The 144,179-nt window shown below is 40.9% G+C and overlaps 1 protein-coding gene and 1 long non-coding RNA gene across 2 annotated transcripts; both read right to left on the bottom strand.

Moving 5' to 3' along the window:
• Positions 1–24,220: 24,220 nt before the first annotated feature.
• LOC131413520 (uncharacterized) lies at positions 24,221–28,544 on the bottom strand. The gene is made up of 4 exons (XR_009221959.1): positions 28,434–28,544; positions 25,472–25,633; positions 24,662–24,771; positions 24,221–24,509 (listed from the first exon to the last, which is right to left on the bottom strand). It is a non-coding gene; the product is annotated as an uncharacterized LOC131413520 (long non-coding RNA).
• A 36,990-nt stretch (positions 28,545–65,534) lies between these two features.
• Positions 65,535–137,751, bottom strand: MYLK4 (myosin light chain kinase family member 4). The gene is made up of 12 exons (XM_058554044.1): positions 137,735–137,751; positions 136,126–136,390; positions 84,369–84,447; positions 80,705–80,810; positions 77,962–78,055; positions 77,780–77,889; positions 76,757–76,898; positions 73,906–73,976; positions 72,990–73,118; positions 72,190–72,342; positions 69,348–69,426; positions 65,535–65,582 (listed from the first exon to the last, which is right to left on the bottom strand). The coding sequence occupies exons 1-12, from the start codon at positions 137,749–137,751 to the stop codon at positions 65,535–65,537; spliced, it is 1,293 nt and encodes a 430-aa protein (XP_058410027.1).
• Positions 137,752–144,179: the final 6,428 nt, after the last annotated feature.

Here is a 144,179-nt window from a genome sequence, read left to right as displayed (position 1 = left end):
TTTGTAGGTTAAAAATATGCAATATATGAAAGAGGGAATCATTTATTTCCTGACTGACCTCGGGCCTTGATTTATCTCAAAACCAAGAGAATTTTCCTCTTGGTAAAGGAGGACTAATTCTTTCAGTAAGTGCTTGAAAATTCCTGCCATCAAAAACAATTCATATGCTGAATGCACAGAAATACTCTGCATTTAAGAAAGTTGACATGGGGAGTACTAAGGTGGGGAGGAGGTGTGAGAAGAAAAAGAAGCCTGGAAAATCTGGGGAAAAAATGATGTTTAGCTAATCACGCACGTTTCAAGATGGAAAAGATAGCAAAGCGTTGAGGACAGATCGGTGTCGTCCTTGCCACCGACACTGTCAGGCAGGCGCGGTGCGTGGGGGCCTCAGCTCCCTGGCTGACCTTACCCTGACTCTAGGAGGGAAGAAGCAGTGGGGCTCTGTGTCCGCGAGGGCCTGCCTGCCTGCCTGTGACCTTCCTGAGACCTCTCAGCCCTTTCCCACAGCCCCCCTCAAAGCCTCGCTGCAGCTCTCGGTTTATTTTTTCAGGTGAGTAAACTCTGTATCAAATATTGGTTTCTCAGTTGCTTTTAATTAGGCTTCTGAGTTCCACTCTTTCATCTCGGTGAAATCTGCGTCACTTTTCTCCAGCTATTTTTGGTTCTAAAGCCATGGGTTTGCTTTCATTCAGCTAATTGAAGGCACACAGGAGAGGAGAAAGGGGATAATCCCAATCCTTTGACATTTCTTAGGGTTGGGATAAACCACACATTTTTTAGCAGAAATCGCTTTCAAAATGTTAACTCTGGAACCTCTTCCGTGAGGGGATGGAGCGCCTACCCACCGAGGCTCCAAGGCCAAGGTCGATAGGCACTAAGGTCATTCCAGGTGGAGTGTGGAAGGCAGGTGAGATATCCTGATGTGACCAAACAGCTTCTCCGTCATGTTCCCTTTCTGGTGCTCAGCTCCATCCCTCCAGCTCTGGCTGAGACACCACTGGGAACATGGCTATCCAGTGATATGTTTGCAAAGCTCTGGATGAGGGCTCAGCCAAACACCTGCTATACCATCAACAACAGAGCCAGAGCGATGGTGATGTCCGTGAAATGAAGAGCCAGCAGCCAGGTGCAGGTTTAATCCCAGAAAGGGCAATATATATTTTTTAGTAAAATTTTATTAAATCCTAGTACAAGATCATTTTTTTGCCCCTTGGACCAAAAGATTCTGTGAAAACTATGTTCATGAGGTATCTATAACTTCTTCTTTTTGCCAAGGCTATTTAGTTAACAAATTTTAGATCTTTTTAGAGTAATAAAAAAAGGTTTATGTAGGGCAGATATTTAAATGTATCACTGTTATTCTATTTTTATAGTTGATGATAGGATTACAGGTGTTCCATAAAGCTTCCACAAAATGGGGGGAAAAAACTGAGAAGAATCAAAATCATATTTACATTTATATCTCAATATACTGTTGTCCTCCAAGTCCATTCCAGGAGACACAACAGTATAAATTACCAACTACTTCTAATTTAAGTAAAATACTTAAATGGATCCAAGATAGAGTCAATTGACAATAAGTCCAAATTCCATGTTAAAGTAGCCTTTGTAAGACAACAAATGGGAAAAATATTTGTAATTCATAGACAGTCAAAGAGATGATATACTTAATACCCAAATAGCTCCCACAGGTCCATAAGAAAAAGACCAACTACTCGGGGAAAATAGGGAAAAGGACACTTTACAGACATTTAAATATATGAGAAGATGCTCAACTTCACTCATAAGAAGTAAAGTGCAAATTAAACTACACTGAGATTCCATTTTCCAGCTCCTAGGTTGTTTTAAAAAAAAGGATAACATGCTGTGTTGCCAGGGAATCAAGAAAAAGCTGTTAGGAATATATATTGTTTTCAGCTTCTATGGGGAATTTGGCAATATCTGTTAAAATTATAAATGCCTATGCTCTGTGACCCTAGTTATTTTTCTGAGAATTTATTCTATAAATACATTCACCTAGTGGAGAAATAAAATATGCGTGGGGTTATTCATTGTGGCATTGGCTGCAATAGCAAAAGATTAGAAACAACCCAAATTCCATCAACAGAGGACTGGTTAAATAATTTACCTTATAACCCTGCAATGGAATATCACACAGCTATAAAAAATGAGGACTCTATATATTAATATTAAACAATCTCCACTACATATTATTAAGTGGAAAAAATCTCATGTCTGTAATACATTATCACTTGTTAATAATAGGAGATAGGTATAGATAGTGAGAGCGACAAGGAATAAAGGCAGAGATAACCAGTGTCTGCACCCACTGGGTTTTGTTTTGTTTTGTTCTGTTTTTGCTGAGGAAGATTCAGCGTGAGCTTATATCTGTTGCCGATCTTCCTCTATTTTGTATGTGAGCCGCTGTCATAGCATGGCCACTGATAGACAAGTGGTGTAGGTTTGCACCTGGGAACCAAACCCGGGCTGCTGAAGTGGAGCATGCTAAACTTAACCATTAGTACCAGGGCTGGCGTGCACCCACCAGGTTTTTGTAATGATATGAAATATCTCTGGAAGTATATATAAGAAATTTAGGTGCCTGTCCAAGGATTAAGTGTGCTGGAGAACTAAGTTGGACGGAGAATTTTCACCATACACTCTATTATAGGTCGAATTGTGTCCCCCAAAGAGATGTTGAAGTCCTAACCTCTGGTACCTGTAACCGTGACCAATTATTTGGAAATAGGGTCTTTGCAGATGTAATCAAGTTAAGTTGAAGTTGTACTGGATTAGGGTGGCCCTAATCGTGGCTGTTGTCCTTATTAGAAGAGAAAAAGAGACACAGGCACACATGTGCAGGGGAGACAGCCATGTGAAGAGGCAGAGATTGGAGTGTAGGAGGCAGGGATTGAGGTGACACTTATACAAGCCAAGGAACACCCAAGATTGCCAGCAAACCACCAGAAGCTAGGAGGGAGGCCTGGAACAGATTCTCCCTCACAGCCTCAGAAAGAACCAACCCAGCCATCACCTTGATTTTGACTTCCAGCCTCCAGAACTGTGAGAAAATAAATTTCTGTTGTTTGAAGCCACTAGTTTGAGGTACTGTGTTATGGCAGCCCTAGGAAACTAATGTACACCCTTTTGTAATTTTTGAATTTTCAACTATGTGAATGTAATATCTATACAAAAGAATAAATAAGTAGATTGAAATTTTTTTGGCCAAAAGTAAGAAGAAATAAATAGATCTTGTTGTAACCATGGCTTTGAAAAACTTTCTAAAACCGTGCAGAATTTCATGAGGTATATGGGGAATTCATTTCAATACAGTCAACCATACTTAGGCTAATACTTTGAAAATGAAAAAAATAAACAAACAAAAATCCAGAGGATCCTGGACCCAAGATCTCTCTCTGCCTCTGTTCCTGAAAACCCACCCTGGCGGCCTGAGGCCGAGTCAGCTGTGGGTGGAGTTGCTCTTTTCCCATCTTGCCTTCTTACCACGCATTTTTTTTAAGAAGAGAAAAGGTGAGCTCATTTGATAAGCATGAAAAGCTGCTTGAGCCCATTGAAACGATCAGGGCTATTGGAAGACTCAGGTCTTGAGGGCTCTTGGCCACCGTCTGTCTGTATCCACAATCAAGAGTGAAGAGCACGTTCCCAGGAGAGCAGCGCAGCAAACGCTGCCTCAGTGTTGACTTCATTGACCCCCGGGGCTCCTTCTCTGCTCTCGGAGTGAGACTGTGACTCCCTGCACATGGATAGGTTATATTTATATGTGATATTAGCTCTGATGTTGAAAAAGTTTTTGTGATCACAATCAACCAAGACACCAAATGTCTGATCAACTCAATCAACTCAAACAAACCAGATTCTGACATTAAATGCTCAGCTGAATTTTTTTCTTTAAAAGAAACCACTTTTTAATAGGACAGTTTTAGATTTAGAGAAAAATTACGAAGATAGTACAGAGTGTTCCTATATACCTCAATCTGTTTCCCCTATTATTAACTTTACATTAGTCTGGTACGTTTGTTACAATTACTGAACCAATATTGACACATCATTGTTACCTAAACTCCACACTTTATTCGGATTTTCTCAGTTTTTGCCTTGTGTCCTTTTTCTGTCGCAGGATCCTATCTAGGACACCACATTACATTTTGTCCTCAGCTCTCCTTAGGCTCCTCTTGGCTGTGACAGTTTCTCAGACATTCCTGGGTTTTTTTTGATGACCTGGAGAGTTTTGGGGAGTTGTGGTCAGCTACTGGAGTCAAATGTAGATTTTTCTAGTCTAGTATTTTTAAAGATAAAATAGATAGACCATCCATAAAACTGAGGAGGAGAATGTGGAGAAACTCGAGACTGTAGATGAGAGGTCACCTGCCAGAACAAACTCTTCGAGCACAGAAGGGGTGGAGGGATTAGTTTTGAAGAGATGATGAAGATGGGGGAGACATTACATCCACGGAGAATGTGGTGTGGGGAAGAATAAAACACTCACATTCGATCTAAAAGGGAACGTGTATCATCAGGATCCAAGAACGACTGATGTGAAGGTAAGAATGTGTGCCTATCTGGGAGGCAAAGTAGTCCATGGATTCTTTTTGTTCCGGCTTTATTAAAGTATCATTGACAAATAAAATTGTAAGGTATTTAAAGTGTACAATATGAAGATTTGACATATGTATGCATTGTGAAAGGATTTCCCCCATCAAGTTAATTAACACATCCATCACTTCACATATTTCCTTTTTTTTTTTTTTTGGTGATAATGTTTACATTCTACTCTCAGCAAATTTCAATTACACGATACAGTGTTACCAACTATAGTCACCGTATTACACATAACATCCTCAAACCTCATTCGTCTTATAACTCTGTGTGTTGGAAATATCTATGAAAACTTTCACTATATTTTTGGGAAGAGCAGGTAGGATGATTCCATAAATCCAAGCTTGAGCTGTGGTAGTGGTTCTTGAATTGTGAAAGATGCTTTTCATCCCTTTAGTTTGCCACATTTTACTACCCACCCTGCTGTCATGGCCCGCAAGAGATCTGATATGTTTAACTCTTAATACGATTAAAACACATCTGAGGATTGAATGAAAAAACTGACGTTAAAAATATCAAAATAATGGTACTGTGATTTAAATGTTCTCCACACACCATAGCACCTAATGATGGTTTCTTGCTTGCCGAACCTTATACAACGCAGAAAGCAAATACATTTACTAAGATATGTTAAAAAAAAAAAAAAGGCTCGAAGAGATGGATGTTTTAGTTTTAAGTCTGAGACTTAAGAATAAATTTAGTACTTGACTGTTTTATTATTATTATTATTATTATTATTATTTTTGCGGAAGATTGGCAACAGATGTTAGCTCAGGGCCAATCCTCTTTTTTTTTTTCTCTTTTCTCCCCAAAGCCCCAACATATAGTTGTATATCCTAGTTGTAGGTCCTTCTAGTTCTTCTATGTGGAATGCCGCCTCAGCACGGCTTAATGAGTGGTGAGGGGGCCGCACCCAGGATCTGAACCAGTGAACCCCAGGCCGCCAAAGCAGAAAGTGAGATTTTAACCGCTACGCCACCAGGCCTGCCCTTGTTTTATTATTTTTTGAAGTATGGCATCCACCTTTCTTCACCCAAGTCAAAGTTCCTTGGGTTCTTTCCGTTTTCTCCAAGACTGTCCTCCCTCATGCTTCCCTTCTCACAGATCCCACCAAACAGATGCTGGATATAAGGTTACAAATGTATAGTCTTCTCACTTAGAGTTTTGCAAATGTTTGTGAATTACCATAACCGGGCTTCTGAATGGGTGACGCCACCAATTCTCTCCCAGGAAGCTTTATGTGGCAATGTGTCCGGTAGCAACAAATCCCAGCGTCCTTGCTGCAGCCTCTGGCCACTGAATGAATGATCCCTGTCAAGGGTTTTTGTATCTTAACTTCCTCCTGGAGAGAGTCTCGGATCTGCTGATAGTCTGTAAACGGTCCCATGCTACCCCTGTTCTCAGTTCAGCTGACCTTACCGGGACTGTGGGGAACAGGGGATGTCAGGCTCCAGCCCTGCTGTCCCTTTGTTTCTGAGGTGCTAGTAGTAAATAGGAGTCTATTCAAAGAACCAAACCCTTCAAACAAAGCTTATCCATTAGCTTGAGATCTGCTGTCTCCCTTTTGCTAAGTAGCATAAGTACATTTTCAGTTTTCATACTGAATTTTGTAAATTCAGTAAATATAATATAAATTTGCATTTTCCTGATCACTGAGGACAAGTTCCTATGCCACTTCCTAATGTGCGATGTCAATAATGATTGACCAAGAAGAATAGTGACGATTTCCTTTTCTTTGGCATTTTAGAACATACAGCTGGCTTCACATGTCCTCTCGTGTTGTGTTTGTAACCCTTTATTTACAGACTCCGTCTTTGGTGCTGACTGGCTATAATGATCATAGCTAACATTTACAGAGCCTTCATTGTGTTCCCATTTCTGTTCTACGACTTTTGTTTGTAGTAATTCATTTAACCCTTACAATAACCTCTGGCAGTTACTGTTATTGTCACCACTTTACAGAAGAGAAGACCAAAGCACAATGCCTTGCCTAGTTGAAAGGACCTAGGCTGGTTCCAGAGCCTGCACTCATACCTGCTCTGCTCTCCTGCCTGGGTTCACAGCCCAACTCAGTCACCTACTTGCTGTGTGAACATGGGCTGGTTGTCTAACTTCTTTGATCTTAGTCCCCTCATCTTTAAATGAGGATGATATCACCTATCACATGGGATTTGTCAAGATTGAATGACATAATTTATGTAAAGTTCCTGCTGTGTGCTAAACAGATGTGAGATACCACTTTTATTTTGGATCACATATTCTTTTGATAAACACCAAGCATATGTCACATGCCAGGCACCAGGCTTATGCTGAGGTACAATGCTGTATTAGTTTCCTATTGCTGCTATAACAAAAACCACAAGTTTGGTGGCTTAAAACAACACAAATTTGTTATGGTACAGCTATGTAGGTCTGAAGTCCAAAATGGGTTTCACTGGGCTAAAATCAGGACAGCAGGAAGACAGCGCTCCTTCTGGAGGCTCTGGGGAGAAACTGTCTCATTGTCTCTTCCAGCATCTAAAGGCCACCTGAATAATTTGGCTTGTGGTTTTCCTTCTTCGCCTTCAGTGCCAACAGAGATGGTTGAGTCCTTCTCACATCCATTATTCCAACCTCTGCTTCTGTCATCACATGTCCTCTCTGACTCTACTGCCTACCTTTACCCTTATAAGGGCCCTGTGATTACACTGGGCTCACACAGATAATCCAAGATAATCTCCCCATCTCAAGAACCTTAATTAAAGCACACCTGTAAAGACTCTTTTGATGTGTAGGGTAAAATCTTTACAGGTTTCAGGAATTTGGAGAAGGACATCTTTGAGGGCCATTCTTCTGCCTACAGCAAATGGTAAACCAGTCCCAGACCCTGACTTAATGAGGTTTACATGCCGAAAAAGGTTAGAAATAAGAGATGAAATGGTTTACAGAGGCCACTGGAAAAGTTAGTGGTGCTGAGCCTTGTCAGACTATCTTCAGATTTTGGGAAACTGAGCTTTTTACAAAACACGTAAGATTCCTCTCTAAAAATACAATAATACATCAGATGAAAAAGAAAGAATGAAATAACTATTGCCAAAGATATCTATTGTGATATTCTAGTTACTCATCTTTTTTTTTTTTTTGTCTACCTGATACTTAAGGTGTAGGAATATGTTGTTGATACATTAATGCTGGAGATGTTATTTCAGGAATATTTTGAAAATATAACTAAAATTCTTAACCTGAAGAGAGATTTTTGTAGCTACTTTACTTTGTTCTTGTGATTAATCAAATTCACTTTCATAATACAAATATTCTACTTGGGACTAGTCAAAGCCATCTCCAAATCCTTGGTTCTAGCATTGTTAAAGACTCTCTCCAATTAAATGCAGATCCCACCCCCCAGCCCCACAATAAACCGGGTTTTGTTTTTTTTTTTTTGGTGAGGAGGAGTGGCCCTGAGCTAACATTTGTGCCCATCTTCCTCTACTTTATATGGGATGCTCCACAGCATGGCTTGATTAGCCGTGTGTATGTCCACGCCCAGGATCCGAACCTGCGAACCCCGGGCTGCCCAAAGTGGAGCGCACAAAAGACGACTATGCCACTGGGCCAGCCCCAATGAACTGGTGTTTTTGTATCACATAGCCCGTGTAGAGAGCTCTTCGTTGTAAGAGAAGTTCTTATCCTTTGGTTTGTGGTGTGACTGAGCTTGGGCATCAGAACTTCGAAGTTTCAGAGCATCTACAAGAAATAATATTTCATAAGCTGATGTTTAGCGATGCCTAGAACCTAATGGGACTTAAAAAAAGAAATAAATTTTAAAAAGTGAGTCCATCAACCTTGTTGTACTTTATAATTACTATTACAGCCCTCTGCTATTGTTTAAAATCTTCCCTGAAAAGTCAGAATCATTCAGTGCTGCTTGCATACACTTCATACAAATCCCTGTTTGTCAATTAAAAGAGCATTCTTGCTAAAGAAAAACTGGAAGCACACAATCTACTGCTCTCCATGCACTAAATGACAGTGGAGAGTCAGGCCTGCCGTGGAGCGCTTTGGAGGTTTAAGCATACCAATGTGCCCCACTTGGTAGCTGGAACGCCCGGGACCTGGGAGTTGGCTTTGTTCTGATAGACCCCAGCTGAGTTAGGTCAAAGGCTGTAACACATAGAAAGTCCTCTCCACAGGTCAAGAAAGCAACTGATTCTCAAGGGTATTTAATATGTAGGTCAGTAAATGTGGTGAAATTGCCTCTCAGTTCAAGAACTGAATCATTAAGATCAGTAAGAGATCTTAATGATCATCTGCCCGAAACGGATCATTTTCTGAATGGAGTAAGTGGCACCTACGGAGATCAGGTGACTGGCCAGGACCACCCTCAAGTTGGGGCGTGCCTGGGGCCAGTGACGGCATCAAACCTTCCTGGGTTCTGAACTCAATGGAGGAAACTCTTTGTTCCAAAAGTTAAATTTTTCTGTTTCAAAACTACTGAGCTTCCTGCATCTGTAGGGAAAATAACACTTTGTGAGTGTGTGTGTGTGTGTGTGTGTGTGGCCAAGAAAAAGTGGCAGTATAAACAACACGTCATTTAAGAGTTTAAGGACGGGGCTGGCTCTGTGGCTTAGCGGTTAAGTGCGCGAGCTCCGCTACTGGCAGCCCGGGTTCAGATCCTGGGCGCGCACCGGCGCACCGCTTCTCCGGCCATGCTGAGGCCACGTCCCACATGCAGCAACTAGAAGGATGTGCAACTATGACATACAACTATCTACTGGGGCTTTGGGGGAAAAAAGGAGGAGGATTGGCAATAGATGTTAGCTCAGAGCTGGTCTTCCTCAGCAAAAAGAGGAGCATTAGCATGGATGTTAGCTCAGGGCTGATCTTCCTCACAAAAAAAAAAAAAGAGAGAGAGAGAGTTTAAGGACGATGTCAAGGACAAGAATAGTAGTCAAGAAAAAGATATTTTTTATTAAATCTGAAAAAATTCTGGATGTAAGTGAAGGTTTGAGTATGCAAATACTGTGTTTCCTCAATATAAAAATATATTCCTAAATATATATAAACTCTATCCCCTCCTTTCCATCTCACTGGCACCACCTGGACCCAGGTCCTAATCATCGCCCCCAATCACCTAATTGCTTACTCAATCTCTAGTCTGGTCCCTCCTCTAGCTTTCCTCCACAAAACAATCTTTCTAAAAATGCAATTGTGTCACTCCTTCCCTCCTTAAAAGTCTCCACGTCTCTGCAGTGCAGTAAGATAGTCTTCAACACATGGGCCATCGTACCTAAGACCCTGCTCCCTACTCACTTTCTCTCCATTCCCATCCCTTACTTGTCCCCTCAGACCATAGGCTCCAGACATAACTGACCGTGTATGCCTGACAGATGTGCCAAATGGGCCACTTAGCTCAGTCCCCGTGCCCTGGAAGGAGGAAAAGGATTTTGGTAAAACACTTTTTAGTCAGATTGAATCTAATAATAATGATGCTGATTTTTGACTTGTTGATAAGTTTGTGAATGGTGAAAGACAGAGTACAATAGTTGGAAAAGCATATTTTTTGTCCCTCTGCATTAAGGCATCCCCTACCGCACTTGCTGAATTTCAGCTCAAGCATCCTGTTCTGGGCGCTGCCTTCCCTGACTCGCAGACAGAATTAATTAGCCTCCGTTGTGCCACCACTGGACCTGCGTTGACCTCTGCTACGGCCCTCATACCCCTCCATGATGGTTGTCTGTTCACTTGTGCACCCCTCGGGATCTGACACGTAGAGGGGCTCAGGCATGTTTGAGGGGTAAATGAAGACGTAGAGGTCTCTGACTTTAGCTTGAGGCAGGAAGTGGTGAAAAAAATCGTTTCAGTTGAAGTAGTGCTTCACAGGATACGGCTAATTCTCAGGGCCGTGCGACTTTTGAGAGCATCGTGCTGTGCTTAACTCCGCGGTGTGTCAGCATTTAAGGAGCCTGAATTCAGGCCCCTGGCATTTCTAAATGGAAATAACATCCTGAGGAAGCGGGTCTGTTTGGGGATTTTCTCATGCTTTGTTCTTTCCAGCTCTTACACATCATTGTACATTCATGCAGCAGAAATGCACCAGATAGGGAAAGCTGAGAGCAAGCTGACCTATCGAGGGGCGGAAACATGTTAGAGCTCCACGACAAGACATAAGATAGAATTTCCAGAGTAACTTTACGTACTGAAGATCTTCCCTGAGGCTCAGGGAATTCCTCAGCTCTACTCGAGAGTATGCAAAGTAATATCTTCTATACATATTCGATAAGAGGCTCAGTGGTTAAGCTCATAGCTCTGGACCTAGACCCATCTGGGTTCAAATCCCACCTTTGCCACATACTGAATATGTGATCTTTGATATGCAAGTTATATAAGCCTTCATTTTTTTTCCTCTTTGAAACAGGCGGTTGTTGCGAGTATTGAGAAAATTCAGGTAAGACACGAAGCACAGTGCTGGGGATATAGGAAGTGATGAAAATGTTAAAACTGGTGATAGGCATTAACTAAAATTTTCTACTTCTGAACAAGCTGCTGGCTTAAAACATGAATTGAGATAAATGCATCGTGGCTCATGTGTCACATGTATAACCAATACTACTGAGTGTCAAGAAAATAATCCTCTTCTTTCAGGTGGTAGTTTGCGTCAGTTAATGAAACTGTGCGTAGAATCCATTTGGTCACCTAAGTCACTGACATGCTTATTTTCCTGATATGTCAAGTGCTTTGGTGATCTGTTGCTGCATAAAAATACTGCCCCCAAAACTTAAATGCATATTGCTAAGTGAAAGAAGCCAATCTGAAAAAGCTACGTACTGTATGATCCCACCATACGACATTTTGGAAAAGGCAAAACCGTGGAGATAGTAAAAAGTTCAGTGGTTGCCAGGGCTAGGAGGGTGAGGATGGGAGGGATGAACAGGAGGAACACAGGATTTTTAGGGCAGTGAAACTATTCTGTATGATACCGTAATGGTGGACACATGACATTATGCATTTGTCAAAACCCGTAGAATATACAGCACCAAGAGTGAACTCTCATGTAAACTATGGACCTTAGTTAATACTAATGTACCAATATTGATCCATCAATTGTAATAAATGTAGTGCACTAATACAAGATGTAAATAGTAGAGGAAACTGTGAGCAGGGGGTAGGAGGTATGTGAGAACTCTCTTCTGATCAATTTTTCTGTAAAGCAAAAACTAAAAAAAAATAAAGTCTATTAATTAAAAAAAAAAAAAAAACTGCCCCAAACTTAGTGGGAACCCATATTCTAAAAGAGAGCAAATAGTTTCCCCTCGTCAACACAAAGGCTGGCAAAGAGTTTGTGTCCATCTTTAATTGACTATGGCAAGTTGCTTCAGGTCTTCAGCAAGTAAGATGACTCTACTTGAGAAGAAGGTGAAAAGATACGGTTGCTATCTATTCTCAAGTCTGAACAGGCCAGATTTCCCAGGATGCTCTGTAAAAAGCCTGAAGTAACTTTTAAGGTCCCCTGCCATAACCCACACATGCAATGTACAAAAAGAAGGTTGATCAATGTGTTCAGAAAATTCCGTTGCTAGAAAACTAGAGGAAAATTGCATTGTCTCCAAATAATTAACAGGAAGCGTGGTTTAAATTAATGAAAATTCTGAATTGTAGTCTTATAAAAATGCAATATTATTACTTTCACGCAAAAGCAGTCATTAGACATAGGCTAACGGTATTTCTTCCTAGGTCCTTAAATACTGCAGGAAACATCCGTCTTATAAAAACCACTGGGAAGGGAGGATGGGTCTCTCCCGTGGCCCTCAGGATTAGTGAGTAGTTCCAGTTCTTCCAGCCACAGCAGGGGCCAGGAGTCTTGGTGAGGCACCAATGGCTCAGAGGCCCACAAGCATCGTTCCTCTCTGGGACCCCGCTTCTCTGGGGGCTCCTCTGGGAAGCCTGTCCATTGCCCTCCATACTGTGCCTCCCGCCTCAAGGAGTGTCTCTTCTAGTCTTACCCTCCTGCTCTTGGCCAGCACATTTGCTTGTATCCTAAATCCTTTCTTCTCTCATGACTTACATTTTTGGCACACAAAAGCCAGAGGTGTTCCTATACTATTTTTCTTTCTGGCCTGGCATTGCCTCCTCCAAGGCAGTGAAGATACCCAGGTAGATATGTGCCTGAGTTGAGGGCAAGAGGAAAACACAAATGCCAGAGGGGAGAAACCTGTGGAAATTAATAGGTCAAGAATGTTACACCTCCACGCACAACTCTGTAGGGAGGAAGCCACAGTGAGCCAGGACTCTATCATAGCCATACCAGAAGCCCCTACTTCCAAACTCTGTGAATGTTCTACTAGGAAGACTTGATTGAGTGAACAGACCACAGGGATGGATACATGACTACTCCTTTCCTAAACCATATACCAACCCAGCAGAATAATGAAGACTTGGAGTTGAGGTTTAGAGGAACTTGGAACACCTAGTAAAATTCAACATCATGAAGGAGACAAGCCAGGATGAACTGGGGCTGAGAAAATCCACTGACTAAAGAAATAATGAAATCACAGGGTTTAGGGAGAACCAGACATGCTAATTAAAATGGAACTCATTTCAGAATTGACAAATGTGCTGAGGGACTCTCAAGAGAAAGATGGGGGGAAGGAGAGAGAGGAGAAGGAGGAAGAAGAAGAGGGCAGCAAGATAGCCAAATTCCATGCGTAGCAGTTGGAGGAATTCTGGCAAATATTTTGGCACAAGATAGACAGTTTGATGTAACGCCAAGTCCAAAAAAAAAAGCCCCTTTTCCCAGGGTTATAGGGACCAGGAGTGCACAGGGAGCCATGATGAAAGGGCTGGGGCTACAGGAAAAGTTAACTGGGAGGAGAGTGACAGGAGTGAGCTCAGCTGTACTAACTGAATGACATGAGACCAAGTGCAACTCAGCAAAGCTAAAGTCATTCACGTCAATAGTGAGATGTGCATCTAAAGTGGCTCCCTGCCTTTGTGACGATAGACTCCATATAGCGAGTCACTGGTAGTGAAGAGAGGAGAGGAAGGACCACAGATCTCACCCTAGCCCCTGTTTTTGGAAAGGAAACATTTCCTTACGCCTTTTCTGGATGGTAGCAGCCAATTTTATCCAAAACAAACTTAGATCCAAAACTGGATCCAAAACATCCGAGATGGATGACCCCCTTTCTTAGTACTGAGCAGTCATGGAGCTACAAGAACTTTATTTAATAAGTAAAGGGTTTGTATTTAGCACGTGAACTACCTACAAATGGTTTTCAACTGTTTAGAGTATTTTATTGCTGTAAGTGGACAGAATATTCTGCTGTAGTTGTACTATTAACATAGCCTTTTTCCTTGGAGAGAACAAAAATAAACTTTAGTTAATGCTCCCAACTCAAATTGCAAATTTGGTAATCTACATGCTTGTCTTTCTCTTCGTAGTATTTCTGTTAGAAAGATATGCACCCATAACCTGCATCACAGAGCAATAATCACAAGTGTCACTTAGATATACTATATGTTTTGAGAATATGAGGGAATTGATGCCAAATGGTATGTGTAACTAGTTAATAAGAGTTTTGCCTCTACAGCACAGTTACTCCAGTTCAGAAAATCATTTCCATCTGAGGAAGGTTTGGGGGCCTAGGATGACAGGAGGGGATATTGTCAGCCAGTAATCTGATCTCCAAAAAATTGTCACAATTATCACCTATGCTGGTGGTTTCGGCCCAAGTTCAAACTGACCAAGAACAGAGAAAGAACCCACTTTTCTCATTCTTGTTCTTGGAGGCATGGCTATTGCAGCTCCAGGGCTCTCTGTGGTTAGCGAAGTATGAAAGGTATCTGTGTGTGTGGAGGGAGCACAGGACGTGAAGACCAAAAAGCCATTCACCTAACAGCCCCGTATATTTAAAAGGCCACTGTAGCAGGCAGAATTCTAAGACGGCCTCAAGGTTTCCATCCCCTGGTGTGCAGACACCTTCTCCACTCATTCAGTTACAGGCTACTCTAAGTACGGCTGTGAAGGGCTTTTCCAGATGTAATTAAGTTTCCAAATCAGTTGACCTTAAGATAGGGAGACTCTCCAGTGGGCCTGAGCTAATCACATGAGCTCTTTAACTTTGGGTGTAGGGGTCAGAGATTTGAAGCATGAGAAGGATGTGATGCACTGTTGCTGACTTGGATGAAGGCGTCACGTGGTGGAATACAGGTGACCTCTATTTTCCGAGAGCAGTACCCAGCTGACAAGCAGCAGGGAAACAGGGACCTCAGCCCTACAACCGCAAGGAGCTGAATTCTGCCAATAGTAGGAATAAGCTTGGAAACAGATTTTTTCCGACAGAACCTCCAGATGAGAACTCGGATGGGCCAACACCTTGAGTTAAGTCTTTACCTGAGCAGAGAACCCAGCCAGCCCATGCTAGACTTCCAATCTACAGAAACTGGCAGACGATAAGTGTGTGTGCTTCACACCGCTCAGCTTGTGTTGATCTGCTCTTCCACAACAGAACACGCGTACCTTCATAACTTTCTGTATTTGTTTTTCTCCTTCTACTTTACTTGCTCTCATTCTCTGTCTCGATGCACATAAAATAAAAGGTAGGCCAGACAAATGAGGATAATTTTATCTGTCTAGGTCTAAAAGAGGAGGTTCCTTTATATGTTTAAAGGGAAAGTAATATTTCTATAACAAGATTTTGGCATTTAAGTTTTTGTGTCTTAAGAAAAACAAAACAAAACAGCTTGGCAACTGCATAAAATGTAGATAGGCCATTCCCGGTGATGTGATGGCTCTCCACCATGACACCCAGAGGCCCTCAGATTCTCAGAGTCAGGAAAGCAAGGCCAGGACTAGGGCAAGATGAGCGAGGTACTCATCTCAGCTGCAAAATTTAAGGGGGAGCCAAAAATTCAGTCATTAAGATAAATAATGTTTTTAATTATTTGGTGAAACACACATAACATAAAATTTACCTTTTGTTCAGCGGCATTAAGTATACTCACAGTGTTGGGCCACCATCACCACCATCCATCTCCAGAACTCTTGTCATCTTGCAAAACTGTAACTCTGTACCCATTATAAAATAACTTCCCAGATAAATAACAATTTAATGCAATATTTATTAGACTTCATTTTTCAGAGCAGTTTTAAGTTCACAGCAAAATTGAGAGGGAGGTACAGAGATTTCCCATATGCCCCTTGCCCCAACACATGCACAGCCTCCCCCATTATCAACACCCCCACCAGTGGTACAGTTGTTATAATCAATGAACCTACGTTGATGCATCATCATCACCCAAAATTCATAGTTTACATTAAGGTTCGCTGTTGGTGTTGTACATTCTATGGTTTTGGACAAATGTATAATGACATGTATCCATCATTATACTATCATACAGAATAGTTTCACTGTCCTCAAAATCCTCTGTGCTCCACCTATTCATCCCTCCCTCTCCTCTAACTCCTGGCAACCACTCGTCTTTTTACTGTCTCCATGGTTTTGCCTTTTCCAGAGTGTCATATAGCTGAAATCACATGGTATGTAGATATTTCAGACTGGCTTCTTTCACTTAGTAATATGCATTTAAGTTTCCTAATGCAATATTTTTTAAATATCAAAATTAATGCAAAAAACTCCAGGATGAACAAAATACCAAAATTTAAAGATGAACAGAACATCAAAATTTAAAGACCAGATTAGTATTAGTGGCCACCCCACCCATCTTCACACTTCAACTCACTCTGCAATCTGATTGTGTAACAGATTTTGTCCTCTAAGAAAATTGGGACATTTTCCTTTGACCATTTGCTGCCAATATTTTTGCTTATTTCGAGGAGATCATCTAAGCGAATTAGTAAATCAGCCATGACAGACTGGAAATAGAGTCTGGCGGCTGTGCAGGCCCTGCAGAGAGTCGGGCATTCCTGCTCGTCCCGCCCCCTCCTCTGCCGGACATTTCTGGGAAGCTCATAGGTGGTGGGTGGTGTAGATTACAGTTGAGAAATTAGTTCAGATCATGCAAATAAATAAGAGGAATGGGGGATCAGCATGGAGCATGTGTCGTCAGCTTCCAGCACAAGCTCCCATCACTGTTTCCAGAGCTTTTACTGGCGTGACTTCAAAACAACTTCTTTCTGAATTTCAACAGAAAAGTGCTTTCAGGGATGAGAGAATTACTTTGTGATTGGGGAAAGGCGAAGTCGTGTCCCTTCACAAGCTCGTTCCTCTTTCCAGCCCTCTCCCTACCCAAGGGAGTGGTGAGGTTGACATGGAGCTGCTGCAGGGTCTGGCAGATGCCCATACCCTCCTTTAATAAGGGGCTCTGGGGTGGGGACCCCCTAGGGAGGCAGCCATGGAGCCTGGCACTGCTGAGTGGTGTGTGATTCACTGGGGCCATGCATCTCAAAGGAGTCCAAGAGCTCGTTGCAGTGGATGAATAGTCGAGCCTGGTCCAGGCAAGACGTCAGAATGTGCCATTTGACATCCCTCTGACGGAAGATGGCCTCCAGGCTTCTCAGATGATGGGGAGTCACTTGGCTACTGTTGACTATTAAGGGTGTGGGATCCGTGAGTGAAGGAGGAAATGCTCCAGGCCTGACAGCATTGTTGTGGGGAGATGGTGGAGAAACTTAGGGGCTGCGGAAAGGTGGGACCAGGGAAAGGAGACCAGGCTGAAACTCCCTGAAGGCTCTTCTGCTCACAGTCCCCTTCCGAGGGCTGCCTGGCTCCTGGCAAAGTAGTTAGATGCCATCAAATGCTCTTTCTTCCTCAAGAGAAAAAAAGGCACCCCATCCTCCTCCCAGGAGAGAAGGGAATGTTCCTGAGTAGATCAAGGAAAATCTCTGGGCTCACAGGACAGAAGCACTTGCTACTTTCTTATGTTTATTCTCCTCTGTCTGTTGTGAATATACCAGTTTAAAAAGGAATATAGAGAATTTTCATTGTTAATCTCCTGGAAATAGCTCTTAGCTTCTGGAGCAGAGCCTACTTTAATTTTTAAGGATCTATAAAAGTGATGGCTGAAAACCTTGCATGTCTTCACCACTTTATGAATCTTGACACTGGGAGGACAAAATCCCCATCCTTCACTAGCACTGGAAGCTGCTTCAAGCCGTTCCTCAGAGGCAACTTCTTTGTGGAAAAGAGAGAGACAGATCTGAGTGTCTGTGAGGGCCAAAACCCTGAGCTGGGCATTTACACACGGGTTCTTCACATTGACCTTCAACTTGCTGCGGAGAGAGGATTCATCTTGAGATGTCAATGATGAGGAAACAAGCTCTCAGAGGATGTCAGGTACTTTCAAGGTCAGATGGCCGCTGCCCTTCTCACTGTGCCTGGCTGCCCGAGAGCTGGATTCTGCAGAACTGAGGGTGGTGTGTGCGGTGGGGAGCTCAAGGGACATGAGTGTTTTGTGAGTGAAGTCAGGTCAGACTGGGCATTCGTCCCCACTAGTCTAAGACTTCCCTTTGAGAAATGGAATATTTTGTGTCATGCATTTTGCTGGACTGTGTGGGATAAAGTTAAAAGTGAAAGCTTGAGCTTCATTGTTATTTTCCACAAATGGTCATTCTGGGATTCTCAGGATCCAAATTCGATTGGCCCTTCCTTGGAAGACAGTGAAGTCCCCAGGGACCCTTGGCAGCTTATGCAGCCCCTCCCCTCCACCTTGTAAAGCACCAGGTGGCTTCATGTAACCCAATCCTGCAGGTGGAGGCCCCCCTTCCCGCTCACCAAGCTCCGTGTTCTCAGCCACGGGTGGCCAGAAAGGGGGTCCTGTGTCCCCTTTGATGCACCTGTGACATGAGATTCAGGGAGGTTAGGAGATTCCCCCAGGAGTGGGACTTCGGCCAAGTGTCCTGAGGACAGTTTCTATGGCAGTGAAGGGCAGTGAGAACTGGTGGGGGCTGTGAGGGGCTTGTCGAGTGAGGGAGCTGGGATCCCTGGGTCTCTGTCCAAGGTCTGGCAGATGCAAACTCTTCTTTCCTGCTCCTGAAAGGCTGAGTGCTGCTCCTCTGATCTTGCTGAATGACTTAGGGCTGGGGTGGGGATCAGAAGGGGGCTGCAAAATGAGACCACTCTGAAAAGGTGACCATGACATAGTCATGTTTTCTTAGGGTGGAAATCATGCCTGGAGCCCCGCACGAGGCAGCCGTGGTGGTCTTTCCCTCTGGACATTCTCTGCATGTTGAAGTGTGTATTGCAATGAATCTGGAACCAAGCTACCTTTCTGTTTATTAAAAAAATAGCAAAGATGAATTTCAGCTCTGAACCATCTATTTCCTCAACTTAGAACTTCTCTGAGAGAATCTCCAAAGAAGCACACCGTGCACCAAGATTATTTCTGTTTCTGATTGTGAATTGCAAAGAAAAGAAGTAAATAGGAGAAGGAAAAGGGAAACATTCCAGACTGTACGGGTGTATTTCTATTTCATCCTTTTTAACAAGGAAGTTCATACAAAAACAAAACAAAATGCCGCCTCAAGAGTTGTGTGTTTATCCTACGTGTGTCGCAACTTGCATTACCGTTTGATATGTCTTTGCTGTATCCTGAGCTTCTAATTGTGATTTTCTTTTCTCCCCGTTAGATTTTTTGTTCTTTTGAAGTTTTGGAAATATCAGTGGTTTCTTTCAAGCATCTTTGGGCGAGTCTTTTCTTTTAAGGGTTAGAGCAGGAAGATGCCGTTCAGCTTATCTCGTTCACTTCCTGAAACCCAAACAAGTTCTCAGAACCCAAGTCGCACCCAGTCCATTCAGCGAGTGTCTCTGCTCTCGGACAGGAGATTTCAGAGCCATTTTGACTTTATAAATACATTGAAACTGGTTTGAAAAGTCTCCAAAGATTTTGAGAAATAACTTACAAAGCTTGAGACTAAAATTGGTGTGGTTATTTCCCTCCTAAGAAAATGATTCAACAAAATCCTTTCTTTCCTCAGAGAATTCCAACCCAGTTGGGCACCCAGAGCTCCCAAGTGGACCGATGGCTGATATTTTCAAACTCACGTCCTAGTTCTGTTTATCCATCGAGTCGAGGATGCCTGCCTAGTCTTGTCACTCCCCTGGTCCTAACTGAGAAACGGGCTTTGAGATTTGCATGTGATGGAAATGAAGAGTTTTGAGTAAATCTACCTGCCCTCATCAAATAATATCTACTCAAGACTCATTTACAGAACATTAGGGTTCTCACTATGCAAAATAAACAAACAAACAAAAAACCCCAAAAACCCCCAAACAATAATTTCAATGTAAACTCCCCAACTCATTTTCTCAAAAAAGGTTTGAGGCTCCCTGCTTTAAAAAACACTTCCCAGGAGGGCCCGTAGTCAGTACAGATCGACTAAGTTTCCAAACACAGTGTCACCTCTTGGTCAATAATCTATGTTCTTCCTTTCAGGATTCCTCCCATTTTAATATGAAAAAACAGAAATGTCAAGTAAAATATATTGCTAAGAACCAGGCAGCAGGAAACAGGCAATGTCCAGCCTTCTCATTTGACGTGACAAAGCTCCTTAGAAAGTACCTGGCATGGTCTTGGGAACATGACACACAGTGTGGGTTTGTGTGAGTGAGCTCTTAATGTCACTGCCATTATGGCTACAATTAGCTCTAAATAGTTGTGTCTGAATAAAAGCAGTTACTCCCAGAGGCCCCAGAGGGTTGCATGTGTTCAGTGCTTGCCACCAGGAATCTGTTCGTTGTTATCAATGCAGACAGTAAATGTATTCATCCGTCAACTCTGGCTGTTCACGTGGAAGCCCTAAGCCAACACTCATCAGAGGAGCCAGGCTGGGCTCCGGCCATCAAATCAGCCCAGCCTTAGAATGCAGGCTTTTTTTTTTTTTTTTTAAGTTCCATTATCAAACCACGAGATTTGTAGTCATATTTCATTGTCAGAGTTAAAAATAAAAACCAGTCCCCCGAACATCACGACATCCAATTCTTTCTATTACAACATGATTGCTTACTGTTTTTGAACTAATTCCAGTGACATCATATACATCAAGCTTCTTTGATAAATGAGAGACTATTCATGAGTGAATCATCAAGATAGCTTTTGCTTATCCTTTTAAGCAGCACATTTGTATTTTTAATCTTAACAATTTTGGTCACATTTTTTTCCCAAAATATATTACCAACTTTCCAGTCCTCTTAATAACTGATTTTTTTATTGTGATAAAAATCTATATAACATAAAATTTACCATTCTAATCATTTTTAAGTGTACAGTTCAGTGGCGTTAAAGACATTCATATTGCTGTACAACCATCATCACCACCCATGAGAATTGATTATTTTTAACATAAGTGAACCTTGTTTTGACCACTCGGTGTCATCATTATCAACGTCCAGCATTATGTTGTGTTATAATATTACTCACAGGGACAAATGAAGTGTTTATGGCTGTTTGTCCCGTATAATAGATAACCTGAGTCTGCTAAGATTTTTGAGGTCTTAAGATAGCATTTTTTATTGCTCTTGTTTTGGTTGTTCTTTTCTTCTCCCATCATGGCGTAAGCAATCATTTTTCTCTGCTTTCAGTATACTTGCTTGTGACATCCACTCTTTCCTACTCCTGCAGGAAAAGCCAATAATTAAACTTGTTACAATGTGCTAACCTACAAGTCCAGGCGCTGGGAAAGATTTCCCATGAGTGAGGGTAAAAAATATCCTGTGAATGGACCTCACGATGCGCATTTTCGGGTTTTGGAAAACATTTTTGCTTCTTTCAGGCTCTTGACTTTGAATTGGATTGTAGTGACTGACACACAGCTGACCTGTAAAGAAGGGAAGACTCTTATTCTTGGGAATCTCAGCTGCCTGAAGCTCCCTTCAACATCAAAAGGCAGAACGCAATAATAACATCTGGAAGCCTGGTCCCCACTGTGAAAGCAAAAGAGAAAATTCAATTAAGGAGACAGAAAATTTAAGCAAACCTCTCTTTTAGGTTACTATCATTTCCTGCCATAGAAATAAAACACAGATTCTTTCTATATTTGCTCTCAATTTGTCTTGACCATAACATTTTTACTCATGAAATTATTCCCCCTAAATATAGCAGGCAGAAAAATAAACCCTGGCCCAAACCTAAAAATTCAGAGCAGCTAGAGAGCAGGCAATGCCGGAAAGGATAAATCAGGTGGGGAGGGGTGTTTTCAAATTCCTGTCTCCTTTCTGCTTCAGTATTTGCTGAGTGGATGAGTAAGTATTTTCTTTGAAAGTGTCTGCTACTAGTACTTTATTTTGGTGTTTTAATTAAGTCAGTGGTTCTCAACTTGGGCAATTTTGCCCCTAGGGGATATTTGTCAAGGTCTGGAGACGTTTTTGATTGTCACAACTGGGGAGGGGGTGCCAGTGGCATCTAGTGGGTAGAGGCCAGGGAGGTGGCTAACCACCCTACAACGCACAGGACACCCCACAGCATAGAATTATTCAGCCCCAATGTCAATAGTGCTGAGGTTGAGAAACCCTGAATTAAGTGGTCCCAGGGATAAGAGAAGGAAGAGATGGATGCCGTAGAGAGGGGACAGAAAGGAAAGCAGTAACTATAAGTAGCTCACATAAATGCTGCATGTTTTATGAAATGTTTGTGGGTGGAAAGAATTCCAAAATGGATTTCTGAAGCTAAAGGCCTATTGCTTATTTGAGTTTAATTCTACAAGATGTGAACGATCCTGTTAAGAAGTTGAGGCTGCAAGGATGAGCTGAGTTGAGCACTCAGAACTGTGGTAATTGTACCTGCTCCTAAGGGGAGAGGATGAAAGTTGCCTCAGGTGTAGAAAAAAGACCTGACTCTAGCTTAATCTACGTGATTGTCAGAAGAAACCCCATCAGTCACTAGCAATTGACGAAATGCTGAAGCTCCTCATAACTGGGGAAATGCAAGTTAGGAAAACGGAGCGCCGCTTTTCACCCTTCAAATAGCCACATTTTAAAAGTATGGCAATATCGACTTTTGCTCTTTGTACCTCTACATTGTTTTGAATATCTCACAAAGAGTGTGTACTCATATATTATTTGTGTACCAAAACAATCATAATTTTATTTAAAGAATCAAATCCATTTCACAAATATAAAATGCTGGTCAGGACCCTCTACATTTCTTTCGTGATCCATTAATGTTCATGACCCTCCGTCTGAAAAACACTCCCCTAGAGGAAGTTACACAAGGAAACGTGTGAGGATGTGACTTAAAGGGTGGTTTGTGTGCTGGTTTATATTATGTGTCAACTTGGCTAGGCCACGGTACCCAGATATTTGGTCAAATGGTCACACACTACATAAAGACACTTCAGTCAACAACAGACTGCATGTACGACAGTGGTCTCATAAGATTGGTACCATAGAGCCTAGGTGTGCAGTGGGCTGTACCATCTAGGTTTGCATAAGTACACTCTATGATGTTTGCGAAACGATGAAATCACCTAGTGACACATTTGTCAGAACGTGTTCCTGTTTATTAAGCAATGCATGACTGTACTAGATGTTTCTGTGAAGGTATTTTTTGGATGGGACTAGCATTTAAATCAGTAAACATTGAGAAAAGCAGATTGTCCTCCATAATGTGAGTGGGCCTTATCTGATCAGTTGAAGGACTTAAGAAAAAGACGGATCTCCCACAAGGAAGAGGGAATCCTGCCAGCCTTTGGACTTGAACTGTAACTCTTCCCTGGGTCTCCTGCCTACTGGTCTACCCTGCAGATTTTGAACTTGCTAGCCTCCATAATCATGTGAGTCAATTAAAAAAATTCTCTTTCTCTCTCTCTCAATATATATTTATATATATATTTAATGTAGATTATATATATTTAGAGATATCTATATCTAGATAGATAGATAAATATAGAGAGAATTACTTTACGCATACACACACACACACACACACACACACACACATCCTATTGGTTCTGTTTCTCTGAAGAACTCTGACAAAAACTAACTAGTTTGTAAGAAAAAAATTTGAGGGCAATTTAAATTCCCAACATTACTGGAACCAATAAATATAAAGCACCATATTCATATAATGGAATACAAAATATTTGTTAAAATGAATAATTAAATTTATATCTTTCCACTTGAATAGCTCTTGAAAACAAAATGTTAACTATAAAAAATAGTCCTAAATGATGTATACAAGATGCCACTTATGTAAATTTTAAAAATATAAAACAATACTATGTTTTTATTATGGAAAATATAAGTGCAACGAAAATATAAAAACACAGACTGGAAGCATACACATCAAATTAATCAGAGTTGTGGTCTCTGAGGAGGGAGAGGATGAGGGAAGGCTGGGAGTGTGGAGATGAAATGGGACCAAGAAGGAGCACAAAGACTTCAATTTTATTAGTAATGTTTAGTTTTTTTTTTGTTTTTTTTTTTTTTTTTTTTTGTGAGGAGATCAGCCCTGTGCTAACATCCGCCAATCCTCCTCTTTTTTGCTGAGGAAGACGGCCCTGGGCTAACATCTGTGCCCATCTTCCTCCACTTTATATGGGACGCCGCCACAGCATGGCTTGCCAAGCAGTGCGTCGGTGCGCGCCCGGGATCCGAACCAGCGAACCCCGGGCCGCCGCAGCGGAGCGCGCGCACTTAACCGCTTGCGCCACCGGGCCGGCCCTAATGTTTAGTTTTTTAATTAAAAAATATCTGAGGTATATATGACAAGACGTAACCATTTGTTCTTTCTAGATGGTGGCTGTAGGAAGTTGAATTGCGGCCCCCCAAATACATCCACTCGGAACCTGTAAGTGTGAAATTATTTGGCAAGACAGTCTTTGCAGATGGAATTGAGTTAAGGATCTTGAGATCATCCTGGGTTAGGGTGGGCCCTAAATCCAATGACAAGTCCTCACCCTCATAGACTTCAATTCTGCTTCCAAAATTCTGAAACTGCTATCCAAAAATATGTTGATATACCTGAGAAAATGAAGACATCATGTAAAAGTGTGAAGGTTAGATCTGATTTGCACAGTAGCACCTAACTAGTTCTTGTCCTCCTAGGGGTGGTACAAGACCTTTAGTTTTCACAATAGAATATGGAACCTGCCCTCTGGCCCTCAGTTCCTCACCTTGGCAATCTTGGAAGCCACGTGCTCCAGATGGCATGGCTACACCATGGAAGCCTGGATCCCTGCACATCTTTGAGAAGAGAGCTGCCCTGATGGCTGCTGGACCTGGACTTGGATAAGCAAAAGGTAAACTTTTATTGAGTTACTGAGACCTTGGGGTTTGTTTCTGCAGCATGATCTGTTTTCCTGACTAATACAAGCCCCAGAAGCATCTGTCTCATTATTTAATCTTTTGACCTCCTTAACATCAGCATTTAGAGGTCTCGCCATCAAAATTCTCCATTAATTATTACGGTTCAGTCTGTTCTCCTTAGGATTATTAAACCATTAGTAAACATGCATTACAATCAATTTATAGTCTCTTCCACTGGGATTTCACAACTACAACTTCATAGCCAGATGGTTTACCCCTCTCATCTGACTCAGAAAAGCGTATTGTAATTAGAACACTTTTGGCACAATAATAAAAACACAGCAGCTGTCACAGATTGTGTCGGACCCCAAATGTGGGTAAGCCTTTCAACTTTGAGCTCTGACCAGCACAGGTTTGTTTATTTACACATATTTCAGAAAGAAGGGGCCAGGGCGTGTGCGGGCATCAGGTGTGTATGAGTGCCTGTGTTTGTTACCAATTAAGCCTTGCTCAGTCTTAATTCTTCCTGGCCCCAAAATGGCATTTTTCTATAGATTTCTCTCACACAAAACATCTCACGTGTGATGGAGATGTGACTCAAGAAAGCAGTGAAGTGTAGTGATGCAGAACACAGACTGTGAAGCCCGAGAGCTCTGGGTTCAAAGCCTGGCACTCACCAGCTGTGGGAGCTTGAGCAGCTCACTGAACTTCTGGATTTCCTCACGTAGAAAATGGGCTAGCAGCATCACCTTGTGGCATCTGTCATGAGTATTAAAATCCTTAACAGAGAGCTGGCCGGTTCCCAGCTAGGTTGAGTGGTACTTCTGACTGTAGTCCTGCTGACAAGAAGGAAATTCCCAAAGGTCTCTTGCCCCACATATCAAGGAAGAATGAAGATGAATGTGGTTGGGATCTCATGACCACGCCCATGGAATCCTGCCCCCTAGAGGCAGAGAGTGTAATAACCCCCGTCTCGGACGCAGATCAAGTTGACATCCAGGGACTTCAGAGACCCTGTTAGGAAGAGCTAATGAGACCCTTCCCGGAGGCAAAGAAATGAGAACCAAGCCTTAACAGAAGCGGAGGGGCAGACACCAGGGGGTGGGGGTGAGGAAACCTCGCAGCCAGGAAGGCACTCCCCCCACAGCAACCCAAGGTGCCTCCAGTTAGGCAAATCTGAAGACCAGAAAGTCACCTGCTTCCGCTCAATTAAATGTGTTATGACCAATTTTCAAGTAAGAATAACTTGGGTATTGACGAGCTTGTCGTAAAATTAATGCAGAAGAGAGATGTCTTGAAGCGTATTCATTAAAATGTTTCTGGTTATCCCTGGATGATGGTATTTGAGGTGATTTTTCACACTTTATTTTACAAAAGCAATAAAGCCATTTTCAACACGAACAACAAGAAAAAACAGTGGAAATAAGGAGGAAGTACCCAGGGTTCTAAATCAGAAATCTGACTTCAGACGCCGACTCTACCACCACCCGCTGTGACCTTGAGTGAGTCACATCACTACTGCCGGCCTCACTTTCCACATCCGCAGAATGGGGTAATAGTATCTACCTCCCAGCATCATTTGAAGCTTAAAGCGACAACTCATGATATGCAAAACATCTAGAATATGGCTCAGAAAGTGGTAAAGATTTTTTTAAAAAATTTTAACACTCTAAAACAACTTGTCAGGGAGACAACTTGTCAGGGAGAGTCATTTTTCACGGAAGTGTTGACTTTATTGGAGACTGATCATCGCCCCATCACAGTCTACCCCAGGACAATTGGAGGTGGGGGAATGTTCTTTCTCACCCCAGGGCCTCCAAGACACTGGCAGTGGAGAGGGACAGGGTGGGGACGACGACGGTGAAAGACAGCTGCTGAGACCGGAGGGCTGTGTGGGTATCTGCCCACTCGGATCTGAGCTCTCACGGCTGAACTGGGATTCAGCCCCCAGAGAAGGTATCTGAAGCCACAGCAACTGCTCAGACCCCCACCCATGGGACCGCACCCCAGCCCTGGCCGTCCCACCCACAGAGGCCCCAAGCTAGAGGCGGCAGTGACTCAAATCCATCTCCATTTTAACTTGGCATCCGGGGCTTTTGAATGGATCTCACACACACACGCGTGAGATGAAAATCGGCCGGCGTGCCCTTCTCTGCAGGGCTCGCTGTTGAGGGATGCGGGTCGGGAGAGCCGAGGCCAGAACTCGGGCTCAGCGGACGGACTGGGACCCTCTCTCCCTCTACAATGGGTGTCAGCTCATTGTGCTTTATTTCCTTCTCCCCTTCTCCCCCTACTTTCCATTCGTTGCGATTCATCTTTTTCCAAAAGTTGGCGGGTTAGCTGGAGACAAATCCCCCCGGCCAGCTTTTCTGTCTTTTCCATTTTCAGTTTCGATTTCTCCTGAGGGCTGGTAATCCACTCTCGGCTCATCAATAACTTCATCAGCAAATCCTTCCAGATCCTCCTGCCTCCTTCCTCTACTCGGCTAGTCAAGAATAGGACCTGGCTGCCCTGGGGGGTTCCAGCCTCTCCGTCTTCCCATTTCCCTCCTCCCAGGGCCTCAATCTTTCTCTCCTTGCTTTATTCCTTTGCTCACCATTTCACCACTGCAGTGAACACATGGTTGTTTTATTGTGACATCAGCCATTCTCAGGGACTTTTCCCAGGGCTTGCAATTTTGTAGCAGAGAGAGATTTTCTATCTAAAGCAGAATGATAGTCTGTTTTTAAAAATAACAATAAACTAAAAGAATAAGGTACTCTAAGGGTGTTTGGCCCATGGCAGTTGTGTGGAGAGAAGCATATTTCCTATCCATAATTTGTCACCTTTCCTTAATCAAATGTGCACACTGCCGTGGTCTCGGTGACAATGGCTCGTGGCCTTTCTCCAAGACTTGTCCCAACAGGTTCCTGAATGTACGCTCCATCAAGGTCTCCTCCCTGCCCTTAGGCTGTGGCTTCTCAACCCTCCCTCCTCTCCTGCAGGCTTGGAGCAATCACGAGACCGAGGATAAGCCAAGGAGAGCCTCTGGGCCCAGTTTCTTTGCAGCAGCCCAAGGCCACTCCTCGCTTCACTCTGGAACAGCCAGGAGAAGTGCAGACAGGCCACCAAGCTCTGGATGCCTCCCCTCCTCTCAGCTGGCAAGAACACTTGTGGGATAAAGGGGAACATCCTTTCGAGGCTCTGTGTGGACAGGCATGCTCACATCTCTGGGTGCGTACTCATCCCGCTTCTCTTAGGAATCCAGCAAAGGCACTTGCTGTTTGAGAGCTGTGGGAGTCCGTTCCAGCTCTTGTATTTATTTCTTTTGACATGTAACCTCGAACATTTGCTCTTCAGTTTCCTCATCTGTAAAATGGTGAAGACGATGCCTACTTTGTTAGATTGTTGGGAGAACTCCTTAAAATAAAATAGTACTATGGCAGCATGTCTGATGAACCAGGAGACTTGGAACACAGCATCCGCAGGGCGGTGCTGGAGAGGGGCCTACGCTCCAGTTTGTGCCCTAGGAACCTGCCAGCTCTCACTGTCTCAGATCGTCCCTTAGACTCCAGAAGCTGTGTCATTTTTATCAAGCCTCTTTATTTTTATTATCCCATCAACACACTCCCCTCTGATTTGCCGCCATTAGAGACTTACCCCCTTTCCAATGTCTCAGTGCACTGTACTTATAATTTCATTCAGCTGTCCTTACAAAGGCTCCATCTGTAACCTCGGCCCTGCTCAGAGCGCTGTCTCAGGACTCAGCAGTTCCCAGCGCCCCCAGGCCCAGCTCAGGGGGTTCATTTGCATTAGTTCCCCAAACAATGAGGAGCACGTTCTGCTCCCCGCAGCCTGAGCCTGGCCCTTCCGGAGCCAGTCCCGGTGCTGGACTGAGAACAAGGACTGATTCGGGCGCAGCAGGTCGTAGCTGGGAATGTTTTGATTGCTAACGTCCAAAGTTAGTCTTCCCTGTCTTTTATGGGAACAAATTCATGCATGCGCCCCACCGGACAGAGCTGTTTTCTCTGTTTGCTGCGGACACGTGTCGCCCTGCTGCTGACCCCTCCCACCCTGGCCGGTGCCTTGGCCGCCAGGGCCCTTCTGTCAGCAGATTTCTTTCCAGATGTCCACCTGAGCGCTTCCATCAGACCACCTTATGCTTTGCAGGGCTGCTCTCCTTGCTTGTTAATGCCTCTGAGAGCTTTCTCTGAAGCAGCTGGGGGTGGGGAACCTACGGAGGAATGGCGCTTTATAAATCAAAAAACAATAATGGCGTGTTCTCTAAGCACTGGAGGCTGGGAACGGTTTGGCATCCCGACAGGACGCGGGCCGGCAGGGCGCGGCTACTGAATGACAACGCTGCCCTCTGGTGGCCGACTGCAGCTAGAACCCAGATAGCGCTGGCACTCCCCGGAGCAAGCCACCTTGGGTGTCTACACAATGCAGAGGAGTTTTCCCGCTAATCTCATAGAAACCACAATCGAGCCATGAAAAGAATTCCCCAGGAAGCATTAGGGCCAGGAAGAAGCATGGTAGAAAAATTCCGTATTTTTAGAGTTTTTGGTTTTTTTTTTTTTGTTCCCAGACAGTGAGCTGAATTCTGAATCACTAAAGCCCAGACTTTTTAGGGCATTTTACAATGTTGCTTTTAATAAACGAAATAGTTAAACCGTTGCTATCTTTGTTACTGAGGGTTACTGTTGACCAAAAATACGTGTGAAACTCCCTAAAAGGAATGAAAGTTTGTGCTTCTTTTGCATGAGGTAAAAATGCCAGATTTTATGTTTAATTATTCAGACTGTGAACTTTATACATAAACACAGAATTTAGATTCTCTGTGAGCCAGAAACCTGGTTTCTGCACTCATCCTTATACCCCATGGGAACAGCATGCTTGAAGTTGAATTTATAATCTGAGCTTGATGAAGTCTGTCCGTAACAGGGCAATTTCATTACAGTTTCAGCCACTCGCTGTAAATATCTCCAGTCTAGACTGAGGAAAAAGTTGTAACATACTTGGAAACTGGGGTAGAGTATTGTAGTCCAAGAAGGCATATTCCTTTTGGTATTTTCCACTCCCTGGCTGTGCAATCTTGAAGCCTCGACTCTCTCTATTTCTTCATAACTGGCGGAATCCTAGTGTTTCCCACGCTACCTCATTATTTTGTGAGGAAGATTAAGATGGGTTTTTATAAAGCACTTTGAGCTTCTTTCAAGGGAACAGGTTTATGAAAGTTACCTTCAGTAAAGTGGGAAAAAAAACAGACATATTTAGATGTTGTGCTCCAAAGTAGGAAGTGCTCTGAACATCATAGATAAAACCCACCTAAAAATAAATTGATATAAACTTCAGGGAAACATGAAAGTGGCCTTGTGTATTTATTTTATGGTGGTGAAGTGCCTGATGAATGGACAGATTGGTCTGAAGAAAGTGATGTTTTCTAATGGAGTAATAAGTACTGCAATTAGAAAAAGTAAAACCCAAACAAACTCAAAAAGAAACATGCAGAGGCCCAAACTGTGCTGGGTGCACTGGGTGCCACCTCCACCTTAGGTCCTGGAGAAGGCTACCAAGAGGACCCACCCACATGGGGAGAAAGACCAGTCATCGTGATTGGAGACTGGAGTGCCTCTGGGAAGTGTATGCACTCGAGAGCAGGAGCCCCTAAGTGAAGTGGGAAATGAGCTCCTCCACATTGAGACTCATCTTTCACTGGTTTTAGGGCTGCTTTCCTGATTCTTAAAATTGTGGTAAATTACACCAACATAAAATTTACCATCTTAACCATTTTTAAGAGTACAATTCAATGGCATTAAGTATATTCACATTGTTGTGCAACCATCACCACTATCCATCCACAGAACTCTTTTCTTGCAACACCAAAACTCTGTCCCTATTAAACACTAATTCCCCTTTCCCCTCCCCCAGCCCCTAGTGACCACCATTCTACTTTCCCTCTCTATGAATCTGACTACTCTATGGACCTCATATAAGGTGAATCACACAGTATTTGTCCTTGTGTGACTGGCTTACTTCACTTAACATAATGTCCTCATGGTTCATCCCTATCATAGCACATCTCAGAATAGTATTCCATTGTATGCCTAGACCACATTTTGTTTATCCAAAGTGAGTCTGCTCCTTGGCGAGTTAGTCAAACTACACCAGAAGCAGTTGTCACACAAAGCAGAAATTTATTTGCAGCATGCAACAAACAAAATGGAGACCAAGGGAAATAATTTCACAAAGCTATGCCTCCCTGAGCACGGGAAGTGGGTGCCTTTTATTTGGGGTAGAGAATGAATATGCAAGAAGGAAGTTTTGTCATTCCATGTAGAGGTGGGCACCGCTGTCGCATGCACAGTTCAGATACACACCTCTACATACATCACATGTGATGTTAATAGGACTTTAGCTCCTCCTGGGGCAGAGATCTTGGCATTATAATGAGGCATCTTTTCATTCTTCTGCACAGGCATCATTCCTGCAGGGTGGTTTGGACCGATCTGAGCCAATTTTAGCTGTTGGGTAGCTGTTCATCCTTCTGAAAAACGACTTTGAGGAATTATTAACTGTGATGGAACTTCCTTTAAACAACTCTTTAAGCAACTTGGGGCAGTTAGCTGGTGACACATTCATCAGTCAATGGACACTTGGGTTGCTTCCACCTTCTGGCTATTGTGAATAATGCTGCTATGAACAGGGGTGTACGAATATCTCTTCAAGTCCTTGCTTTCAGTTCTTTTGGGTATATACCCAGAAATGGAATTGCTGGATCATATAGTAATTCCATGTTTAATTTTTTGAGGAACCACCATACTATTTTCCATAACAGCTGCACCATCTTACATTCCTACCAACAATGCACAAGGTTTCCAATTACTCTACATCCTTGCCAATGCCTGTTTTCTGTTTCTTGATAGGAGCCATCCTGATGGGTGTGAGGTGATGGAGCTGCCTCCTTTTGATTGATGTAATGATCAAACCGTCTGCCTGGGAGTTTGACAGAAAGGTGACTTCTTTTCATGGTATTTCAGAAAAGAAAGTGATTTAGTTGATGCAGTTAGTCAAGATCTACTCAACACAGACTTATCATCGGGCCCAGCCTCCCAGGGATTCTCCATTTCTTCTGCCCTAGCCTTCCCCCCACCACCTCAGCCCTCCCCTCTAAAAGTACATTGGGAGTTGGTGGAGGGGGAATACCCAAGACCTGGGGAACCTTGGAGCCCATGTAACCCACTGCCTGGGTGGTATCTGGAGGGCGGCAGCAGCCAGACTGGACCTCACAGCCACCTCACACAGCCCCAGCACCTTAAACTCATCAGCCTTGAGGTCCAGGGTCCAGTGGCTGCCCGGTTGGGTGGGGCTGTGTGCTGATGTGCAACCACACAGTGGTTTCCAAGGGAGCCTGGGAAAGGGGAGGGACCCTAGATTATAAGGGAACAAGAACCCGATAGACAAAAATGAGCAAGTGGGAAGCCACTGTGGCCCTGACCAGGTCTGGGAATGAGTTGGGATGGGGAGTTACCTAAATATAGCCTGTATATAGCCAATGATTTGACTTTCTCAGGCAATGTTTGTATGAGATTTGGTGACCATGGCACAATTGTTCAAACTGGTCGTTTTTATCACTGGCTTTTTATTTGCATTTGAAATGATTTTATTGTAGGTAGCACAGAATTACAACCCCAGAGAATTGCTGTGGTTGGAAGATATGCACAGCTTCCCATAAAAGCTTAATTTGGTGTTAAGCTTGTTTTGGTGTTTGAATCTTTAAAACAAGAAAAAAAATAATCTGAAGGGATCACCTCTTTTTTCACATCTCAACACTCATCTTACTTACTCAGTTTCCTACTAAAAAAGCTGTATTAACTCTTCACTTATACAGAGTTGCAAATATAAACCTCAGTTATGGGTCCATTTTAAAGGGCTGTAAATGGGAGTGCGGGGAGACTGAGGATCCCGTAGACATGAGAACTGTCTTCTTAGGGACAGTGTGGGACTCCAAATGTGGTTAGATCTTCCCAATCTGAAACCCAGAAGAATGGGCTCAGGAGAAAACGCCTGAGTAATAAACAGTGATGTGACCCAGTAAAAAACCCAAATTGCCATCTTTCCTCATTCCTTCTCGCAGTGAGTGGTCCCCAACCTTGCTACATATGAGAGTCCCCTGGAGAGATTTTGAAGAGGCCAGTGCCCAGGCTGGACCCAGATGGATGGGATGGGATAGCTAGGTATGGGGCCCCGGGCAGTGATTGTGGAACCTTCCTAGCGGCTCTAAGCGCACACGGAGTGGGAGACTATGCCTGGCAGATGGATGGCAGGCGGCACTCCAGGGCTAATCTGATCCTGCAGGTGGGGACCTACAAGAAGAAGACATTTCAAAAGAAAATAATGGACCAAAGACTCTTTGATTTGGAGCAGTGAGCAGTTGACCTCTAAGAGCGTCCTGACTTTTTAGACAGTTTGAAAGTAAAGCAAAGCACAAAACACGTCAACAAAGATGCAAAACCAAAACTGCGAGTAGAGCCTTGTGAACCCCATTTTCAGCCAAGAGCTTTGCTCCCTGTTTTCGTTAAAATGCTCTAAATGTACGAATTTAATTAGTTTGCTACAAAGGGTAAATGACCATGGAGAACCAAAATGATGCCCTTCCCTAGAGCACTAGAACCTGATCCCTCCTCCCCACAATCCCCACATGCATGCACGCACACCCGTGCACGCACACCCGTGCACGCACACGCACTAATCACTATTCTATGAGTCTCCATATTCTTTCAAGTCTTAGAAGATTAGTTTTCTTTTGCCTTTTAAAAATCTCCTCCTCTTTCTCTAAGATTAGCTATTTCCCAAGGCCCTTCTACACCTTTCCTAAAAATAAACCTACAAGTCCTTTTGATTTTAGAGAATTTTATTTTTTATTTTTATTTATTTATTTATTTGTGGTGAGGAAGATTCCCCCTGAGCTAACATCCACTGTCAATCTTCCTCGTTTTTTTTTTTGCTTGAGGAAGATTGGCCCTGAGCTAACATCTGTGTCAGTCTTCCTCTATTTTTTATGTGGGTTGCTGCCTCAGCATGACCTGATGAGTGGTGTAGGTCCACGCCCGAGATCTGAACCCATGAACCCCAGTCCACTGAAGCAGAGTGTGCCAAACTCAACCACTACACCATGGAGTGGCTCCAAGAGTTTTATTTTTTAAAAATACAGAGAAATGGATGAGGTCATAGACATAATAAGCACAGGAGATAACAGAGAATCAAAAAAATATAGACATTTCTTTTCACTGTGGTTCCAACACTGCTAGTTGCCTTTTCTAGAAGATTTCGAACATTCTCCAACCTCTAGCTTCTATCTGCATTTCCCAGTGGCTGGCCTAGGAAGCCTGAGAGCTTCAGGTCTTTGCTTTTATTCCTGCGGTTACCCACACATCATCCCCCCATCCCTCCCTAATACTCATTCCTTTGGAGGACTCCTGTGTCACCAGGCCCCCTTTTAGCCTCTCTACTGGCAGGCATACACTGTGCATTTACTCCCACAGGGCTCTAAGCTTTCAGTTCAAAGACTGACCCTACCAGGGAAGAAGGCATCAACAGAGGAGGGAGAATTGAGTGACATGAGTGTTTTCCACCTGCTCCCCAGGACGTGGGCGGATATATGGGAGGCTTCCTTCCTGCAAACCCCAAATGGACCAAGTTGGTGGAGGGGAGTACAAAATAACTTTCAGCACCTGCTAATTAAGCATGTGACAATGCCATTTATTAAATCCAGTGAAGGTGGTTAGAGGCTCAACAGCTTAAAACAACAAAATACTTGGTGATGTTGAATAGCTGACTACTAATGTCAAAATATGACAAAATATTGTTCAAATGTGCCACCAGTCTGTCAAAATTTCTAGTTACTAATATATCTGCAAGGCCCTTTAAGAACAGTTGTTCCAAGCACTTGAGAGCATGTGGCCTAGCAGAGGATACATTGTTCTAGGAAGCCTTGCCCCTAATTCTGCCAGAAGTAACTTAGGTCAGCCATTTAGCCACTATAGGCCTCAGATCTTCATCTATAAATGAGCTGTAATAATATCTACCTTCAAGTTGGTACATCCCCTATGAATATTTTAGCATGTTACTTAGCAGCAATAGTATCTGGACAATGAACACATGAAATGGTGCTCAACATTACTATTCATCAGAGAAATGCAAATGTAAACCACACTGAGACAGCACTACATTCCCTCTAGAATGGTGAAAGTAAACAAGTTTGACTATATCATGTGTTAGTGAGGAGGGGGGCAGTTGGAACTCTTACATACTACGTGTGGGAATACAAAATGGTACAACCACTTTGGACAACCATGTGGCAGTATGGTGAACATCTACTTACATATGACCCAGCAATCCCACACCCAGGTATTCACCCAAGGGAAATGAATCATATGTCCATACAAAGACTCAAATGCCAACATTCATGGCAGCATTTTTTCAGATAATCAAGAATAGGAAAAAACTCAAACACCCTTCAGCTGCTAAATGAATAAACCAAGTTTGGAATATCCATAGGATGAAAACTACTGAGCAACAGAAAGGAACAAAATATTAGCGCAAGTAGCAACATGGATGGAGCTCAAAACATTCCATTAAGTGAAGGAAGTTGACTTCCTTCACAAAAATTACATGTTGCTTGATGCCATTTATAGGAAAGTCCAGAAAAGGCAAAAGTATAGTGACATAAGGGTAATCCATAGTTGCCAGAGGTTGGGGATCAGGAGAGGAGACCAACTGCAAAGGGACACAAGGACATTGTTAGGATGATGGAAGTGTTCCACATCTTGATTGTGGTGATGGCTGCTGTATAAAATTACCAAAATTCATCACATCATACTCTACAGTGTATATATGAAGTGTACAATGTGTACACTTAAAATGCCTAAATTTTATTATATGTAAATAATACCTCAATAAGTCTAGATAAAATGTAAAGCCCCCATGCAACATCCATTTTAATACTATCACTATGGCATTATCCTTGGGGCAGGCAGTATTTGCTGATCCTCACTCACGGCCAGCATCACCCATTTACAGGGCACTTGGCTGAGTTTAGAGATCAGCCTCAGATGGGCTCCTGTACCTCCGTGCTTTCTAAGGGGATGGCTGTTTCTTTCGCTGGCCAGAGGAGCAGCAGCAATGTGAGAACCTTCTGTCTCCAGCAAGAGAACCACATAGCCGCAGGAGTGAAGCCGCCCACCCTTTGGTCAGAGCTCGGGGAATGGAGGCTGGTGGCAGGCAGGCTTTCAGACGCCCCTCGCTCTTCTCAGGGAGCCCTGACCACTGCGTGGGGTGGTGGAGCCTTGCAACAAGAGATGGTGCAGGCCAAACAAAAGGTGCAGGTCCTACGTGAGAAAGAGTCCTGGACGAGGTCTCAAATCCAGTGAGGGAACATGCAGTGGGGAAAACCATTCGTAGGAAACAGCATTCATGCTCCCATTGTGTTAAAAATAAATACAAAGCCATCAATTCATTCAAATACCCAAGTGGGTTGTTTAATCAAATAAATCGATCTTCTCTTCTACTTTGTCAAGTGGTAGAGAGATAGCTGAAATGTCCTAGCCAGTTGGTGATTTTGTTTGCGTGTAAACTCAACCTCAAGGAGATTGGGTTGGTGTCTGTTTTAGTTTGAGTTGTTTTGAAAGCAGAAACTGAGACCCGAGTTTGGATGCAGGTAGTTTATGGGGAAAGTACCCAGGAAGGAGTGAGGGATGGAGAGAGGAAGACCAAACAGAAGAAAAGTCCATCGAGTCTGTGTTATGGGGCTGGCTACTGCAGTGGGCACCAGGGCCCAGCTCCGCTGGGGGTCTCCTGAGGAACTGTGAAGAATGAGCCTCAGCATCCTTAATCCAGAGGGCAGGGAGCTGGGCATTTCTCACTGACCCCCAGCTTTCCAAGAGGGTTTCGCTCCAGAGCTGCACGTACCTGGACAAAGCTGCTTTCTGTGGCTTAGGAAGAAGTCCTGTGGCTGCAAAGCAGTGAGCCAGCTGGGGCACACATTTGCACAGGCTTGGAACTGCGCACTGCAGCTGCACTGAACTCAGGTGAGTTAGGGGCGTGGCACTGGCTGCAGGTCAGGGGCCAAAGGAGGGCAGCCGGCAGTGACAATCTTTCTGCCAAAAGAGAATACAAACGTATCATCCCTTGAGACACTAAAGAGTTGGGACAGAGTGTACTCTGTGAGATGCTTTGGGTGCCCCCTCAGTGCTGGTCAGAGGCAAGAAGGTGAACTTGGGGAGCTTCCCGAGTTGCCACTGGCCCTCTGATTCTGTGGCTCTGTAATGATGTGGATCTTCCCAACGCTGGAAGAACTGGACGTGCGAGGTTATTACCACGTGCTGCTCATCCTAAGAATGAGACTAAGCCATCACACAAACAAGCGTGCAGAAGGTTTAATGGTTTCACTTTAATGGTATCCAGTTCCTCCAAGGCAGACCGGGGGCACACTTCCTGCCCTGTGCCTTGCACCTGCAATGAAGGCCCCAGATCTAAATGGAAGGCAAGGTGCAGTGGGGATAATCTGATACCCCAGCCTTATTCCTGGAGTAGGTGGACAGAATATGCACATGTGTAATAAGAGTTCTGAGGGCGACCAGACACTTGCCAAATGGCCTGGGGGATTATCTGTGCTTTTTGAAGTTTTCTTTGGAAACGGGGAATGATCAGCAGATTTCTACCATGTTTGAAATATCAGCTGAGTGTGCCTGGCCTGTTCTATGGAGGTCACTCACCCTGGAGCTTTGAGTAAATGTCTCTAATTCTTCGAGAAGCACACATCTTGGAACAAAATTTGTGTCTTCCCAAAGGAGGTGAGGCAAACCCTCAAGCAGCCCCCAGAGGGCAAGAGTAGGAATTTCAGATAAGCTCTTAATGACGAAAACCTTTTATTAACAATGGTATTTGCTTGTATCGCAAATTTCCAGGACCTGGCTGAACGCTTTGGGTAACTGCAAGGCCAGCCTGTCCCCAGAGTGTATTTGACACTCAATAAAAAAGAACCTGCGCTAATTTAAGCAGTTCCAGAATGGCTGACAAATATGAACAAAACTTTAGGCTAGAAGTGAAAGTTACAAAGTAATGGATCACTTTCATTTTGAGTGAACAGATAGATTTAAAAACAGAGATGACAGAGAAGAGCGTCTGATAAGTCCAGCTCACAGACGTGTTTACAATGAATAATTATCTGGTAGACACTGACCTGGCCTAGGAAAAAGGCTGGGATATTGGATTATTCCAAACGTGCTTCCTTGTCCTCCACGTAGATTTGTGGCCTTTCATGGCAGGCGCTGCAAGGCACCATTGCAGGTAAGCCTACTTGTGAGTGTGAGTGTATGAATTCATCGAGAATAGAAAATAATACCAGTGAACATAGGCTTAAGGAGAGTTTCTTTATGATGCCATAAGTGCCACACATGTGCTGGCTACCTTTATGACCACAGCTACTCTTGCTGCAATCATGTGTCAGAGGAATGTCTCCTCAGTAACCCCTGAGGAGAAGATGCATTTTTCACAGTGGAGAGAATTTTGAAGTTTCTCAAATGGGCTCCTTTACATATTCCCTCTCCTCCCCCAATGATCTGGTGCCATCCTCACCACATCAGCACCCACACAGTCAAGGTATGCCTGTGAACAGGCATTGGAGGTGGTGTGGTAGAGAGTTTCATTGTGACTTTGGGGTTAGAAAGACCTCAAGCTAAACCCTAGCTTGGCCACGTTCTAACTGAGTGACCTTCAACGAGTTACCTAGCCATAGAAGACTTGTTTCCTCATGTGGAAAATTCGTATTATAGCAGGACACATCACTTCACACAGATTACTGTGGAGATTAAATTAGATAATGAGGGGAAATCTTTTAGTACAGTGCCAGGCACAAAGAATCTGCTCAAGTAATGATGATGTCTGAACATGGTATGCCAGATGGCTGTTCATGCACATAATCACCAATGCTTGAATACCTCCTTAATTTGTGTCTGTCTTGGAACCAGTCTGCTTCTCTGGACAGCCCACTGGAACCTCGTTTTAATATGGTACATGAGAGCATAAAACTCAGTAACACTAGCTTCCATGGGTTGTATCCAAGGCAGTATAGCCATGAAGGAGTTAATGTAGCTTTGCCTGCAAGGATATCCAAAGGAGTGGATCCCATATGCAGTGCTGTTGGAGACTGCTGGATATTTTATTTTATGAGGCAAGCTGGGTAGCTTGCCACTCATATCACAGACTTCCTTGGGTTAACAGCTAAAGCAGTACTTAGGGAAATTCTTAGCGCTAAATGCCTGTATTAGAAAAGAAGATATATTTCAACCAATGGCCTAAGCTTCCTCCTTAAGAAATTAGGAGAAAAAAGAGCAAATAAACCCAAAGTAAAGAAAAGAAAGGAAATAATAAAGATAAAAACAGAAATCAGTGAAATAGAAAATTAATAGAGTAAAACAATGAAACAAAAGCTAGTTCTTTGAGATCAATAAAATTGATAAACACCAGGTCAGATTGATCAGGAGAAAAGAGACAAGACACAAATCAGAAATGAGAGAGGTAGCATCATTATAGATTCTAAAGATAGTAAAAGGATCACAAGGAATATTATGAACAACTTTATGCCAATAAACTTAGATGAAATAAGCAAATTCTTTGAAAGACACTAACCACCAATATTAACTCAAGAAGAAATAGATACTCTAAATAGTCCTACATCTATTACAGAAATTGAATTGAGTTTGTAGTTAAAAACCTTATCACAAAGAAAACTCCAGGCAAGATGTCTTCACTGGCGAATTCTACCAAACATTTAAGGAAGAAATGACATCAATTCTACACAGAATTTCAATTTTCAGAAAATTCAAAGGAGGAAATACTACCCAGTTCATTCTATGAGGCCAACATTTCCCTGAAGCCAAAAGATGTTACAACAAAACTACAGAAAAATATTTGTCACAAACATAGATGCAAAAATTCTAAATAAAATTTTACCAAACTGATTCCACAAATATATAAAAAGATAATAAATAATGACCAAGTAGGTTTATTTCAGGAATGCATGGTTGGTTTAATATTTGAAAATCAATCAATGTAGTTAACATATTAATAATCTAAAAAAGAAAAGCCATAAGATCATATAAATATATGAAAAAAAGTATTTGACAAAATCCAATATCCATTCTTGATGAAAACTCTCAGAAAACTAGTAATAGAAGGAAACTTCCTTAACTTGATAAAGAGCATCTTTGAAGAACCTACAGCTAACATTATACTTAATGTTGAAAGGTTGAATGCTTTTTCCCTACTGAATATTGTACTAGAGGTTCTGGCCAGTGCAATGAGACTTAACTTAAGAAAATTTTAAAAAGTTAAGAAAGTCTTAACTTAAAGAAATAAACATCATCCAGATTTGAAAGGAAGGAAGAAGTAAAATTGTCTTTATTTGCAGACACTATGATCATCTATGCAGAAAATTCAATGGAATACACAAAAAATCTATGAGAATTATTGAGTTCAGGAGGGTTGCAAGATATAAGATCAATATGTAAAATCAATTTTATTTTGATAATAGCAACAATCAGAAGTTAAAACTTAAAAAATACATTTACAACAGCATCAAGAAACATGAAATACTTAGTTATAAAATCTGACAGAAAGAGTGACAGACCCAAACACTGAAAACTACAAAACACTGATGAGAGAAATTAAAGAAGATCTAATTAAGTGTATAAATATATTGTGTTCATGTGTCAGAAGACTCAGTGTTTTTAAGATGTCAGTTCTTCCCAAATTAATTTATAAGTTCAGTGCAATCGCAATTAAACTCCAAGCAATCTTTCTTGGTGGAAATTAACAAACTCATTTAAAAATTTATATGGAAATGTAAGGAATGTAGAATAGCCAAAACAATTTGAAAAAGAAAAAAGATAGAGGACAAGTAATACCTAATTTTCTATACTTATTATAAAACCCCAATAATTAAGACAGTGTGGTCTTAGCATCAAGATAGACAAATACATCAATGAAACAGAATAGAGAGTCCAGACTACACATATATATTCAACTGATTTTAGACAAAGGCATAAAGTCAGTGCAATGTAGCAAAGGTGTTTTTTCAGCAAATAGTACTGGAACAATTGGATATCCACAGGCAAATAACGAAATAAATAGACAAACTTCCATCTATACCTTGCACCATATGCAAAAATTAACCCAATTGGCCTGATAAACCTAAATGAAAAGTTTAAAATAATAAAACTTTTAGAAGAAAACATAAGAGAAAATCTTTGTGACTTTGGCTTAGACTGAGATATCTTAGATATGACATCAAAAGCATGATCTATTAAAGAACAAGTTGATGAATTGAACTTCAAAATTAAAAACTCTGATGTTTGGAAGACACTGTCAAGAGAATGAAAATAAAAGCCATAGACTGGGATAAAATATTTGCAAATTGTATATCTGATAAAGGACTTGCATCCAAAACATATCAAGAACTCTTAACAATAATAAGAAAACAATAAAAAGGGACAAAAAAATCTGATCAGATACTTCACCAAAAAAAGTATACAGATGGAACTTAAAACACACAAAAAGATACTCAAATTAAATAGCCATTGGTAAATTTAAATTAAAACCACAAGGATATACCACTACACATCTATTAGAATGGTTAAAAGCGCTGACCATGCCAAGTATTGGGAAAGACGTGAAGGAACCAGTAAGAGTATCAAATGGCACAACTAATGTGAAAAACAGTTTGGCAATTTCTTAAGAAGTTAAATATTTATCTCCCATGTGATTCAGCTATTCCACTCCCAGGTATGTACCAAAAACAGAAAAAGAAACATATGTCCATACAAAGACTTGTACATGACTGTCATAGCAGCTTTATTTGTAATAGCCCAAATTTGGACACAACCTAAATGACCGTCAATAGGTGAATGCATAAAAAAGGTGGCATCTCCATAAAATGGATTATTATTCAGCAATACAAATACATGAACTATTGATACTATGTGGATGACTCTCAAAATAATTGTGTTGCATGAAAAGAGCCAGACAAAAAATGAGTACATGCTATCTGACTCCATTTATATGAAATTCTAGAAAATGCAAAGTAATTAGTGTTAGATCCGTTAGAAAACAGATCAGTATTTATACTGGAATGTAGGAGTCAGCTAGAAGGAGCAGGAGAGAAGGCTTACAAAGAGGCATGAGGAAATTTGGAAAGGTGATGACTATGTTTATCATCTTGATTGTGGTAATAGTTTCACAAATATATACGTATAACAAAACTTATCAAATTGTACACTTTAAGTTTGTGCAGTTCATTGTGTGTCAATTATATCTCAATAAAGCTATTAAAATTATTAGTGTATTAGCTGTTTTTTATACGAATTGCCTATATGAACATTTTCAATGAAGAGTGTGTATAGATTTTTGTAACTCTTCCTTTTTCTATTTTATTTTTATTCTATTTATAGTTATTAAAGTGCAATTTTATGTCTACTGAGTCTAATAATGAAAAATTCGTGGTTGTATTTTGAATGTCTTGTTTTTCTATTTTATTGTTAGTAATTAATTTTTCATTATACTTCACAAAAGTTATCAGTTTGAAATGGATTGAAAATTAAAACAAACCACCAAAATATTCTGGCATTTCTTGACCTATAGATTGAGGAATACTGCTCTAGCATAATTCCTCTCTATTAATTGGATTGGGTCACATGGTTGTGCCTTAGCTGCAGGAGAGTCTGGGACAGAAAGAGAAGCAACCAATTCCCATCACATCTGAGGTAACAACATGAAAAAGGGTGTGACCCAGAATGGTGGAGTAAGGACCTCTGAATATCTACTGCTCCATTAAAAAAAAAAAAACCTGGCAAAAACTGTCAAAATCAACCTTTTCAGAATTCTGGAAATTAATCAAAAGCTTGCAATAATCCAAGGATTGTTTGTTAAAGAATGGCTGAATATCGTTAAGCACAGTCAGCTTTGCAGCATATTAACTTGCCTCATTCCCATTTCTCTCCTCAGCTCTGTAGTAGTCTTGAAAACCAGTAGCTTAGCAATCATCAGACGAGGCATGCTGGGTTTGAAGTCCCTCAAAAAGTTTCATCCTGAGAGCATTGTCACTCTTCGACTTGTCTGGCAGCTTCCTGGGAAATCCTCATTTTCAGGGCTTGACCTGGCTCAGAACTCATTCAGTGGGAAAAGCCCTTTCCCCAGGGCATTGGTCAAAAACAACCAATGGCAATTGTTTCACATCCCAGCTGCCTGAGGTAGCATTGGGGCAAAGAGGATACTGGCCAAAAACTTAAAGGAAAGATCTGGAGAATGAGATGTTTGTAGTGGGTTTTGAAAAACTCTGACATATTTCAGGGAATCTAGAAAGCCACGCATATGTGCAGGGCTATGTACATGCCTAGGAAAGAACTGAGAAGATTCTAATTTCTTACCTCTGGCTGACCTTGAGGGCTTGGGTGAGCAGGAAGTGAAGGCTAAGGCAGAATTCTAAACTGCCATTGCATTGAAGATGTGCCCTAACACACAGAGAGAGCCCCTCAGCAAAGGGTAGAATGCTTATTGTTTAAGGCATTTACAAAAATCATTGACTTATTATTAATTGACCACTAAGCTGAGCAGAGACTTCAGTGTCCACATGTGACAGAAAATACAGACTTTACAAAATTAGTCCAAGAAAGTCATTAAACAGACATTATCATCATCATCAACAACAAAAACAAACCTTAGGGAGGGAGGAATCTGACTTGCAGAATAATTACATTATATTATTTAAAAAGTCCAATTTTCAACAAAAAATTATGAGACACTGAAATAAAAAGGAAAGTATGGCTCATACTAGGAACAAAAGTAATCAATAGAAATTGTCCGTGAGGAAGCCAGATTTGAGGACTTATTGCAAAGACTTTTAAATAGCTGCTACAAATTCATCCAAAGAACTAAAGAAAATCATGTCTAAGTAATTAAAGGAACATTTGAGAATAATGTCTTACCAAGTAGAGAATATCAATAAAGAGATAGAAATTATTTTTAAAAATTGGTAATTCTGGAACTGTTATAACAACAAATATTAGTAATTCTGGAGGTATTATAACAACTGAAGTGAAAATTTCACTAATAAGGACTCAAAAGCAGATTTTAATTTGTAGATTAAAGAATCAACAAACTTGAAAATAAGTTAATTGGGATTATCCAGTGTGAGGAACAGAAAGGAAAAAGAATGAAGAAAAATGAACAGAACCTCGGATACCTGTGGGACACCATCAAGCATGCCATCATATGCTCAGTGTGAGACCCAGAGGGAGAGGAAAGAGACAGAGAAAGAGAGAGAGAGAGAGAGAAATATTAGAAGAAATAATGACCAAAAACTTTGCAAATTTGATGAAAACATCAAATGCTCAATAGACTCCAAGTAGAATAAACTAAAAGAGGTCAGCACTCAGAAACTTCATAGTCAAACTGCCAAAAGACACAGAATCTTGACAGCAGCAAAAGAAAATGAGCCATCACGTACAAGTGATCTTCAATAAGGTTAACAGTGGACTTTTGTCAGAAACCATAGAGGCCAAGAAGCAGTGGAATGGCATACTCAAAGTGCTGAAGGAAAAAGACTGTTGGCCAGGAATTCTATATCTGGTAAACTATACTTCAAAAATAAAAAAAATAAGACATTCCAAGATAAAACAAAAATTGAGAGAATGTTTTGATAGCCAACCTTTCCTACAAGAAATAGTAAAGGAAATCCATTTTTATGTCAACCATACCTCAATAAAGTGGTTTTAATACTAATAATAGTAATAATCGAAATCCTTCAGGCTGAAATGAAAGGACACCAGACAGTAACTCAACTTCATATGAAGAAGTAAAAAGCACCAGTAGAGGTACGTAGGTACATATAATATCTCCTATCTGATTTAAAAGACAACTGCATAAAGCGATAATTACAAAACTATGTTGATGGGCTGATAATATATAGAGATAAAATTTATATGATAATAAGAACACAAAGGAGGGGGTAGGAATAGAGCTATTTTGTACCAAAGCTTTATATACTATCAAAATTAAATTGGTGTTAATACAAAGTAGATTGTTCTAAACTTAAGATGTTAATGGTAATCTCCAGGAAAACCTCTGAGAAAATAACTAAAAAAAAAAAAAAAAAAACTAAAAGAAACAAGAGAATTAAAATGGTACATTGGAAAATATTGTTTAATGCAAAATGAAACATTAATAGTGAAATAGAGGGGGAAAAGGATATGACATATGGAAAACAAATAGTCAAATGACAGATATAAATCCTACTTTACCAATAATTATATTAAATAAAACTAGATTAAATACTCCAGTTAAAAGGCAGCTATTGGCAGAATCAATTTTTTTAAGAAAACATCATCTAACTCTATGCTGTATATAAGTGATGAACTTTGAATTCAAAGTTAGTTTGCATGGAAAAGGATATCTCATGCAAACAGTAACCAAAAGAGAGCTGAAGTGACTGTACTAATATTAGATAATATAGATAAAAATTGTTACTAGCAACAAAGAACGACATTTTCTAGATTATAAAAGAGTCAATCCATCAGGAAGACAAAAATTATAAACATATATGTGCCTAACAACAAAGCCCCAAAATACATGAAACAAAAACTTACAGAATTGAAGGAAGAAATAGACAATTCACAATAATAGTTGGAGAGTTCAATATCCCTCTTTCAATAATGAATAGAACAACTAGGCAGAAGATCAACATGGAAATAGAAGACTTAAGGAACACTATGAACCAACTACACCTAAAAAACATCTATAGAACACTCCACCCAACCACAGCAGAATATACATTCTTCTCAAGTACACATAGAACATTCTCCGGGATAAACCATGTATTAAGTCATAAAATAAGCCTAAATAAATTTATAAGGAATGAAATCATACAAACTATGTTCTCTGATCACAATAATATTAAATTAAAAATCAGTAACAGAAGGAAATTTGGGAAACTCACAAATATGTAGAAATTAAGCAACAAACTCCTAAATAACCAATGAGTCAAAGAAGAAATCACAAAGGAAATTAGAAAATACTTTGAAATGAAGGAAAACGAAAACAAAACAAACTTATGTGATGCAGCTAAAACAGTGCTTGTAGCCAAATTTATATCTGTTAACACCTATATTAGAAATGGGTGTGTTCACCATCATGGAAGCAATTTGAGAGTTACATCTATTCAATTGTACTTGCATATCTCAAAACCATTTTAGAACTTTTCTGCAATAATTTCTAGGGTATCCATTATTGTTTTTTAAAACATCTTCAATGACAATAGTTCTTTATATTTAGAGTTTTTAGGTAATTTTTGAAAGCAGAAGTCATTTGGGGTTACATTAGTGAATAAGGTGAATGATGAGGCTAAATGATCCCATTGTTGGCCTAAAAACTAGGTAGTAGTTAAAAAAGTGAACTGATTTCCATGGAGGCATTTGCAAAACAGGACAGTGGGAAGTTCCTGAAGAACTCCAAACATGCTTGAAGCAAAGAACACATGATTGGAATAATGCACAGCTATAGAGGGTAACTACTTTAAGTACAACAGTCATTCAAATGTGTACGTTTTAGGCATATTTCTAAAGTAAATTAATACTTCATTAATTACCTTAGATGTCCCATTGTTTCCAGGTGGTTATCATTATATCTGTCTCTATTGCAATGAAGGGACATTGGAAATGGTAGTAGGCAAGAATTGGCCTAGGAGTTTGGTCCTTTAGATCAAGTTTATATTGATTAACTGAGTTTCTATTTGATCTTAATTTGATTTTTCCATTGTTTTGACAATAGACCGTCTGTTCATAAGTCTAGGGATGTGTGTATTTATGCATACGTGTGCATACAAAACATGATAGACTGTGTTTAAAGACAGAAAGTATGTGTGTCATGTATACCCATCTAAGCCTAATTTTTTTGTTCCCCTACCTGCTTCGGTAGTGTTACCACATGATAACTACCAATAACTCATAAAAATGGTGATTGAGCTACTATGCAATATAAACTACTATATAAAGGCTAAACACTAAACACTGTTTACTGCTTACTGTGAGAAAATGGAAACCTCATTTTGCCAATATAAACAAGAGCTCCTCATATTGTATACTTTAAAGAGTATTATTTTGAAAATTAGAAGCCCCACTAGATTGAACTACAGGAACAATCATTATCTGATTTGTTCCTCTTTACCTTATTAGTAAAGTCCTAACATTGTGAAGTACTTTAACCAAACATTGGATGTTTTAAGAAACATCTGGATGTTAATCAAATTTGGAAGATAGTGAAATCTAGAGCAAAAGGACTGCTGAGTGATACAGAGGGAAAGTGAGAACTATGGCAGGAAAACAGTGACCAAACTATGGAATCTGTTGTAATCTGGGAAGTTCACAGAGATAGGCTTGGCAGAGTAGCAAAACCATGCTTCACCTTGGAAACCTGTAAGTTGCTGCACATGAGAAAAGCTATCATTCAATTATGGAATGATAAGATTTGGGACAAACAGGAAGATTTTCAGGGAAATAATTTTTTAAAAAGTATTTTAAAAGCATTTATAAAAGCAGACCATACATTGCCTTTTGAAACCTTAGAAAAACTTCATAATGTTTTGAAATATAAAGTTCAATTTTATTAAACATATGGGTAAGTTTGAAATTATTCAGAATATTAATTTTAAAATAATTAAAATTCAGAAAAATCTCAGATGTGCATCCAAGTTCTGGGCAATGTTAATATGGTGTAAAAATTGCTAAAGAAATTTACAGTGAACAGGTGTGTGAAGTAATTGAGGGGAAAAAAGTTCAGACATTAATTAACAAGAATTATGAATATCCTTGTTGATTGTTTTCTCTCAAGTTGACATTTTTAAGCATATGTATAGGGGAAATATTTTTTAAATTATGAATACACATGGAAAATAAAGTTTTACTTATTCATAACATCCTGTACTTTTGCCATTAATCACTTGATAAGATACGAAAGGAAAACAAAATGGTCTAAACCAAAAGAAAAATATGAGTCTAAATAATTTTGGAAGTTTATTCAATAAGTCTTACTAACAGTGTTGAAATGTTCTCATTCCAAATCCAGCAAAATAAGAATTCACGCACTCAAAGAATTTTTGTTGTTAGTGTCATCAATTAGATTCTGACTCCTAGTGACCCTGTGTGCAGCAGAGTAGAACACTGCCCAGTCTCCTCCCACCTTCCAGTGCTATATCAGACAATGCTCCACTGCTATTCATGGGATTTTCGTGGCCAACTTGTTTGGAAGTGGTGGCCAGATGCTTCTTCCTAGTCTGTCTCAGTCTGGAAGCTCCACTGAAACCTGTCCACCATCGGGGACCCTACTGGTATTTGAAACACTGGTGGCATAGCTTTCAGCATCACAGCAACATGCAGCAACTACAGTATGAGAACTGACATGGTAGTGTGGTTCCCTGACTGGGAAATTAATCCAGGCCATGGTGGTGGGAGCACCGAATCTTAACCATAGAACACCAGGGCTGGCTACTCGAGGAGTACCTCTGTTGAAAGTTGGGGGGAAAAGAATAATTATGCCAAAAATAAGACCTCAAGTCCTGTATTAAAGGAACATTCAATATGAAGGTAAGCCAAATCAAAAAGCAAAAGGTTAGAAAATAATGAGGCAACTGCTATAAGAGAAAGAGAGAGAGAGGATGTGATAGAGGTATAAGGACTTTGTCCTGGATTGGAAAGAATGGTGGAATTTGGGTGTTTATGAGGCAGTCAAGATTATCAAAAAACATTTCAGACAGAGAGAAGAGGATGTATAAATCTTCAGAATTATAAACAAGCCTATTGTACAGGTGCTGTCAGGAGTTGTACAGCACTACCACAACAAAAACCTCAAAGGTGGGATAGACTTTGAAGAGAAGCTAGAAAGACTTTGGAGAGAGTGTTAATGAAAGCTTGAAGAGCCTTGAAGAGTGTTTCATGAAGTCCTAACGACCTTTGAGGAGGTTGTGAGTGAGGGCTTGAAAGAAGGTGAAAAAAATGTTATTTGAAACTGGAGGAAAGTGATCTTTGTTATAAAGTGGTGGAAAGTTTAGCAACAATGTCACCTGCAATAATGGGGAAAGTAGAAAACTTACCTGATGAACTTTATGATCTAGCGAATGATATTTCCAGAGACTGTTGAAAGTACTTCTTGGTTTCTTCTTGCTGCTTTTAATAAAATGTAAGAAGAGAGAAATAAACTAAAGGAAGGACTTTATTTTATTTTATTTTATTTTTTTAAAGGAAGGACTTTTAAACAAACAGGAATTTAAAAATTCCAGCCTCCAATCCAAGAGCATGGAATATCTTTCCATTTCTTTTTGTTGTCTTCAATTTCTTTCAGCGGTGATTTATAGTTTTCAGTGTACAGATCTTTCACCTCTTTGGTAAGTTTATTCCTAGGTATTTTATTCTTTTTGTCACAATCGTAAATGGGATTGTATTCTTAGTTTCTCTTTTTGCTGCATCATTGTTAGTGTATAGAAATGCAACTGATTTTTGTATGTTGATTTTGTATCTTGCAACTTTACCATATTCATTCATTATTTCTAAAAGTTTTTTGGTAGATTCTTTAGAGTTTTCTATATATGAAATCATGTCATCTGCAAATAGTGACAGTTTCACTTCTTCCTTTCCAATTTGGATCCCTTTTACTTCTTTTTCGTGCCTGATTGCTCTGGCTAGGACTTCCAATACTATGTTAATAGGAGTGGTGAAAGTGGGCATCTTTGTCTGGTTCCTGTTCTTAGAGGGATAGCTTTCAGTTTTTCACCATTGAGGATGATATTATCTGTGGGTTTGTCATATATGGTGATTATTATGTTGAGGTGCTTTTCTTCTATACCCATTTTATTCAGAGTTTTTATCACAAATGGATGCTGTATCTTGTGAAATGCTTTCTCTGCATCTATTGAGATGATCATGTGATTTTTATTCTTCATTTTGTTAATGTGGTGTATCATGTTGATAGATTTGCAGATTTTAAACCATCCCTGCATCCCTGGAGTAAATCCCACCTGATCATGGTGTATGATCTTTTTGATGTATTGTTGTATGCAATTTGCTAGTATTTTTTTGAGGATTTTTGCATTGATGTTCATCAGTGATATTGGCCTGTAATTTTCCTTTTTTGTGTTGTCCTTGTCTGGTTTTGGTATCAGGGTAATGTGGGCTATGTAGAATGAGTTAGGAAGCTTCCCTTTCTCTTCAATTTTTGGAAAAGTTTGAGAAGGGTAGATATTAAGTCTTCTTTGAATGTTTGATAGAATTCACCAGGGAAGCCATCTGGTCTTGGAGTTTTATTTTTGGTGAGGTTTTTGATTACTGTTTCAATTTCCTTACTAGTGATTGTTCTATTCAAATTCTCTATTTCTTCTTGATTCAGTTTTGGAAGGTTGTATGATTCTAAGAATTTATCCATTTCTTCCAGATTATCCAATTTGTTGGCGTATCTTTTCATAGTATTCTCTCATAATCTTTTGTATTTCTGAGGTGTCTGTGGTAATTTTTCCTCTTTCATTTCTGATTTTACTTATTTGAGCCTTCTCTCTTTTTTTGTTGGTGAGTCTAGCTAAAAGTTTGTCAATCTTGTTTATCATTTCAAAGAACCAGGTCTTGGTTTCATTAATTCTTTCTATTGTTCTTTTAGTCTCTATTTCATTTATTTCTGCTCTGGTTTTTATTATTTCCCACCTTCTACTGATTTCAAAATATACTGCAAAGGTATAGTAACCAAAACAGCATGGTACTCGCACAAAAACAGACACACAGATCAATGGAATATAATCGAGAGCCCAGAAATAAACCCACACATCTATGGACAGCTAATCTTCGACAAAGGAGGCAAGAAATGGAGAAAGGAAAGTCTCTTCAACAAATGCTGTTGGGAGAACTGGACAGCCACATGCAAAAAAATAAAAGTAGACCATTATCTTACACCATAGGCAAAAATTAACTCAAAATGGATTAAAGACTTGAATGTAAGACCTGAAACCATGAAACTTCTAAAAGAAAACATAGGAAGTATGCCCTTTGACATCGATCTTAGCAACATATTTTCAAGCACCATGTCTGACCGGGCAACAGAAGCAATAGAAAAAATAAACAAATGGGACTACATCAAACTAAAAAGCTTCTGCACAGCAAAGGAAACTATCAACAAAACGAAATGACAGCCTAACAATTGGGAGAACATATTTGCAAACCATATATCTGATAACGGGTTAATCTCCAAAATATATAAAGAACTCATATATCTCAACAATAAAAAAACTAACAACCCAATTAAAAAACAGGCAAAAGACCTGAATAGACATTTCTCCAAAGAAGGTATATGGGTGGCCAATAGGCACATGAAAATATGTTCAACATCATTAACTATCAGGGAAATACCAATCAAAACTACAATGAGATATCACTTCACACCTGTCAGAATGGCTACAATTGACAACACAGGAAACAAGTGTTGGAGAGGATGTGGAGAGAAGGGAACTCTCATACACTGCTGGTGGGAGTGTAAACTGGTGCAGCCACTATGGAAAACAGTATGGAGATTCCTTAAAAAATTAAGGGTAGAACTACCGTATGATACAGCTGTTCCACTGCTGGGTATTTATCCAAAGAACATGAAAACACCAATGCGTAAATATACATGCACCCCTGTGTTCATTGCAGCATTATCCACAATAGCCAAGACTTGGAAGCAACCTAAGTGCCCATCAAGGGACAAATGGATAAAGAAGATGTGGTATACATACACAGTGGAATACTACTCAGCCATAAGAAATGATGAAATCCAGCCATTTGTGGCAACATGGATGGACATTGAGGTTATTATGCTAAGCGAAATAAGTCAGAGGGAGAAGGTCTCACTCATAAGTAGAAGATAAAAAAAACAACAAACACATAGAGATAGAGATTGGATTGGTGGTTACCAGAGGGGAAGGGGGGAGGGAGGAGGGCAAAAAGGGTGATTAGGCACATGTGTGTGGTGATGGATTGTAATTAGTCTTTGGGTGATGAACATGATGTAGTCTACATAGAAATTAAAATATAATGATGTACACCTGAAATTTATACAATATTATAAACCAATGTTACTGCAATAAAATAAACAAACAAATAAATAAATAAAAATAAACTACCTTTAGATTAAAAAATAAATAAATAAACAAATAAATAAATAAAAATAAAAATTCCAGCCTCTGGGGACAACTGATACTACAGTTAAGAAACGGCTTCCAGGTAAAGATCAAATCCAGGGAACTCTGAAGGAAACATGATCTAATCATGAAGCCAAGAATTTAAAATTCTTTATTAAGACCTCACAAATATCCAAGAGAGACAGTACATCAGAGAATAATTCAGTCAAGCAATAGGGCTTCTAAATGTTTCAGGGTGTTGTCCCTCAACACGCTCAGCAGAAGTTCAAGGTAGGGAAGAGTCTATCTCAAAGAGATTTGTGAGTGTGGTCTTTTTCTAATGGAGTCAACCTCAATAAAATTCACAGGTGACCTATTAAGTTTTTAAAAGATTCATACTGCCAGGTGTACCACAAGCTTGGACTGAAATGGAGCAGAGAGAACACAAAGAGCAAAGAGGGCTTCGTATTCTCAATCTTCTACTGGAAGGAAATAGGCTGAGAAACCTACACAGCTGTACAAACAGACTAGCTTTCATGGGCAAGGAAGAATGACTCAGAGGGTAAAACCAAGAACACAGAGGGTGGAGCCAAGAGTCAGGGTGAATCATTCCTGGGAAGATGTAAGTTACTGCTGTGGAGTCAATTCCGACTCCTAGCAACCCTGTGTACAGCAGAGCAGAACCCTGCCCAGTCTTTCTGCACCATCCTCTCACTTTCCAATGCTGTATCAGACAATGCTCCACCGCTATTTGTAGGGTTTTTATGGGCAAGTTTTTCGGAAATGGGTGGCTAGGTCCTTCTTCCTAGCCTGTCTTAGTCTGGAAGCCCCACTGAAACTTGTCCACCATGGGTGACCCTGCTGGTGTTCAAAATACTGGTGGCATAGCTTTCAGCATCACAACAAGCCCCACAGTATGACAACCGATCGGTATAACAGGTGGTGTGGTTCCCTGACCAGGAAGTGAACCTGGACCGTAGTGGTGAGAGCACTGAATCTTAACCACTAGAACACTGGAAGGAGTAAGACTGAGTCCTGAATAAGGAACTCCCAACATTTGCCTTGCTGAATTTTATTATTGCTATGGACCAGTGATTCTTGTATATTGTCCCTTTTCCTTCATTTTGAATAGGAACATTTTTAGTGGCTGTCCTGTGCCTGTCCACCATTGTGTATTAGGTGTGCAGTGGTGGGAGAGAGATAACTTTTCTTTTAGTTTACATGTCTTTGAACCAAGAGGAAGCATACTCAAGGAATTATACTCAAGGAACCTCACTAAAGAAGACTCATCCACAACCATACTTGATTTAGAAAATGAGATTCTTGACTTTGAGCTGATATTGTAATAGGATGAGACTTTGAGGGGCATTTGGAATGGGTGAGTGTGTTTTGCATGTTGGAGGGACGTGTGTGTTTGGGGAGCCATAGGATGGACAATAGTCGTTAGCCTCCCAAATAGTCCCCAGTGATTCTCACCTCTTGTTGTTCTTGCCTTATGTAGTTCCATCTCACGTTGAATAGGGCATTGTGGAAATTAGGGAGGGAGACTGCTGCTGAGAGTAGGGCATAAAAGATAGATTGAGATTTCTATCTTACTCTGTCTTTGATTACTCACTCTGAGAAGCCAGCTGTCACATGAGCAGCCCTATGGAGAGGTTCACATGGCAAGGAACTGAAGTCTCCTGTCAAAAGTCAGCGTCAGTTTGCTAGCTAAGCAAGTTAGCCATCTGGGAAATGGATCCTCCAGCCCCTGTCAGGGTCTTTTCTAGTACTAGTTATCTGGGATAAAGAGAAATAACACCACAAATGGTGTTTATTAGTGACTAATAAATTATTTTATTAGTTTATTAGTGTTTATTAGAACTCTTTATTAGTGCCTGAATGGTCAAAAGGCATTCAAATTCAAAATTTTAGCAACTGTGGTGTCCCACAAGATCCACAACCATAGGCCTAATTTGGTTAGAGATGTCATATTATGAACCTAGGAAATAATTCCTGTATCTTTAGAGTAGAGGGGGTGGGGAGAATATGGCAAATGAGATTGAAAAGTGAGGTCAACCACACTAATACATGAGGATCTTAAATGTGACACTAAGGAGTTTAATCTTTTTTTTTTTGACGCTAAAGCTTCTAAACTTTAAAGTGATATGATTTATATTTTGAAAATAAAATTATCCTCAATATGGAGGATTAGAGGAGAAAGAGACTGGAGTCCAGGAGACCCAATCATGAAACTGGGGAGATGAGTGAACTATGAAGTGTGTAACAGCCAGTGCTCCACAACACAAAGCCGGGGTGAGGAGTGGAGAGGTAGGAAGCAGACGGTGATGTAAGAAGGTTACTAGTTAAAATGGTCACTAGTTGAACTCTCCACAGAAAATTTCATGATCTTACTTTCAAAAGGAATGTGAACTCAGAAGGGCCATCTTTCTGGAGGGGATGAGCGTGGCCCTAGAGTCCCTAGAGCGTCAAGATTCTCCTTTCCTGCTTTACATCTGCTTCAGGGGCATGCTTCACTAGACTGTTGAAAGGGACAGAAAGCACTCATATTTGATAGTCGTGTGATGATCCGCAAGCATTGGCTGACCTCGAAAGGCAGATATGTCACTGAAGATCACAGGAGGGGATTCAGGGATTCAGACAGGACTGACGGGCTCTATGAGATGCATGTTTTGGAGCAGAACAAGTCTCCATGGGGGAGAAGGGAAAGGAGGAGGACCTGCGGCCCATTCTTGTATGTTCCTCGACCAGCTAAATGAGACGTCAGAGACAGAAGCTGGAAGAGCCTTTTTCAGGAAGAATTGTGTGAGATGTTGTGGTCAATTTGTATGATTTAGTCTGCGATTTACTATAAAATACTTGGGAATAGAAGTCGGTTAACATTTGAAGGATGTTAATCTAATCCAGACTGTACACTCCAAGGCTTGGCAGGTAGCATTTTAAATTAGCATTAAAAAGCTGGTTTTTACAAACTCTTCTTCTATCCTTATATCTATCCAACACCAGAAAACTTTTAAATTAGCATAATGGATACTAGAAAATGATTTTTTTAAATGAATAAAATATGTAGTGTTTAAAGAATGAATTGGCTAGAAATGTACAGATTTTTCTACACTTGAAGAATATGAATATAATATTAGAATAATAATAATAATGTAATAATTCTTATATAGTAACATAAGAATCTGGCAAGCTCAGGAGCCTAGCCTCTTGAGAGCTGCCCCTATTGAGTCCATGTTCAGCCATTTAGAGAGGATGCTGTCATCTGATCCAACTAAACAGTCGCCTGGATCTTTTGATCACAATATTGTCACATCTGCCTTGAATGAACCTTTCATGCAAAGCACTGTTTGGATGGCCTAAAAGGCCAGACAGCTGGGGCTTCAGTGGCCTCCCACAACAGTTTGTATAACTGACTGAACCTGCTACTCATCATTTGTAGGTATGGCAGAATTCAGCCTGAACCTTGCTTTCATTGTACCAAATACCACCTAGTAGTCAGATTATAGGGAGGAGATTATTGCCTTCACTTATCTCTACCTATTGGAAGCTTATAATACCTCCCTAGAAGATTCTAGTAGTTGTGAGGACCCAGTTTGCTTAGGTCTGTCCGAGTACGAAGCATGAGGCTGCCAGGGCAGTAAGCATTCTCTGCACTTCTGCATGACTGTGCACATAGCATTAGTGTGATGGGGACTTCAGGAAATACCACATCACTGGTACCTGGATGGCTGGCCTCTTGAGGGAGGCCAGGAGGCAGTGCCTGTGGCAGGGGCAGCTGTTGGAGGGGAGGACTAGGCAGTGGCAGGGAGATGCCCTCGGGTGGTGTCCTGCTAGAAGAGGCCACTCTTCCTGACACACTGGTTCCTAAACTTGTGTAAGAATACTTTGGAAGTCTCTGGAAATAATTGGGTAAGCTTTGAGGGGGCTCAGAGGCCCTGAGCTCTGCAGTTGAGGCCATGAGCCAGCTAAGTACAGATTAATATCTTTCATGAGACCCTATTTGTACCACAGCGATGTCTGGGGAACAGAGGTTACAAGCTCTTGGGGACACTCTATGTTAGGAGCGATAGAAATAAGTTACTGAAGGAGGAGCATCGGGAACCACTTGTCTTCCAAATGGATCCACTTCTGAGATGAGCTGGTGTCCCCTTTCGGTGCAGGCAGTGGTCAGGGGAAGTGGGTTTTGGCACCCTCCCTCTGTAGGGACGGTGAGGGAGAATGCCCCCACTCCACTTTACCCCAGGCGAGCAGGAGGAGGGCTAGGAGGGAGATGACTGATTCTTGTCTGAGTCCCAGGCCCTGAAGCTCTAGCACTGGGAATCTACTCCTGGGAGAGGGTGGATCTGTGCAGTGGGACCTATCTTGTGCCGATATCAGAGGGTAAAGGAAAACTGTTTCTCTACTCATAACATTTCTGACACCAAACATGTGGGTTCTCTTCCTCCAATTCAACAATTCTCACCCTAACTACTCGGAGTTAGCACAGACCCCACAGGTTAAGGGCTCAATCCCACAAGACAGCCCCCACTTCAGACACCAATCACAAGTGGTGGGTCCCCAGGTTACTCACCCTTCTGTCTGACTTGACTACAAATTGGGGCTTGCCACGACCCCTCCTAATTTGCTATAATGGCTCACAAAACCCAGGGAAAAACTTTACTTGCTATTACGAGTTTATTATAAAGGATATAATAAAGGATACAAATGAACAGCCAGATGCAGAGGTACATAAGGCGAGGTCGGGAAGGGTCCTGAGCAGAGGTGCTTCTGTCTCTGTGGAGCTTAGAGTGAGCCACCCTCCCAGCACATGAGTGAATTCTTGTTCACCAACCCAAAAACTCTCCAAACACCTTCATTTAAGGTTTTTATAGAGGTTCTATTACATAGGCGTGACTGATAAAATCATTGGCCATTGGTGATTAACTCAACCCCCAGGTCCTTTCCCCTCCCCAGAGGTAGAGGGGTGGGGCTGAGGGTTCCAATCTGCTAATCATGGGGTTGGTTCCTCTGGCAACCAGCCCCCATCCTCCCAGAGCAGCCTCAGTGGCATAAACTCAGGTATGGTTGAAAGGGATGATTATCAATAACAACGGATGCTCCTCTCACCTCTATCACTCAGGAAATTCTAAGGGTTTTTGTGCCAGAAACCGAAGACAAAGACCAAATATGTAGTTCTTACTGTATCACAGAGGCTCAATAACGTTTTCTCACTTTGGGGAAGAAGTCTGAATGCCTCACCTGGAGGTTCAAGTGGGAAAAGACTGAGAGTTGAAAGAGAGCGACAGGATTTCTTTGTGTGAGAACACTAAGGCTCCACTTTTGCTTGCAACTGAGACAATAGAAAATTCAGTGGGACAGTCTCAAGCCAGGCTGGAGTGAGGGATTTCGTTGCCGCTGGGAGAGCTGATCACTGCTGGACTGAAATGGGAGTGTTGGCTTGGACCTGGCTGTCATCCTCAGACACACACAGGCCTCGAGGCTGAGCAGTCACAGCAGCATTTCGAGCCAGGACACTGACCCCAGAGAGAAACGTGGCAGCCGACGACTGGGTGGCCAGCATAGACTGAAATTCTTCAGTGGTAGATTTTCTGAAGCAGACACTTTTCAGGTTTGAAAGGACAAAAATAATACAATTTAGTGACAAATTTGATGTCCTTTACTCAACGGAAAACAATCCATGGGTTGGAGGAGTTCAGTGTTGGAGGAGCACTGTTCCCAAGGGATTTGGAGCAAGAGGAGGTTCTATAGGGCTTAGAAGAGGCAATGTGGAAACAGGGCACAAGTGGCCAAGAGCTCGGAGATTTCCTTATAAGTCCAGCAGATCCTATCTTCTAGGGTAAGGTGACCTTGATAAAGCTGAATTGGAGGATTATGATTGTTGTGTGTGTTAGGATTTCTTGACAGGTGTTTCCCATAAGTGCAGGCTGACTTAGGTTTAGATTTGTGACAAAGGCTGGGCCACTGGGGCGGCCTTCATTTTGTGGGTCCCAATATACAAATTAACTTTATCATAGGGTCTGAGGAATATTCACTAAGGTACATTAAAGGGGTTGGATTGCTGTGAATTGCCTTAATAATTTATTATACACTGTTCTGGAACTAGGCACTCTACATATATCTCAGTCAATATTTTTGTATTTATATGGCAAAAACATCTAAACCTTGTGTTGGTACATTGTAACTACCATGTTTTCAAATGGGGGAGCTGTTTTTCCCCCATGGGGCTGACCAGTATTCCTATGGATGGTTCTGGAGCACCTATAAGTGTGACATCACTCTTTTAAGGTATCTTGGTTTCTTAATATCACAGGATTTAACATGTCAGACCTTGTCATAAAGGAGAGAGTTTGTATTGCATTTGCCAAGTCCATTTATTGAGTAATTTAACTCATTAGCCAAAGGATAAGTAAGGTCCATGTTTATTCTTCAATATAATACACATATGACTGTTATGCATCTTTATAAGGCAAAGAAATACAGCTGAATAAAACTATGTTCAGAAATAAAAAAATACATGATATATGCAATCAGCACATTATGAATATATTTTTATTTCTTATCTACACTGATAAACCTCATCCAAAGGACTCAGTGACATCTACCAGCTGGGACAACTACAAAATACATCTAAGTCAGACTATGCACACTCAGGTCTCAGCTGTTTTCTGCTCTTTTGAATAAGGAGTAGTTGAGCTATAAGCCTTCATGGAAGGTGAAACTGCCCATATAAAGACCCCTTGTGGAAAACACACCTAACTAAAGTGGAGCTAGGAGAAATACATAGAACTCTAACATGAGAAACTCTAGTAGACTTCACGCTATGCAAGGAAGTCATCCTAATCCAGGAATTCAACCCAATAAGTCCAGCATCGAGTTTCCTTTAGGAGAGAAAGCGATTTGCCTCTTGGAAATATAATTTTCATCTCCAAAAGGTTTTAGGGGAGCATCATGATGGATAAAAAGATGGACTTTGATTCTAACTTAAGAAAAACGGAAAGAAGCGAAAAATAAAAAGATAGGGCAAAAGCAAGGTAGGGAGCACCGTGGCTGTTGAGAAGCAAACTTCAGCGGCGGCGTGCCTGTACCCATGACAGAATTGCCAGGGACGGAGAGCGGAACCGAGTCCACTGACCGCACTGCTGAGGGGCCCTCCTTGCCCTCTTGTTACACTTTCACAAGTAAATTTTCCAAATGAGCTTCCCTCAACTGGCCTGTAGTCCAAACTGAACAAGCACATGTATGAGACAGGCACCCCTGCATAATGGCTGGGGCAGGGGTGGTGGAAGCAGAAAGGACAAAAAGGAATGAAATAAAGAGCAAGACTCTCGTTTCCCTAATACAAAATCCACATTTTGATTCTAAAACAAGAAAAAATTTTGCTATACTAATAGCCATAAAAATGGTGAAAATGGGCCGGCCCCGTGGCTTAGCGGTTAAGTACACGCGCTCCGCTACTGGCGGCCCAGGGTTCAGATCCCGGCATGCACCGACACACTGCTTCTCTGGCCATGCTGAGGTCGCGTCCCACATACAGCAACTAGAAGGATGTGCAACTATGACATACAACTATCTACTGGGGCTTTGGGGAAAAAAAAAAGGAGGAGGATTGGCAATAGATGTTAGCTCAGAGCTGGTCTTCCTCAGCAAAAAGAGGAAGATTAGCATGGATGTTAGCTCAGGGCTGATCTTCCCCACAAAAAAATAAATAAATAAATAAAAAATAAAAAATGGTGAAAATGTAAGTATTCTCACACTTTCAAGACATATTCACATCAAAGTATGCCATGGCAATGGCGGCATGCCTATTTACACTTTTGAGGAAAGAAAGCAAAATAATATCAAGTCAGAAAAAAAACAACTAAAAACAAAACCTATGGTACTCAACAGACATGAGAGTTACTCGATTTCAATCCGGAAATCTTTTCCCCAAGTTACGCAGGTGAGAATCCATTCCAGAGGGTTTCATGCCACAAACTGGGGCACGAGCCCTTTTCTTCCTGATTTTTAAATAGCAACAAATTCTGGATAAGTGTTGATATCTTATAAATTACAAATGTGGGCATGCTTTCCCCTTAATAGTTCGTGAGGTTTATTTCTCTCCAGGAGGTTGATAGTGCCACATTGGTGCTTAATTTCCTCCACTTAACTAAAAAACTGGCAACTGCCTAATGTGAGTGAGCAAAGCCATAATGTCCATTAAGAGGGTGGAGGAGAAATACAGGCTCTCAAATCCTAATGACTTCTTGGAAAAATTGATCACAATAGCCCTAGTCTAGCCAGACTTGGCTTCTCTGGATCCATGCTCGCATCTGGTTTGATTCCTCCACTTTGCAAAGCCCCCTTTTCCCATCAGAGCAGCAAGCTACCAAGTTATGGGCTGCTGCTGGAGCAGCCACACATTGGTGTGGAGGGAGGAGACAGAATGAGTGAGAGACTGAAATTCTCCCATTTCACCATAACTCTAGACTGTAATAATCAACTCTGCAATGCAAACTATCCTCAGTTCTCATACAAAAGGCCCCCCACTGGCATGGGGATGCCTCCCCATCCAAATGTGGAAATTTAACTACAAATTCAAAGGGATCCATTTTCAAAGTAGAGTCTGCTTTCTAAACCTCTAAAAAACACACCTACTAACTGCCGGGTCATCAGTGGATTAATTTGGCAAAGAAATCACTCCTTCATTCGGCCAGAGCTATCTCTTCTATGTGTGTTGAGGCCTGGGGAAAGTTTATCTGCCAACATGAGTCAGAGCTGGATGCAAAGTGCACATGCAAAAGACCTCCTGCTCAATCTGATAGAGAATCTACACCACAGGACAGAAAACGCCCTTCCACAAGGGGTTTCAAATCAGACCCTTGTGTCCTATTTAGCATTTGAGTGAATGCCAGCTCTCTGTGGTCTGAGTAGTATTAATGCACGCACTGGCTTGTGTTTTTCTAGACTGGATGAATACCATCAGCTAAAGATAGCACAGTAATATAACACTTCAGTCGCAGCGCTTTGTTTTTTTATTTTAAGGAAACTAAATTAAACATTTTAAGCATAGTTACATAACAAGAACAGGAGAAACCAACCTTGGATAAATGCATAGGCCAAAGGAAAAAAGAAATGCATCATAGTGTAAGAGCAAAGGCTAGAAAGGAGTCAGTTTTATAGCTGGGATGACCGCTAAATCGGCATGTGGCCTTCACTAAATTACACATTTTCTTCTGTCTCTACTCCTTTACCTTACACATGAGAATAAGGACGGTGCACGTATAGTTATTCGTGGTCATGCTTTAAGGATTCACTAGGTGGATATGAGAAACAATAGAGAAAAGCCAATACAAATTAAATCTGCCCTCACTCATACAGCCGCCATGTTATTCTTATTGCATTTCATTGCTATGATGACAACCGGAGCTGAGGATGATTCACAGCTATAGAATAAAGACTTATCAGAGCTGATCTCAACACAATAGTTATTTGGAAATGGAAAGTGTGAGGAAAGCTTGGAAGCTGAATGGAGGGCTTGGTGCCGGATGTGTAATAGGAGTTAAGCGTGGCTTTGCCTTTTCTCTTCTTAAAGAAATGATGCCCATGTTTCACTCTTTGGAGGCCCTGTGCCCTTCTGTGCCATATACAGTAAGGCTCATTTCCCTTATTAAATATCTGTAACGAGATGGCACACGACCTCAGGAACAAGAAGGAACTTCCAACTGGAAATCATTCTCGTGTCCAAAAAGTGAGCAGAGGTGCTCCCCTCACCTTTGGCCTCTGAATGCTCTTTCTTCACAACCATGAGCCAGCCACACGAGACTCGAGTAGGTGAGACCACTGGTCTTCATAAAATTTTGAGTTTACTCAGAAACTTGAGTGCTATTTCCCAAGTCACTTCAACACTGGAAACAAAGCGCTGTCCTTCCCCAGGATGCACAAGACCCATCTCTTCTCGACAGCTGCAGCATGAAGAAAGCTCTCATGACGGCTAACATTATTCCAAAGGTTGTAATTTTAAAGACTCACTATAAACAGATACCTCTTGCATCGCCTCTCAAAACCAATGTGTTTCATGCAGATGAATGTTCAGTCAGAAGAGAGGAGGGACTGCATTGTGAAAATGCATGTCACTCATTCGAAAGTAGAATCAGCTCCTTGGAAGAAACTGATGTGCTTGGAGGAAAGTTCAGAATAAATGGAAGATATAATGGCTGACGCCTCTTGCCTCAGAATTCAAAGAAAGCTTATGTTCCAGAAAGCAAATTGTTTATCAATTGGATTCACCTGATTTAACACCAAATCAAAATAATAAAGTCTGAGAAATAAAGTGTTCAAGGGTGCACCAGACTTAGAATATTTTCTGGTGATATACTCACTCTGAAAGGCACAGTTTAATGACTGAAAGCAGTTTTCTTCATCTAAATGCATCCTCCAGGTTTTAAAATCTCAAATAAATCTCCAGTATGATTGCTCTAGTAATATGAGAAATAGCAGAGATGATGTGCCCCTTGCCCCAGTGACTAAAATCAAAAAGTAAAAATATAAAATGAAAACTCAAGACGGCAAGAAACGTCTTCCCAAGTGCAATACCACGGGAGTGGGGTGTGAGGGGAGGGGTGCAGGACTGCAGAACTGGGTGTCTCCGAATGTGGCAGAGGTGCTCAGAGTTCAAGTGTGGCAGCTCCCCCGCTATGGCCACCAGTCATCACAGGGGTCAAGGCATCAGAACTGCTGATTTTTCCAAAAATCTTCTCAAAGCAGCAGCAACCACAGCAGTTTTCCTGCAAAGCAAACAAAATATGACTCTTGTTAATTCAGCAGGGCTTTTAAAATTGTAATTAGTTGGTTGTGCCCCTTGGGAAAACCACACATGATTTTTTTGTAATGTATGTGTGTATGTGAGAGAAAAAAAAGAAACCTCTTGAAGGATTCCACTGCTTACCAGAATTGGGTTTTTTTTTCCAGTTTATGCAAGATATTTTGGTACTATTTGCAGTATCGAAAGACAAGGCCTCTTTGTTTCTTCTGAAGCACAGCCAGCTCCCCAAGCTGCTGCCACCCTGTCCACTCTGTCAGCTTGATCCCAGCATCAAAGCGAAACCAAGAACCGTGTGTGGGAATATTTCCATTGGCTTTACGACCACATCTGACCCTAGGCCCGCACACCATTTGCTGCCCTACATCATTCCTATGGCTCTGAGGAGGTGTCCTCGATTTGTGTCTCACAGGTTGGCAAAAGATGCATTGGAAACAAGAAACGAAATGCCATCAGGTTGACTTTGAGTGTTTCCTCAGCCCATCAAAAAACCTCTAACAAATTGCAGGAGATTTATATGCCTCAATTTACATTGTGGATTATGCCTCATTCATAGGGCCTGGAAGTCGCTCTTTTTCCACAGGAATAATCTTCAACCACCAGATTTTAAAAATCAATATTATCTCAAAGTTGGTTTTACTCATTATATGTCTTGCCAAAAACCCCATCTTATCCTGGCAGGAAATATTGTGAAGAATGATCTTTTAAAAAAAAAAAAAAAAACATTCTTCTCAAATAAGGCTGCTCTCAGAGTTAATATCTTAAGCTTACATTTTAATTCGGAAAAAAAAAGTAAGAAGGTAAACTAGGAAGCCTCCACCTTGCGTGGACCGGAAACAACTCTTCCCGCCTGTAGGGGGACCGCAGTGAATGTTTATGGGCAAACGCGGCTGGAGGGGCCCAGGAAAGGAAGGCGCCAGGCCAGGAGACCATCGGGGGGCCGACGTGCCCCGGTCCAGAGAGAGGGCTCGCAAGCGATCCTAACAAGACAGTGCCCAACTGGGCCACTCTGACCAGCTCGGATGCTGTCATCTTTGTCCTCTGCGTAACTGCCAATGCCTGGGCTGCCACTCTCTTCCATCGTGTTGGGTTCAAAGCGCCGACTTGGCGCGGAAGGCCTCGTCCACCGCCCACCACCGTTTCCTCCTCATACTTCCCGCCCGCCAGACCCTGGCGACAGGCCTGCCTTGCAGTGCAACCTCCTGTTACCCAATGAATTCATTCTCACCAGGCCTCAAAAGTGACTGCAGTGCTTATGGTGGGAAGGTGGTTTGTGGCAAACCCTCAGGGTTTGTGGTAGCCTGGGACCAAACTGCTGCTGGGGGAAGGATGGGGGCAGAGGAGGGAGAGAAGGAACAGCAAGCCGGCTGCCTGTGGACTCTGTGCTCCCAGCTCACTGCGGAGGCCGCGCTGCACCTCAGTGAGCCCGCAACCCAGGCCCGGGAGCACGGAGAGGCCCTTCTTTCTCCACATTGTCGCACGACACAAAACTACCTTCTACTCTTCCCGAAACTTTAATGTCCTCGCTATTTTTGACAAATGGGAATGGTTTTTGTAAGTAGAAAGCATAAGCCTTCCTGTTGACTTTTCATAGATTTCTAGATAAGTGATAGACTCTTAAGTAAGTGACCCTTACACCAAAGGCCAGTGCTTTCCTAACACTGGTTTGTGACTTTTGTTAAGATTTACTGATTTATTTCTACCCGATCTCATTCCACAAAAGATTCAAGGCAGCTTACGAGAATATAAAGTCAAATAGACAAAGACCTCAGGACCAGAATAAACACAAATCAGAATAAAAGGTTAAGACCAGTGGGCAGCAAGAATGCAGACTCAGGAGTCACGAGTCCTATACAGCTGTTAAAACTGAGCTGCGAAAATGACCATGGACTTACTGCCCCAAATTAGGGAGCTGACTTGCTGGAGGGTGAATGGCCCCCCATCAAGGACGTAAATGCTGGGATTTCTAAAAGTTCTCTGTAATAAGTGCACTTTCTTAGGCTTCTCCTTTAGAGCATAAATTGGGCTAGCCCATCAATATAATAGAATAGATTCATGTGTAAAACTCTCTTATAAGAATTCTGACAAAATTCTAAGCAGAGTAGAGACTTTGTATGAAGTGGTGGTTTCTTGGGATCCAAGAGTGAACCAAGACCAGGAGGCAGCTCAGGGCAGAAAAACAACGTGGGCTGTAGATTCAGAGACCCCTGAGAGGATGACGCTCTACCATTTACTAGCAGTATGGCTTTGGGCAGGTTATTTCGCCTCTGAGTCTCTAAGACTCAGCTTTCCCATCTATACACAAAAGCTATTACTTCCTCTGATCTCACATCACTGTTGTAGGGACTACAAGAGACAGTTTCTGTTCAGGTACTAGCACCTACTGAGAGAATTATTGAGTACCTAGTGTGTGTCAGGTCCTGCTCTCAGGGCTTTGCTTGGATTATCTCATTGCAGCCACTCAAAAGCTTAGGAAGTAAGACTAGCCCCAACCCATAAATCAGGAAACTGAGGTTTCTTCGCTAGAAAATGGCAGAGCCAGAGTACAAGCACAGCAGTCTGCTTTTGGGGCCCTTCTCTCAACCAAAACACTGCCCTGCATTCCTCAGGCAACAAACATCCCATTTCTTTCTTGCTCCTCTCTCTTAGGGCTTGCACAAACACCTCTTCAGGAAAAGACTTGAGACCAACCTTTCAAATGGGTGCCTTCCATAGACTATTTGGCCACAAGGTCCTGGGTGTCAGAGCAGCAATTCTTCTTCTTCTAGGAAAACCAGAAGACATTTTGGGAAGGATTAGAACTTTTTTCATCAGTTCTTGACTTATGAAAACATTTGAGTCAATAACTTGCTGCTGAGTAGAAAATGTTCTTCAAGTATTTTCTTGAAGCCTAATTGCTGACAACCGTCTGACAGATACACTGACCGACCTTTGGAGTCCAGCTCAAACACGGATCCCACTCTCCCCTAATGCTGCTGTCATCACTACCCTTCCTCTAAGAGGCAGGGACAAAGAGCTTAGCACCTAATGACACTTAATTTTTACACGTGTGTGTTTTGTCAAAACCTCTTTTGACAAACATTCACTTAGACAAAGCCCAAGAGTCGCTGGGCTGCAGTGACTACAAAGGAGAGTCAAACACAGAAACTGCTCCTTCCAAAAGTTTTCAAATGTAGTAGACAAGCATTATCTAAGTGCCACAAGAGAGGTTCAGGAAGACACAGAAAGTACCTCCAGCTTGGGGATTGAAAGACGCCGTCTTAAAGGAGGTGGCATTTAAAATAGGCTTTAGACAATTGCTAGGATCCGGGCTGATCTGGAAGGAGGAGGGGAGACAGGGCCGAACACCCAAGATTGGAACGTACTGAGGCAGGCCTGGACTGCTGGGTGGGTTTGCATGGTGTGCACAGTGGGGACACTTGAAGATTTTTTGATCAGAGAGTAATATGATCAGAGTTGTAATTAATGGAATAATGCTTCAGTGAATTAGAGAAGAGAGTGGATGGAGGTTGAACATCAGCTCGTAGGTTATTTTGTTAGTTCAGTAAATTGGAAGGAGGGTGTGAGCTGAGGTAGTACCCTTGGGATGGGAAGAGCTTAGCAGCTCTGGGAGGAAAGAAACTGCCATATTGGTTCAGTTTTCCTTCCTATGGCCCCAAAGCATTTACTAAGTCTGCAGTAGGTGCTTGCTGAGTTCTAATAGATTTGTAGTTTGGAAATGCTTTGCTGCACCCCAGTTGAGAGCTGTTTCTGATGGAAGATGGGTTACGTATGGATGGCTGGGGACATAGAAAGGTTGAAAACCACAGCATGTCATCTAGAACATATTGCAGAAGGCAGAGCATTTCTAAGAAAAAAAATAAAAAGCCCTTCTTAAACTTAGTGACTAATTGTAGGCTCAGTGGTTACAAAGCAGTAAGTGCTTTTAAGCATGAAACAATTAAAAGAGATAAAAGTTTATAAATGACTTTTTGTGTGTGTGTGTGAGGAAGATCAGCCCTGTGCTAACATCTGCCAATCCTCCTCTTTTTTTGCTGAGGAAGACTGGCCCTGGGCTGACATCCGTGTCCATCTTCCTCCACTTTATATGGGATGCCGCCACAGCATGCCTTGCCAAACGATGCGTCAGTGTGCACCCGGGATCCGAACCGGCGAACCCCGTGCTGCCGCAGCGGAGCGCGTGCACTTAACTATTTGGGCCACCCGGACGGCCCCAAAATGACTTTTAAAAGATGGCATTTAGATGTAAGAGTAAATAGTTTTGGATAAGAGTTAAATTTTCAACATAAAGTTAAATTTTGATTTTATAAAACATATCAGAACCAAGATTATTCCAAAAAATGAACTTTCTGGAAAAAACTAGTCTCAATGTTTCACTGAAAAGTAAAATATATTAAGCTTGACTATTTGCTTTCAGTAACACCAAAATTGTATGGTACATGACTGGTTCTGGAAACATCATCAGGCCCCCTTTGCCCAGGAGCCCATTATCCAGCAGGAGAGCAGAGTGAAGCTCTGCCCAGACTCCGGAGCGGACCACCTGCGCTGGGAGGCTGGCTCCGTCACCTGTCCGTGGTGGGATCCTGGCAAGTACTGAACCCCTGTCCTCCGTTTCCTCCTCTATATAATGAGGATAATAACAGGGCCTGTTTCAGAGGATTGGTATGAGGATCAAATGAGTTAATTTTTGTAAAGCAGTTAGAACAGTGCCTGGCACAGTGTCATATAATTATGACTTTCATGATAACTAACTAAGTTTGTACAATGGAATTTATTTTTTAAAAAAGAAAATTCTCACTGTTTTTGAAATATCTATTCACCTTAGGTACCAGGAGTTGGATAGAATAACAAAAAGGTGATTTTTGTTGCTGTCGTTACATGATTTTAAAAATATTTTTAAACACTTTTTAAACTGTATAATGTCATTAATTATCTGCTGTGGTTTCTATATTGTCCTACCACGTCAAAGTGTATTTAGACACCAATAAGCTTGGATAAAAATACATTGGTGGAAAATTGGCCCAGAATAGGTTGGTAACTCTAATAAGCAGTTTATGCAGTCTGGGTGAGGTACCGACTAGGTAAAAGTCTATTTTTACTTGACATCAGTACCAATTATCAAGGAAAGGTATATTCAGACACAAATAAAACTCAGTACTGATGCTGAATTTAGAAGTAAAGTTAATTTCAATAAAAACTGGATGTGGAAAAAATGAGTACCTGAAGCATAGTCACTCCAGGTTTGTTGGTCGGTGAAAAAGCTCCATTCCAAAACCCTGGGGAGTGGGGAGACGAGGGGCAAAAATGGAGGAAAGGCCAGCCTGTCACGCGCCTGCTTCATCAGGGCATGACAGCAGCTGTCCTAACTGATGCTCATGTCAGACCTGTCCCCACTGGGCCCAAAGGAACAGATTGCTTATTGCCTCTATATGTATCTTGCCCAATTGAACATCCTAAATGTTTAGTAAAGTTACTTAAATGTTACACACCTGCTTCTGTGTTATTCACATAATCCACAGTGATTTGGATCGAGATAGTCCAGAGCAGGCTATTGTAGTAATTCAGGTGAGGGGTGTCCCAGGACAGGATAACCATGGGGGTGGAGAGGATTAGACAGATTCCAGAAGTAATTAGGGAAAATAATGTACAGAACTTGGAGATAAATTAAATATGAGGTGAGAGGATTGAGGGAGAGGGAGGAAACAAAGAAGATGCCCTGGGGTCTAGTTTAGGCCCTTCACCTGAGGGGATGGTTGAGGATGAGGTTGTGGGGGGGGGGGGGGAGATGAGTGCAGTTTAGGACTGAGAAGATCCAAGTGGAAATGTCCAGTACACGGAGGGATATATGGATCTGAAGCTTAGGAAAGAAACTTGTGCCAAAGGGACAGACAAGGGAATAGAAATACAAATGGTAATTAAGGCAATGAGAGTAGATAGGGATTTTATTGGAAAAAGTTACTGCAGAGTGTAGGCTCAATTATTCTCAACAAATACTTCACTTATCTTTATTTAGTCTTTGGTAAGAGTCTTCTTCACACATACTTATATTAGTATCTGGACCAAGTTGAGTATTATAGTTTATTGGTACCCAGAGTGGACTAAACCAGGTAAGCACAGAAATTAGAATTTGGAGTTCTGTTCTAAGAAGGCATATTTATCCTGATGTATATTAGCACATATTCCCAAAACTTCATATGTTATTATATCCTAGGCTATACGTGTGTGTAAGTGTGTGTGCATAGTACAGTGATATAATTCATTTTATGATAGATAAAATGATTTAATAATAAACATAATAAATAGTTATGCTGAAAATAATACTCTACTAAACAACATAATTAGCATTTATTTTAAAAAACACAAACTGCTCAATAAAAGTATTTTAAGCAGTTTAACACTAGCACAAGATTTGAAGGCTGTAAGAAAATGAATTAGAAAGAAAATCACTTAAGGCTGAAATGCCTCTAGCATCTGATCATCAAAAGTCTGAGGCCAACTAGAAAAGAGGAAAAACAACCAGCCTTGTTACCTGTGCACTGAGCCTGGAGTGGAGCTTGTGGTCGGACAACCAGGGGTGCTTGAGAGCTTCGCTCGCACTTATTCTCCAACTAAAGGGAAATTCAGAAGGTTATTAGTGAGGACACACCAAATGGGGCCTGAAGCTGCTATTCAACCTTGGCGCTGGTCATGGCCTTTGGGAGACCAGATGGCTGAATGTCAAATTCACAGGCAATTCTGTCTTCTCTGGAATTGTTATCAAGTGTAGGTTACCATCAAGTCCAGCCAGGGCAACAACATTGGTAAGACAAGCAAGATAAATAATTCAAAATTCTTGTTAATTACTGAACATCTACTTTCAAATGTAAGAAACCATTCCTGATATAATGTCTGAGCTTCATAAATTGGACAGTTATCGGTCAATTGAAGAATAAACATATATTTATTATTGTAAGAATAAAATGCTAAAATGATTCTTGATGATTGCAAAAGAAATTTATGTATTAAAACTTTTCAATAATATTTATTATTAATTTTAAAATTAAAAAGTTTTGAAGAGTTAAATAAATAGAGAAATAGGTGGAGAGTTAATATAAGTATTGAGAGAATGTATATTGGATAACTTGACGAAGAAGCTATATTCTTTTGAGCCAACAAAAGTTTATACAATTAAAAGTAATAATATGAGAAAGAATTATGAAGGTTATATTGTATTATAATTCTAAGCTTTGTAAACTTGCTTTGTGTGCTAATGTTTATCACATTAAACCAAATAGTCTTTCAAAATAAAAAATTATAAGTGAATGCAACAGTCTGCAGTCTGCTTCTGAAATAATATCAAGAAAGTCGTTTCAAGTGGTCATGAAACTTCAGTTTGTAGGGTTGCGTCAATAAAATTGCTTCATCAGATACCAGACCTTTAAGTATAATAAGAGCAGGTAAGTCTTTAATCAATGAAGGAAAGTTTAATGACTTGGTGACATCACCATTAGTAGGACCCTAAATGGGCAGATAGGATTCCACCTCAGTTGGAAGTGTTATTCTGTTTAATATCATACATTTTCAGTATTGGACCTCCACAGCCATTTCATTATCTGTTGGTGCTAAAAAACTATTATTCCTGTACTCTCATGTCAAACTTTTAAAATCTGACTATTAAAAAGTTAACAATAACATCATACTAATAATTAAATTTTTAATACAATTTCAAGTTTATTTTTGTCCCCCAGAAATTTATTCTATGATAGTGGTATTTGGCATTGGCCTTAGTCTCATCCAAGTACTGACTTGAATACTTAGCCAGTTGTCCCTACACTCAAATGTGTAATTGTTGCTCCTGAGGTATTAATGAAGCCCTCAGACTAAGTTGTGGGCCAGGTGTGGGCACAGGACTACTAGCATGTGACTGTTTCACTGCTCTCAGCCTCAGTTTCCTCATCTGTAAAAATAATGGTGCTAATACCCACACACCACAGGATTATCCAGAGGATTAAATCAGACAGCACATAAAAGTATATCTGTAAAGTAGGTTCTCAGGAAATGTGGATTTCTCCTCCACCACAGATTTGATAGAGCTGACATTTTCCATATGTTCACTGCCTAGTATACGGTTATGTGCAAATAATAGTAATAGTAACATCAGCTGTTGTGCCTTTCCGTTGAAGATAATGCCAATATCTGTTCATTGCCCTCCTCTCAGACCAATGCCACAGCCTGGCCACATCCTCCTCACCCTTGAGGACTCAATTCTAGCCTTTATCAATATAGTCTATCTTTGCATTTACCACATTGTACTACCTCTCTCTTCTATCAGACCATGAGTTACCAAAAGGCAGGGACTAGACTCTATACATCTTTTCTCAACACCCCAGACACACTCCTGGCAGAGCCTAGACAATCAACCAGTGCTTGAGAGCCAGGCACTGTGCCAGGCCCATTACCCACATGGTTTCCCTATCGGCCTCCCCATCGTACCCTCCTGTCTGTTGATTTGCAGCCATGTTTATTAATAACTTAAAAGCCACAAAGATGATAAAATAAAGCACGTATTGCTGGCCCTGAAAATCTTGAATACTATCTACCATTATATGTTTTAGGTATAAAACCATCTGCAACAGTGTGTTTGACAGGTTAATCACAATGACCCCCCCCATAACTCTAAAATGCAAGCCCCTATATTTCAGTATTACTCTTCTTCACCCACTGAATTTTGAATTCTGTTGAATTCACTGAATGTGGTTTTAGTGTTACAGAAAATGGAAGGCCGCATAATATATAACAGTTAAGTGTGCGGCCTTGGGGGAAGGTTGACTTGTGTTTGGATATCAGTTCTGCCACTTACTAGCCATATGATCGTGGGCAAACTACTCAGAGTCTCACTTGTAAAGTAGGAATGATCATCCCACCTCATGGAATTGGGGCGGAGGACAGGAGAGAGAATGTCCATAAAGCACTTGACACCATCTGGCCCGTAGCAGGTTCTCAAATGAAATGAGAAGGTGTCAGCTACATAGAGCCATATACGTGCTTTGTAGATGTGAAAGGGATCACGGAAATAACTTATCCCAAACCTTCATTTTGAGATGAGCCCACTGGGGCCCAGCAGGAGCACCTAACTGCTAGAGCCTCATTGTAAGAGACAGGAAGAGGGAAGTTTTTGCAGCCTCTTTCAAGCCTCATGACCAAAGCAGTCCCAGATCTCAGTAAATTGGGTCAAGAGCTTCAGACTCATTCTATTTAGATCTTTGCAGGAGCATCACAGATGTCATTAAGGGAATTCGGGGATTATCTGACATGAATTCTAATAACCCTGGCGATATCCTCTTTCCCCATTATCCCTACTTCTTCCAGAGCACAGAATGAACTTGAGTTACCTCTTCTCCTTAATCAGAAGCTTGGAGATAAACTCCCTGGCCTCCTCTGAGATGTTCTGAAATTCTTCATCCTCTAAGTCCCACCTGCAGACCAGGATGTTGTTCAGGGTCTCAGCATCATTATCACCCAGGAAGGGGGACAAACCACTAAGTCTGTAAGACAAAGAATCCAGAGTGAGTATTTTTTAAACAGCCTCAAACCCTGTACAGATAGGTTGCGTTTTTGGTTCTGTCATTTAAAACTGAAAGAAGGCAAATAACAATCACTAAGCGTAATGTTATAATATATTTTTGCAATCAAGAAAATGCTTACTTCTCCGACCTCAACTCCTAATTAAACAATTGCAACAATGAAGGTAGCAGCTACACTCGAATATGAATCTCAAAGAATAGTACAACTTCCTTTTTAAGGCATTTTACCGCTAGCAAAGTGCTGTCACGTACTCAGATGGCAAACACCAGGAGGGTCACCTCTGGAGTAAGGTTAGTGTTAGTGACTTAGGAGATCAGGACATTAGTTTTTTGTTTGTTTTTAATTATGTTTAAGGCATTAGGTGGTTTGCTAGGAGTTAAAGTGATGAGTGAAGAAAACATACATTTACTTTTCAGATAATGTGCAGGGAAAGAACTTACTCCTTTTACCCACAGGATTCAACAGAGCCTAGAAAGTAACTGAATATGGTACCGTGTTATTTATTTTTGAAAGCTCTAAATTACAGCTTTTATTCAAAATAGCAAACCCCCATAGAACATGCACGGCGATTGAGAATAAGTGTCAGAGAGACCAGAGCTCTGCTTACAGCATGTAGGCAATGACCCCCACGCTCCACATGTCAGTGGGAAAGGAAACAAAATCATAGTTCACAACTTCAGGGGCAAGAAATTCTGGGGTCCCGAAGTTCACCTTCAGCTTCTCTCTGGGTTTGTATCTGAAGTTTAGGAAAGAAAGTGGAGGGATGGAGAGCGTCAATCAAAAATCCAAAGTCATGGAAACTGAAAAGATGCAGTCTATAAGACAAACTAACTTCAGCCATACAGCAAATTTAAAATAAACAGACTTTAAAGGAAATCACATATTTAAGAGCTACTGTCAAAAACTGGTAAAGAAATTCCAGGAATTTTAGGAATCATAATTCATACTATAAAACCTTGATAATCTGAAACAGTTGTTGAATAATTAGAACACCTAAATTATGGAATATGACAAAAGGAAAACTGATACAGTCCTTGACATGTAGATCCCTTGAATAAACCAGTATTAATGAGTAAACAAAATGAAATAATTTACAAATCCATTTTATATTCATCGTTGATGTGCTGAAGTCCATGCAAACTCTTTGTTCTCTTAAGAAGCTCATATACGCCAGAACCCTTTGCAATCTTGTTTACACTACTAATTTTTTTAAAGTAAATCTTCTCTTTACAGGTGGAACAAATATAAAAGACTAAGAAAAACTCTTATAAATTCTAAATTAATGTCTTCAAATTTAATAACTTCACTGTATTAGAGTTTAATTTTGCGTATTTTTTCTTGCGTGCACTGTAGAAACTTCTAAACATTCAGAACCCAAAGTCAGCAAGGTAAGGCTGAACGTAATTGGTGTTAATTCTAAATGAAGGTATGAAACCAAGGGGTATATCAAATTTATCTTTGCAAAGAAAGAGCACACATCATGCTCCAACCTCATTCATACACCTATGTCCAAATAGACATACCTTCTGGCCAATCCAAAATCAATAATTTTTATTTGTTTAGCATCTCGATTCACACACAGGATATTCTCAGGCTGCCAAGAGAAAGAGACACATTAGCAATGAAAACAACCATCATTCACTCAAATTGTCCTTGAACCACAACTAAAAATACAACGATGCTCAGGAAAAACATATCAGGCCTCTCACTTTGGGGCTGGCTTGTCTGTGTGGGTATTTTCTCCTTTAATTATGTGGTGGATGAGGTTGTGGGTACCCTGCCAACCATGCATTACCCTGCCTGTCCCTCTCTCTGCTTCTGCAGTTTACCATAATGTGTAAGTTCAGGCAGAGGCCTCCTTGAGGGAAGACAGAAAAGGAGGCTGCGTCAGTACTTTCCAAATGGACTGGTGGAGGCTGTCTCAGACTTGACATCTGCCCCCTAAAATTATTAACTATGAATTTCCCCTTCTTGAAGGAATATTTTTCCCAAGGATTTATGAGTTCCAAGAGAAATGGCCTGATTCATTTAAACAGCCGCACGTAATATGCAGTATAATGTGAACATTCCTGACCTCCAGATTTTCCCTTGGTCTATGGGAAAGTCATGTGTAAAAGGAAGGCTTTCCGCCCTGTTCATTCTCATTCTCGGCAATTCCAAAGTTTTGCTGAGTTTGGTCTCAATGCCTAAAACCCTTGACTAAGTGTTCCCTTGGAATCTGACTTCGGTGAGACTTTGCCCTGCCCATCTGAGAGTCTTGGGGTGAAGAGGCAGAGATGCAGATAGCGGCACTGCAACTCGGAGTCTACAGAGTGTCTTACGCGTGAACTGACATTTGTTAAGACAGAAAAACTGAAGCCTAAGAAAAATAAGGGATTTGATTTGATTTGAAGTCAACGTCATCCATAAAAGAGAAAGTTTTCAAAGAATTTCCTGGAGATCTCAAGTTCTAGTGCTAACTCTTCCCCAAGAGCTGGGGGGCATTAGCCAAGTCTCCGAAGCAGCAGGAACCCATGTCCTGTTCTTTAAGGGGATCCTGGCTGCCCCTCCCCTGCCTGCCTGGGTGGAGAGGAGGTTCAAATGAGATCAGAAACTCAGAAGCACTTTAAGAAATGATGTAGTGTCTCCTTATCAATATTGAATAGTCCACTTGGTTGGGCATAATGCCTCTGGAAGCCCTTTTCTAAAATATCTCTAAAACAGACGTCTATGAGTAAAGCTATTTATAGAGAAGTGGGCTCTATACAAGAACATTTGGTTTCATGCTTAAATATTAACTGATCAATCATGTATAAAGCTGTCTAATTGTCAAAGAATATTATGACATAAAAAATTTGTTTGCAGAATGTAAAGAAACAGCTTTGAGAGCACTTCAAAAAGTTAATCTTTTTTCTAATTATGAAATGAAAGCATGTTCATTAAGATTTGCAAAACAGAAAAATACAAAGGAGACCAATTTTAGTCACCTATAGTCTCCCATACATAGTGACAAGCACTCTTAATATTTTTGGCCCTTTTCTTTCCAAGGAGCTTTCTGAAAGGGATAACTGGTCCTTAATGACCCATCCAGCTGTTGCCTTTATTACTATCTTTACATACAAACCATAACTAAAATTGCCCATTGCAAATTCTCAATCAACACTATGAAGCCACATATGGAGTTGTTTGACTTATGATAGGTCAGGTCCTAGTTCCAGTTGCCAATTAAATCCCTTTAGGGATATCTGTAGAATATCTACACTCAATGAAAGTGCTCCATGAAAATATGCATTATCAAACTTAGCTCATAGCCAAGAGCTTTGCTAATAATTTTTAACCTCCGACTCTGTCATTTTATATGCCACTTCCTCCTGTGAATGGGAGAGGCAATTCACATAAATCAAGACAGTGAGAGACCTCACATAATAGGAAGAGAAGCTCATGGAAACCTATTTAAGGAAGTTAAATTTATTTAGCTCTACAATCCCTGATGACTTGCAAGAGATGGTATGTTACATAGAATATATATTTTATCTCACTGTCATGCTGCGCACAGAAGGAAATGAAAAACTGAGTGAGCCACACAAGAAGATGTGCTTTATGATACTTAGCCCCAATATTAGAGCTGGTCAGAGTTATTGGGCCTGGCTCTTTAATTGGTTGAAACTAGGACTATGTACAGTCCAATTCTAGGGACTTCATAGTGGGAGAGAGATCAGAAGAGAAGGGTCATTAAATAAGAGCAGAAAAGAAGGTGGCTTTGCTCCCACAGCTCACAGAGGCTTTCCACCATTTCCACCGTGGTGCCCAGGCCCACTCCCAGCACCCTTCTCCACTCCTTAACATTTTAGCGTCAACTTTCTGGCAGCCTTGTATCCCATTCTGCCATGGGTTTCTCCTCAGTGCTCTAGCATGCTCACAGAAAACAAATCCCTAAAGCCCAGAGCTTCCTGAAAGATTTTAGGAGAGTGCTGGGGACTCTTGGAGAGCTTGAAAGTTTGGCTATTACTAAGGAATTCAGAGTTAGCTAAAATCCTCCCACCTACTTATCCTCACAAAGAGAGGGATACAACAAGGATACCGTGGTGGTGGTGGTGGTGGTTTACATTCTGAACTTTCTAAACTATCCTCCATGTGGATTCTTTGAACACAGGCAAGTTACAAGAACCTGAATAGTAGTCCCTAAAGATGGAGACATGCAAATATCAGTGGGTGACAGAAGTTGGGAATGGGAGAGGAAGGCTAAGAATCCACGTTTTAGTAATGCCTGAATATGTACCTAGTGGCGGGATAAATGTCCTGAGCTGGTGTATAGTGTCTGACGGGGTCCACTGTTCCGCATGAGGGGAGGGGCTGGCAAGGGTGGACATTTCATACGATATAAACACACCCTACCTTCAGGTCTAAGTGGAGGATGTACATCTTATGCATGTGTCTTATCCCCTCGCATATCTGCCTGATGAACAGGATGGCGTCCAGCTCGGTCAGGTTGTAACTGTCATCAATGACTCGGTCAAACAGCTCCCCGCCCTCCACACTGCAGAGCAAGAGGAAGGAGTCCTCAGTGAACACGTGGTTTTCTTGTAGCTCCTCTAACTCTTCCAACAGATATGTGCACACAGTTATTTCTCTGCCTATCTCAGTTAGATGGCTCTTATGTTGAAGGCCCTTAGTTTAGCCACCATCAATTTCACAAATGGAAAGTGTCATGCAGTGGCTGCAGCTCTGGAGCAAGTCCACATCTTCCATTTTCTAACATGCATGGACCATAAAGAGGACTCTAAGAAGGCAGGGAGAGGAGGCAAGGTCTCCTCAGACCAATTTCAGTGATAAAGTATTTCTATGTGGCTGATGCTAAATATTTTATCATCCAAAATTCCATATCGCACAATGATAAATGAAACCCAAAATGAGGGGGGAAAATGAACTGGATCACAGCGCTGATTCAGTGTTAGTTAGAACTACTCACTTTCTATCTAAACACTTATTAAATTTTTATACAGTTGATTTTGAATGGAAGCTTCTTAGCCCTAATTCTTAGGTTTCACCTGAACTTTGTATCAGCAATTAGGTTGAAAGCAAAAGGCAGTTCAAAAATCACTTTCCTCCACGTTAACCAGAATAATATTTACGCCTGACTTTTGACAGTACGGCTTAGATGTAGAGCTAGATCTATGTTGCCATTTCTACTTCTTATCAATCAAAGCACATATGGAGATATCTATTCCTAAGTAATTTCCCTTCTGAAACTGACACGACTGTCTGATCCACACACGTCAGGATCAGCGGTGCACCAAGTGTGCATCCAGGCAGTCCTGAGGCGGGACAGAGCTGCAGCCGTGGTCCTGGTGCTGGGGGCGCTCTGCACGTGTGAGCAGAGCTTTGCAGGGGAGGCGGGTGGCAGGAGGGAACACATACTACTCCATGACCAGGACAACGTCATTCTTAGACTCAAAGGCGTCGTAGAGCTGAATGAGATTCACATGATCCAGCTGGTTCATGACATTGATCTCGTTCTTCACTTCGTCCTGAGAAGGAGGAAAGGCATTTAGTGTCGAAAAGATGACGGCAAGGAGAAATCTACAGCTCACAGTCTTTACCTTATCTTTCACGCCTCTGGTCTTGATGATCTTGGCCGCCAGCTTCAGACCTGTGGCCTTCTCTTCACACTTGTGAACCTGGCCAAAGCGCCCGCTGCCAAAGAAGAGGAGCTGGTGCAGCAGAGGGCTCTGCCCACGCCCGCAGCTTCACCACTGCCCAGAGGACAGTGCAGTCGTCCCTGGCCTTTCTCTTTTTGAGGTTGAAGGAGCAAATCTGTTAGTGTAGTCACTATAGCCAGTAAACTTCTAGAACAGTGTCAAGGTGTGGTCTGTGGGTCACTGGCCTTAGAATCACCTGGGGATTCATCAGGAATACATGTTTCCCAGCCTTACCCCAGACATAGTTAGGCAGGAATCCAAGGTGAGGCCCCAGAATCTGCATTTTCACCATGTTCCTTGGGTGAGTCATATGTCATTCATACTCTAAAATTTGAGAACTTCTATTATAGAAAAAATATAATCTTTCTGAACACATACAAATGTAATAAGCTAGACTTTGAAAGTATATGAACAATTATGGGTTAGGCACATCAAATTATTTTTGGAAACTGAGTATAAATCAATAAGAAGTAATGACCATATTGCATATAGACACATAAAATCTAAAATACGTATTACATCATCACCTATGAGATCTTTTGGCAGTTTAGCTGCATAAAAATTTATGTATACTTTGTAAGACAGCTTCTTGCATATGTAATCACATATGGAAATGCACACTCATGAACAGTTTTTAAATTTGGCTTGCTTGCTTTGATTCCTGATTTAAACACAGGCCCCTCCCTGTGCAGCGTGGCTATCACAGCAGGAGGGAAAGGGAAACTTCTCAAACAACATCAGGAACCTAAGGACCCCTGCATTCCTGGAGGACTGCAGAGGTGAGACAAGCGACAGATGCAGGGTGGTGACCGCCACCACACGCCACTCAGCTCAGCTACACACCCTGTGCAGAAGCAGATGGTCCTGGAGAATGACATTCCTGTGACCGTAGCCAAGTGGTGACTTCAATCCCCACCACCATTCCGGATGTAGTCTGTTTACTGGAGCCCATGAGCACAGCCCCAGGTACCTCATAATGCAGCTGCTGATTAAAAGAAGGCTTTTTTCTCTTAATTAGCAATGGCCCCAGAACCGCCTGGCCCAGTAGTGGTGCCACATCGCTGTTTGACTTCAGGGCTACCTCGGCTGTCTCTTTGGCATGATTTATTCTGGAAGGGTCTTGAGTGTTTAAGCCACCTCACAGGACTCCTGCTGGTCCACCATACTGATAACCTCATGCTAACTGAACATGATGAGGAGGGATTATATATGCCCTAGAGGCCACAGGGTGGGAGATGAACTCTGGGAAAATTCAGGGCCTGCCACTGCAGGCAGGTTTTTTGGGATCCAGTGCTCCTTGACATGTTGCAATATTTCTGCCAAAGCTAAAAGATAATTTGCTGCATCTTGGATCTCTGACTACTAAAAAGGAGGTACACTTGATGATCTCTTTGCGTTTTAAGGCAACAGTGCGCATTTGATTGTGCTCTTCTAACTCATTTACTGAGTGAGTTATGGCTGCCAGTTTTGAGTGGAGCCCAGAACAGAAGATGACCAGCAGCTGGTCCAGGGAGCAATAGACAGGAGATCCAATGCTGCCCAAAGGGGCAGAAAGGAAGTTTTAAGGAGCCAATGACAAACTTTCCCAGGAAACAGGGGATTTGTTTCAAATCCTCTTCTGAAAATAACTATTCTCCTTTAGAGAAACAGCTGCTGGCTTGCCACTGAAGACTCAGATAAGCTGCCATGTGCAGTAATACTACAGACTCCCACGGCACCTGTTTATGTTTTGGAATTTCCATTTCTCCCTCAGCCCATCCCCACAGTCTCAAGGAGAGTTCTCTACGGTCAGCCAGTTGAGGGGGAAAAAGTTCAGATGGTTCCACGTGGCAAAGGGCAAAAGAAATCTGGAATGCGAAGGGGAAGAAGGGACTTTACAAATATCAACTGCACCCCCAGTGACCAACTGCAGAAACACGCGCTATAGTAGTATGCATATTTGTCATGTGTTGGTAAGTCAATTTTGTATATATTTGTATAAATTTTCTGCTTTCCTCTTTCTATTTTACATAGATATGCTGATAGTAAGTAAACTTTATAATTTAGGCTTTAAATTACAAGATATCATAGGGGGATTGTGACTGAAGGAGAAGAGGAAGGAACATCCCCCGGCGAAGAACTCGGCCCCTGGTGGTCTTTACTCCTCCTTCCTCAGGGAGACAGTGGGCATTTACATGCGCTTCGAAGAAGTTCTTCAGTGATGAAAGTAATCAATGGAAATGGATGAAAATAGTCAATGCAGTAACAATATAAATGGAAAACAAACAACAACAATGATAAAAACGATTTAACACATCCAGCAAGAAACATGCAGTGTTTGCTCATGTCTACATTTTGTTTCTCGGTGTTTAAGCTTTGGACAGCTTCTAAAACTCCTGGTGACTCACACTGGGTTTCTCTCACTTTCAGACACTACAACATGGGAAGTAAAGCAGATAATAAACGTGAAGTTTAGTCACTGTCACCACATCAACCTTTCTGACATCAGTGACAATTTTCAGAAATGGTTAAAATCTCTTAAAATGTATATGATGTTTCTGGTTTTCAGGTTGTGACTGGTAAAGATGTATGAAGTCCTCAGAATCCCTCTCTTTAAAAGCTCTCTTCTTTTGTTGAAAGATTGTTAAAAGTGAGCATTACTTACCCTCCTAAAATTTCGGTTCTGCTCACAGTATAAAAACTGTTGACTGCTGCTTGTTTGGCTGTCACAATACGGTGATGAAATGGGGCAGGAGGAGCCGGGCTGTCATCTAGAAGGTGAGAGGAAAAGAAGGGCCATCTGTTAAGCAGTCAAACCTCTTTCTGGTCCCAAGCATTGGACCTCAGTGTGAAAATTTGTTCATTTGTGATTAAAATACAGTAGACCATCTGTTTTATTCTTAACGATCCAGGGAATATAAATTTTCATTTCATACTGTGATCTGTGATTCATGAGGGTGACACCTGACATCTTTGAGAAAGAATGTCAGCACCACTAAATGACAGGTCATACCATCTTCAGGACAACTTTTAGAAATGCTAAACTAGTTGAAAATCTCCAATCCCAATGCAGTCCAAAGAGTTAATACTTCCAAGGCTGAGACCATTTAAATTCAAACATGAGAAATTGTTTGACCTATTTTCTAAAAAGCACCACTGATATAGTTCATTACTTTAATTAAAGCAGAGAGAAAACAGAAAAATGAAAAGTTTGTTCATGTCATTGAAATGTTTCATGTTATTATATATTACTTTCCAAAATATTTTAGGCTTTATTCAAGACACATTTAAGGCACAAAGATGAATTTTTCCTGGCTGGCTGGAAATAAAACACCCAGTAAAACTGGCTAAGTATATATACTACAGCTCTCAAATTTCTCCCACTTTCCACCTTTCAGCCTAAGTGTTTAAACTCTGGTCCACCTCAGGATCGGTTCTAAAATACATAATTACTCAATAATATTCTTCCACTATTCTTTTTAATTTTCCGTGATTACTGCTGTTAAAATTTGCTTGCCATGAACCTATTCATTTCCCCATTTATTCCTTATTTAAGCATCTACTTCATGCAGCTTCTTACGTGCATACAAAGGATACAAAGGGAGGTGAGTAGATTTAACTTTGCTTTAAAAAATTTGCATTTATTCAACATATATTTCTTGAGCACTTATCTTGAGCACTCTGCCAAGTGTTAATGTTTTTAAAAATTCAGATAGTATAAATCTCCAGGAATCTGATTTGATATGGACAGTCACCTCTCACACCACAAATATGCTGAAAAATAGAGAAGTCATGAAAGAATTCTCTTGGTGGCATTCGTCTCTTCAGACAAAAAAAAAAAAATGAAAGAGAGATAGTGATTGGGTTACATACAAAATGGTGTCAATATGGCATTATGTCTCCTTCAGGCTGTTAGGCTCAGTGAAACTTAGTTGGAAATGCGTGCTGGAAAAAGTTAAGAAGGTTTAAAAGGCTAAAACAAAAGCCATTTCCTACCCAATGGGGTCATGAGGTCGTGCTGTCTGGAGGTCTGAATTCCAACAGGCTCCAGGGATTTGCCCTGTGGGCCCCCCTTGGCTCGTCTGCTGTCTTGCGTCCTTCTAACTGTGTGTCTTTCACCTGGCCCCGCCACGTCTAGTTTGCTCTTTTTGTTGTCCTCCTTGGTGGCGCGATCCTCTGTTACTCTCCGCTTGCTGCTGCCAGTGTGCTCTGTTTGCTCAGACTTCTGGACAGTGGGTCCTATCGCGGAGTTTCCTGGGCTTTGTGATGTAGAAATGGCTTTTGCAGTGCTGATACACCTGGAAAATAAAATCCAGCTGCAGCTCTCAAAGTTTCAGGGAGAAAACTTTCAGATGGTCGAATTTCTTAGAACTAAAGCTTCCTCAAAATGGTGTTTTGGTAAAGGGACACAAGCTTCGTGACAGAGAGCTGGCGATGTCAGTGTTTTGGGATAAAATGGAGCAGTACGCTTCCTCATCAAATCTAAGCAGCACGATGACGGGTGTAGATAACGAGGAGCCCAGAGAATCGCCCTAAAGACCTCATTGCAACTCCAAGACATTCGCTGACTCTACAAAAGCAGTCATTTCATGAATATCTAATTTGATCTTCATTTTTTTCACTTCCTTTCCTCAAGAAGAGAGAAATGACAAATTAAAGCATAATAAAAGAAGCAATAACCTCCCTGAATACTAACAGCGGTGAGAGTAAACTTTTATCCGTGAAAGACGTGACCTCACTGCAGTTTTCCAGCAGCTCCAGACTTTACTAAGCACATCTTTGCAGCGATGGACTTTCTTAGGAAACATTAATGTTTATGTTTAATCCTTGGAAAATTCGACTTCTCCACGATTAAATTTCAAATACATTATCAAAAAATTAAATAAGAATTATATCTTAAATCCCTAAAAATGACCTTAGATGTTTGGATACTCTTTGTTCCAAAAAGATTCTGTGGCTCATCGTAACATAGAGTAATTAATTTTAATTGGCCACATAATTACCTGAATTTATATATGAAACTTTACAGTTGGGGAAGAGTCATTCAATAATCTACCTCTTACTCAATCTTCACAGTATTCTGGGGAAAAAAGCCAATTTGTCATGTATAATAAGATAGGTAAACTTTTTAATAATTACGTTTTTAACTTACAGATAAATCTGATCATTATTCAATTCTTGTTCTTAGGAAGGATGTGATTTGTATAACTCTAAAAAGAAGAACTTTTTACTTGATCTTTAAAAAATACTGATTGATGTGAGTCCTAATAATCCTTTTTTTTTTTTGTCTATCAATTGCTAGAAGACAGAAAATAATAAAATACCTGAAAATGTCACAGGCAAGAAGAAAAAATAATGGCGAGAAAACGTGGCCAAGAAATCCACACAAACTGGCAAACTGATTTCTAAACCATTGCTTTAAAAACTCACTTCAGTTATCCTTTAGATGTGGCGTTCAACTGCAATGGCACATAAATCAACAAAAACCATCAGTTGTAGATGTATAATGCTTTAAACCCTACCTTTCATAGAATTGATCCCCATTAGTTTTATCCACATATTGCTTTTTATTCAAACACATGCCCAGCGCTGTTTCATTTGCAATTGCTAATCCTCCTTTTTTCTTAGCTTCTCTTTCACTAGTATCTTCCTTAGAATGAAGCCCGTTTTTCTCTCCTTTGAGCATTGGACATTCATTTTTATCCACAGTAGCTTGCTTATCATCTTCAGTACTATTATTTTCTTGTCTGTTGAGTCTCTCTGGGCACGAAACGTCTCTTGCGTCTGTATCTTCTCTTGGCTCTGTGGAACTTCTTAGAGAAAAACCTTCTACCTCGTCTTGTGGTCTTTCTGTGTGAAATGTGGCAAAACTCCTCCAAACTAGAGAGGCACTAGTCTTCTCATCAGTTTTCTTGTTGAGTTTATTAACCTTTTCTTTCTCAGAGGAGGGCTGGTTCTTCTGAGAAGATCTCTCTAAAAGCCACCATAGGACACAAAATATTTTAATAGAAGACACACGTGATCAGTATAATTTTGGATTCACATAATGGCATCTCTATTCGGGTATCTCTTTATCAGCAGATACAAGCTTTTGAAAAGCAAAGTGGAAGTGAACATGACCAATTGACTGACAACTGGGTTCCCAACGATTTTCTAGTTTGTAAGTAGTGGGACCCAAAGCCGGTCAAACAAAGGTATTCTTCCAGCGCTTCTCCTAAAGAGGAGGGGCTTTAAGAACAGGTAACCTCCTCTGAACAAGAACAACAACAACAGGACTTTGCAGCAGAGCTGTCTTTATCCACAAGAAGCTAGTCTCTTGAGGATGTTACCTGTGAGGGCTGATTGCCTTTTGCCTTTGACAGGGGTCGTTTCCTTCTGGCCGGAGTGTGACCGCACCTTCTCCTTAGCCTGTGGATGCACAAGTGATAATTGAGGTTACGTAATACGTCAGGGTTTCCCCACCTCAGCACTGCTGGCACTTGGGGGTGGATGATTCTCTGTTGTGGCTGATGTTGTGAGCATTATAGGATGTTGAGCAGCATCTCTGGTCTCTACCCCTCAGATGTCGATAGTACTCTCCCTCCCAGTTGTAGCATCCAAAAACGTCTCCAGAAATTGCTAAATGTCCTCTGGGGGCAAAATTGCCCCAGATTGAGAACCACTATATTGCATGATTCAAACACAGAAAAAACACAAAAATGAATGGTAATTTAGAGAGCGGAGCAATCTGAAATAATGAAACCCCATACAAACTGCAGTATTTGAAAACAAATCAACTCACTATTTTAAAAGAAATTCTGTAAAACTCTGGCACTGTTTGTAGAAGAAAGCTCATCTTCATGAACAGATTAAAGGATATTGATAACGTGTATGTCACCCTTGACTGCTATTTATATTGTCTTGATATGGTTCACATATAAATCAAATAAAAATGAGAAGATACATGTGAATGGGTTTTGTAAACCAGAAAGTAGGAGACTAAAGTAAGCTTTTATAAATAGGGCTTTTACATTGCTTAGAACAGATGGGCCTTTTCCTAAGCAGATAAAAATTCTTCTCACAGTCCTGGCTTCCCTGAATTAGCCCAGCAAACCCTTTTTAAATACCACATAAAAGGTAAACATTAGCCCAACCCACCCAAATTATCACAAATTCTAAAGTTATGCATTATATATTAATGAAGTTATATGGATGTCCAAAGAATGTGTCTTTTTGTTTTTGAAAAGAGCAAAATTTGCCTTAGGGTGACTTGCAAGCATGAAATGGCATGTAAGGGCAGCTCATGGATATCAAGAGAAATTGCAAATGTACTTTTAAACAATCCAAAGGGTAGTCCCATAAGTTCAGAGCATTTCCATTTTCCGGACAGGGACCTAGAAAGACGGAGTTGTGTTTAGTAAATCTGTGGAAAACTGAAATTAGATTACAGCCTTGGAGTTTGTAACTTTCTCTTTTAATTGAAAGTGCAGGGATGGCATATGCATACTTTTCCCTCTACAGTTAAAATGTTCTTCTGCTTCCTCAGGCAGAGCCGGTTCCTCCCTCTTCTATGCTTGTATAACACGCAGCACATACCCCCAACCTTGGTATCCCTTGCAACACTTTGTTAAACGTTTTTTCCTGTCCATTTCCTGCTAGGTTATGTGCCTCAAATGATCAAAAAGATTGGTTCATCTTTGAATTCCTGGCACTTAGCCCAGAGACCGGGACACAGTGATGATGATGGTGGTGATGATGATGATGATGGTGATGACGATAGTGGTGATGATGACAGCAATGATGATGATAATGTTGGTGGCTAATATATACTCAGCACTGACTATGACCAGGTACTTTTCTAAGCATGTTACATTATTAACTCAGTTGATCCTCACAGCAACACTTTGGGGTAGATACTATTAGCCCCATTTTATAATGAAGTTGAGTAATTTCCCAGGGTTCTGTAGTTCAGAAATGGTATAACCAGGATTCTAACTCAATTGTCTACTTCAGTCTGTGCTCCTAACCTCTACACTGTACTGTCACTCTGAAAAAAGAAATGGAAGATTATAGACGAGTCATTGTTAGCATTTATTGAATATCTACCACACAGCCAGCAATTGGAGGAGATAAGAAAGAAGACTAAGAGAGAAGGGCATAAAATGAAAACTAATTAGTATAGTGAAGAAATAAATATTTATTGGTCAAAAGATTAGAATTAACATGGAAGAGGGGCGAAAGAATTTAAGTGCAATTTTGAAAGCATATATTCAAATTAGTCACATAAAATAGTTTAACAAATTGTGTTACAAAGATATTTTATAACTTTATCTTTCAACACTTCTCTTTTGAAATGAAAACTCCTAGTGGACAGTCATTGTGCTTCTGGATTTATTCTGGATGGTGTGAAAATGATGGCAAAAGCATAGGTGGACTTAATGAAGACTGATGTGTGTCAGTCAATTTCAGTCCATCAAAATATGTAAAATTGAGAATTTGGTTGTAAAACTCCGTGGAGTGCTGATCAACAGGCATTTGCCTCTAAGGCCATTTGAGTGTCAGTGGCAAATGTCCACCAGCTGTGCCATCATTCTTTGGGTACAGCAGTCTGACTTGACCAACAGCAGAAGCCATCGATCCTGAGAAATATAAGAAACCAGCTTCCTTGGGGCCTCCCAGTGGCATAGCAGGTAAGTTCACACATTCAGCTACGGCGGCCCAGGGTTCTCCGGCTCGGATCCTTGGTGTGGACCTACTCACCACTCATCAGGCCACACAGAAGAGCTACAACTCTACAACTATGATACACAACCATGTACTGGTGCTTTGGGGAAAAAAAAAAGAGGAAGTTTGGCAACAGATGTTAACGCAGGGCCAATCTTCCTCAAAAAAAAAAAATGTTTAGTAAAGATTTAAAAAAGAAAAAAGAAACCAGCTTCCAAATGAAGCTGGGTAGTTTTCTTCACCATTTGTATATTACATATGTTTTACCATTTCAATAATGTGAGAAGGTCTTTATTCATTGCCACGGGCTATTATATTTTCATTTCCTTATGTAATACTGACATCTAGAGGAACTTTGAACTGAAGAGTTTCCAAAAAACAGAAGTTGTGTTTCTCCTTTTCTGTGTCTGGACAGCAACTTCAATATGAAGAGTTTTTATTTTGTGCCTCCAAGTTATGTGTAGAAGTTGCTAAAATAGAAAGCACAAGTCTGTAGATACATCTAGTTTGTTGTCCAAAAATGAATATATTTTCTACTGATTAAAGAGGACAGGATAGTGCTGTTAAGCATGATGTTCCTGAAAAGACTGTGATCATCCTCTGTTAAGGGGTAAAGATCATGTTAGAGATTGCTTCCTGGGGCCTGCCCGTGGCTTAGCGGTTAAGTCCGCGCGCTCCACTACTGGCGGCCCGGGTTTGGATCCTGGGCGCGCACAGACGCACCGCTTCTCCGGCCATGCTGAGGTCGCGTCCCACATACAGCAACTGGAAGGATGTGCAACTACAACATGCAACTATCTACTGGGGCTTTGGGGGAACAAAAGGAGGAGGATTGGCAATAGATGTTAGGTCAGGGCTGATCTTCCTCACAAACAAACAAACAAACAAACAAAGAGATTGTTTCCTCTGTTGAATTCACACTTATGACCAAGACGAGCATGACGGCTTCGTTTCCCGCAAACTCACTCATTTATTGATTCACTAAATAAATACTTATATTTTTGCATATGGGTTCCTTTTGTGACACTTTACCCATTCGTTTTATAATAATATATCAGTGAATTTAGAATGACGTAGGGAAGAAAGAGACTTAGCCCAAATGCCGGAGTATTCAAAACACAGTTCTGCTCTCTGGCCTCTGTCCAGTGTGCTAGACTGGGTCCTAAGTGGGGTGTATGTACCCAGAGCAAATCCAAGGCAGTCTTTAGGGAGTATGAAGGAAATGTTAGAACTTGTTTCTACTCATTTTCCATTCTTTTAAAATTTATATTTTACATATGCTTTAAAACATGTGGACATATGGACACATAATTTATAAGTATTTGTAATACATTAACTTTATAAAAACAAATGTGCATGTATTATTTATCAATGTATATAGTTTATAAATGAACATCTTGGGATATGCTTAAAAATATTTTACTGATAGCAGTGCAAAATCAAAATAATTTGGACACCAGGTAACACTATTTTTCACATTCTGATTTTCTGCAATATGTATTTTAGCAGAATCATTCTAATTAGCGGGTTCAAGGGCAAGTACATAATTAGAACTGTCAGCTCAATTCTAGCAAACTTTTTCTCCCTCTACAAAGCACTGCTTTTAAGAGGTCAGGGTTCATTCCTGAAATGACTATTTTGACAATTTAAACCAATTGTATACATTTTATACTCTTGCCTTGGTTGTAATTTCACTTCTTGCTGTGGAATCAAGACCTGAAGGGGAAGGCAACGTCAGGCCACGTGTGTGCCTGGCGCCGGGTCCAGGAGCTCGCCCTCGCCGCCCACTACGAGCCTGTCCCAGGACTACGCTAAATCTCTGCTTGTCCTGAAAGTGGTGGAATAACCAAAAGGGACGTAAATTCAATTGAACAATTTTGCCTAGTTCCTCTTTCATTCCCATTCAATAAAAATCAGTTTTAAAAATCAATCCTAAAATGGATTTCACTTTAAAAGAACGGAAAATCGAAGAGAGTTGCTGCCCTCTCTGGGCCTCTACAAATGCAGTGCTCATTTTCTAGGTTACTGGACCGTCTGTTGATGTGGCTTTCCCCACACTGGGATATGGACCAACCTCTTCACCTTTGCTCCTCCAGCACCACACAGGGGGTCAGGGTTCTGAAAATGCTTGGTGACCCCCCCTGCAGTGAAGGAAAGCCTGCTTTCAGGACTGGTGCTCTCCTTGAGAGAACATCCCTGCATCAGGCTGCATCCCCGAGAAGCCAAGCCACCCTGGACACCAGCTGAAGTGCATTCTTGCAACTGACTCTCACATTCTTTGCATCACTTCACATCAGTTATGTGATCTCTACAGCCCTGCATTTGGGGATCGTAGTTGCTATAGAAAATTGTTTTCTTAATGTCACAATGGGACATGACTAAACTAACTACGTACCCTGAGCTGAGGGCTTTTCATATTACTGCTTACGGATATGCCAAGATGAACACTTTGGTAATTTTAACCTAATGCCTAGAAGTATAAAAACACACCATTAAAACATTTTATAATGACTTTGTTAGACTTTGATTAGGCACTTCATGGGGGAGAGAAAAAAAAATAGAGCCTAAAAGAATACAAAGAGAAAGATTTTCAGAAGAAATATTAAAACTACGTTTCCTTGCCTGATCATAGAAAATAATTTTAGAGATCATTTGTAAAACAAATCTATTTCTCTTCATCCTCAGGTCACACTCTCTATGCACCCTAAAGTCCCCGGCTGATAAAAGAAACTCTCACAAAGCGTAACCTCTTCCGTGATCTGCGAGGACTGGCATGGAGTAAGGCAGGACAGGACCCGACTGACCAAATCCAGGAAGGGAAGGTGCTGGCCTTGACCTCAGAACTCAGCACACGGGCCCCACCAGGCTGCTGGAAGCTTCAAGTATGGTCAAGCAGTCACCTGAGAAAATAGCCGTGCCAGGAAAATTAAGGCCTCTGGCTGCATCCACGGTTATGTGGACAGTGCTTCACTCAGAATCCATGCAAACAGGACTCCTCAGGGAAATCATATCAAGAAAGGGACTGAAATTAAAGTTGCTGTTTCAGGGAAGTCTAACTGGACCATCTGACGAGTAAAGATACACGGATAATTTTATTTTATTCCATTATAAGATATATTGGGCAGTATCATAAATAAAGTGTGCTACCACATTTAACAGCCTCCTCTAGCAAGAAAAGACTGAGTAGAGAACAGCATGGTCAAATTTGCCCTCTCAAGTTATTCCTTATTGACTACAGACTTAGTTTAAACACACTTTCAGGCTTTCTTATCCCGATGACCCCTTGCTAGAGCCAAGTCCATGTGGGCCACGTGTTCGGTCGTGAGGAGGTGTGACAAGCCCAAGAGTTCAGGGAGTGGCTGATGCCTTGTATCTGCCCTGCCACCATCAGGGCCAGGCTACGGATCAGAGCTACATATTATTAAAAATATTCGCTCTCCTCCATTCTTCTAGCCAGCCTGCCTTTGTTGATTTTAAAAGAACTAGTTAGAATTACCTTGGAACAAATTAAGAATCTTCACCTAAAATTTTAGTCATACTAGGTACTTTGATGAGATTGATTTTATTTTTTCCTCATCTTATGCCTGATGGATGAGCTTACCTAATGTGTCTGATAATGGATTCATATTTTTTTATTTCCTTCCCACGGTCACCTTTCCTGTCCTCCCCAAACAGAAAGCGTGGAGCCCTCTGCCCTGATTGTAACGGCTCTTATTTTCCTGCTCAAACTGCCAACATGACCTTGCATGTCCTGAAGACCCTCTGTGCCATCCTCTACCTTCCAGGCCCAAACTCTCCTTTGCTCTAGCATGGTCCTTCTCAGTCACTTGGGGGGGCCTTTGAAAACTGTTGATGCCTTCGTCCCGCCCCTGAAGGAGGGGTGGGGCTGGACACTGGTATTTTTTTTAATCCCCCCCACCCCCAGTGACTCTGATGTACTGCAGGGGTTTCGGTGTCCCTGCTTCTGTCAGCTCCAGCTCCCATCACTCTGGCCTCTGGCTTTTTTCTTTTTTTTTTTTCTTGGAGTCCTCCTTACCACCTAGGCTGCTGGGCTCTGCCACAGTTTGGAATAGTAGTAATAACCCTGGAGACATGGTGTTTCACTTAATCCCTGGTTCCTCCCACCCAGCAGCAAGGGTCTTTGATCCTCTCCAGGATAGATTATCCAGCAGACCGCTGCCTCTTCTTCACCTGCCACCCAGGGACGCATGTGTGGAAATGAGTCTAAGGTAGATGGCCCTGGAGACCACAAATCCACCCTCCAAAAATGATCTCAGCGGCGTCTAGGGAGGGCAAGCCAACAAAGGAGCCAACGTTCCCAACTACTCCTTAGCCTGAAATCCTTCTGCCTTGTGTCCTGGTCAACATTTAATCATTGAAAGTGATTTAATTCCTCCACGAAAATGGAGGTGAGCAGAAGAGGGGAGAACTCAGTTGAAAGTGGAGAAACACCAGTTCACAGGGCGTAGAGTTTCTTATAGCACTTACACAAAAGTGTATCTGAACACCATAAATTGTGGGATGCCTTTGCCTTCTTGAGATTCTGTCACCAGAATAGCACCTGAGCACTTCGAAGACTGTGCAGCAAGGTTACTGAGAAAGTGCAATGGTGTGTGTGTGTGTGTGTGTGTGTGTGTGCGTGTCAATAACCAATTTCAAATGCAGTGTATAAATGGGGTTATAGCTCCTTGATGTTCATTTGATTAAAATGAGTCTTACTTAGTAAAACTCCTCTTTTGTACTACCCGACACCAAATCTTGGAATGTTTTCACATGAAGTTTACAGTGTTTTTTCATCACCTAATAAAACTCTTCGATTTCTTCCCACCGCAGACAGTTTTATAAGCATTCATTTCACATGGTGTTCTGAGTATGCTTTTTAATTTTTATTTTAGGTTCATTTTTATCACTCCATCTCCTGTCTCCTCTGAGTAAGCAGTCAGGTTCCAATTCAGCCTCTCCCTGCAGGCTGGTTCGTGGAGGTGGTGTATGCTGGCAGAGGCTCATGGGAGCTCGGTGCTTCGTAAGGTGAGGTGATGTGTGGTCCTGTGGGTTGTAAGGGAAGTTTAGAGATCTGAATCTAGATTCACTGAGCAAAATGTTTGATGTCCTAATGGTTTGCCTTTCCACATCTTCCCCTGCTTGGCAGATTTTGCAAGCACACTACAAAGCAAAATGTCTTTAAAAAATTATCTCTGAAAAGCAACGAGAAGCTGCAAAAACTCTTTAAAAACCTCTGAATTTGGAATATGTAATACAAACTCTGTAGATTTAAACTAATCAATTTCGACTATCCCCAAACATTTAGTTGTCTAATCCTTTCTACTCAAAGTAGGCCCATGGACAGCAGCAATGGCCTCACCTGAGAGCTTGTTAGGAAGGCAGACCCTCAGCCCTCTCCCCACCACCTACCCAATCAGGATCTGGCTTTAACCAGTCCCTAGGGGGATCCATGCACAGTAAAATTTGAGAAGTATTGACCTAGATAACATACATAATGGCTTGGTGTGAAGAAATATTTCACAAAATCTTTATGGTCTCTTGTATTTATTTAAATCTTGCCCCCATCCAGAGAGAGCTAATGTCATACTTGGGTAAGCTTAGAAGGAGGACAGTGGAGGAAAGAGCCAAGACAATGCTCAGCTGGTCTGGATGCCAGCTGGCCTTGAGGGGAGTAGCCAGTGGAAGTCCAGCACTGTGTAGAATATCAGTGAGCTTCACAGAATGTCCAGAATCTTGATACCAACCCGGGAGTCCTGACAGGGGCTCAGAAGAGAACGCAAGATTTGATATCATGTGCCTAGAACTTTCCACTAATCTCTGGAGTCTACTGGTTGTCCGAACTCAGGCCTCAGAGAAAAGCAACACTAAGGTGTAAAGGTTCTGTTATGGACTGAATGTTTGTGTCTCTCCAAAATTCATATGTTGAAGCCCTAACTCCCAGTATGATGGTAGTAGGAGGTGGAGGTGATTAGGGTTAGATGAGCTCATGACAGTGGAGTCCCCATGATGAGATTAGTGTCTTTATAAGAAGAGGAAAAGAGACCAGGGCCTTGCTCTCTGTCTACCATGTGAAGATACAGAGAGAAGGCGACCGTCTGCAAGCCAGGAAAAGGGCCCTCATCAGAACCAGACCATGCTGCCATCCTGATCTCAGACTTCCAGCCTCTAGAACTGTGAGAAAGAAATGTCTGTTGTTTAAGCCACCCAGGCTCTTTCATTACAGCAGCTTGAACTGACTAAGACAAGTATAATGGAAACTGTGCCAAGCGTAAGCTCTGGAGAATTAGGAATGTGTTCTGATCAGCTCCAAAATGCAAAGAATACAGTTAGCATAATTAATACAAGTGCTATAGTTTGGTTGCTATAAAGGTGACTAGCAACTTTAAAAGGAAGAAAAGTAATTTTATTTAGCCCAGTTCTTTTGAATCAAAAAATTTAAAGTATGCAGATAGTACATACCCTCTGATACCATCTACTTCTCTGTGCTTTTACTCCTGAGAGTAAGCCCTCAATTAATGGAAAGCATAAATACCTTACTGAATTCTTTGTGTTTTCATCTCATTGTTTTTTGTTTTGTTGTGTACATACAGGAAAATATTCAGCTGGTACACGATTACTGTACCAGTTGTTAAAATAGGGAAATAATTCCATACTGGTTGGTAAACCAGTGGATGTCCTGAGGCCTCCAGGAGCCCCTCTCCCAACTCCTGACCTGGCCATGCTGCCAAGCCTCAGGACCTCATAAGATCCAATAACTAGCGAGTCAACACCTCACATGGTGGGGACCTCCAGGTCCCTGCACCAATGAAGTCCATTCTGATAGGTGAGTGACTGTGAATTCCCATTTATTAAATTTGGTTCCCCACCAGAGAACATGAAAATAATATGAACACACCTGGCCACAATAGTAGTCTCCTAGCCCTGTAATTTTCAATATTTGAATAAAAGCTCTTTATTTTTTTACGCTATCCCTGCAAGTTAATTATTAGTGGGAAATTGGAAAGTGCGCCTGGACAGTCAAGGAGAGAGTAATGGCTGATGAGTGAAGAGGAGGTAGGGGCACTGCTCCTGGCAAAACCTTTGCCTACCTTAGACCTTGGGACAGTGGTCCTGAAGTTTATAAAACTCTTACCCCAGCGATTCTTAATCAGTAGGTCTGGGTGAGCCCAAGAACATTTTTCACAAGCTCTGGAAGTGATTCTGATGTGAGTGGTCCAGGGATCATACTTTGAGAAAACATGTGGAATTCCTACTCATTATTTAAGACCCTACTCAAGAAGTTTCTTTTGTGGATTCTTCCTTGAAACACTTCCCTCCTACGTCTTTATACTAAAAAAGGAGTCAATCTTTCTTCCATCTTTGTTGGCTATGCATCTATCATGTATTTATCATAGTGTGTTGAAATCATTTGTTTGCATGTCTGACCCTGCCTAGACATCTCAGTATCTCTAGCATCTAACTCAGTGTCTGATCGATTAACTGATTGACTGATTGATTAATAAGGGGAAGGGGGGGGCCTGATGCTGGGGAGTATTTACTGAGCATCTCAACCACTTGCATAAAATATTTCCTTAAGGAATGCCATAGCATGCCCTTTATTATGTCCTCCTCAGTATCAGGCTTTGATGTCCAGCCCCCAGACTCCTGTGGCACTTAGAAGTTCCCACTTTCATGTCTGCAATTTGTTGGCCTGTACCTCTAGGAAAAAGCTCATAGTGTTCTCAATCTTTGTAGGAATCCAAATGTTTGTGTCCTCAATAACATCTGAGATTCCCTCCTCAGTGTGGGTTATTGAAGTAATTTACCGTTCTACTGCTTTCTCAACAGTCTTATACCTAATGAAAATCAGAATGTACTATAAACATTCATTTGCTTAATGTATATATTTAAGATCTATTATTCATATGTTTGCATTGACCATAACTTATTTAACATGCTTTCACACACTAGCACAGAAAGACACTTACTAAATACTTTTGATGCTGGAAATGAGAAGAGGTCAGAATTAGGCATTGTTACTGCCGTGTTTACTTCACTATGATTATGGAACTTAACTTTGACAGAAGGCGAGAGCAAGCAGTAGCTATTTCCTCTGAAATGTCAGATTAAACTTCTTTGTGGGTCACCTAATTCAACACCAAAACAGTTGTGAAACAAATGCCTTTGCACTTTACTTCTAAAGTCCTTTACATATTTCTAATGGGGATTCAGTAGCCAGTCTAATTATACATGACACTCATTACTCTACTGTCCTCTCTGCTCTAAAGTTCTGTGATGCCACAGAATCTAGAATAAAGGTTGGCACAGTTAAAGAGCACACTCTGAAGCTTCATACGCTGACAAGAAACTGCTTCTCCGTGCTTTCCCAAGTATCTTCACCCTTGACTCTGTCTTCTGTTGTGAGAATGGTTTAGTAGTAACCAGGTGCCTAAGTAAAGGTGTCCTTATGGCAGATCATAGGAAGAAGCAATATGCTTGTTTCCTTGGTGGTATGCTATTTATTTAGTTCTCCATTTCTCAGCAGGTGAGGGCTTTGCTTCAATGTAGTTTTTAGGTTCTCCCTGCTGCATTAGGCCCTGTCAGCGTGGAAGGAGCTCTCCTGGGCACTTGATCGACAAAGGTTCCTATGTGCCCCTTCCTACAAGGGAAGGAACTGTGACAGGAGTAGTGCTGGGATTCTTCTAATGTTTCTTCTCCAGCTTTGTGCAGAGGTAGTAACCAGCGACGTGGGGATGGGCTTATAAGACAAGTCCCTCCAGTTCCTTTTCAAATTCATGGTCTCAGGCAGCCATGGCAATGAACCTGCCTCCCTCTTTAAACAGGGAGCTTTATTTGCTGATTCAGACAAGAATAACAGTTCTCTTATTCTCCAAGGTAAGAGATTGTTATCTCATTAAACAAAACAAAACAAAGAAAAAGGCAGCATTTTTTTTATTATGGAAATCAGCTATTTATTTTCCATGTTGGCTGACTGCAGAACAAGAAGAAATCTGAAAAGTCAGCTTAGACTTAACATCATAGATTTAAATTAGATTTTAGAAACAAATTAAGATAATGGAAGGAGTGTGCCTCACAATCCAGTGGGTTAGATATATAACTGTTTTGTATTCCCAACCACACAATTTACCACAAAAGAACACAAATATTTTAAAGTTTCAAAATAAGACAAGGAAATAGAAAACTTACCGAATCACAAAATCCATTTAGAATTTGAAGCTCAACTGAAGAGAGAAAATGAGATTCCACCCAATTGAAACTGATTATAGGAAATTCAAATAATGTTTAAAATGTTTCTGCTAAAAGGGATGGCTCTTGATAATACTGGTGATTTTCTCCACAACACCTTCATCATTAAAAATGTAATAGGACATTGTGGCGTACAAGCTCTGTCTTTACTTTCGCTCATTAAACAATCACCCACCACAATACATTTTTCAAATGTACACGTAGTTCTCAACTTTCCATTTGTTGTTATACACTAGTTTTCTATGATGTTAAGAAGAAGTAGGCAGCAATAGATTAATTTATGTTAGGTATTGGTATAAGCATAAGCATTCATCTATGTTTCGGTATTGGGTTGCTATAGTGAGAAGTACATAGGTCGGGTCAATTTAAAGTGACTGTATTTGTTCGGAGGAAAAAAATCTTTCTCAAATAAGACCTAATAATGGATGAGATTAAGAAAACACTATCAGCACCTGAAGTAAGTATCTAAAGAGACTCTTTAGCCTTCAGCTAGACAGCGCCTGAGAACTAGGAGGGGCTGGCCTACTTTCCTTGGCTTGTAGAGAGCCCCACTTGGACTTCTCTGTGGGAGGAGAGGACAGCAGTATCATGCATGCCATGTATTTCCATAGGAGGCAAGAAACAGTGCAGACTTGCTCCTCTACCTTTCTGGAGACTGTTTGCTAGACTACACCCAGAAGAGCAATAAATAAATACACGCCTACAATGAGGTGACAGCTGGTCTCTGTAGCAGAAATGCACAATCACTGATGGAAAGTTCAATTACAGGTATTCCAGGAACAGAATTAAAGTCTGTTTTCAGTTAGGAACCTCATATAAAACTGCACTCGATCTATGTTTACTACATGCAGCTGGGCCTCTCAAAGTACTTAATGAACTTTTTCTTCTTTGTGAACTCTGACTTACAGGCAAAGGTAACAACCTCAAGTAAAAATCATGAGCAAAATGCTTGTAGAAAACCACATGGGCCAATACGTGTTTGCTTCTCCTCCACTGACTGAGAGGTACGACCTACTCCATACTCACGTGCTAAGCTATCTCATCAAACTCCAGAAAATAAATCTAAACTATGAAATGAGAAACTGCTAAAAAAAAAAAAAAAAAGTAACTTTTTCAAACTATTCTAGTCATATCTCGTTATTTTCATGTATTAAAATTTAAGCAATAGTCTAAATATACTTGAATTTCACATATAATGAGATCAGTTCAATTTGGCATTTAACAATCACTGTAAAATTTTTCATTTTGATGTAATTCAGTTATAGTCGATATATTTTTCAAACTGACCTCATTATTGGTGGAGTACATTTATTTACACGAATATGTAACTTACTACAGCAACATCAGTCAGATCTGAACGTGGAAAGTTCTTCACATGCTATTACTTTGCTGCTGTTCGTTTTCTATTCATTCCTGCAAAATTACTCATATTGGCATCAACTTTTCCTATCTAATAGAGAAGTAGTGTTATTTAAAAGTAAGTTCGGTCTCCAGGTAGATGTTATAAAAAGTACTGAGTACATTTAATGAATTCTACTTTTAGTTAGCATCACCTCAAAATTTTTCTCTACTAAAAGTTGTGACAATAAATGTCAAAGTCAAACACAGTTTTTCTTTTGAATTTTAAGGAAAATTAACCAGATGAAAATTACAACTACTATGAAAATCCACCTTCTACAGAATGTGAACTCCAGCTGCAAAAAAATTCTCTATTCAAAATCCTAAAATCTTAATTTTTTTCAAGTGATTAAATAACTAAGACTAGTTTATTATATATTATGGATATATATTTTTAATGAAATAGCATACCATTCATAATCATCCATATTTTTAAAAAATATTGCTCCCATCACTACTGATTTAACCAAATTCACATCTACAGAGTGTGCATAACATTTTCCCCAAGATTACTAATATCTTTATTAAAATTTAAAAATAAGAATTTTGTTAGAATTAACCCCACCTTATACTTAAATATACTTGCTCTAAACAATGTTTTATTTTAATAATTAATAATGCTAAGATAGGGCCGGCCCCGTGGCTTAGCGGTTAAGTGTGCGTGCTCCACTGCTGGCGGCCCGGGTTAGGATCTCGAGTGCGCACCTACGCACTGCTTCTCCGGCCATGCTGAGGCCGCATCCCACATACAGCAACTAGAAGGATGTGCAGCTATGACATACAACTATCTACTGGGGCTTTGGGGAGAAAAAAACAAAAAAAGGAGGAGGATTGGTGATAGATGTTAGCTCAGAGCCAGTCTTCCTCAACAAAAAAGAAGAGGATTAGCATGGATGTTAGCTCAGGGCTGATCTTCTTCACAAAAAAATAAATTAATTAAAAAAAGACAAATGAAAATGTTAGCCATTAAAAAATAATAATAATAATGCTAAGATAAGTTTTCTTACTAGGTTCAAGTACTAATCAAAGAACTCCAAAGAACTCCAGCTCCAAAATAGAAATTGGGAAAGTTGACAGTGAACCTGTAAACATACTTGTGCTTAGAAATAATAGAAATGTGTACTTCTGAGTGATATTCTTTGATGAAAATTCCATTTTTAAAAATTTGCCTTTAAGCATTATATTTTGTTACATTCTCCTGCAATGGTTTTGTGAATCATTTTTCAGAGGATACCAAAGAGTTTATCTTTGCATATCAAAGTTTAACGTAACAGTTTTGCCATGCAATATAGCCTCCATTGTCATGAATTTTGACTGTGAAAAAAAAAAATCATGGTTCATCTTTCCATTTCCTTCACTAACAAAGCAGAAGAAATTATTCAGTCTCAAAAAAGTGTATTGGCTTTGACGTAAGCCATTAGTCTCATCTGTCTTTGGTGACCCGGGAGTAAATTTGCTACTCTTAATACACTTAGGGATTCTGGCAGTTCTCAACTTCTCACAAGGGTTGTTGTTTTGTTTATACCCAGGACTATGTGTTCCAGTTCATTTAATCTTTTGGCTTGTTACTTTGAACTCCAACTCATAACTAAAATTTCTGGTCTCCTCCCTACATGGTTCCCTCAATATAGAAGTCTTTATGTTATAGGAAGGCCTGAGTTTGTCTTCTGGCTTCTACACCTCAGTATATTTTCCTACACAGCTCATATCCTTGAAAACACTATGTGATTTCTTTCTAAATAAGCAACTCTGGTATGGTACTTTTTAAAATATCTAAAAAGTTTAACCTCCCCATGTAAGCCATGTACCTATCAGATTTCAGATGATCCCCATTCTCTTAGAAGATCCTTTGACTTCTTCAGTTTAGAACTTATCCCATTACTCATTGTTTATGCATATTCAGAAACCGATAGCTGTGTGATGTTTCTTCCTACTTTGGCCATCATAACGCTCTACCAGTCTTCTCATCTATGAGTGTATTTGACACCTATGAATATTGAGCCAAGATTTATTCCTCTTGGAGGACTCACCAAACTTTTCAGCTAAACTCTGAACAAATGATCTCAAAATTCTGTCATTAGTCCCATAATCCCAATGATTACCAGATCTTAACATTTGGTCTCGCTTTAAGAATTTTGAATTCTATGTATCTAAAAAAAACAACAACATCTTACAACCCACACTGGTTTGCCTTCCTGTTGTTTCCATTTCTGTCAACAGTGCTATGACACTTGTGTTTTATTTGTGGATCTGCCAGTGAAGCATGGGGTCCCATTCAATGCAAGACAGGGCCAGACCTGGGCCTTGCACTAGAGTCCCCCATCCTCCCATTGGTCATAGTTCATGAAGGAGGCTCACCCACCTCAGAATCCAAGGCCGTGGCAAGCTCCAATGTCTAAGCATGTGATTGGCACCAGGAATCCAACAAGTGAGTACAGCAGAACAAACGAGAATCCAGAGAAACACTGCCCTGTATTCCAATCAGGAAGACTAAATTTTGAAAGGTGTGCCCATGATTATTAAGGCCCTTAGATATTGAGCTTGGGTCCAAGGATGCAGCTCCAGTCTCTAGGGAGACAGCCCAACAAGTTTTAGGTCTAGACTCAGTTCTCACACACAACCAAAACTTGAAATGGGGACCAGCAGAACCTGGGCCTAATATCTGGGGCATCCTTGGGAGGTGAGGTGCTCTGGTGTGGGGACTCAGGCCTAGGAGGCCTTTTATGAGAATTCAGGGTGCCCACAGAGGTGAGCTACACATTTGTGAACTGTGCAGAGGCCAGGGTTAGCTTAAGCTTCACGCAATAGCTTGAGGTACCAAAAGGATCCCAGTGTCTGCTCAAAGACATTTCACTTCCCAAAAATTCTAATAGAGAGAAATTCCTAAAATGAAAACTCCTTTGTCTAAGGAAGAACAGAAATGTCAATGCTGCCTAACAGTCCCTACTTCACACCAAGCCTGTGGGTCCACAGCTCACTGATGTTGGCCTGTGGGAAGCTAAGGCACAAGATACCTTGGAAAGAAGGTGAAGTTTATACTTGTAAGTCATGGGAACAAGATTCAAAGTCAAAACGCACATTATAGGGCAGTGACTCTCAACCCTAGCTGTGTAATAGAATCACCTGGAGAGCCTTTGAAAAAATACCAATATTGGTGTCCCATTTCAGAGCCATTGTATCCAAATCTCCGGAGTGGGGTCCACACTTTGGTATTTTCTAAAGGCTTAGAGTTGTCAGATTCAGCAAATGAAAACATAAGATGCCCAGTTAAATTTAAATTTCAGATAAACAACAAATTATTTTTTTAGCATAAGTATGGCCCATACAGTATTTGGCACATACTTATACTAAAAAAATTATTTATCGTTTATCCGAAATTCCATTTTAACAGGGACCCTCTATGTTTTCTCTGGCAACCTGTATGACTCTAATGTGCAGTCAAGGGTTAGAAACAACTGCCCTAGGGATAGCTTGCTAAAGTACTGTCCCTCTAGCTCGCAGTTTGCCTTAAGTGGGTAGTGAATTCTGTTGTCCCAGTCAAGACTCATTTTTCAGATTTGGTTAACTGGGCTTTACTTTAAACTTTAAAGTTTACTAAACTTTAATAGTATGTGTTGGAGACATGCTAGGATTTGACAACAGAAATAATCAAGATACTGTCCCTGTCCTCAAGGAACTAACAGTCCAGAGGTGAAATAAAATCTTCCATACTTGAACATACATTTCATTAAAATAAGAAATAATTCCTTTAAAATATTTATCTAAATAGTAATTGATCATGTTGACATTTCTGTTCTATTTCTGTTTGTAAGAGAAGTCCATTTGGAGCAAGACTTACAGAAATAAAACCTCTTTAAATGGAGGTATAAAAAGTACTTTCTTAAAAATTAACAATTTTTAAACACTTGTTTAAAGCTCCCCCATCTCTGGTCTTCTGGCACTGAAAGCCACTTTCAGTTTTGAAGGATGCCTCACTCCTGCAGGCTGCTTTCAGCTCTGGTGTTAGTAGCTCGTAAGCCAGGTGGTTCCTTAGGAGATTCAAAGCATACTTTTTAGTATTCTTTAAAGTTGATGTTTAAAATGTTGAACAGGATGAGATCGAGGGACAAAGGGCTGAGTCACAGCTAGTATCTTATGGTATCACAAATAATTTGTTACTAATAACATCCAAGGTATAGAAATCTATGAGCCTTTCATTTTCCAAATCAGAATGGTAAGTTTATTCTCATAATAATGTCTCTTGCACTAACTTGTCTCCAGGTGTATTTTCTTGAGTGGGAGAGACAGATTTTCTGGACCTGGGGCCAGTCTGCTGGCCTGTACATAATTCTGCATACAACTGTGGACATGAGTCTAGGATGAGAACCGTCATCCTCCATGCCCTCCACAACAGAAAACATGCTGAAAACCATGGCTCCAGGTTCGTATCAATCCATTAATTAACACATATTGAGTATGGTTCTTTAATTAACCACAACTTCACCAAGCTCTTCTATTATCCAGATTACACACCTCTGCATTTCCCATAAGACATGGTAAGAAATTTAATTGCAGAAATTAATCTAAATCATTTGTTTTAGTATGACACAGGAAGAAAATTTTCCAGTTATCCTGGATAAGCTTTTCTGTGGGGTGTCAGCTCCATGGAATGAACGCAGTTGTTCACGAACAAACTTTAACATGGTGGTATTATCTAAGAAGCTATGAGGTTCAAAGATGGTTTGGAAGGGCATCTGAGTCAGGCATTTAATATGTAACATTATCCACTAATTAAAAACAAGTTTTAAGTAATACTAAACAAGTATCTTTGATTAAAAAAAATAAGGCAAACTTTAAGGTATATAATTTTAAAGAAGGCTCTGAAGATTTTATTCCAAAGAACAAGATACAGATGATAATTGTTTTTCACAGTAACTAAAGCTCTTCGCTGCAATCATGGTATCCTTGACAAAATGTGCTTTTTGTAAAGATATAAATAGTAAAAATAAAAGTTATACTCATGCAGGTAAGTATATAACAATACGTATCAGAGTTGGCCATTTGAAGTAAGTTTTAAGCAGGAGAGCGACTGCTATTGACTGGTTTATCTAAAGACATCATCACCATGTTCCCACTAATACTTGCCGTCATCTAACACCCTCAAGCACTCAAGCGATACCACTTTCCCTGTAGCAACAGCTTCATCATGTCCTGGGGCTCATATTCAGCAGAGGCCACCTGAGCCAATGGATGACCTCTGTGGAGAAAAGCCACACATCTCAGCTGGTTCCCTTTTGTCCATCAATGGTGTTCACCTGCTGTGTTCATGAGTACCCTTGTGCTCTGACCTGCAATTCTCGAGTTAGCAAATTCCAGAAGATGGACTTTTTATGTGTAGACTTGCATATTTGCAAATAGCCTGATGAGCTCTGACCAGACCTGTTTGTCAACTTTAGCCCACTTAAAACCCAGTAGGAGCCACAGTTACTCAAAGAGCATCATCAGTGACAGAAAATTTCAGGTGCTTTCTGACTTGAGCTAAGCAGAGCAACAAAACAAAAACCCAGAAAATTCATTAATCTATGACATTCATGTTTTGAGAAATTGATTTTAGTGATCATGAAGGTCATAAGCAACTGTTTCTAAAGTTAAACAGAATTAACCAGACCGAATCTCTGAGGGTTTTGAGGAGTACTAATTGGTACCTGCTGGGTTAAGGAGGCCCAGCTGAGCGGCCAGCCCAGTGGCATAGTGGTTAAGTTCGCGCTCTCGACTTCAGCGACCCAGGGTTCAAGGGTTCCGATCCCGGGAGCGGACTTATACACTGCTCATCAAGCCAAGCTGTGGCGGTGTCCCATATATAAAATAGAGGGAAGGGCCGGCCCAGTGGCACAAGCGGTTAAGTGCGTGTGCTCCACTGCAGCGGCCCAGGGTTCGCCAGTTCGGATCCCGGAAGTGCACCGATGCACTACTTGTCAAGCCATGCTGCTGTGGTGTCCCATATAAAGTGGAGGAAGATGAGCATGGATGTTAGCCCAGAGCCAGTCTTCCTCAGCAAAAAGAGGAGGATTGGCAGATGTTAGCTCAGGGCCGAACTTCCTCACACACAAAAAAAAAAATAGAGGGAGATTGGCACAGATGTTAGCTCAGGGACAATCTTCCTCACCAAAAGAAAAAAAAAAAAAAGAAGGCCCAGCTGAGATGTGCTTGTCTTCACAGAGCCAGACTCCTGCACTGGGCTTTAACACCAGGACTTTAAGGAGACAGGGCCAGACACAAGCTAGTCTCTGCCACAGCTCAACAGAGTACCTTGCTTCAAGCCATAGAAAGTAAGCAGGCTATTCAAATCCATGAAATGTCAACTCTGGATGAGATCGCCTCTGTGAAAACCGAGTATTGGTCTAAAGTCAAGATGCTGGGGTCTAGTCCCATTTCTGCTAAGCAACTGTGTGCTCTTGAGGAAGGCATTTAATATCTGAAAGACTATGTTTCTCTCTGTCAAATGGGCTTATTTTTCACTAGTTCCAAAGATTATTGTGAGGCTAAGATACAGTGACAAATGTGGAAGTGTTTTTGGAAAAAGAAAAGCAACAAAAATACTAACTCAATTTAGTCTTCCTCAAACAAGCATTTTCAAATATCTGCGCAAACAGTGTCTGCTCTGACTCCTTCCTCTACTGCCAAAAGAAAAGGTTCTCCATGTCTCTGTGTCGTGTCCATCACCGCTGCTGAAATAGGACAAGTGTCCATGCGTGACCCTGACACTTGGAAGAACACTCTCCCTTTTCCAGAAGAGTTAGCATGAAGTTGCCACCAGTATTATGTTAGAGAGGAGGAGTTCCCCACTCCTAGAGTCAGGGCAAGATTTAACGGCCAGGAATCCCCCGAGGAGGTCATGAGGATCAGCACAGCCAAGTGGTGCAGGGTTTCCCAGCCAGCCCCTTTTAAAGGTCATAGCCCATATTTAGGCCCAAACATAGGCTGATAAATGTGCCTGAGCTACTATTCAACAGAGAAATTTGCTTTTATTATTCCTCTTCAAAACACAAATAAGTCACGGCCACTCCCACCCAAACCCAAGATGAAGGGTGATTTTTCTTGAGTGAAAAGTAATAAAAGCCAAAACCACAATGAGATCCACTTCACACCCATCAGATGGTTACTATGAAAAAACAAAAAAATAACAAGTGTTGGTGAGGATGTGGAGAAATTGGAACCCTTGTGCACTGGTGGTGGAAATGTAAAATGATGCAGCCACTGTGGAGAACAGTGTGGCAGTTCCTCAAAACATAGACTTATTATGTGATCCGGCAATTTCACTTCTAGGTATATACTCAAAAGAGTTAAAAACAAGGATTCAAAGAGATATTTGTACACCCGTGTTCACAGCAGCATTATTCACAACAGCCAAAAGGTGAAAGAAACCTAAGTGCCCATTGACAGATGAATAGATAAACAAAATGTGGTATATCCATAGAATGGCATATTGTTGAGCTTTAAAAAGGAAGGAAATTCTGGCACGTGCTACAACATGGAAGAACCTTGAAAACATGTTCAGTGAAATAAGCCAATCACAAAAGGACAAATACTGTATGATTCCACTTATATAAAGTACCTAGAATAGTCAAATTCATAGAGACAGAAAGTAGAAGGTGGTTGCCAGGGGCTGGGGGAGGGGAGAACAGGGACTTATTATTTAATGGGTATGGAGTTTCGGTTTTGCAAGATGAAAAAGTTCTTCAGATGTACAGTAGTGATGGTTGCACAATAATGTGAATGTACTTAATGCCACAGAACTGTACATTTAAAAATGGTTAAGATGGTAAATTTTATGTTATGTGTATTTTACCACAATTTTTTGTAAGTAATAAAAGCTAATTTCATGTGTTTTGCTGTCTGGGAACTTTCTGAGGACAAAGTAGTTTGATCCCGACAATTGTGGGCAGAGAAATTGCCGTGTTGGGTTTCCCCGCTGCATTAAAGGTCTGAGCACAGACTTTATTTACCAAAGGGAAAAGGAGCATATCCCAAAGAGTATCTGAATCAAAGCTTTCTGCTGACTTCCAAGAATGATAGTCCTGCTTCAAGTGTCTGGTCTGTAGGTGAAGATCAGAATCAAGCACAAATATGTGCTTCTCAGGTTCGCCGTTGCAAAAGTTCTTGCTCTCTCGCCATTTCTGAGAGAGGTGCATATTTGTACCATATGGAAAATGAAGGTGTTTTCCCTGCCAGAGAAGGAGATGAAATGTTTGCACGTTGGAAGAACTCAGAACATGTGTGAAACTGAAGTTCCTTGGAAAATCCAAGATTTATGGAACCTTTTCTGTGCTAGCCAAGCGTCCATGGTTTGTTATGCACCCCCACCCCTCAGGCTCCCAAGACTGTTGCTGCCATGGATTTTAGAGTCTTCCTGCTCTCCTCAAAGCTCTCCACTCCTCTGCTCCATTTTTTTTTAAATCAATGAATGCTTCTTTGTAAATGCAAAAGAATAACAGAAATGAAAGGATCCTGAGTGAGCACTGTTGACAAGCACATTGGTTAAGATAGATAATTATCTCTTTTATTTCTTTCCCTCTTCTCCAAAGTATTTTAGGTTACCACATGTGGTTAGAACATTTTAAAAATTGGATTTTGGGCTAACATCGATGGAATTTTCAAGGTGTCACAGTCAATCAAAATATGGATCATTTTTCTTTTTAAGTTGAAAATAGACCTGTATGTACTAGCAAGGAGCAGAATGTGTCTAAGTGTGATCCTTTTTGGATAAATCCTTTAAAGTATATGTGTGTGTATATATATATACACACACACACACTGGTATGTACATAAAAGCTTCTAGAGTAAATCGCAAGAAATGATTAACAGTGTTTACTGTGGAGAGAGAAACTTGATTTGGGGTCATAGAGTCATCTCTCTTCATTTTAGAGTTTTCTGTACAGTTTAAACTTGTTACTCCATGCTAGCATGTGTATATACATAATCATTTATCCATTCATTCATTCAAGATAAAATGCTGTGTATGCTCATAGGAGTAAGAGAGAGTCCCTGACAGAAAATTCTTTGTAATCTACTAAGGGAAACTGTTAAGTACATTATTAAAATAATTATCATGTATGTGCTGTAATTGTTTAAGAACGTGGGTTCAAATCCTGACTCAGCCATTTTCTAGCTATGTGGTCTTGGGCAGGCTACCTAACCTTTTTGTGTCTCCATTTGCATCCGTAAAATGAGCATAATAATAGTTCCTACCTTATAGAGTTTTCACAGCATCACATAAATAAACAGATGTCAAGCACTTAGAGCGGTGCGTGGCACACAGTGAGCTCTTCATAGACGCCTGATGTTCGTGTGGTAAAGATACAAGACAGGGATTACACCAGCACAGGGAAAAGAGAGATTTTGTCTGCCTGAGTCCTGGTTATCAAGGCTTTGAAGTGAAGATGCTGCTTGAGCCAGGCCTTGAAAGATAAATAGGTTTTTGACAGGTGGATAGGAGGGAAAGGACATTTCAGGAAAAGAAAACAGTACGAGAAAAGGCAGGGAGATGTGACTGGCTGGACAGCAGCCCAAAACAGGCCGTGTGAACTCCTGAACTTTCCTTCCAGGAACGTCTCAAGGAAATGAAAAGAAAGAGCAACTTTGTTCATTTTAAAAGTCCAGTATGTAATTTTTGTAAAGTCTGACCCTTCCTATGGCATTTCAGACTCACTTGTTAAATTGCTTTTTTATAGTCTTCTTGGTAGAAGTTCGCACCTGATCAAACATCTGTAAATGAGCTAGTATAAAAAATGAAAATCCTGAAATATAAAGCAGATACCCACGCAGACCTCCAGAGCACAGACGTGCAGTATGGAGCAGCCTCACACCTCCCGCAATCCAATTTGCACCTGCTTCTGGGGCCGAGTAATTGACAATCCACGGTTTGGCATTGGGAAATGACCTTCTGACGGGTCCATCTCAGCAGCCACGAAGGGGGATCCAAGGTAGAGGTCCAGCACGTCACATTGCTCTGGCTGTCCTCAAATCTGAGGTTAGAATGCGACCCTGGGCTCCTCAACTTAAAGTCACGTTGAGTAAGCACATACGTGTTTGAGACTCTGCGCTAAGAGGCTTTCGCAAACCTCATCTCATTCAACGCTCACGAGGAGCCTCTGGGTAGACACTATTATTTCCTTCTGGTAGGAAAAACTGAGCTGCTGAGAAGTTAAGCAACTTGTCCAAGTTCCTGAGCAATAGTTTAGGATTTATGTCCATGTCTTCCCACTCCACATTCAGTGCTCTTTTCACTGCTGCCTGCTGCCTCCTCTGAGAAATGCCTCACACTCAGCACCCCAAGATGTCAGCCTCATAGAACCATGGGGCGTTAGAGATGTGAGAAAACCTGGGCGCTCAGCCCTGTGGCCTCCAACCCATATGCTGAGAACTCCCTTGTTTCCCATGACTCCAGATGCGCTGTCAGCATTGTCTGTAGACTGACCATGTCAGAGACTGCTGATAGCTGAGCCAGTACCCTTCTCCCATCTTCCCTTCCAACAGACACCTGGATAGTGTGCTCTGCTGAAAAGCTACATTCTTCAGCCTCCTTTGTAGATGGGGTGGACAATGAGACACAAGGATAAAAGAATTAAAAGATTTCAAGGAAAACTTTTTGCTCTTCCATTCTTCAAGCTTCGGGAAAAGCAGATATTGTGGCCGGAGCTCCAGCAACCTCTTTGGGACCATGAAAAAAACGCCAGAGAATTTCAGAGAACTGGACTATAAACCAACACCTCTGGACTTCTTGATTGTGAGGGTCTAAATATTTACGTATTTAAGCCATCAGAGTTAGAGTTCTGTTTCTAGAAGCCACACACAATTCCTAAATGCTACACTGACTAAATACTAGCACGTACTGACTGTCTGACTATTGTTCAAATGTTTGTTTACACTGGTGTGGTTAGTAAAATTCAAACTTATTTGAAAGAATTGCTGAATAAAAATAGCTTTTAGTTATGTATTATCTCAACAGGAAATAACAGAAATGTAGCTGCTATTATAAGGGAGTCCGTCCATTAATTTTTTTTACGTTAATAAGACTGGACGTCGCTCGTCTCGTTTGATCCCTACAGTGACTTTCTAAGGCCAGTTCTCTGCACTGGTGATGTGGTCCTCTTTCCACCATCCCCTGACGTCACTTTGCACCGCTGCTGTAGACAGACCGTGCCAGCAAGGACTGAGCAAAAATGAGAGGCTTGTTTTGAGCAAAAGCCCTGGGGCTCCTTAGGGAGAGCCAGCACTCTTCACAAAAGAGACTCTTCAAAGCGCAGGATGTGCAGCTAAATCTTGGGTTACATCCTTGAGTCACGTCCACCCACACATGGGAGAAAACACTCTAGTCAGCTTCAAGCACAAAGACCAGCATGTTGAATGTTTATCAGTGAGGAATGAAGGAAGAGAGGAAGGAAGGGAGGGAGGGAAGGAAGACAAGAACAATGGGTAGTAGTACAAAGACACAGACCAGCGACAGGGCTGTGCACTGAAAGGCTGAGGCACAGCTTCCCCGCATTTATAATAGTCCCTGAGGGCACGGAAGGAGGGCCACAGTTTCACTGGTAAAATTGTGAATTTAAAAGCAATTAAAAATAGTAATTTGCCACCCAGCTACAGAATTGAGTGTGCCAAATAATTTAGTATTAATTGACTGTGAAAATGCATGGCATTTTATAGCCCTTGAATTTCTTGCCTGTGTTTAGTGATTTATTAATTATAAATGACATGTTATGTTTCACAGTTTGTCTTTCTGTTATTTTCATTAGAGTAAACCCTCAACAATTCCAAGTTCAGGTAGATGAGAAGTCTGTAAAAAAACGTTTATGAAATTTGTTTCAAAAGAAGCACAAATTTTATTCCAGTTCTGTTAATTCAGTAACACAAATTAATAGCTAATAAAGGATGGTTCAAGTGCATGTCACAGCAGACTCACACCAACAAGCAGCATTTGTAATCAGAAGAACTAGTTTGTCTTCTGACATAGAAGTTCTTATAATATCCTTGTATATTTTCTCTCTTAACCAGGATACAAATCTATAATCGTTTACTCTAATATTTTTAATCAAATCCTCTTCCTTCCAAATAGGGCAAAAGTAAACTTTAACCAAGTCTATTATCACTAACTATAAATTAGTAAAGTTTGACTATATGAGGTTTTACTGTGTAACTGACTATGATGCCAGTGCCCTCATACTTAAAGAAAATTTGGGTTGTTTTTAAGCTAGTATCCCCTTCTTGAATAAATAAAGTTGAAATTACTGCTGATATATTTGTGTTTACGTCAATAGGACCCTCCTAGTTCAAAACTCACCTCCTCAAAGTTTCCTTTCCTAACTAGTCTTACTCCAGACTCTGCTCCTTTAAACCATATTAAAATAACAGTAAAGGGATTTGTGAAATGGCAAACACACACACACTCACACACACACGCACACATGCATGGTCCAAAAAAAAAAAAAAACAAGAGAGGAGACAACAGTAACAGAATTTTGGGAGCTGGCTAAGTGGTTATCAACTAGGCCAGGAATGCTGAATCTTACGACAGTAGAGAACCGTGAGGAGCAACGTGAATTGTCCTGCAAATCCCTGTAACCTCACCTGGAAAGCTCCAGAAAATACTGATCCCTATGTCTGATTCCCAGAGATTATGATTTAATTTGTCTGGCATGTGGCCTGAATTTTTGGAATTTTTAAAGATTTCCTAGGTGATTCTAATACACACACAAGTTTTGGGACCCCTGCCCTAACATGAACAAAAGAGACTAAAACTAATGAAACAAAGCAAGTTAGAGGAGACAGAGATTATGCAGAGAAAAGGAAACTTAAAAAAATAACTCATCAATATCCTCAGAGAAATAAAAAAGTGTATTAAATCTGTGTAATAAGAACAGGATTCATGTAAAAGAAACACTCAGAAAGTAAAAAAGAGTTCTTGGAAATCAAGACCATAATAGCAGACAAGAAAACTTAAAGAAAGCTTCCACAATAGAGTAGAAAAGTCTCTGAAAGCAGAGCAAACATATGTAGAGAAGAAAAACAGAAGCTAAAAGATAAGAAATTTAGAAGACTAGACTAGGAGATCCAACATTCAAATAATAGGAGATCCAGAACAAGAGCAAGAGGACAGGAGATTGTCCAAGAAAGTTTACCAGACCGAAGGATTGAGAGCCCAGCAAATGTCCTGCACAATGGATGAAACACCCCTACAAGGTCTATCTTTGTGAAATTTCAGAATATTCAGGGACAAACAGAGGGTCTCTGCTGGAGAGACAAACATACCACATACAAAAGATCAGGATTCTGAACTTGTTTGGACTTCTCAACAGCAACAGGAAAGCTAGAAGACAATGGTACAGTGTCTTCCAACTTCTGAAAAGAAATTATTTCCAACCTAGGATTATACAGCCGCATAAAATAAAGACATTTTATTAAAGCCGTGTAAAATAAAGACATTTTCAGACATGTAGGTCTCAAAAATATCGCATCCCTTCATCACTTCTCAGGAATCTACTGGAAGAGGTATTCCATCTAAACAAAGGAGTAAAACAAGAAAGAAAAGCAAAGGGTCTCCAACAGAGAATCCCCACCATAGGAGACAGGGTCTCTCCAGACTGACAGGGAGTAGAAATCCAAGGATATCAGCTGTGCTTCATGCTTAGCAGGCAGCCACTGTAGAGTGGAATTGGTCAGATTGGTCAGAAGTCTCAGGGAGGAATTTCTTCAAGAAGATAAAATTGATAGGATACCTAATATATCTACAGGTAGGCAGAAAAGATATAGACAATTAATAGATAGTTTGCTTTTGAATTCATGATAAGTATTTTTAAAAGTTAAGCAAATTTTAGAAGTCAAGGTACCAACAACTCCAGGGAAAAAAAGGTGAGTAAGGAATGAAAATTCATAATATGTTAGCTCAGAGCCAGTCTTCCTCAGCAAAAAGAGGAGTATTAGCACGGATGTTAGCTCAGGGCTGATCTTCCTCACAAAAAAAAAGAAAATTCATAATAGTGCTCTACATTGCTCTCGGTCATGAATAGAATTTTCAAAATCACAATAACAGAAACATTGAATTTTTATTTAACCAAAAATTATAATATAATTATGTTCAGAGAATGGAGGCCAGAGGCAGGACATAAAATGTGTGTGTGTGTGTGTGTGTGTGTGTGTGTGTGTGTTGGAGGTGGGAGATGAAAGAGACCTAATCCTTATCTTTCTCCCTACACCACTCAATTAAAAAGCCTAAATATGAAAAAGGAAAAAGAACATATACATGTTATGTACACATATGGAGGTAAATAACAAAACAATCAGCTAAAACCAATAAAAATGTTTCCCTCCGATGAGGGGGAAACAGGGACAAGAGGTGTAGGGACTGCTGTTTCTCACAGAAAACTGTAGAACTTGATGGATCTTTAAATCATGAGAATGTATAATGAATGTGAGAAAATGTATATGAAAAATATAGAGATTTTTATGTCAAAATATTTATATATATTTTATATATAAAATGTTTTAATTATAGTAGGCTGCCTCAATTTTTAGCATGACAATTTGAGACTCTATTACCTTAGTAACTCACTTTTACACTGAATAATTCACCTTTTTACAATGATACACCAACTTCTCAATTTTCACTTCTTTAATTAAAAAAATAAAAGTTATATGAGCACTGATAATTATTAAGATGATTAAGTGAGGTTTTAAATGTAACCTTTCCCATCCCTGTGGGACACCAGAAAGAGTTTATTTTAAAGCTTGAAGTTGAAACAAATTTGCTCAAGCAATTCAGTTTTCAAATATTCGGAAGAAAAAAAGATGCAAAGACCTCTTAAAAAAACTGAGTGAGGGGCTGGCCCAGTGGCGTAGTGGTTAGGTTCACATGCTCCACTTCAGCGGCCTGGGATTCACAGGTTGGGATCCCCAGAGCGGACCTACGCTCCTCTCATCAAGCCGTGCTGTGGCGGGCTTCCCACATACAAAATAGAGGAAGATTGGCACAGGTGTTAGTTTGGAGACCATCTTCCTTACAAAAAACAACCCAAAAACTTGGTGACTGCCCACATACTGGGCTATCTTGAGGTTCTCTCTACCTCACTGGCACCCCAGGGTCTGCATTTGTTCTTTCATTTAGAATCAGTTTTCCATATTTCCCCTTCACTCATGACTCAGTCAGAGCACCTCATAAAGTTATGGTTTTGGCTTTTTGCATCCTCAATAAGAGCTCAGGTGGAAGTGGTTGGGCTGTGGGTGACTCTGGCTCCAGGCATCTCTGTCTAGTCAGATGCCCTTCATTTGGTTGTGAGCACTCCTAGGAACCTCGCTATTTCTGGGCTCTGAGACAACTGGGGTGTCTTCTACACAAAGTTATCTTGTCTGTTTCTGATACCTTTCACACTGGCTCTCTGATTGATCATTTTAAAGATGACCTTGTCCCCCTGCAGCCTCCTGTAGCCGAGAATGACATTTCTCATCTTCAGCCAGCACCTGTGCAGTGGCTAAGCACCAGTGGCTGCTTAGTTGTCATCACCAAAACCCATGGATCCTGATGTTCCTGCTCCTGAGCGTCCAGCAGGGTGTGCTCTGGGTAGGGATATGTCAAGGAAAAACAACAGGAATATCAGAGGGTTCAGCTCTAAAGGAGCTAGGAAATAATCAGCATCTCCAATGCATTTAGGAAATGTACAGGGCTTGTTAAAAGTTCAAAAGTGTACTGAGACTCTAACTGCAGAATTGCAAAAAAACACAATGTTTCAAGTTACAGACAGATGTAATAAAGAGCAGAGAAGATGTAGTAGGTGAGAGGAAGGAAGGAGCTCTGGGCACACAAAGCCATAGCCATTTGCCAGGAAATGGTTTTAAGTGTTTTGAGACTGTAGGTGAGTGGTTTGCCTGAAACCAGATCTCAGTGTTAGGTGTCTGTTTAAGTAAATTCCATCCTTGATGCACTCTCCTTCTAGCCATTGAGAAAATTACTCACTCCAAATCAGAGGAGACAAAAGGCCATGCCCAGAGTTGTTAGTCCATTACAGAGGATGAGACAGTAGAGTGAAAAGTAGGAGTGGCTCAAAGGAACCCCAAACCAAAGCAGCCCCCAATTCCTTGGCTTTGCTTAGTGTGTGATTAACCAAATAACGCAGGCTAACACAAATTTTCTATGTAAATATCTTTAAACTGGATTATTACCTTACAGCAGGAAAGACCAATTTCATGATACGTAATACTTTGGAATTGTAAATATGTGTCGGATTTTGTTGTTATCTGAAATGTGGTCCTAGGAAAGTCTTCTGTATGGTTTAGAGAGCATAGATGCAGGCAGGTGGAGGGAACTCCAAGGGCAGGGAGAATTTGCTGTTTCTGGTCTCTATTAATCTTCACAAATCTTAAAGAACTGTCTCCATTAACTAAATCAAAGTCAAAGGCTGCTACCCTTTAAAACAAAATAGATCCACTGCTCCGCCCCAGACATACAAAGTGTGGATTCCATTCCTCTAAGATTCTGGCCCCAAGGAAGGAGCAAGACACTGGAAAGCCCCTCAAGGTTTTCAGGGTGAAAATGGAAATTGAGAAGGATGGGAAGCAAGCCAGGAAGAGGGGTTGCCCTGGGGCTGGGGGCAGGGGGCGCTAGAAAGCCCCTCATTCTCCTCCAGAGTCTCAGGGGCACAACCTTCCCCATAAGTCGGCGGGAAGCCCCCAGGGATGGCTGTTCTTTCAGAGAAAACAAAAGTCAGTGTTTCCCAAATTTTAGAATGCTTAAGAGTCACTGGGGGTTATACTTAAACGTGAGGATCAGAAATTTTGATTTCATAGGTCTAGAGCGGGGCTCAGAAATAAAAAAAAAAAGTAACACTGTTGGCTCCTATCTCATTATTATTATTAATAGCTGGCATTCATTGAGGATTTGCGATGGCCTGGTGCTGCCCTCATTTAATGCACCTCAACCTTATAAGTGCTCACTTTCCCTCCATTCTGAACGCAAGTAAAGTGAGGCACAGAGAGGTTAAGGAATGACTCCAGGGCAGTGGGGAGCAAGCAGCAGAGTGGATGCCTCTATTTTTAAGAGACTCAGGTACCACAGTTTGAAAAGCAAAGTCCCAACAGGTGGCCCCAGATGCTGGGCAGCAAATCCTGGTGCTGTACGCTTTGTTTCTTCCTATCTGTTTTACAGTACTTTTCACACATAAGACAGAAGCAGTGCTGTGAACCTTACCGTGTCCTGCAGAAGGGGAGGTTTGCAACTTACCCCCTTAGAGGGGCCACTTTCATGTCTTTTGTTTAACTCATCATGTATTGTTTGAAGAAAGAGCTTAAAAATAATAATAAAAGGTTTGATAATGCCCAGCCTTCAGGAGATTCAAGCTTTTTTATCAGGCTCTTTGTGGCCTCGAGTCTACCTAGCTTTCCATCCTCACCTTCTGCTACTTCCTGGTTTACCCGTCTGCCTGTTGGGCCGTGCTCAGCGATGCATTTTCTTCTATCTGTGCCTTTCCTCACTGCCCCCTCACCCACTGGCTCCCCTGTCGTGCCTGGAAAGGCTGGGAACAAACTCGAGCAGGCCACAGGATGTATTTCTCTTCTGTTCTGGTTATCATGGTGACCAAAAGTCCTCTGTACCTGGCAGGCTTCTCATCACCAACGTGGAAATCCAGTAAATTCACAACTGTTTTTTCTCGATCTTCGAATCAATCCCTCAAGCCCCCACCTCCCAATCAGCAAACTGTCTGGCTTCCTCCACCCACCCTCGCCCAATCCCAAGAAGAGAGAGCTGGAGAACATCCACAGTGCCGGCAGGTCCCGGGTTTCTGCAGCTCTGCCTTCTGTTGCTGCCTCCCCACTGGGCTATCACAATGGCCAGCACTACAATGACATCTTTGTTGGTCCCTATCCATGCCCTCCAGCAATGTGTCATGGGTGTTCCTGCTTCCTCCTGTGTGACAGTCCACCAACTGTACCCACAGCCGGGCTCCAGAGGGTCCAGCACCTTAGCTCACAGCCACGGTCACAAAGCACCTCACGCACAGCCTGACTTACAGGCCATGCCCTGTTACTGTGCAAATGAAAACACAGGACGCCCAGTGAAATTTGAATTTCAAATAAGCAACCAGTAACTTTTCGGTTTAAATATGTCCCACATATTACATGGACACACTTATACTAAAAATGATGCATTGTTTATTTGAAATTCAAGTTTCACTGGGGGTCCTGAACTTTGTTTGGCAACCCTACTCTAGCCGCTGCCTGCAACAGTGGGCCAGACTCCCTCCAGGGGAGTTTCTCAAGGAGGCTTCTTGGGATAGTTTGAGACTGTAGACTTCAGTTCATCAGATGTGTTTTAATAACTTTGAATCTCCCTGGGGACAAAGTGAAGGTCTCATTTTGTTTCTTTCTAGGAGACTCCTCCTCAGGGGCATTTTTCAGTGTTTACACACCATGACCAGAAGGAGAAATGTTTTTGACAAATTACAAAGGACCCTGTTAAAACATAAAACCTCAAAAAAAAAAAAAAACCTACCCTATCCTGGAAGCATGGTTTCTGTGATTTTTTTCATTTACATAAACCAAAAGAGTTCCTCAAGCAATTTCTCCCAGCAGGACCACTGGGCCCAACACAGCTTTTCTCCTCCATCCAGTTGGAGATGCATTCGGCGATCTTCAGATGCTAGCTATCCTCCTTCCTGAAGCACTGCCTTACCAGGAAACCCACTACGCTTCTTTCACAAATGCATTATTTGGGGCCTTACAAATACATCATCAGCAGTTCAACAAGAATAAATAGACAGCTGTTCTGTGTCCCAGCAAGACGTCCACATTCAGTGTGTGGTTCACACGCTGAACGAAGCTGCCCTTCAAGGAGGCAAATGGGCTGAAAGCTGGTTGTGCTCCCTTGGCTAAGCCCAAGGAAAGGATGTCTTTTTCATCTCCTGTAAGACTTGTTAGCTAACCAAGACATCAGCCCACGGGGCACATAGAAGGATGTCTGCACAAATCTTCTGCTTGGGGGGAGCACTTTTTAAAAGTTTGCACGCAGGTACTTTGCCAACTTGGAGTGACCCTCTGTTCCAGGAGAACTGCCCAATGTGGAGGAAGACAGGATGAGAACAGATAGATAGGAGTCAGCCTCAAGAACCAGTGCTCCTTAATTGCAGCATTGAATAAAGGACTCTAAATAGCCACAGGAGCCGGTCCCTATGTGGTAAAGCCTCTGGCGTTCACTTAACAGGCTCATTTTCAGGCCACATTCTCTTACTCAGCACTTTTAATCAAAATAATCAGTCCAGTGTCTGAGGAGGAACTGAGAATGAATGGGGCAGTGTAAGAATCCCTTGTCACTAATGAAACATGTAAAAATCCAGGACAGGGATGGCCTGTACTATTTAACACAGAGGAGGCTCTTACCATGGCCGCCCCATACCCTGTTTTTTTTTATTTGCAAGAGGAAAAAAATAGAATTTATGCACCTTAAAAAAATATGAAGTGAAAAATTATCCATTAGCACAGCAAAGACCTATTTCCAGGAAACAGATTTTAAAAGAAAATTCTTGACGTCCTGAAGTTAAAACCAGGAGGTGTCATGACTTTGAAAGTGAAGGATGAAAGAGCCACTGTGTCCAGGTGCAGGGCAGGCTTGCCTTGCTTCATCTGTTAGGGGAGGCTGCTAAAATCCCTGGTTGTGGTCCAAAAATATCCTGGCAGTTAGCATCCTGCATTAAAATTTATAAACCACGAAAGACCTTTCCGCACAGAAAAGTTAATTCAGGCTGGATAGCCTAAAAAAAAAAGTGTTTAAAAGAAGTAGTCATCAGAAGTGGTTATATGGAAAACTAGTGGTAAGTAATGCTTTTTACTCCCCTAAAACATACTAAAAATATAGCAATAGTAATTTCAGAAGGAAGGGAAATGGTACCAAGTATAATTTCATTTCTAAGAAGTCCCAGAAATGAGCCTTGGAATCACCAGAATTAACTTTTAGGGATGACAAAATAATGGTAGGAATATTAGCAGGAAATCAGACCTGTCAAAGGGATAGAAACAGGCTGCCCGTTGGTATCTCCACTCTGGAGCCAGCTAAGAGGTTCCGCTGTATCTGGACTCCAGCGAGGCAGGTCTGAAAGGGCACCCAGCCACTGAGCCGCGGCCCCCACTGCTCTTCTCTGTCTCCCTTTGCCTCGCCTCCTTCCTTCACTCACCTCCTGAATAAACCTTCATGGCGTTTATGGAGCCTCCTAAATGCTGCCTGGCTCTAGTCCTGCTCATCCTTCAGATGCGAACTGAAACACCACTGCTCCAAGAGCCTCCCTGAATCCCTACAGATTTGGTAACTCCCCCTGCATGTGCTCTTCCCTTAGCCCTTGGCACTCGTTTCAACTGACTGACTGCTCTATAAGACTGCGGGGGAGAGGGGAGACCGTTTCTTTTACTCACCTCTATGTCCAACCTCTCCCACCCACCCGCCCAACGTCCACCCATGGGACGCTCAATGAATACTGGTGAAGTGAATAAATGCCAGACCCTGTGATTCCAGTTTCATATGCCTATTTTATCTTTTATTCCAAAAGGACTTGGAGATTGAGCTCCAAAGTTGGAGTTTTAAGGGGCTTGGTAAAGAAGAGACAGTGGCAGCAAGGAGGAGATAGCCATTACAACCGATGGCCTTAACATCATCCCCTCTACGCGGTAGTGAGATCATCGACAGGCAATCTGGCTGATGGCCTGCGGGGTGACTCCATTTCTGCATAAACTTAAGTGAGCGTAGAGAAAGCCCTCAGCAGCGGTGGTCTGCAGGCCCATCCCAGGAAGTCAGCCCAGACAGGCTGCCGGTTGCCCCTGGCGAATGACAGTACCTAAGAACCACACTTGAATTCTCCCAGTCTTCTTTTCCTCCTGATTCATATAATCAAACAACTTCGACTAAATGATAAGCTTCTAGAGTAACTAACAATAATATTAACAGTAATGTTAGCTACTGTTATTGAGTGCTCACTTCGTACCAGGCACAGTGCTAAGCACTCGATACATAGCACAGCAGTCCACATGAGAGCAGTATTATGAACCCCATATTCCAAATACCTGCTCAGCAAGCTACAGGAATTGATATAGGTGCAACAGCTAATCATGATGGGCACTGGAAATCCCATTTCTTTGGCCTCCCTCCTCTATAGATCCTAGTGGGTATCTGGGCACTCGGGAAGCTTTTAATAAATCCTTTCTGCTTGGCCTGAGCAGAACAGTACAAGTCCATTTCCCACCTGGGCCCATGTGTACAGCCAGAGTCCATCTGAGCTGGACCCTGGTCTTAACAGAGTTTCTTGGCCAGCTCTGCAGTGACCCTAGGAATGCTGTTCTGTGTCAGGCCGTGCTGAGTGAACATTGAAGCTGCTGGAGTCTAGGGAGGTTGTGGGATCAATATTCTGGGAGGTTAGCTGAGTCTTCTGCTAATGCCGTAAAGCTGAAAATCTAGAGAGTTTTGCAGGAATGGCCAAAGGGAGTGCACTAGTGCTTCGCTTCTGCTGAGAGTGACCTCATGTTGCAGAAAGTTCGAGCTTCACTCACCTACCCTTAGCTGTTCCACCCAAACATTCTTTCACTCACAACCTTCCTTGCCCCTCTGTCCCCATCTGCTCTCTAGATCTATTTGTGGATGTGTTTAGGGCTAATAACACTAGGGTTGGATTTCATTCAGTTTCCTAAGTAGACTCAAGGAAGTTTTACTTTATTATAACTCTTCAGAGACACACAGGTCCTTCTACCTGCTTGCACAGAGTGCAAGATGATTCTCAACTCTTCTTTAAACCTTTGCATTATGTCTTTCTTCTTTTAAAGTTATTTTTACTCTGTTGGTTTTATCCTGCATGAATCCTCTTTTGCTGCCTCAACTACATATTATATCTCTTCTACCAAACTGTGAAAAAAGCGAGCCTTCTTTCAGAGAAAGGTTTCAGACCCAACTGGGTATGAGAGAACCAAATTTTTAATGCCACAAAATATTTCTTGCTTCAGTCTTGATGCAACTGAAGCCAAGATAGAAGAGGTATGGTGGAAATGGAAATATATACATAAAAATATAGTTCCCACAACATTCCATGAATTCATAATCCCCAGAGACCAAGAGACCTCAGAGACCAAACAAGCAATAGGAGGGACAAGAAACTCAATAACATCAGCTGACATTCATGTCCAGCATTGACTCAGAACAAAGAACCATCCCATATGTGTGTGTTATTTTCAGCCTTAGTCCATAGATAAGGAAACTCAAGTGGTCCCAAGACGAACTTGACCATGAGAGGCAGGGTGATGAGTACTCATCCCATAAAGAGGCCAAATATTTTAAAGTTCAATGTATTCTTTATAGTCTAACCAACCCCCAGCAACAATGCAACATCATCTTCTTAGTTGCCAATGGCATCTCCTGATAGGAGAAAGTTTAGGGGTAGAGGCAGGAAAGTGAGCTGGAACATAATCAAATGGCCTCCCTAGAACAGTGCTAACCACGCTTCTCATAAGAATCCCTGGAGGGCTGTTTAAAATGCAGATTCACAAGCTCCACTCATGGAGATTCTGCTTTAGTAGTTTTGTGGGGCCTGGGGATCTGTATATTCACAAGGCATCCTAAGTGATTTCTTCTTCAGGAGAGTTTGAGAAATGCTGCCTTGGAACAGTGGTTCTCAACCCTGATAAATAAATACCAGAGAGTCACAGGACTTGCTCAAAGTCAAGGTCACTTATCTAATGTAAGTGGTAAAGCCCAAATGGACCCACAAACTCTGGACACCAGTGATCTTTCCACTTGACCCTGGGAGCTTCTGAACCAAAAGCTATCCTGAAACTGGCAAGAGTAGAATGTGGTGAATTCAGTCACTCCACACCACATGTGTTCACATTTACATGCTGGAAGGCACCTCTAGAAGCAACTCAGTTACAAGATAGAATCTTACGGATCATTCCTTTACTCAGCACACATGTGCTTTTCAATTAAACCGCCTGCTGCTTTGCCAACGAGGGCAGACCAAGGAATTTCCATAATGCAGCGTCTCCTCACAGGGCCACCGTCTTTTAAATGGGCAAGGAAATTGATGTCCAGACCCATCTCTGAGAGGACAGTGTGACCTCCACAGGGACAGCAGGCCATGCCGGGCACTTCACACATTCCCTCACCCCAGCCCATCTAACCAGCCATAATGCAAGTTTTGTATTCTGTCTGCCTGGGAAATCTAATGGAAAGAACTATTATTAGACATATTTATTTTATCAAGGAAAATATGCTCTTAAAATACTCAAGAAAGGATATTGCCTGGTTCCCAAGGAACAGCCTGAGTGACCCCCAGGAGAATATATACATACACACACATATATATATACACAATACATATATATTTTGGATATATGTGTGAGTATATATGTAACATACAGATATATTTCTTAAGAAAGTGTATATTCACAACTTTGACAGTAAATGTTTATTTTTCTTTCAGCAATTTTTTTGCAGTAAACTTTAATTAACCCTTCATTTTTCAGTTGAAGGAGGCAACAAATATTCTAGTTCTCAAAGTTTAATGTGCACATGAGTCATCCAGGGACCTTGTTAAAATGCAATTTCCTATTCAGTGAGTCTGGGTGGGACCTGAGAGTCTTCATCTCTAACAAGCTCTCAGGGGATGCTGGGGAGTCATGGACCACTCTTTGAGTAATAGAATTCTGGTTTGTGGTGAATGACCATCTTCATCACACATAAAATGGCAACTGTCAAAGATTAGAATATATAAAAGAAACAAACAAACAAAAAATAACTATGTTCAAATTAACTTACTCTTTCTTGGATAATTAATTCCAAAAGGGACTTCAGAATCTACACAACGCCTCTTGGCTATAATCATAAACAATTGTCACTCAATGTCACTACAGCCATTTCCAAGCACAAGCTGATAGACAAACTTTGACTTCAGAGAAGGAGGTGGCAGTTTCCTTGTTCTTCAGAAGGGCAGACAGCACCCAGAGCGACGGGTACTCTCTTAGTGTGGACACTCGCGTCTGTGGGTAAAGGGAGAAAGCTGGGATATGTCAGGTCACACCGACCTCCCAAAATTGATTCTACCAGTTTAGAAATGATTAAAATTTCACTCAGGTACATCTTCTTAAATTCTTGGGAAAAATGTCCAACACCAATATTATTCCAAATATTCTGCTAGTGGAAGTTTGGCCCTACTCATTGCTTTATTTAAATTTTTGAAAGAAGTATATTAATAATTATCCTCGCTTCTAAGACTCAAAATATAAAATTGTACCTAAAATGTGTTGGTGAAAACTAGAACACAAACTGAAATGGACACGTAACACAGTTGCTATGAAATATACAAAGAAATACAGGGAATTATCCCCATGCGGAAGGAGCCCAGCTTGTTAGGAGCAGAGGCCCAACCCGTCAAATAATAATTACCAGAGAGGACCCCAATGCTATCCACACAAAAGGTAGAGGGTGTTTAAACAGTATACTTAAAGGATGATGAAGTCAGTGCAAACTGGGGAGGTCAGATTAGAGTCAACTCTGGTGGGATGTGAATCTGGCCTTGACAGACAGGAAGGATTTCAAAAGGCACAGAAGAGGAGAGAGAATAAGGAATGGTGTCGTGAAAAGCAAAGAAGTGAGAACAGAAATAAATTTTGGGGTCACTTCTCTGTGCCAGGCACCAAGCCACTTGCTAATTAGATTAGCTAATTCAAGCCTCCCAATTATCCGGCAAGGTTGGTATTATTACACCACTTTGATGAACCAAGGACGGAGACTGAGGTTAAATGACTAAGGTCACACAGCTGGTAAGGGGTCCCATGGGGATTTTGATCTGGGTCTATTTGATACTAAAGTCAATAATCGGTCCTCTCTAAACCAGCATTCCCCAAGGTACATCTTATGGCACCTGAGATGTAAATATGAATCAGGAAATAGAGAGTTCAATGGCCAAATAAATTTTGAAAGCTCTTAGGATAAATAATAATGGTAATAATGTTTCAATTATGAGATAGCATTTATTGAGTGCTTCCCGTGTGTCTGGTTAAAAATGGTTCTGTTGTTTTAGCAGGGGAACCTCTCAGAGCCTTTAACATTCTAAAGTGCATTTGAGAATTTCCAATATTATGTATTGGGGAATAATATCACAATCTCACATAAGATGATATTGATCACACAAACACATAATATTAAAATAGAGTAATTGGAAATAGATTGTTTGGCTTCAATTATAAGTCATTATCTTCTGGTGGACAAGCTTGAGAGGTAGACATTATGCCTGGGAGTTTCCATTCTTCCCTTTATCCCTGTATAATTTCATTAGAATATACAGCTTTGTAATAAACTGTGTATGGCCTTCTGAGCTTGCGACCAGGGACGGCTCTCAGGGAACAAGGACAGAGAGTGGTGAGGTGGAGAATGCAGCTTCCCACGTGGTATCCAACAGCTAGGAAAGTCGGCCTGGTTGTTCACCATTTTAAGTATCGAGAGACAACAGTTCTGGACAGGACACCAATGGAATCTCTCCTGCCTGTTTGTCATATCAGTGATAGTAATTTTTGTATTTTGAGAGTTGATCAATCTTTGTAGACTGTATCGGTGTCAGTCTTGAACTAGCTGTGCATTGCCCGGCTCCCATGGCATCTTGGGTAACATGTGTTCAATAAAATAAATAGTCTCTGCGTTCTCTCATGTTCTATTAAGCCCATGTTGCTAAATCTTTTCATGTATCAAATAATATGATCCCACCATTAAGCACTTGGTTAATCTCCTGATTTTCTCAGTCACGTTCCCATTATGATCCTGTGAAAAGTTGGGCGTCCTGAGAGAGAATTCATGCTGAACTGCATGGAGTGCCTTTCTCCCTCTTAAGAGTCTCTGGAGATAACTCATCTGATCTGTACACATCCTTAGATGACTGTGGAAGAAACACTAACCCGTTTGCCATCACCCCATTGGGAATGAAAAGGAGGGGTGTGAGAAACCTTTCAGGAAGCCACGTCCCAAATTTGGCGTCTGACAGGAAGCGACAGGGAAGGAAGGGTCAACAGCACAGGATGGTAAGGAGTCAAGGTCGCTAAGGTTTCCAACCCAGCTTCTGGGAAACGTGGAAGGAAATTCGAGGTGGAAAAACATTACAGGAGAGAAGTCCTTCAGGAAACTAGATGTGAGGGGCTCACAGCGGGAAAGAGATAAGGCCACAGAAAAGATGCCCAGCATTATGTAAAGGTTTAGCTGCCAGTAAGAGTAAAAGCTTATAGTTTTTTTTATGGAGCACTCTCTCTATGCCAAGCGCTGTGTTAACTGCTTTATACAACAATCCTGTGGTGTCTGTATTATTAACCCCAGTGAGGAAACAGGCTGAGAGAGGTTAAATAATATGTTCAGTGTCATAAAGTCAACAAGAGGCAGAAATGAAATTCAAGCTTGTGGTCTTACACTAAACTATATCACACAGTAAAAGTGTCTCACTTAGTAACATCCCATTATCAGGTAAAACATGTGCATACATAAACCTGCAAAAATACCAAGTAATAGTATAAAAAGCTAAGTAAGATAACCTTTGGATTATCCACCTTCCTGATCTAACTTTAGAGAAAAGTCAATTCCATTCAATAGTCAAGATTTAATTATGATTAATAAAGTCTGGAGAATATAAAAACTGTTGCACATTGTATAACAAAAAAATATATATTTTATGGCATGCTGATAGACAGCACTTTAGTTTATATTCTCCAGTCTTATTATATATTTGAGAGAATCATTAGTTCCAATGTACTCTTTCCTGGCTTCTCCCGTGTCCATGAACCAACGGCTGAGAATGGGTTGACTGCAGCCACAGGACGTTGGTTCCAACAATCAGAAGGGTTAGTCTGAAGTGGTCTGACTTCACGGCACTGCCGGCCGCAGTAACTTTTGCAACGTCTCCCCACTGGAGGTCACTGTTACATCACAGGACCAGAGAAGAGCCTCAATTTGCCAAGAAAAAGAAATTGGACCATTTTTATCTAACCAGTCTGGCTGTGTTTGCATAAAGAAATAGAACAAACACCAAAACAATCATAAAATATGAACTATATTTCAGATAATGTGAAGATAAAACAACTATCCTTAGAAAATTTATCAGAGATGATTTGTTTTCAAATACCTAATGTTTAATATTTTAAAAATAAATTGCAGTTAAATGTTCTACAACTAAACCTGATACTTGTTTCATGTGTTGGGCAAACTAATTCATTCAGAAAGAGAGATCATGCTATATAGTTGCATCACTCGGGGTGAGTGTCTGACCTTGCCAAGCCTCAGTTTACTTATTTATAAAACAGGTAATAATTACACCCAATACGTGGGGCCATTGGAAGGCTTAAGTGAGATGCTGCATGAAAAGTGCTTAGCACGGTGCCTGGAACACAACCAGCACAACATAAATGTTAGCAATCATTGTTATTATCTGTAGAGCCAGTCAGGGTAGTGTTCACAAGATTTCAATGAGTTCCTGTTTGTAAAGTGCTTAGAACAGGGTCTAGCACAAAGTGAGGGCCATTTACATGTTTGTTTAATAAGATAAGTAAATAAATAAATAGATCCAAGTGAAAAGCATAAATCCTAAATGAGTAAAATGCAAACACAGCCTTAAGAATGCAGAAACTTATCTATGTTATCATATCTACTCAACAAGCTCATTCTACAAGGTTGGGAAGAAATGAGACCTAACACTTGTCATTACCCATTTTTCAATTCCTGAATGGCTAGAGACTGCCAAGTAGTTTAAGGAGAGACTCTAATGTGGAACATCTCTCTATACACATGTTGAGCTGCAGACCAATAGGAATGAGCTATTTGGAACCTAAATACATATCCTGTGTCTACCCTTTAAACAAATGATCTTGTTTCATCAGATTCTGCCTCTTTTGAGACCATCAGTGACCATCAATACATTCAACAGCTTGCGTGTTTAGGTATCAAGTGTCTGCCCTCCAAACCAGAGTCGTATTCAGCAACAGTTATGCTGGGTCCCAGCAGGACCAACACTGTGTCCTCATGAAGTAGGAGCTCAGTAATTCTTTACTGAGTAAACGACTACAGAATCTAGGCACAAAGAGTTAAATGAATACTTAGACTTTGATATAGGCTGATTAAATACATTTATTCCTGCTTCATCAAGCACATTCTTAAGGAAAACTGGCTCTTTAAAATAACAAAACAAAAACTTGGAGTGTCTGGTGGTGAGAATGGCCATGATTACTAGAAAACTTTGGTGCCTACTTTTGTGCTGGGTGCTAACAGTTTTACCCACCATTGCCTTTTCATCATTAGCGCAAATGCCAATGCAGTGAAAAAGGCAAAAATACTAGAATTATTATGAAAATAGTTTTGACCTTGTGGACCTCTGAAAGAGTCTTAGGGTCTCCCAGGGGTTCCAGGGACCTCACTTTGAGAATTGCTGGTCCTGTGGATGATGTCCCAGTGAAAGACAGTACTGGACAGCATAGATTTATCATGTGATCCCCTTGTCTGTTCCAGCCTCTCCTTCCTTGGGCAATTTGGGAAAACCTCAGGGCTATGGGGACCTTCCTTAGGGTTTAGACTGGAGTGGGTGATGAGCATTTTCTGAGGCCACATCATGACGCTTTCTAAAGCCCTCTCCAGAGAGTGGAAGGGGTCTGAGTGATTCACAGGAGAGTGCCAAAGCCTTTGGCAGATCCTGGGAGACTTAGAAGCTCCAAATAAAATCTTCACCTCCCGCTGTTTCCTCCTCTCCTATTCCCCGGTGTCCGAGGGAGCTCAAAACCCCTTTCAGAATCTGGAACCATCCTGCAGACCAAATATATGCTAGACTCAAAGGTATCCAGGCTGGAAGTGGACCACTAGAAGTGACAGATGCTCTGGAATAGGCCCAGGATGATGGAGCAACACCTGCCAGAGGTTAATTATTATGCCCTATCAGAACTCTGCAGTTAAAAATCCCAGCGGCACACCTACATGCTGGCAGAGACATACAACTATCTACTGGGGCTTTGGGGGGAAAATAAATAAATAAATAAAATTATAAAAAAAAAAAATCCCAGGGGCACACCTACATGCTGGCAGAGCAAAAACTCAACTTAGCATTGTGTGGCTGGATGTGGGAAAATGCTATTATAAAACGTTTATGTTGTACAGAAGGTAGAGTCCATTCTCAAGGACACACAAAAAATACATTTATGAATTAAAATCTTATCTTTATAATTCATTTTTTACTTACCTCTTATCTTAATTTAATTCAGATAAGCCCTAAACCCTGTAAAAATTATAAGAACAAGAAAAGTTTACATCCTTGTTCACTGCTTACATTTGGAATGCAAATACTAGAAACTAAAGATCAACTAGACAAATCAGAGGTGGGACTCCCACACCCCTCATTTCTAGCCTGGTCACTGCCTCTTGTTAGAATTTCCTGACACCTGACTTGACACGTGACTACTGATAGGAACCTTAAACCTGCCTCTATCAAGCAACCACAGCCTTCTAACTGGGCTCCTTGCTGCTCAGATAACCAGCTTCCAGTGTGAGGCTTTTGGGGAATTGTTCTTAGAAGGGGAGCCTGAGGCACAGAGAAGTTAAGAAGCAGGATGCTCCTGCCTAGAAAGAGGTGATGCCAAGTCAAGAGGCCAAGGGGCCTGGCTGACGCTCATCTATCCTGCAAGGCGGGCCGGATGACCCAGAGCCTGCCGCGGTAGCTGCTGTGCTGCGTGCATGTGGGAGACAGCCAACGGGGAGCCTTGGCAGCCACTATGCAAAGTGCTGCTCACCTCCTTTGTGAAGACGGCTGGCTCTGACAAAACAAAACGTGCAAAGAGCAACATGGGAGATGTGTTTGGAAGACAATTCCGATTTTAGGAAAAGACAGTCCCTTGATGTAACAAAACTTGGGCAAGTGCATTTTACCTCTCTTGGACTTTGAGTTCCCCCTTCAGAAGGCTTTGAATGAGCTGACCTCCAAGGTCCCTGGAGGGCTATGCTTCTAAGGTCTCTAGTCTTTGAGTCACAGCCTACAGGCTAGAGCACAGACCTTTAGAGTTTCATTTGTTATGGAAATGCCACAGTAACCTGTGTTCATCAGAATCCCCCAGTGGATGAAGCCATGAGCCATGGGTTATACTGCAGGTCTGTGCTGGTATCCAAATGAGCACGTATCATTTTTACACAATCAATGGATGAGCAAATCAGATACATTTCCCTAATTAAAAGTTGTAAATGAGGTTGAAGTACTGCCTGGGACCCCCTTGGGAATTGGCATTCATCCACATGCAACTGAAAATGCCAGGGGGTTAGTCACCCCACAGGACAGCCCTTGACTACTGGGACGGCACCCAGAGGATCAGTGCCCCCCTCAGTCCTACGGGTGGACAGCTCTGAGGTCATCCTTCCTGGCAGTGGTCAGCTTGGCAATGCGACCTTGTTGGCTCTTGTCTCCTTCCCTATTTCACATTCCCCAGGCCTGGACTCCTATTCCCTGAAGTCAATTTCCAAAACAAACCATCCACACATGCGCTCTTGTCTCAGCTCTGCTTTCTGATGGAACCTCACAAGCAACAATACGGAGAACGTGATGGATCAGGCACATAAGAAGCACTAAACAAACTTGACTGCAATCTGTTTTCTATGTATCTGTTATCCAGAGGGAAGACTTGGGATCTCTCTTCTCTCCACTGCTGTCTGCTACCACCAGTTTCCCTGGTCTTCGTTATTGTCACTACATGGTGGGCAGAAAATGAGAAATATTGTTGAAAGTGTGAAATGGCACAGGGGTCACCTCATTGCTAGGGATTTGGGGTGATCTTAGGTTGTAAACTAACGAACCACTTTTAAAGTGTGTGTGCGTGTGTGTGTGTGTATCACTGCATATTTGAAAATCCAGGATAAGCACATCCAAACCATGATTTCACTCTATTATTGCTTTTGTTAACATTTTTTTTTTTTTTGGCTGAGGAAGATTCGCCCTGAGCTAACATCTGTTGCCAATCTTCCTCTTTTTGCTTGAGGAAGATTCGCGTTGAGCAAAATAGAGTCTTCCTCTATTTTGTATGTGGGTCGCTGCCAGAGCACGGCCTCTGACAAGTGGTGTAGGGTCATGCTCGGGAACTGAACCCAGGCCACTGAAGCAGAGTGTGCCAAAATTAACCTCTAGGCCATGGGGCTGGCCCCTAAAATTTTTTAAAGTGATTTTATATATGAAAATATTAATAGGAGTAAAAGTAGTATGTCAATATAGCAAAAATCATGAAGGTGGTAGGTGAAAAATTGAAGTTTGGGAAACACTAATAGATAAATATGTTTTTTACAAGCATAATGTTTTAGGTAAGTGGATGAGGGTACAGTTTGGTCAATTATATTTAGGAATTTTGTTATCAAGTATGTCAAGCATTTTCTTACTTAAGAACACCAACTTGATTTGCCATATTTATGGTTTTTACCATATTGCCTTAATTTTTAGAGAATGAAAGTAAGATATTTTTCTCATATTACACCAAATAATATAAAACTATGATAATGTTAATTTTCTGAGAACTTGAAATGACACAAACATAAATATGACTCGTCTGTGCATTTGGTCCAGGATACCCAGAACTTCACATGGGCAGGTATCTGTACACAGTGTATTGAAAAGCCTTTCAATTGTTTTATGTCCTGACTGGAGACAAAGCACATTAATATCACACATAGGATGCCTCTATAAAAGATAGTTCCTAAAACTGCCATGCTTATAGAAATTTCTAGGACAATAGGTTGCCCACATTTCTAAATAATCACTAGCAATGGGAAAAAGTAAAAGGATATGTTGTAAAATCAGATTTAAGAGACATTTTCTTTACAGTTAAAAAGTTGCACAAACTTTTTTAAATACCCGCCCACAGCACTCCTAATTAGCCCATATATCTTGTCGACCTTTTCATTGGGAAATACAATGAGGGCTGCATCCTCATAGTTTGGATAAATTGCTCATTCTTTTCCATATGGAAGATGAAGGCCCTCATAGTATTTCCCACAGGAGATACGTTAAACAGCCAAAATGATTAATGCTTGGGCAACAGTGACTAAGTCTGAAAATGTAGACCTAATTGTGATATTAGGTCAGACCTAAAGAGACTTATAATGTTTTATGATGTCTTACTTTAGAAAAATATACATCTGTTCCTGTCTCTCCATCTTTCTCCCATCTCTTTTACCTTGTCCTCAACTAAGATAGATCTGATGATAAACAATTCCCAGGTTTGGCAATTCCTCTGAAAGTGAACTTGATGGTCTCAGAAATACTGACTGCTTCAGTGTCCCATGGAAAGGCTCAGGGCCATTATAAAAGCCTGATTCCTAGGGTTCTCAGACCTCTAAACACCACCAAGATGCTGAGTTGGTGGTTTCTTGTTGAGTAAGACATAAATAAGGTGTTTTTGTACAATCATGCATCGCTTAACGACAGGGATGCGTTCTGAGAAATGTGTCGTTAGGTGATTTCGTTGTTGTGTGAACATCATAGTGTGTACTTACACAAACCTAGATGGTATAGCCTACTACACAACTAGGCTCTATGGTACTAATCTAATGGGACCACCGTCATATATGTGTTCTGTCATTGACCGAAATGTTATGCAGTGTGGGACTGTACAGGTATAGGGATTTATTGCCCAACTACCCTGGAGAAATTTTTTTTAACTGTAATCATGCATTCTCAATGGGAGTAATATAACCCCCAAGGGGTGAAAATTGGTTCTTTAGGAGGGGCAAAAAAAATCATACTCTTTTCATGTATAAAGCACAGGTGAACCTATAATACATAAACAAATACACAGTATATCTGTGGTACTAGGATTTCATGGGAGAGGTTCAAATAGGGGGAAAAAAGCCTGAAGTCTCGGGGAGGAGTAAATGATGATGAAAAGAAGTTGAGGAACACCGCTGTCAATCCACTTCTTATAGGAATGATGATTCAGACATTTTCTGTAGTATTTTCTAAACTGTCTTATATTGTTTTAAAAATAATTTATCCTATGCTAATTGATAAAGAATTAATTATGTGGAAAGAGCTGTTTTCCCAGACATGAATACCCTCTCTTGGGAAGTGCTAAAATCCTTAGAATCTAAATTGTTTCTCTTCTTTCAGAATTCTACTATTTTCCTGACTGAATTCCATTCCTGGAATGGCTACAGTATCATGTGAAAGGCATTTTCTGGCAACAGTTCAAAGGGAAAGCAGGGAAGGCTGTGCTAGGCAGCTCTCTCAGAGGAGGTGATCGCTCTTCAGGTACTGGTTTTGCCATAGACTTCTTAATAAGAGGAAAGGAAATTGTGTTTTTGTGTTATTTTATTTTCATAATTAAGTCACATAAGAAGTAGGAGGATGAAGAGCTAGCTGTTAACACTATTTTTAGCTCTCACAAACAAAAATAGATCGCCAACTTTAATATGCATCAAGAATGGTTGCTTCAAGGTTCCCCAAAAGTTGGTGCAAGTGTTTGAAATGTTGAAATGTGCCACATGCCATTATTATCATCACAACCCCTCCTGAGACAGTGGTCTTGGGCAAGGATTAAGAAGGGGCATACATTCCATCTCCTTTGACAAGCACCGCTCCCTGGTTGGAAACACTCAAATAGAACAGTAAATGAATCTGTCTTAGTTAAAAATGATGTTACTACCTGTGTGTCCTCAAGAGCAGGAGCCTGTCTGTGACCTCCCCGTGTCATCACGGACCGGAACACACGCCAGAGCAAGGAAGACGAGATAAAGCACACACTACCTACAATCCAGATGTCTTTTCTTCTAAGTGATAAGTCCATTCTCTGGAAGCAGCTACAGAAGTCACTTGGCTTATATGATCCTTCCCTCCCCTGATCTAGCACAAGCCTGTTTCCAAACATGTGCTTGTTACATGCTCTGTTCTGAGGAGCAGGTGTTGCTGAATTGCAGAGGGTTCTTGCAGAGTCCTGCAACAGATATTTCCAGTTATACGACTAACAGATAATCTGCCTCTTTAAAAGGAAAAATATGATGGCCTGTGTGACAGATCTGAAACAGGTGCAGGGGCAGAGAGAGACCTGCTGGCTGCAATTGACACCAACACAAATGCACTTGTCCCCAGTTCAAGGACGATTAGCACCACAGAAACTGGCATCTGCCTTTATGGCTGGGCCACCGCCAGGGAGCTTTCTCCTGCCTTCACGGGTGAGGAGCAAAGAGATGGGGGTGGAGAAACACAACTTTAAAAATCACAAAACCTCCACCCACAGCTATGTTATGAGATCTAAGTTATAGTCATTATGAATACCACTGATGGTACAATTTCATAGCGATTAGTCAGGAAATGCCACCTGCTATGAAATGCACCAACTGCAATCAAAATAGGGAGATCCATGCTTTGCTCCAACCCACTCTATCCTATGCACATCCTGTTAAATAGTTTGTTTTGTTGGGTCTCTGGAGCATTCATACCAGGCATTTAAACATTCCAGGGGCTGTGAGGTCCCACCTCCAATAGGACCATCCTTATTTTCTGCCCCTACAACTTCACCTTACCCCTGTGGTTGGGACCATGCCTTCTGGATGGAGGTTGGGTAACTAGGGGTGTACAGGAAGTGGAGGAAAACCAAAGGACGAGGAGGTGAGAGCAGATAACCTTGGGCATAGAAAGCAGGGATATGTATAGTAAATGGGGGAAGGCAGGGGAAGGCAGAAAGAGCCGAATGGGAGACTGGAACTCTTGTCTGAGAACATTATCTGGCTCTTCAGTCTTTCGTTAAGCAAATAGAATGTGTGTGTGTGTGTGTGTGTGTGTGTGTGTTAAATAGTAAATTAGATCTGAGGGAAATGCAGGGGTATCTATACAGGTAGTAGAGAACTAACAAAAGAAGAAAACCTGGATTTGATTGCATAAAAGTAATACTAATTCTAGTTATGAGAGTCATCTGCCATTTATGAGTTAATAGTATATACACAGTAGCTATTAAACTCATCACTCAAATGTGGTAGATTAATGTTTTTTAAGTTTTACTTGATTTCAACACCATATTATGTAGGTTTAGATCTAGTGTTTTATGGCGTATCTGCTGAAAGCTTTTAAAATTCTGCACTACTTATGTGATTTAGCACACCCATCAGAATGTAATAGAATGAGGGGCCGGCCCCGTGGCTTAGCGGTTTAGTGCGCGCCCTCCGCTACTGGCGGCCCGGCTTCGGATCCCGGGCGCGCACCGCCGCAGCGCTTCTCCAGCCATGCTGAGGCCTCGTCCCACATACAGCAACTAGAAGGGTGTGCAACTACGACATACAACTATCTACTGGGGCTTTGGGGAAAAAAAGGAGGAGGATCAGCAATAGACGTTAGCTCAGAGCCGGTCTTCCTCAGCAAAAAGAGGAGGATTAGCACGGATGTTAGCTCAGGGCTGATCTTCCTCACAAAAAAAAAAAAAAAAAAAGAATGTAATAGAATGACAAGTCATTAGAAAACAGAATAAAAGGGAAAGCAGAAAAATAAAATGAACAAAACATAGTAGAAAAGTAGAATATGTGGGAGCCAGCCCTGTGGCTTAATGGTTAAGTGCGCGTGCTCCACTACTGGGGGCCTGGGTTCGGATACCAGGCGTGCACCAACAAACCGCTTGTCTGGCCATGCTGAGGCAGCGTCCCACATAATAGAAGGATGTGCAACTATAACATACAACTATCTACTGGGGCTTTGGGGAGAAAAAGGGAAAAAAAGGAGGAGGATTGGCAACAGATGTTAGCTCAGGGCCAGTCTTCCTCAGCAAAAAGAGGAGGATTGGCATGGATGTTAGCAGGGCTGATCTTCTTCACACACACACACAAAAAAAGTAGAATATGTGGAATTTAATAAATTCAACAAAAAATAAAGTAGAGAAAAAGAAAGAAGATAGTTAAAAATAAATCCAGTGGGGGAAAAATAGGTGAAATAAAAAAATTCTGGTTAAGAGCAGGAAAAGAATCCGAGTTTTACCAAATTATATTAACAAATATAAGTTGTTAAATGGATAGATAATTTTTCCCAATTGAGACTGGAGAGTAAAGACTCTTCTAGAGATAAATTGCACTTCAAGCCTTCAAAACAAAGCTTGCACGTCACTCGAGTGTCTGAAATTCAGAGTAAATTCTTTTCAGTGCACCACAGTGAAGGTTTCTACAATGATTAGCAGTACTAATCTTCTCAAAGAGAGACAAGATAAAAGAGAAAGAAGAATAAGTGGAGAAAATTATGGCAAGCATTTTTTTTTATAGTGCTGGAGAGAAAAGAATGATGTCATAAAGACTTACTGTGGCCCCAGCAGAAGATGGAGACATGTCAATCTAGCACTGTCTATGTACCTGAAGACATCTGAGCTGCTGGAATGCCCTTCTCCACCACCCGCTGCCAAGGCCTGCTGGCTACGTTGGCACCCACTGACTGGGCAAGCAAGGCCTCCATTGCAGTGGCCTTGGCAGCCACAGAAAGGAGAAGAGCTCTGGGCCTCTGATTCATGTGCCCATCCGTTCTCCACAAGGCGAGAGAGAGGCAGGGAAATTTATCGCTGACATCTTTGGGCCCTCCGCCATTTACAAAGAAGAAACTGAATGGGCATATGGGGCTACTAGTCATTCCCTCTCACCTTCCATGCATCATGGGCTGCAGGAAGGCCCAGGTTACACAAGGGATATTGGACTAATTGCAAAGGATGTTCTTTTGGAGTTTCTGAGGAACAACATTCTCAGTCTTTTCCTCAAAAATATCCTAAAATATTTAACTTCCAAATCATTTGATTTCTAATATTCTGGAGCAGTTTATCACAAAAATAATTCCTCCTAAAAATGTTTATGTTCCAGCTTAGCACCATTTCACTCTCTAAAGATATTGCCTACTTATAAAAATTGTATCACAGAACCTGGAGAAAAACAGTACTGGAAAAATCAAATTCATATAAACTGTTATAGATAGTTGGTTATGTCAAAGTTTTCCAAGAAGAATATTCTGTCTTCTCTGTCCTACAGAAATTAATGAGCAGAAAAGGAAATTCTTCTGTTTATTTGTTTCTATTATAAACAGCCCTAATGAGGAAGCCCTTCACATCTGACTTAAATTTTGCCTGTGGAAATTTCTTCCTGGTATATACTGAACAAGATGTTAACTCATAGGGAAAGGGAAGGGCTCAAAACACCTAAGTTTCAACCTAACACATTTCTTCTCTCCAGTACATTTTATCGTTCCATAGTCACTTACAACAGAGGGACTCCTCTGCCCTTTCTAACAGCTCTGTTTCACTGTCTGTTGCATCGTTAGAAATGCCCTTCCAATCTGAATAGTGTTTTTCAGAACAGTAGCTAGACAGAGAGATGTTTCCCAAACCTGCCTGATAAGAATCACTTGCTCTGATTATTAAAAATAAAGATTCCCAGCCCTCAACCAGGATGCAGAATTCAGTTAAATACATCTGTTCATTCCACAAACATTTTTGGTGCCTGTCGTGTGCTGGTTACCAGGGAAGCAACTGAGAATGCAAGGACGAGTGACACAAGGTCCCAACCTTGAGGAGTGCTGTCTAGAGAAAGGAGACAGACACATTCAAAACAATTGCATGTGCTAGAATAAAGGCATGAGTGAAATGCCGTGAGGCCCACGCTGGGTCAGGACCCACACTTCTATGGGTCGACGAGTGGGAATGGACTAAACCAGGGAAGGGGAGGGGGCTGCTGCTGTTGCAAACACTTACTGAATGCTTACTATGGTGACAGACAGATACTGTGCTAAGTGCTTTATATCCATTATCACACTATTCATTATTCCGCTGAGGCAGCCCCTTGGTTGAGTTTAATAACTTGCCAAAGATCAAGCACAGAATCAGGCTCAGGGCCCTCACTCTGCACAAATGACAACAAGCCATCAGGCAAGGCTTGCTTGTCCCTGTCTCTGTCACTGTCAACAGCTCTGCCACCTACACTGTGAGACGCTCAAGGCCTTGAGGAAATTAGAAACTTCTTCTGCAGAGCAATTGTGCCCCTCACAGTGCTTCTATGAATTTCATGCCCAAATCCATTCTTTTAAATGATCCTTCTTAAGACATGTGTGTTTCTGTGAGTTCACTTTTATAGCTTCTAAGCCACTAACCGCAGTGTGGAGTAGCCTGCAGGGACAGATGCATATTCAAAGGCCTCCTAATTACCTACCAAACTCAATCGTATAATTTACAACACATAATCCTCAGTGAAACAAAATGGAAGTTTGTCTATTCATAAACATTCCTTAATTCTACACACAAGTAACAAAATAGAATTTGAAAAGGGTCTGATAATGGCTACATTTATTTATTTTATTTTTTATTTTTTTAGTGCTTTATTTTTTATTTTTTTATGAGGAAGATCAGCCCTGAGCTAACATCTGTGATAATCCTCCTCTTTTTTGCTGAGGAAGACGGGCTCTGAGCTAACATCTATTGCCAATCCTCCTCCTTTTCTTCCCCCCAAAGCCCCAGTAGATAGTTGTGTGTCATAGTTGCACATCCTTCTAGTTGCTGTATGCGGGACGCGGCCTCAGCATGGCCGGAGAAGTGGTGCGTCGGTGCACGTTCGGGTTCCGAACCCGGCCTCCAGTAGCAGAGCATGGGCACTTAACCGCTAAGCCACAGGCCGGCCCTACATTTATTGATTTATGTAAGAAAAGATAAGGTAGAACCAATACTTTTTAAGACACTAAATTAGCACATAATTACCTCATTCTTTCCAGATCTTGAATCTTGTTCACTAGAACTTTCTTCCAGAAAACATTTCTCAACCTTTTTCATGCACTGAAAAAAGGCCATTTTCTCCAGCTGGTTACTGTTGTAACACGTGTCTGCTTCCTCCAGCCTCTTCACTTTTAACATCTTGGTGGTGAGTCCGATTAAGTTACTGTCTGGAGTGTGATTTTCATCTCCCTTTGCCTCCGATTTATAAATGAGGACACAGCTGTGACTTCTGAGTGTGCCTTCCTCTTCACTGTAAAGAATGGAAACAAAGTTCTCATCATATACTCACACATTTGATTTTTTTGAGAAAACGACCAGGGAGAATTTTGAAGTCTCTTTTACTTAAACTGGAGAGAGGATCCAAAATTAGGAAGAGAAATACTAATATTAATATCAAATTTCAAACTCTGGAACTTGGAAAGGAAAAAGATTTTGTTTCACTTTTTCCTGCAAAAGCAAACAGTAAGAAGCAATCTTAAGTTTCCCTTATTGCATAAGGTGAGATTTCTATCAAGCAGCCTGTTTAAATAGAGAGCATAAAGTTTCTTTGGGTTGAGTTGGGATTGCAGGTTTTGCTCCTCCCATCCCCAAGCGAAAGGCTTCCCACGTAAGGGGTCTCTCAGGCTTCCCCGGGGGGATTCTGCCCCCTCTGGGGAGTGGTCTCCACCAAATGAGCCATTTCCAGACCCCTTCTCTGCCGACACCTTAAAATGTTTGGTGTTTATTTTAAAAAAAGAAATTTGTTTCCTTACAGCCCTATCACATAGATAAGATAACCAGATACCTTTCTCTGCATCTTCATAAATGGCTAGGTACCGAGGGGTTCAAATCCTGTGCTTTCCTTGAAATACTTTCCTTACAAACTAAGTAATAAATGTAATACTGCTCTGATAATAGAGATCGACAGGAACGCATGGATCTACATGGCACTTGACTATATGGGAGTGGGAGGGGGAGAGAGAGACTGAGTTGAGTTTGTGGCAGGTTCCCACAGCTGACTTCTGTGGCCTCCTGCTGGAGATTTTCTGAAAATTGCTTCTTCTAACTTGTTCTAAATTTAAAATTACCTGAAATTATCTCCACAAAACTTTGTCTTTCATTTCCTCAACTCATAGCAAAATGATACTTTGAGTTCCAAATTATTTAAAATCCAATGCTCTGCAAAATTCTGCTTAGCCACATAAAGACCTTACATTCAAACACACTAAAATGTAAATAATATCAACCAGAGTTCTATGAGATACATTATAGACCATTATTAGCATTCTTTCAAATTGCCCTGAAAAAAATCATTATTAAAATAAGGAGACAGATGCATGGCTATTTCTAAGGCTAACTATGACTAAAATATAATATGTAATTGCAGATGCTACTCAAGTTGGATCAGGAAGCCACATGAAAATTAACATATTAAAACAAAAGCTTAGGTCCAAGATATAATAATTTTTCAAAGAAAATTTAAATTTTAACATTTAAATATTAAATGTTAAACTCTACCTGGAGTTTGGTACAGCTTGTTATTTAAGGTAACATAGAGAGAGAAACAAGGAGATTTGAAAGGTTATAATAAATTTTTAAAAAATAGAGTAATTACCATTTATAGGAGGACATCCTAGGGTTTGGACCACTCCAAGTGTAGAGGCTAAGTCCCGGCACATAAAGGGAAGTTTCCCAGAGTTCAAATGACCACACAATTCTCTGGGAAAAGTCTTTGCTCTCAGTCAGTATAAATCCTGTGGAAAGACAAGTGTCCACTATGAAAGGAAGTATCCTCTCTCTCAAATGCCACTTTGTGCCCCTGTTTAAACTAATAAGGTCCTTGATCTCATGTTGCTCAGCTGTTGCCTTCTTAGTCAGATGGAGAAGAACATTAATTTTAGACACCAGGCTTTTCAAGGCCAATGGCTCCATTTCAGAGGTCAGGTAAGGAGAGGATGAACTGGGAACAGTGGATGAAATATCACCTTCGCCCCTTTTCTCTCATCAGTGTGGCAATACTCACAGAATTACAAAGCTGCATTTGTCTTTGGCAATCGTATGCCCAGCAACCATGCCCCGTTCGGACACGTGATCATTGAAGTGCTCGTGCCCAGCAGGAGGACTCTGACTGTGAGAACCCCATAGCCACCTTTTTGCCTGCCTTACACTTTGAACATGTCCAACTAGAACATGAGAGATCATCTGAGAGCACTTAGCAAGTTTTAACTTTCTCAATCCTTAAAATTACTTGCAGTATCTCCAACTGTTTATAGCTCTAGGGAAAGGTCGCAGGCACAGGCATCCAGGGAGTTACAAAGGACAAGAATGAATTTTCACGAACTCTCTTTACAAGCAACACTGTGACTTTCCCACTCGCTTTTCCTCACAGGCCAAGAAAAGAGAATCCAGTACAAACAATTCACCTGCCTGATTCTAACAGTATGTATCCCTAGATTTATTTAAGTGGCATAAAACTTTGACTGTTTAAAAAATAGAACTAGTAACATAGATAATCTTACAATTCTTCAACACCCGGACAATTTTCACCTCTTTGGAGCCTTGCTGATCCCTCCACTCCCCACCCCAACAACACCGTCTAATGTTCTCTTGCTTCGCCCAACCAAATAAAAAGTTCTTATTTTTAATTCAGATCAATGTATTGAATATAAAATAAAAATACGTTTCCATTTTGAGTAGCATATAAAGAATTATAGCAAATTCTTTAGAAAGGAGAACTCTGGCTATTTTTCTAGGATTAGAACACTTTGGTCTTCAGGAAGCATAACTAAACAAAATTATGTATTTGTTAAAGATAAATTGTTTAACAAAATTGTTATAAAAATACTGAACTGATTTGAGGTTACCAACTTTTCTTAGAGTAATTAAATTGTGAAACAGTGCTAATAAAGTGACAAATCTGCCCGCCAAAAGGAAACTATGTGTATGGCCTTCTGCTGATTTGACTGTACCCTCCTCCCACATCATACAAACAGCAGAATCAGAGTTTCCATCCCCTCAGCTCCAGCAAACCAAACACAGGCTCCAGTAAGCCAGAAGCCAGCAGAATCCTTTCCTTTGCTTTATTTTCCTAATAAATTTTTTATTTTAAAATAGTTTTAGAACAACAGAAAAAGTGAAAAGACAGCACAGAGATTTACCTTATGCCCCACACCGAATTTCTGTTACTTTTAACATCTTACATTGGTCTGGTCCACTTGTCACAATTAATGAACCCATGTTGGTAAATTATTATTAACCAAACTCTATACTTTATTCAGATTTTATAAGTTTTTCCCTGATGTCCCTTTTACGTTTCAGAATCCCATCCAGGATTTCATATTCCATTTAAAGCCACTAGGATTTGTGATGGATTGGATATGGGGTGTGAAAGAAAGATGGTAGACAAGGATGACTTTCCAAATTTTTTCCTGAGCACTTGAAGGAGAGAGTTGACATTAACTGAGATGTAGAAGGCCATGGGAGGAACACCTTTGAGGGGAAAAGTCAGGGGCTTTTTGACGGGTGCATTGGACATACAAATTGAGTACATTGTGAGGTAGAAATCTGGACTTCAGAGGAGTGGTCCAGGTTGGACATATAAATTTGGAAGTCATCGCATATAGATAGTTCCATGCACAACATGTACTCAATAAATATTTGTTGATTAATTACTAGAGAGAAAGTTTTTAACTGTGTCTATTTGTCCTAAAAAAGTCAGTTAAAAGAATCCATGCTACTTGTCTTCTAAAATTAGACGACAGTAGTCTAGTTTTGCTATGTCACACTATTTCCAGCTTCTGATGGCACAGAGAACAAGCAGCCTGGTACAATACTTGACCACCAAAAAAAACCAGGTAATACATGCACATCCTTTATGGTCTATCCACCTAGCCTCAGCACCCTAAGTCCATACCCATAAAATAATTGGAATGCCTTATAAATGCTCTTATGCTTGGAAAAGTTCACAGTGTGACTATGAGTAGGCCCAGTGGTACTTTTCCTGGATTTCCCTGGTAGTTTGGAATTATAAATCTTTAAAAAAAAAATACTAACCTCAGGAAAACAGCATTCCACAAAGCCAAGGAAACTGTGATTCTTTTCAAGGGATATTTCCATTGACTAGCAAGAGACTGTACAGTCAAGGGAGCCACACAAAGCATGCATTGCCAATGACTCTGTGTATTGGTTGGCATTTAAACAAGGCTGGATAATGCTAATAGTTTCTATTTGTACACAGCATTTTGAATGTTTCCAGAACAGCAAGGCCTCTTGAACATTGACACACAAAAGTGGAGCAATCTTCACAAATACCAAAATGCAAATGAAAGACATCCCTGTTATCCACATAACTATTGAATTTTCTTTCCTTCAGAAAGCACCACTGAGTATGATCCATAAAAGCAAAAGTTGATAAATTGTACTTCATCAAAGTTCAAAATTTGCTTTCAAAAGACACCACAGGAAAAAGAAAATGCAAGCTACAGACTTGGAGAAGATACTGTGAAATCACATATTTGATAAAGGACTTTTATCCTGAATGTACAACAGACTCTTACAACTCAACAGGACAATGACAACGCTATTTTAAAAAATGGACAAAAGATTTAAATATATATCCTGTCAAAGAAGATACACAAATGAAAATTAGTCATTAGGGAGATGCAAATTAAAATCACAATGAAATAGCACTTCACATCCACTAGAAGAGCTATAATAAAAAAGACAGACTAAAGCAGATGCTGGTGAGGATGTGGAGTAACTGGAACTCTCATCGTACATGTTGCTGGGAATGTAAAATGTTGCAGGTGTTTTGGAAAACAGTTTGGCAGTTTCTTAAAAACCTACTTCCCATATACCCTAGCAATTCTTCTCCTAGGTATCTACCCAAGAGAAATGAAAACACATAAACACACAAAGCCTTGCACACGAATGTTCATAGCAGCGTTATTCACAATAGCCAAAAATTGGAAACAACCCAAATGTCCATCAACTGGTTTGGTGAATAGAAAAAGATAATGTGATATAGCCACTCAAATGGAATACTACTCAACAATAGAAAGGAGTGAAGCACTGATCCCTGCCACAACTTGGATAAACAAAAATGTTGTGCTAAGTGAAAAAAACCAAAAACAAAGATCACACACTGTATGGTTCCATTTATATGAAATGTCTAGAAAAGGCAAATCTATTGACATAGAACATAGATTAGTGGCTACCTGGAGAGTAGGAACAGGAATTAACTGTAAACAAAATCTTATTGGGGTGATGGAAATGTTCAAAAACTGTACTGTGGTGATGACTACAACTCATTAAGTTTTCAAAAACATTGGTAAATTGCACACTTAAGGTGGGTGAATTTTATAATATGTAAATAATACTTCAATAAAGTAATTAAGAAAAAAGAAACCCAATAATATGATTAATAAAAAGAAAACTTGTTAGAAGAATAAAGAAAAAAAAAAGCACGGCTGAAGGGTTTCTGGCCTCCTGTTTCAAGTGACCAAGGGTGGGATCCAAGGAGATATAAACCGTACCCCACACTGGTCGGGTCACCTGAGGCCAAAGAAAAGGAAGAGGAAATGGCGAGTGGGAGAGTCTAGACTCTCACTCTTTCCTTCTCCTAGTATGAATACCACATGATGTATAATTTTGTAATTAATAGAAAAGTTAATGCTAATTTAAAAGTAATTTCTCTCTCTCATTTTCTACTCGGAGATAGGATACTTCAAGCAAGGTTAATGATGTTACAGAATATCCACATTGTTTACAACCGAGGTTGATATTACTTTTGTAAAACTTCCAAGTGACAGTGAGTAAGTCGCTAAATTTTGTGTAATAAAAAGTGAAAACAACATAGGAGGGTTTAAAAACTAGATAAAAATATAGATGGGGACATTTAAAAATGAATCTCCTTCAGAAAAATTAAATAATGTTTTATTTCATTACCTAATAATGGTTGCACAATTTGTTCATCTAATTGTATCCATTTTTACTTTCTTGTAAAATATAAATACATGTCACTGAGTTAATACACTGTTTAGAAAACACCAACTGTGATTTTCAATAGGAACAAAGTACATTGTTCAAACACTACTCATAAATTCATAAATAAATTTCCAAAGCTCATACGACTTTCATATGACTTTCAAATATTTTTCCTTTCCTCTGACTTATTTTTTTAAAACCTAAAACCTGCAGAGAATTTGTGTGAATAGAACCATGAATATCCATACATCTTTCATGTAGATTCACTAAATGTTAATGTTTTCTATATTTGCTGTCTCTCTCTTTCTCTTTCTTGAGAGTAAGTTACAGACCTCCTGAAACCTTAACCCTAAATATGTCAGCCTATGTCTCCTGAGAACAAAGATGCTTTCTCACATAACATTAAGGAAAAATGTGAAATTTTGGGTTGTACATTTTTGTTTGTCCATCACCATATATATGTCTCCCTTCACCTCTTGTGCCCACCCCCCACCCCCACCCCCATTGCCCCTGGTAACCACAATACAGTTTTCTCTGTCCATGTGTTGGTTTATATTCCACATATGAGTGAGATCATACAGTGTTTGTCTTTCTCCTTCTGGCTTACTTCACTTAACATAACACCTTCCAGGCCCATCCATGTTGTTGCAAATGGGACGATTTTGTCTTTTTTTATGGCTGAGTAGTATTCCATTGTATATATATATATATATATATACCACATCTTCTTGATCCAATCGTCAGTCAAGAGACACTTAGGTTGCTTCCACTTCTTGGCTATGGTGAATAATGCTGCAATGAACATAGGGGTGCATAAGCCTCTTTGGATTGTTGATCTAAGGTTCGTTGGATAGATTCCCAGTAGTGGGATGGCTGGATCATAGGGCATCTCTATTTTTAATTCTTTGAGGAATCTCCATACCATTTTCCGTAGAGGCTGCACCAGTTTGCATTCCCACCAGCTGTGGATGAGGGTTCCTGTTTCTCCACATCCTCTCCAACATTTGTTGTTTTTCGTCTTGGTGATTATAGCCATTCTAACGGGTGTGAGGTGATATCTTAGTGTTGTTTTGATTTGCGTTTCCCTGATGATTAATGATGTTGAACATCTTTTCATGTGCCTATTGGCCATCTGTATATCTTCTTTGGAGAAGTGTCTGTTCATTTCCTCTGCCCATTTTTTGTTTTTTTGTTGTTCAGTTGTGTGAGTTCTTTATATATTATGGAGATCAACCCCTTGTCAGATGTATGTTTTGCAAATATTCTGTCCCAGCTGGTGGGTTGTCTGTTCATCTTGATTCTGGTTTCGTTTGTCTTGTAGAAGCTCTTTAATCTGATAAAGTCCCACTTGCTTATTTTTTCTTTAGTTTCCCTACTCTGGGTAGGCATGTCATCCAAAAAGATTCTTTTATGACCAATGTCAAATAGTGTGTTGCCTATACTTTCTTCTATGAGTTTTATAGTTTTAGGTTTCACCTTCAAGTCTTTGATCCATTTTGAGTTCATTTTTGTGAATGGCAATAGCAGATGGTCCACTTTCATTCTTTTGCATGTGGCTGTCCAGTTTTCCCAACACCATTTATTGAAGAGACTTTCCTTTCTCCATTGTATGTTCTTAGCTCCTTTGTCGAATATTAGCTGTCCATATATGTGTGGTTTTATTTCTGGGCTTTCAATTCTGTTCCATTGATCTGTGTGTCTGTTTTTGTACCAGCACCATGCTGTTTTGATTATTATTGCTCTGTAGTATGTTTTCAAGTCAGGGATTGTGATGCCTCCTGCTTTGTTCTTTTTTCTTAGGATTGCTTTAGCTATTCAGGGTCTTTTGTTGCCCCATATAAATTTTAGTATTCTTTTTTCTATTTCTGTGAAGAATGTCATTGGGATTCTGATTGGGAGTGCATTGAATCTGTAGATTGCTTTAGGTAATATAGACATTTTAACTACGTTTATTCTTCCAATCCACGTGCAAGGGATATCTTTTCATTTCTTTATGTCATCATAGATTTCTTTCAATAATGTCTTGTAGTTCTCATTGTATAGGTCATTCACCTTCTTGATAAGATTTATTCCTA

This window comes from Diceros bicornis, chromosome 14 (assembly GCF_020826845.1).
Source record: "Diceros bicornis minor isolate mBicDic1 chromosome 14, mDicBic1.mat.cur, whole genome shotgun sequence".
NCBI classification, from domain to species: domain Eukaryota; kingdom Metazoa; phylum Chordata; class Mammalia; order Perissodactyla; family Rhinocerotidae; genus Diceros; species Diceros bicornis.
Note: the sequence above shows the minus strand (reverse complement) of the source record. Positions and strands in the feature narration are given on the sequence as shown.

Excerpts from the sequence above, each read along its gene's own strand:
- MYLK4 (XM_058554044.1), bottom strand. Across the intron at positions 77,890-77,961 it reads CCAGAGGCGTGAAAGATAAG|GACGAAGTGAAGAACGAGAT; the intron begins GTAAAGACTGTG and ends CCTCCTTCTCAG. Across the intron at positions 76,899-77,779 it reads GTTGTCCTGGTCATGGAGTA|TGTGGAGGGCGGGGAGCTGT; the intron begins GTATGTGTTCCC and ends CTTGCTCTGCAG.